Source organism: Spea bombifrons, chromosome 13 (genome assembly GCF_027358695.1).
Source record: "Spea bombifrons isolate aSpeBom1 chromosome 13, aSpeBom1.2.pri, whole genome shotgun sequence".
Lineage (NCBI taxonomy): Eukaryota > Metazoa > Chordata > Amphibia > Anura > Pelobatidae > Spea > Spea bombifrons.
Window position 1 is genome coordinate 2,746,253 of NC_071099.1, and position 126,518 is coordinate 2,872,770.

Consider the following 126,518-nt stretch of genomic DNA (forward strand, 5'->3'; position numbering starts at 1 on the left):
TATTTGAGCCAATACGGTATATCTCCCTTACTGAAGGGTAGCTTTTCATGTGTCCTGTTCAGGAACATTTTAAATTTATATTTTAAAAAAACACACACATAATGGTGCTTTTAGATTTAAACAAACAGACACTCAAAACCAGTCTTTAGCTATAACTAACTTTTTTTTTTCAATCTGAATTACAGATCAACCATGCTATTTCTACCAAAAGTAATTTCACTTTCTTTAATAGAAAAGATTCAGAAAACATCCTTTCCAGCGTTAAACCAGAATGGTTAGAGACATTTGTTGGTTTAATTAAATAAGTTAAATGTCTTATTTTAAAGAAAATTAGTATACATTAATAAACATTAATATGAATAATACCGTATTTTTAATTGAAAACAATGGGTTTGTAGGGAGTGAAAGGATCATGATGTAAGATATGAATGAACTATGAGAGTCAAGGAGTATGAGAAGGAAAGGGTGTGAGGGCTGTAATGAGGGTCCTGCGAGACCCGCCAAAAAACTTACGGTCGCGGGCGGTCTTGCTGGGGCTGCGGGCGGTCAGGCACTGTACCTGCGGGTCCCCGTAATCCCGCGCAGTCCCGCAAGGCTGCCTTCTTGCTGCTCCCTTACAGTGTCTCCTAGCTTGCTCCGCCCAGGAACAAAACGGAGTCACGTGATGTGACATCACTTCCTGTGACTCCGCCTTGTTCCTGGGCGGAGCAAGAGAAGAGACGCCGTGAGGGAACAACTCGAGGGCAGCCGCGCGGGAAATCAGGTAAGGAGGCGGGCATCACTGGCCACAAATGTGGCGGGAACGGGCGGGATTGGCCACAAAAGTGGCGGGAGCGGAACACCCACATTGCGGGAGCGGGATTAAAAATCGCGGGAGCAGGCGGGAGCGGGATTAAAAAAGTAGTCCCGCGCAGGGCTCTAGCAGGGAGTAGCAAGAAAAGGTGTAAGGAGAGGAGAATCAAAAGTGGCAGCTGCTAACAAATCCATAAAGCCACTTATTATGTCTACCATAAGTTTCCATATAATATATGTAACTGCTCTATGAGTTTAAAAGAGCATTTATATGTCTGCATTCCATCGATTTGAAGCAGAAAAGCAAACCTTATCTTCTCACTCCACACCAGCGAGTGCACTGTATGTTCTGTAGGGTAACTTTTATAATGTAAAACACCAACCCTATATAACAATATAAGTATTTATGACAGTAATTCATTATTATTGGTTCTTGGCCTCTACTCACTTGCGATTCTGTTGACGTATCTGTTCCAGTTCATACACTGTGTATGGTCGGTTGGAACGATGTGCTGGGAATGCAGGGGTATTTGGGATGGTTATTACTTGCCTATTTCCAGTGGTAGAGAGAGGATGAGAAACAAGCATATTTGTTATATATTGCATATATTGATGTTAAAGAATTATTCACATTTTTATGTAGTGGACTATTATACATGTAATCCCTTTTTACCTTCTACTAAAGCAGGTTTACTAAGTATACTTCATATACATGTGAAGCAACCTGATCCCCAGCTGAAAGTCACTAGTTGTTTAATTTACACTGGGAATTGAGTGGCTGCTACAAATTGAACTCATAATGGGGGGAAAAGGTGAAAAAGGGAATTCAGTGTACATCTGCCTAGGCCAAAATCTGAATATTAATTTAGGAAAAAAAGAAAAAGCCTAAATATAAGACGACCCTATAGGAAAAAAGTTTTACCAGTAAATGTTAATTCACGGAAAACCTCGTCTTATAATCGAGCAAATAAGGTATTTATTAAATTAAATATTAGTGGGTGTAAATCAGTGATATACATATGTGACAATATTTTGGACAAAGAATGCATACTAACTTTTCTCAATAATAACACGATATTAGCAATAACCCACATAATATTCTTTATAAAATTGTTTATATGTATTTTACTATTATATTATAAAATATTTCATTAGTATTTTGCTTATTTTTTGCATTGTCACTTTACATTTATAGTATAACCTGAGATACCTAGCATTGCATATTACACTATGTCTACACAAAGTACCCCCATATACTACTAAATGCAACTACCTTCTAAAGCGTTCCTGGTTTGGAATTATACTGTAGATGCATCAAATGATACATATGGATTGAGGAAAAACTGTCCCTTTGTCATACACAACTGGATAATTCGTGTTGAGCATACAATCTGCGAAATCAGTAGCATGCTGATAAATAACTGAAGAATATGGACCGGCTTCCCTCCCTCTCCAAGCTCTGAGACTATAACCAGTGCTGGTCCTGGACAAAAGAGCATTCAGCCAAGAAGACTCCCCCCCACCCCAACCACACCATGTCTCCATCAGGCATAGACCTCTTGTAAAGGTCTTCCTGTGTAGAGTAGGCTTCTGGTGCCACACTAACTTTCGCTCATTGGAAGCAATCTCTGTAATGAAAACTGGAAGCACCCCTAGTCTGAGTTGGTGCCTCTGGAAGCCACCCAGGTCACCCGGCACTAAAGACAGCTCTAATGGCTAATTCCTGGCTACACAAGCTTCTGCAAAAAAGTTGATATGTATTACTTACGGTCCTGGCACCATCATTTCCACAGGGCGATCACAGGAAATGCAGTGAAACTGGGCAATTAATTGCCTGGGGGGTGACAAATGGAGAAAGTTAGAGAATGTCCTCTACTAAATACAATAGGCAGACCGAAGAGTAAAAATTTTAATATGTTAGTAAAGGAGGTTAATGAACAGTTATATTTTTATACCATACCTTAAACTTCTTAAACACTACTCCTCTAAGGGGACCCACAACATTTACTGACTAATGAGTATTAAGTTGAGACTTACTTAAGCCTAATCCTAGCGGGTACACAATCCACATATAAAGCCATTCTCACAATATAAAAAATTAAATGCAGAGGGGTTGTGGAAAAAGTGTATTACTATCTTAGATGTAGATACTATATGGATACTTATAGATACTTTGTGTTGCAGATGTGATAATCTAAGTTTCGATATGTCATGATAGAAATTTTAAACTTAAAAAAAAATTATATTTTGTTTCAGTCACATAAACTGATTACATTCACGCCTATGTAAATAATAGACAAAGCATTTTAAAGATGTAAAAACAGATAAATAAATGAGGAGTTCTAAATAAATACTAGAATAAAAATTGTTGAAATGAAAACTTATTTTCTTGCTGAGGACCACAGATTTTTAGTGCTCGGCCTAAGAGTAGGATGTCTGCCCCCTTACTTGCGGATACCAGCAGCTTCATCAGACTCGCACTTAGGTTGCCGCTCCTGCAACTGCCGGATGATAACCTTCCATCGCTCCTCAAGTTTCTTTTTAAATGGATCCAGCTCTATACGGTCCAGCTAAAGAGAGGGACCATATTATATACAAAGATTCTTATTAAGATGCGTCAGTCTATATTCTGTCTACACCAAATAGTGAAGGAACTCAAAAAAAAACACTACACAGAAGATAGGCGGAAAGAATTATCCCCGCTCCCTACTCTGCTCTGTTACAAACAACCCCGAGACTTAAACCAACTGATAGTAAGGAGCGCCATAGATATAATCAACAAATGACACCTTCTGCAAAACCTGCACACATATAATCCAAGCCCAGAGCCTAGCGGCACTATGACATAGGCAGCATTTTTTGGGGTAGATTTGTGAACTCTATCTGCATTATTGTGGCCTCTCGGTGCACTTATGCAAAGGGCGGAGTTACGGGGAGTGTGTGCCCAGAAGCTCCGCCCAGGAGTCCAGGTTCGCTGAGAAGAAGACAAACAACGAAGAAACCAGGAGAAGCGGACAAAGAAAGCAGACAGAAGAACAAGAAGAGGCCAGAGAAGACGCAGAACTGCATGAAAGGAGACAGGAATACGGAAGCGGACAGTGGAGAAGGAAGGAAGACATTGAGAGAGAGCATGAGAGAGTGTGAATGAGATTGTAAGAGAGCGTGAGAAAGTGAATTTATTAATCATGATATAACATAATGGATGTGAACGTGGCTGTGGTGGATGTGGTTGTGGTGGGGGGTACATTTCATCCTTGGACCCAGGCAGCGCAATGTCTTAGGCCATCTCTGTACAGGCCTACACTGTAAAACCAACTCATCCAATGTGGTATATCTTATAATGTCTGTTCGCTGTCCCAGTTCTGGGCTCTTACGTAGGTGAAACATACCAGACCCTAAGAAGGTGGATGCATTCACACATAATGTGAACAGAAAAAACAGACACACCTCTAGGAGACCACTTCTGCCAAAATGGACACCATATAAAAGATCATCATATAAACCCCTTCACTGCCAGGGTTTTTTAAGTACCCTACGCAGTAGGTGTACTCCACATACATATTTTGTGATGTTCTAGAGGGTCACATCCATACCTTACATAGTACCCTTAAGACTTTGGTGGTAGTGAACAGAGACCGGGTTATACTTTTTACATGTAGTGCTAGGCCAATGGGATGTTGGGGACATACATGTATGTATTTGTTTATTTATTTTGCACCCCCATGTTCCTTTATTATGATTATTATTTATTGTTTTATACTGTATAGTGCCAGCATATTTCACAGCGCTGCACAATGGGTAAACAGGACATAACAAGTAATATATAACATAATAATTTGTACAAACCCTACCCAGAAACATTTAGTTATTCACATCATTGAATTATTTAGGGGCTCTGATAGGCTGTTGCCATAGAAACATAAAGTTTAAAATAAATAGAAATTGTGACCTTTCATTAGTTTGAAGCAATACTTTGATTGATATATCTACATTTTGATCTAAAAATATAATACAGTGGTGCCATATATGATATAGTATAATTGTAATAATATATTATTTGCCAAAGTCTTGTGATTCTATAAACATCAGTAAAAAGAAATCTAATCTAATAAAAACTCCATATGACTCCATTGTTATGGATCTTATATATATTCCCATTCTTTTATGTTTTGGATGGGATAGTTAAGTTCACATTGGGCGTGCAAATGTGATTTGAGCTGCTATACTTATTCACTTGGTTGTATTTACCTTATGGGCTCAATATTGCCAGCCTCACTTCTCTACCTTCTTCATATGGCAACATATCCAAAGTGACTCATACATTGTTACAATAATAGGAAGATGTTCAGTGCCAAATACTGATAAAGTGACTAGCGCATCTGAGCAGACTGATATTCTTATCGCTAAATACACACACATTCACACAAACAGGTGCGTAAACAGAGACACAATGGTTTTATTACATAGACAGACTAACACAATTGTTGCTTACTTTATTCTGCATCTCCAGGTTGATCTTCTCCAGCATCCTCTGCCAGTCCTGCTCCTGCATGTTCACTCTGCTTAGGAGATCCTGGATCATGCTGTTGAGTTGTTCAGCAGTAGCATCAAACTGGCTGCGACTCACTTTCGCATCTGGGGGCTGTTCATCTGCTTTCTGGCCAAAGTGAATACATTGAGGAGAGAAAATGATTACTGTTGACAACTCCACTATCCAACCTACGGTGCCTTGGTGTCACACTTGACTCTGTTCTTTCCTCAATCCCTCACATCCAGTCCCTCACCAAATCCAGCCGCCTTCACCTGATGCGCCAATTCCTCATAAAAGAAATGACCAAAATACTAATCCACTCCCTTGTGATATCCCATCTGGATTACTGCAACTCCCTACTAACTGGTAGACTAATCTTTCTCTGTCACCATTCCTTATCTGCCACTCCTCTTTTGTCAATCACTCCATTGGCTCCCCATTCCTTTCAAAACCAAATTCAAACTCCTGACCCTGACCAACAGAGCCCTTATCAACTCCACACTCTCTATATCTCTACCCTCCTATCCAAATACACCCCTAACCATCCTCTTTGCTCATCTCATGGCCTTCGTCACCCTTCTACCATCATTACCTCTTCTCACTGCCACATTCAGGATTTCACCCATGCTGTACCCCATCCAAGCAAATTTCAAAAGCTCTCTGAAAATCCACCTCTTTCCAGTAACATACAACCATTCCTCATAACACTCTAAGCTAGCATCCTGTCTCAGCCATCTAAAAAAACCAACAATCTCGACAGCTCATCTTCACTGGACCAACATCTCCTACTGTTTCACTTCTCCCTCAACCGACAAAATTGTAAGCTTGCAATAGCGGGGCCCTCTTCTCCTTTTGTACCAGTTTGTAATTGTTTGTGATTTTAAGTTTATCCTACCGACTCTGACTGTAAAGCGCTATGAAATATGCTGTCGCTATATAAATATATGTAATGTAATGTAAAATGACAGATGGGGAGAGGAAGGCAAAGGGAATGCACAAGAAATTGAAGTAAGCAATGAAAAGGAAGAAATAGAGGATATAGCACTATGGTAAGACTGTGTTTGCACATAGCATCCTTCTGTAACACTATGCTGGACCAATTATGCAAATGGATAAACTTCACTATAATCCACTCACAACCTTAAATATCTACTCATCTCTTACAGAGCTATGCAACTACAGTGGATACATTACCCAATTTATAACACGTTGTAACAAAGAACATATGTAGTCCCCTCACAGAAACAAAATCCTCACCACTTCTGTCTGGAGCTCAGTATGTTCTTTGTCTGCTTTCTCCTCATCTAGATTCTCCATTGATTGACATAAAATCTTCTGGATAGGAAAATTGAAAACATTAAGTTAAAAGAAAAATGAAAAATATCAGAAGGAAACACAAATTGGAATCCCTCCGAACCCTCTATTTCCAAGTGTCTCTTACCTTGATATGTCTTTGCTCTTGCTGGCGGTTGTCGATCAGATTGCTTGTGGTCATGGTCAGCTTGTCACACTCTTCCTGTAGATGCAGCATAGTATTTTGGATGTGTCCAATCAACTCCAGATTCTGAGAGAAAATTAAACTAAATGTAAAGATGTGGGCGCTTTCCTTACCAAGAGATGCTTGAGGAAGAGGATAACAAAATTTGAGAGATAAAATTTAAATAGACCAATCAAATGTACAGGAAGCCCCAAAATGTTGGGTTTTGAAAACAAAGTAAAAATGTCTGTTTAGGTGACTCACCTGGGTCCATCACAAAGAATTTGGACCACCGGAAAATTAAAGACTGCCATGACGTGTTGACCTGATCTGGTCCCACAATGTGATCCCTTTAAAGGCAAGTTGTGCTGCCCTTTTTATATATTTTTTCTCTCTTGCGGTCGTCTTTATTTCTGTCTTATTCTCGTGGAAAATCAAAGTCAAAAGAGCCTGAAAGAAGTACTTCTTGCAGTCCCTTTTGCCTTTGATCTCCATTTCCCTGTCTAAGGCAGAAAGAAAAAAGAAGACAGCGAGAAAAAAAAAAAGGGGAAAGGGACTTGACAAACACAGAAAAAAAGAAGAGGGAGAGAGGCTGGGTGCAGAAAATGAGATAAAGGCAAAATAAATCGTACAAGAATCAAAGAGACAGAATGGGAGGGAAAAGTGACTACAAAAGTAGGCAGAAGAGACACTAACATGTTAAAAAAAGAAGGGAGGAGAGTATTGTAAAATACAGGAAAGCTGCATATTTTGCCACTTTTCAAACATGAACAAGGGTAGTAAGGGCAGTGTAGGTATTTGTATGTTTGTAAATTGGTGTGTGTATATATGTGTGTAAGGGCAGTGTATGTGTATATGTGTGTGTATGGGCAGTCGTGTGTAAGGGCAGTGTATGCAAATATATACGGGGTAATAGGCAAGTGTGTAAAGGCAGTGTAAATAGAAAAAACTCTCTGTAAAACTAAAAAGCTGGGGCGCAATTCCATTCTTGCCTCGGGTGCAAAAGGAGCTATCTACGGCTCTGCGTACTGCACTTCTCTTTTTTTCTTATTTCTAATATAATACACGGTATATCAGTACCAAACAACCACAGAACACACTGTTTTTTTACATTTAAATGGTTAACATACCAATTCAGAACTTTCTGGTTATAGGGGTATTTAAAATTATTATAGCAGAGGAAACTAAAATTGGCTCATAAAAGAAGATTAGAGAAAATCACAAACTTGTGGATTTAGAGAAAACTGTTCCAAGGTAATGAGAAATGAACTGAAGGTACTGAAACATAGTTTAGTCGGTGTTATGTAGTTTACAGGATATCACAGGAGGAATATTGTCACGGTAATATTTTCTTGGCTAATCTCAGAACTATTAGACCCTCAGTGAATACATTCTGAAAAATGCATGAAACCTTGTAATCCTATTTTATGCAACTGTGACATAATTTAACTGAATTGTAAGTAAGTAAGCACAATTATTACTATAGAAGGCACAATATAATGCAGCAAAAAGTCCCCTATCCCTTACTTCTCAATGTCCCCACCATGCGCCTCTTATACAAGACGTCACCCAAAGCTCTCACCTTCTCCCTCTCCATTTTCAGGTCTTGCATATTCTTCTGAAGCAACTTTAGTTTCTCTTGAACATCGGATAATCTATCTGTTGTCTCAATGAAACCACATCCATCTGTAAAAAATGGAAGTATATCACCATCAATGTACACATCGTATGAATGATACCAGATCTAATTAATATGGTTTGAATAGATGACAAGATCCCTAATCATAAAGACATAGAAGGACATCTCCTGTTATTGCTTTTGGTATATAAAATAAACAAGAATACACATTCATATGCCAGCACTATACCTGTTAATGATGCATGGGGCGAGGTGGAAATTAACTATGGAGGTTGTGCCAGTTGAGGAGCACTGCCTTCTAACCTGCCTATTGAACTCTGGGGCTACAGAGAACCTGATTGCTCAAGAGGGCAACTGGCCCCGTCATGCGGTAGAGGGGCTGCTGCCTCTCCCCGGACCTGCCGCCCAAGGTCTAGTAAGCCTAAGCCTGAATACGCCTCTGGGTTTTAATATTCTCTTTGTGTTAATATTATAACCTTACAATTGCTGGTTTTGAACACTATTTTATGTACACAGGACAATATGTGATTCTCATCATCATTTTGCGTTTTGTTATATTACTGCGCCATGCTATAGGATTTCTGATCTTGCCCTAGATGGACCATTAGTTTACACAGTTTACCACACATGAATTGGGACTCTATCTCAAGGAGTGTGTAAATGAACGGGTCTTTAAATGAACTCAAGCTCTATAGACGCATTGTGTAGATATCCAGATTGTACTAATTATTCAATATACGTTGTTCTATGATTTATATGGAAACGTCCACTGGAGTTTTAAGTTTTAAGTTACACTCAGTGTGTTTGTGATGTGATCCTATACTGATTGCTGATGATGATAATTGTGTATTAACGAATATATACATAATTGGTGTATGCCTGAATCTTTGCCCATTTAAAGATATCTATGATTTGAATAGACTCTGTGCCCTAGTTTTCCTTACAAGTTCATAACGTAACATAAAACATACCTATTTTTACACGCAGCATCATCATATCTGCCTGGTCAGCCTTGTCTCGTTCTAGTGCCCTTATTTTCTCTAGTAGGACCGCATGTTGTTCTGTCAGAGCTCCAATTTTGCGCAGAGCCTCCACTGTGTCTGCATAGGGTTTAGAGGCACTGCTGCTGTCAGAGGAAGATGGAGGGGTGGTGGGTAGAGATTTTTTTACATACAAGTAAGGGTTACAATCGGACTGGGCGTTACTTTTATGATCTTGAGTTGGTTGATCCATGCTAGTAGGCTCATTGGGATTTTCTTGAGTCGCAGAGTCCTGTGAAATTGGACTAACTCCAGAAAAACCTGGTAGGTTAGTAGATTCAAGTTTAGCAGCAGCGGCACTTAGTCCATTTGGGTCGTTTTGACAAGTAGGAATTGAATCACTGGGAGGTTGCTGAGGACTCTTTTGGACGCCCAGTTGATATTCTCGGGTGGACGTCTTTTGAAGGCCCTGGTGTACATCATTTTGATTACCCTGCTGCAGGACGGGTTGAGATGAGACTTCTTGTGTAATCTGCTGCAGACTATCACAGGAACCATTATGCTTGGGCTCAGACCGAGAATACTTTTGTTTGCTTATTGTAGTGAGCAAAGACTGAGCATCCTGAAAAGAAAGAAACAAAGTTAACTAAATAAAATGTGTCATTCTAAATTACTCTGTGCTGCACCAATAACTCCATTTATGTGTCTTCCAACCACCATATTCTGGGCTAGGCTGGCAGGTCGAAGGGGAAGGTACTTCTTCTTTTGCATTGTCAGGGCATATCGCTCTATTGGGATTCCCCTTTGTCTTTCTTTTTATAAGAAGGATTACTTTCAGTGATGAAGAACAAATCATTGATGAATCTTATTGGCCATCATCTTTGGTATCGTTATTGATAGATATATTGTGAGTTATATATCATACACACAGGCGTAAACACACTTACAGGCGTGCACGTATTCATCATATGAGTGATGAACAGAGTATCACGTTTCTTGGCATATTTTCGAGTAAAACCTTCCAGACAAAGTTCTTGCCCAGTTTAAAGCCTGCTACGGATTAATTCATCTCTTGTGTTAGGTGAGTACATAAAATTACTAGCTCTAGGAGATCTGGTTTCTCATGGAAAGCCAAAACATCTAAAGATTTTAGAAACACATAAAAGATATGAAAACAGACCTGCATCAGCTGGTTATCATATGTGTACAGAACATTATTGGGTACTGACACCACCTACCTTAGTAACTTGTGGTCTCACGAGAGTCTCATGTAATACTTCCCACCCCACCATGTTGTGCAGTTGCTCCGAGCTAGGAAAGGTTGCCAGCTTTTGCTCCAGATGACTCTGTGGTGATAAATACATTCTAAATTCGTAGTTCTCAAAGGATTTTCTCTGGTGACCACCACCATGACTACAGCTACTTTCTGCTGTCTGCCTCTCGGTCCCCAGACATGTTATGGTGGTCGCATTAGCATATTAAATTTAAACATTCCCAAATTCGTTTAGGATTACAAACATATACATGCACATACACTCACATAGTCTCCAACACAGATATATTCACTCCAACCTGCACACTTGAGTAATGAGTAATAGCAGGACCTCTTGTCATTCTACAGACCCAACTTCCACTGCTCAACCAGTTACATTCACATGATCCTTCTACAGAGTCTACATGAAAATATAATGGAGATAAGAGTTGCTATATCAACCATTTTTCCCAGGAGACATCTCCTAGTAACACGTTATTGACCCTCACCTATAAAGCGATTACCTGCATTATCAATAATGTATAAACTTCGTGAAAACAAAAGTATATACATGGCAAGCCTTCCGGTCTCTATTAATATCTTTCCACCATCCCAATGCTTTGATATTTATCGTAAACACCAGGGGCTCTGTCCAAGTAATCTTCATCCACCACACTGGTGTTCCTCTCTTCCTATTCTGTTCAACTTTCCTTTCCAGCCCATGTTCTGTTGCTCCTGCTTTCCCCTAAACCCTTTCAGTTATTTGTCAGGAGACAAACCATTGCTTGCTTCCCATTCTCAAATAAACCTATCATTAGTTTAAATCCCCTACCACTAACTTCTTTGTCTCAAGGCAAATCTAAAACAAGTATTAAAAAAAGAATTAGCCAAGACATAATTACTGCCTTGAGAAAATATTCTGGTTGCATAGGAAAAAGATAAACAAACTGTTATGCTTTGTTCGGTGAGAAGGAGACTTGGACAAATGAAATACATTAATTGTATAACAGGTGTGCACCATAATTAACATTAACAATGAAATCTACATAGTGAATTCACGTGACAGAGAAGGGCATGTTGGAATAATTGCACAATTTTGAAGTTTTAAAATCTTTTGAAAAATATAGCTTTATTTAATTACTTCTTAACTCCCAACGTTTCAGTCACTTCAAATAAATCTAAGGGATGAATCTAATTTGAAAATGGTACTATAGCAATATTTGGCTGAGGATGAAGATGAGATAAATACCCATCATCACTATCGACACATTCTGTTTTTCAATTACAGTGATATGTTTGTGGGATTAGGCCAACACGTTTACCTTCAACAGTCTCAATGACTGACACTACTGTACAGAGAGCATGACTGAGATTCCAGGCCGCAGAAAAGGCTTTCTGGGGACATGTAATGTAGTCTCTGCCATGCGAGTGCCCGAATATTACGTAATCGTTGTATTCATACATATGCTCTTGCATGTACATGTGCATACATTTACTCTCGCATGTGCACACACATACACACTCCTGCACATACCCATTAACTTTCACAAGCACACAGACATTCTTGCAAATACACTCTCTCACGCACATACACTCTGAGAATTATTATAGTGATGTCTGGGGCTCCATCTGCTTGTTCCACACATGCACCATTCAGAGCTATGCAGACATCCCTACACAGGCTGAACAATCTAGGATACAAAGTCACCCATGTAGCAACACGTCAAGCAGTAGACCTATAAACACTTGCCCTGAATACTGCCCTCCAGATTTTAATGAGCTTCACATACATTATTGGGGCGAGATCATGGGTATGTGTAGCAGGACCTAGTGTTTTCTACTTACCACCCTCTGCTGAATGAGATCCATCTGTTTCTGCAGTATTTCCATATCTTGTGTTGCGGTGTTCTGCTCCTCCAGCTGACTCAAGCGTTCCTGAAGGTCCTTCAGACCACCCTGGGGAGAGGCAGCAGATCTCTTAAATGGAATAACACCTCAGCACAACAGGGATTGTCGCTCTCTTGCTCTACTCTCCCTAGATTGACATTGTCTTCATCGTCAATGTTTTAAAGAACCCCCCATGCTGCGTGACTCACCAGTGCCACTTCATCTGTCATTTTCTGCAGCTGGTTCTCCACATCTTTTCTTGTATCTTTGAGAATGTTAATCTCATGTAGTAGATCCTCCAGCAGCTCCATGACCTAAGAAAAGAAACCAACAATTACAACACCCCCTCCTGTGATTTTGTTCCTAACCTATATCTTGATTCTAATAATTCTATAGGTTTAACCATCACCACACATTTGTATCATCTTCACAGTTCAGTACCCTAAATTAACATATATATATATATATATATATTGTGCAGCACCTGTGGAAATGATGACCATAGGAAGAGGAATAAGGAAAGCATTCATGTGTAGGCGTTTGAATTTATGTAATAGTTGACTGTCTTAATACTGTTTCTGATGTTTAGTTCTACAACATTCTATGTGCCAGGCTTTTGGAAGCATAGCCTGATTATTCTTCATCGCAAAAGAAGGGACAGACAACTACTCAATGATACAAATATCTTTTAAATATGTGCCACCAAGGGCTCCAACCTATCCTGATCAACATGCATGCAGGTCGCTATCTACGCATACTAGTATTTGCAATAACTGCAAAACCTAATCATGAAGGGTTTGTTGGCATCATTGAAAATGTTCTCAAAATGATCTCCTTTTGGGGTGGTACAATAACATTTGGAGCTCCACTGGGCACAATACATTGACCACAAAGGTCATTTACCATTCCAGCTCTTATAATGAAGAATAAATAGCAGTAGGGCTACTTCCTAATCCAGCTCTTATAATGAAGAATAAAGAATAGTAGCCCTACTCCCCAATTAAAGAAATAGGCTACCTTGCAAACAGCAGAGACTGCCAACCGATGGGCAAAAAACATTCTCAGACGAAGACCGACAATAAGGGTCCGAATATTTTTATAATGTTAGATATCGCTGTCTCGATACTGTGATTGCCTTACAATGGGTAGACTGTTTGTTGTCATTCCAAAGCATGATGTCACCTCCATGACATCACTTCTTCCTACCGAGAAAATACCAAGGTAAAACAGAGAAGATCTATAACCTCTTATTGCAGCTGTTAAAAAAAAACGAATTAAGAAGAATCATGGATGACATCTATCGAACTCCTTTGTGTTCAATTAACACCCTGAAGCTCACCTGGCCATTGCCCTCACCTCAACCTTACTTTATAACTAAAGAGTTAACCACCTGTCGCAGATAACCCATCTCCTGTTGCAGTAAGTAACCCATCTTCCTAACAATGATGAACTGTTTGTTGATGTTGGAAACTGGTTATTATGTGTAATGAGACCTGAGGGGATGCTGCTAAATTATTCAACTGGGGATTTGACTGTCGTTTTAAAGCAGAAAAAAGTTGGGGATGAAGTTATAATAAGCAGTGACACTGTGACTACATGTTTACACATCAGTGTTACACTGTGAGCATTTAATACAAGGCAGAACTTTTATCTGTTGTGTGTAGGGTAAGGTTCTAGGACGTACATACGAAAGTATTTTGGGACGGGGTCAGGGCCACACTGGAACCAAGAGTAAGACCAGACAATTTGCCCTGTGGCTATTCCAGGTACCAGGGGTTAACCAATATTAGAAAAAGCTGAAGATTGTATGGGCAAACAATGATGGGCTTCGGGAAGCATTGTATGCATCTGTAGGTGAAGCTATAGGTAAGGGAATAAGAAACAATAAGAGAAGTTATCCTGATGACATTGTGGATGCAGCAGTTAAAGGGGACTATGGGTAATAGGAGTCATTCTATGGATAATATATTACAATTGGTAATAAACAACAGGCAAGAGGAAATCCGCCCTGCTCCGCTTTCCTGTGCATAACTATTTACTGAGCTAAATAAAAAATGGTGGGTATATGGAAAGTCAGAAAATCCCAAAATAGGACTGATTTTCTAAAAAAAAGGAGATGTCAGAAAACCTGATTTTGAGCCATCATTTCTCACTGATGCTTGCTCACTTGCTTGTGTCCCGTGCACGCTAAGGTTGGACGCATGCAGAAGAACACGCATGAATCAACAGCTAGGTTACAGGGGAAAATATCCCTCAACTGCGACCATTACCAGGTCCCTTAATCAAACTGCGCTTTCTGATCAGCATGACATTGCTGAATACCAGCACTGCCCCAAACCCCGTTCTAATACCAGTTAATGAAAAACAGACTATTTATCATCCAGTATAAATCATCTTGTAACTGCTTTAGTCTGTACAGGGGGGGGTACGTAGGCATGAACGATCATAAAGACAAGTTCAACACAAATTCTGTACTCAAGCAAAGCTATTCAGAGGCTAGAGGATGACACGCATGATCCTAAACAGAGACTTGCGCCTGTAACATATCTATGTTTTTGGTCCCTTGCTGTGGTCAGTAAATAATTAAACAAATTCCTTCTTCCTGGGTGATTTCTCAAAATGTAGAAGACTTGAGACTCATTACTCCTGTCTGAATTGTTGGTGAGGGGGATTACTGAAATCTACGTCCCTTTCTTAAACTTCCCTGGTCTCCAAGCAGCCATAATTAAGTTAGAGAAACAAGGGAGGAGGCCATCTTTATGCTTGGCTGCAGCGCAGAACCATAACATGATGGTATCTATACACAGTGGCCAACCAGAACATGGCATTTTACCTCCCGACATAATGACCAATGTTACCTGGCAGCATACTTGTTCTTTTGCTCCATTTATACAAAATATTAATAACAAATCTGTTGAAGGGAAACTAATACGATTAATTTATTTAAGAAGTTGTGTTAGAATACATATACCGGTAGTTACCTTTGCTCTTCTCCAGACGTAGAGTACGCCTGTCTTGTGTGTCTTGAAAACTAATAATTGAATCAATGGCGGGCAGTGGGGTACGTGTAGCTCTCAGGCTACCTACTGGAGACCCCTGCTGTGTTAACAAAATGCTGTACGTTGTACAGCTACTTAAAATAAAATAGAATTGAATAAAGATTAAAATATAATATGATTAAAAAATAAAAAATAAAGTATAATATAATTAAATATAAGTAAAATAATAGTAAAATCTTAAACCTTTTGCCAGAATATGATGAGATGGTCTGTAACGATAACATCACAAATTAGTACAAATAGCCCGCGAAAGTGCCCTTGGGGCACATTTGGTCCTTGCGGGCAACCTTAAGAGTTGGCCAGCCATGTTGCTATACTCACATGACAAACTGGAGATCCATATCACCAGATATAGCTAATAGCTAGCCACGGGGGGCACAGAGGAACTATATATATATATATATATAATTACATATGTACAGAATGTATGTGTTTTGCTCCAAAAAATTTACCCTGGAAATTATTTTGCACCCTGCCCAGTTAATACACATTCTTTATATTCTTGAACACGTAGTTACATTTTTAACTGCACATTTAAAATAGTAGATTGTTAGCATCTGGCTATTTTAATTCAATGGCCCAGATGCATTGAACTCCAGATCTTGCACTACTCCAGAGACTAAGATCTCTCCAATTTAAAATAGATCTTATACAGAGTAACACAGGAACTCAAAGGCACGCCAAGCTCTGGGCTTCTCTAACCAAGTTGGTGATTATAACAAAGCCTACAGAATAAGGAAAAAGAAAGAAGAACAGAGGAAAACATGAACTATAAGGCAATACTAAGAACAGGTTTAGGAAGCTTTAAGATATTTATATAAACAGAAAGAAGATGCCATGTAGGACATATATGATGATTGGTCATATTTAATCAGTGGATCTTTTACATGGTCCCTGAGTACACGACCAGCTATACAATAAATATTAGTGCCAATTCACTGAGGTAATTCAGTTGCTGCTGTCTAAGGGACTTCTGGACATCTTGCCCAGGTATGGAGACACTTCTGATTACCTTAGAAATCCCATCTTCATTTGTCTCAATCCTCTTCTTCATCTGCATCATCTGCCACATATCACCCAATGGAGTGCTGAGTGCCAGCTGTCCCTCTGCCTTGGTCCTCTCCAGGAGATCAGATCCACTGGGCAGGCTGTTCAGTGCCTCCAACTGTCTCTCGATCTCCTGCATCTTCTGTTCCATCGGGAGATAAACCTGTGCCCCTTTACCATTCTCAGCCTTTGAGCACATACCCAGGGGTTTATTAGGACCCATCTCCTCCCCTAGCATTTCTGTTTTCATATCCTGTATATTCAAATGCTTGATTATAGCATGGAGGAGGGTGTGGAGGGCATTAAAATTAATTGCCCCTACCTCTGGTGTGCCAATAGATAAATTGGCCAAGTCAATGAGGGTGATCGCAGTTGTCATTGCTTGACTGGGTTCTCTAGTGGCAGAGCCCAAATCAACGTTTAATGAAATGGTTAAATCACCAAATTAAATATCCAAAGCAAATAGGAGTTAAGCAGCCAGACGCAGCATGAGGTCAGATCAGCAAAGAGCGATCCTGGAATGAATTGTGGATAAAACAGACAGCGCTCACCCGGGGTCTGCACATCGCTCAGTCCTCTGCATATCCAGAAAGCATGCGGCTACCTCTCAGCAACCCTTCCATCCGAATCCCCGCCCACTACAGGATAATCCCGCCCATGCCTGTGTACAATTGGCTGGCTTTCGTACGCCGAGCTACTGATTGGTTATTAAGTCATCCAGGATTTTTCCATTGTTTACATTCTGGACAGATGTGGCGTTTCGGTTGCTAGGCAGCAGCGCAAGGCATGTGTTCTCGGATTTCGAATGTTGTTGTTTACTTTTTAAATGTAAAAACAAACAACCCAAAGATCATACAGCATGGGGCGTTTCACCAATCACCTAAACGCACACGGCTGCATCTATCCACAATATAACCCCCTCATGTATCCGTAACGATGCATTACATTACATATTACATCCATCATGCAGCTAAATGTATGGATCCAGATACTGAGATCCTGTGGAGCACCAAGCAGAATGTCATTACTAATTAAAGCAAAGGCTGACATTCATTCACATACCTCCCAACATTTCAAATGACTAAAGAGGGAGATGTGGTTAATCATTACCTAAACTTTCTTAACCAGCTTTTGTGACCCATTGAGAAGCCTTTATGTAACAATGTATTTTATGTACACCATTTAATTTATAAACACATTTTCTACTGCTTCTAAACATATTATTATTACTTTTAGGGCTGTAAAACACTCATACCCAGCCAGGGGCATACCTAGAGTATTTGGCACGCGGGCAGATGCTGTATGTGGCACCCCCCGAAAAAAAAGAACGTTGGCAAGAATATTTATTTCACAAATTTGTAAACTGTAAAAAACTGGAAAAAACTAGGAATCTGAAAACAATAAATAATTTATAAATAAATTAAATAAGTTTAAATAATTAACATTTACTGAACAGATATGGTACAGCATAACTCCTATCACTATAAACTGAGCCAGACATTGACGGTAGTGAAACATAACTCTATCACTATACGCTAAGCCAGACATTGACGTTGTAGGGCCCAGCTCCTAAAACAGCATCCCCATGACACCACTGCTGCTAAAACAAACTACTTTTGCCACCGCTGCCCTTATAAAAGCCTGCCTGTGCCATCCCTTCCCTTAAAACATTCTGCCTTTGCCAACTCTGCACCTGAAACACCCTGCCTGTTCCTCCTCTGCCTCTGAAGCAGCCTGCTTGTGCCACCTCTGCCACTTAACATTTATTCACTTCATTCATTCACTCATTCATTCACCTATCCACTCTCCCACACCTCCTTACCTCTCTTGCAGATTTCACTGGTCCGGTGGCCAGCCGACCATCACTGGGGCCGCACAGTGTGCTCAGAGATGTTTATTGGTTCTGCACCGGAAACCAGTGAGTAGCAGTACAGCCAGAAATGCACCACAACCTTAAACGTATGGCCTATCATGTAGATATGATGTGACATAAAAATCATGACATGGAGCGTCACTAGAGGTGAGAGGTTTAAGGGTGAGGTGAAGCAGTATAATTCCCAGAGTAGAAGTCCTCTTTTCCTCACCTCAATCTGTTTGAGACTTCCAAAATCAGTCACTAAAGAGGATAAATGAATTTAAAGCATAAAACACATCAATATCTTATAGCCCACACTGATGGCTAGACCACTGGGTCAGAACATCTCCAAAACTGCAGCTCTTGTGGGGGGCTCCCTGTCTGCAGTGGTCAGTACATACGAAAAGTGGTCCAAAGAAGGAAAAGCGGTGAACCAGCGACAGGATCATGAATGGCCAAGGCTCTTTGATGCCCGTCGGGGACAAAGGCTGCCCTGTGTGGTCAAATCCAACAGACAAGCTACTGTAGCTCAAATTGCCAAAAAAGTTAATGCTGGTTCTGATAGAAAGGCATCAGAACACACAGCACATGGCGGTTTGTTGCGTATGGGGCTGTGTAGCCGCAGACCAGTCAGGGTGTCCATGCTGACCCCTGTCCACTGCCGAAAGCGCCTATAATGGGAACGCGAGCATAAGAACTGGATCATGGAGCAATGGAAGAAGGTGGTCTGGTCTGATGAATCATGTTTTCTTTAACATCACGTGGATGGCTGGGTGCACACGCAACACTTATCTGGATGCATTCACAGAGGTCCCACCTCGCAACTTACAGTACTTAAAAGACCTTCTGCTAAAGTCTTGGTGCCAGATGCCACAGCACACCTTCAGGGGTCTATAGTAGAGTCCATGCCTTGAGGGGCGTTTTGTTGACAAAAGGGGGACCTGCACAATATTAGGCAGATGGTCATAATGTTATCGCTGATCAGCGTATATGAATGTTAGCATGTAGGATATGATAAAGTGACAGACCATCTTGGGAAAAAATGAGCTAATTTTCTTTTTAAATATAGATAAAAAGCCAATGTGAAGGTTTCCAGCGATTATGGACAATATGTGAATAGGTCGGCGTAATATATTTTGGTTAATATATTTACACAGTGACTTTGGTTTTAGGTCCATGCAAACCATTTAACAGAAGGCACAAAATGAGACATCCAAACATTTCATGCATTTATTAAAATCAAATTTCACATTGTTGGCTACAACAGAGGAAAAAAAGCAATATAATATTTCAAACACTTAGACATCCTCTTTTCAGATCAACTTTAAAATGACATTAAAACGAAAAACACATGGTCCAAGGTTTACTTAATAGTAGTGTCACCACTGCAGCCTATAACAATACGAAGCCCCTCTTAATTCTAAATGATTCGTTTTTATATTTTTTACAAATTACAGCATGCATTCATCTTTAAAGTATCAAGCAATGAGGATTAAACAGTATTTCATTCAGACCAAACATCTGCAAACTGCTGCTGGCCATGATCAAGAATAGCGATATCTAAATGGGATAAAGTTCTACAGCGGAGCAAATCCAAATATTAACCTGTATTGTATAAGAAGGCTTACCGTGTGCTTCAGTTGTAGATCACCAAGTTTATGGCACGTTTGAGCTCCAGTATGTGTATATATAGCCAAATATGCTTTGATCAACAACTACTTAGCTAATGAGATCATCGGCAGTCACAGTAACGCCACATAAGTCAGCAAAAAGAAACATTTTCAGCCTGTACTATATAAAAAAAAAAAAAAAGCCATAATAATTACACCCAGCAATGGCAACATAATGCGCTGCCACTGTGTACAGGACCCTCTGAACACGCGCTAAACACGCTTTAATGCCACAGGAGCCCGCACCAACCTACAAATGCTTCCAAGATATGTTCAAGCAAATACTGTGTAAAGGAGAAAAGCACTTCGGATGCTTGGGAAGCGATACAGGGGCCGTGAACGTGAATCATTAGGGTACACGGGGCCATTATGTACAGTAAATGATTGAGAATATATATAGTGCACATATAATTACATAGCTGTGTATATACATAAAGAATATATACACGGAACACATTTATGTACAGTGTGTGTGTATATATATAAATATATATATATATATATATATATATATATATATATATATATATATATACACACACGCACACATGTATGAATTCACATATACATACAAATGTATGTTTCACTTTTCATACATGCAAATATGTTGTATGTAAACTCCTAGGTGAACAGGACAACTACATACTGGAAGTGTTATATCCATGTAAGCGTGTTTTTATGATGTTTAAATATATGCTTTTGTACGTCTTTAACGTCTGCGTTTATCCCCGTTTTCTACTACATCCTGTCATGGATTGATTTAACACGCGAGGGAATGCTATACAGCATATAATAGATAGACGTTGCTGATTTAGATTTATTTGGCGTCTGTGGCAGCACAGTAATCATTTCATAAATTTCAAACCAGGCGCGTTGGTAAAAAAAAAAAAAAAAAAAAAAAAAAAAAAAATGTCCTAACTTTTTTGGACAAAGCTTTTTTTTTTTTTTTTTTTTTTTGCAGCATCCTTCTATAAAACCTTCCTTCTTAAAAATCGCATATAATCTGCCCTCCACCACTGCCGGATGTTGGCCATGCAGCGCTTGCCTCGTCCTCCCAAACAGTGAAGCGATAGGAGCCTGTAGTAGAAAATGTAGCAATGGAAAAATGCCTAGATCTTCTGCGCTCTACTCTGCCCCTGTCCACTTCCCTCTACGCTGCGGATTCTCCATCACGAGGGAGGGCACATGCCCTACTTCTGGCTGGTGAGGTGGGCAGGCAAGCTCAGTCATCCATTGTAATGTTTCGGAACAGGTAGGACATGGATTCTCCGTTGTGTATGCGGCGGATGGCCTCAGATAGTATAAGGCTGATGTCCACTGTCCGAATCTTGGCGCACTGCAGTTTCTGAACCTCGTGGGGGACAGTATTTGTCACTACCACCTGTAGAGGGGAAAATGGGGTAGAACAAGTGATGGGAACCGAGATAAGAAATGGAGGGAATGTAAAGAAAGGATTTTTAGACTGACCTCATCAATGGACGAGTCTTCTAATAGGGATGGAGCGTCTGCAGACAAAATTCCATGGGTAGCCATCACAAAAATCTTGTAGGCACCCCGCTCCTTGAGGATCTCTGCTGCTGCCACAAAGCTCTCTACTTCATCAATGATGTCATCCTGATTTAAAACATATTAAAGTTAAGTAACCTGTAGCCATGGAGGTGGGTTAGGTGCCTAGTCAACAGGAAAGAGTTGGGGTCAACTATATTTAAAGTCCTTAAGATTTCTTACCACAATGATAGCAATTCTTCCCCCTACATCTCCGACAACACTGATCGGAGGCTTTTCCTTGGCAATCATCACTTGAAAAACAAGAGGGAGAAGACAAAAATGATGTTTGGTCTCACATAAGCACACATGCACAGGAGACGAGGTTAAGGAAAGGCACACCGCACTGCTGTTCCGTTAGCCAGATATAGCACAGGGGCAAAAGAAAGAACGTACGCCAATCTCAGAGGTCACAGAAGCATGCTGAACTCTACACAAAGTGCTGGGTTATACAGATAGCGGCTTTCATGTCCCGTTATGTATATCATCATTGTATTTCATGCTGTGGAGCCAACGGCAATACCTTGTAATAAGTAGTTACTATCCAAGTCTGAAACATCTGCAGTGAGATGTTGCTGCACTAGATACCCAACACTGTACTGATAATCTGCAAATTGGCATATTGGCCTAAATTGGTTAAAAATCAGGTTAAGGCCTCGCTTTGTTGTATGTATATATCAGTCATTGTAGAATCAGCCCAAAATCCGCTAGGAGTTTGCTTCGTTTTTTTGTAGGTGTTTGGAGATGCTCACCACACTTCTGGGCCATGGCTTCTCCCACCAGATAATTCTTTAATGGTGTCCAAAGATAAGATTAGACAGGACTCACCAAAATTGACAGTCGTGGGCTAAGCAATGTATACCCGTGTGATTAAAATGTTCTGAAAAAGCTATTTATAAATCCAGTACTATCCGGGCCAGTCCTAATAGTCTGATTAGTAGATTGTATTATATCGATGTTATTGAACCAGCCCTGATAATATACAGTCATGAGTCTGCAATTAAGATGGGATACTTCAACTTGGAAACATCACTATGCATTGCGAAGGGCCAACCAGTAAGAGCCTCGACTGCAAGTAGGGCCGAATTGGCCCCGCAATATGCATACCAAATTCAATGAGATTCACAAAACCTCAACGGTTCATTATGTAGAGCCAATATCCATATGGATATCCTATAATACTACGGCTAGTTTGGCATCTTACAAAAAAAAGTTAGAGCGTATAGTACAACATACTTAAAGCTCTTATTATTATGAATAAATTCATAGATTTCCACTAATTTAACATGTCTGTGAATCCCCTGTTTGGATAATTGGTACCTTCATAAGGAACACCATCACAAATATCAACTAGTAAATGGCAACATCTGAGCCAGTGCTGATAACCTGCTGCCAGGATTTATTACATTGGATATAAACCAATAAATATCTGAACCTGTCCTGATGATTGGCGCCGTAGGCTTACGTGATGCTAAACAATGCGATTCTCGTTAACGGTAAAATAGGATCGTGTTAGTAAGCGAGGTGGGGTGGATGCAGCACGGCAGACATAACAGACAGCCCAATCAAGAGCGGGAAGCACACGGCACACGGGGTAACGAACGGCACGTCACTTTCCGTACTTGGCAGTTCTAAGCCTGGGAACGGGTGCTGCCGCTTGCCTGATACCAAAGGGAGCGCGTGAGCAAGAGCTTCATACAGACATATCATCTTTTACAACACAGCAATATGATTACGCGTGAATTTAGACCCCACGTTTTCACCCTGTCCCGGAAATCACTGGACAATGTCTAACAGTTTTTTTTATTTCAGTAGGAGATGAGTATCGGATGTGGGATAAAACCATATCCATCCAGCATAAAACACTCATCACCTACAGAAGAACAATAGTGGAAAATTAGCTATTTCATGGATAGTTTTTGAAAAGGACCAACTACACAAATTGCACATTTATTACCTCGTTGTCAAAAGTACAGTTTATACGGACAATATTGGTCTCAGTGTTGCTGCAGTTATAGATTATATATATATATATATATATATATATATATATATATATATATATATATTTAATTTTTCCCTTGTATACCCATATATATTCCTTTACTCTTTTGCAGTTCGTACCATTATTAATTCGTATTTATTATACAAGTTCCTTCCCTCTGTAGATTTTGTGCAGTTGTGTACAAAAGACAACAAATGAATTTGAGATATAACACCCAACAAAGACTATGCCACCTGCTATAACCATAAACATTACATGTACTGACTGTATCAAACATATACTATATGGACAAAAGTATTTGGACACCTGACCATTACACAAACAGGGACTTTGATGACATCACATTCTAAATACATAGACACTAATATGTAGTTGGTTCTCCCAGCTTTGCGCACCACTATTTGGACATAAGTATTGGGACATTATTGAAATCAGCGTATGGACTAGGCCCAGTGAAGGAAGCCATCTTGGACAATGCTTTTGTCCATATGGTGTATGTGGAGAAGCATTATACCTGTCACTGCCTTGTTTTAAGTGACTAAAATGTTGATTATTTAAGACCTAAAAGTCAACAGATGTACTTACAGGGGAACCCCAGTCCTGGATGAACAGTGGTGTTCTTAACTGTTGGCGGGGAGTTGCGTCCATCTGCCATGTCATGCTCGGAGCATTGAGGTTCTCCATGTATGACTGCGAGCCCCAGGCGAAGTCGCTCTGCATATGACTGAGCCCTGCCAAGGAAGCGAGTTATCCGCAGGTCAAAAGGCAATTATGTTAGAAACAAACATCCCAAAGAACAATATCTATATATCACTGATGGAAAGGCAAACCATAAGACATTACCAGCCATTATATGATGATTAGCACCGCAAAATCACAGTTTGCATATTAATAAAGCATCTGAAAAGTGAACGAGCAATCAGATCTCAGGAACCCATGGCAGACGTCCAATGGGACATAGCTGGTAACGCGTGCCAGGAACGTAGAACACGTCATCAATGGAAAGTCATCGCGGCAACACGACGCCAGCAGCAAATAAAGTTTATGAAAAATGGTAGCCCCTCTCTCAAAACACCATTTCACAAACCGAGAATGCGCAATGTGCCTTCCCAGACAGGAGGTTATTACCCTTAAACAGTCTACCGAGAAGGAATGGAAAATGTCGGGATCAAAGAACGGTCCAGCAGCTTCAAATGTTTAAACCTAATGGCTAAGCAAGAAAAGGAGAAGCTTTGGTGCTCAAATAACTATTTGTTGTTCTCTAAGTCATTTACCTATAAGAGTCAAATCACAATATATGAATTTAAGGGGGAAAAGGTAAAAAAAAAATATTTTTGTTGGGAATTAAAAACTGGCTGCAATCAGCATTACGTTAATTGCCCATCACTATCAAAATATTGATATCTATTATCATATTTTATTTATACAGCGCTTCTTACAGTTCATAAGTAAAGAGGGCCCTGGTCACGAGCTTATACGATGATTATGATGATGATGATGATGATGGGAGACTAAGAAGTGGTTTATTTTACCTTTTTGCTGCATCTGGAGACTTGGCAACGATTACGGCATTTCTGTAATCCTGGATCTGAAAGTAAAAAACGGCAGGCGTCTCAACAAATGACCTCTTTCGCCACCAAGTGTCAGTTAAACCTGTTTCACGGCAGCAATTTTTACTGAGGTAACAGATATAAAAAGCGATTCAATGTGAATTGTGGTCTAATCACCATAGCGACCAACGGAACTGTCCAATTGTTGGGGACAGTACAGTGGTTTCTAAGATAAGACCGAAAACCTAGTGTTTTATGCAGATGTTTTTTAAAAAAAATAAATAAATGCAATCATTAAAAATAAGTCACTGATAAAATCTCACTTTCATAAAAAATCTGCAATTCAAGAACTTATACATAATTGTATTTTTTCTCCCCTTTTCATCACCTAATAAAATGATGCGGCAGATGATGAGTTTGCTTTTCATGACACACATGGGATGTATACATTAGCATTCCATACTTTACATAAAGCCATATACAGTGCCGCTTAAAATGCATCATTTTCTCGTTTTGCCTGCAAAATAACTGGTTATTATGGCCTTTTACCGGATATATTGCAAGATATTAATTCCAGGCCAATTAAAAATCGTCTGATCCCTGAACTAAATGTTACAGAGATCATCATCATTATTATTAATCTACCTAATATGAGGTTTCAGAATATCGAGCACACGTCACCTTGGACAGCACTGGTCTTGGATAGGAATATCCGTTCGCTTACCTCCTCTTGAATGTATTGAAGCAGAAACGGGGAGGCTCTGAGGTTGTCCACAGGGATATTAAAGAAACCCTGGATCTCCTTTTGGTGCAGGTCCATGGTGATGATATGTGTGAGCCCTGTGAAGACAGACATTAACAACAGGGCAAAAAACGTTAAACGTAACCCAGGCAATATACTGTTTATAACGCAAGCAGTGACTCATATTCCCAAGCCTTTTCCATAGATACGCGGTGGGCTTCCTCTGGAAAAAGAAGAACAGGTAGCCAACCTTTTTTACTAGCATTCTACAACGCAGGCAGGGCTTGTATATTAAATGTAAGGCATATACTACATGGGATCAATACAGCTGGCACAAAAAGTTGAAAAAAATATTATTTATTTGAATAAAATAAATGCTCCGGTAAGTGATGTCGGGGCACATAGGCAGCCGGTTAAAGGTTAGTAGGAACTTAGATCTGGAAGCTGAAGCAGCAGCATGGCTTCTCACATCAGTGTTATTTAATGATGAATAAAACATTGCATTTTGGCTAGGAAGGATTTCATTATTTAACCACAGTGGCCAGTCTGGCACTGGTACGTACGTACGTATGTACGTATGAATGAATGAACGAATGAATGAATGTATTGTACGAAATACAAATACACACTTAAAATGATAACAGATCCTCTTTAAAGGCAAATTCCAGCCATAATTTACACTTAAAATTTAAACAAATCATATACAGTGATGTGGTGCATCATGGGAGGATTCTGCACAATACGTATTTGCCCCTTTTCCCATCCCCCGGCCATTTGCCGTACAGGAGATGTGTTCGGCTGAATATACCTCCTAACACGTGATACTTACAGCCAGACAGCTCCAGGGCTGGCTTGACGAATGTCGCAGGGGGTCTAACAAGACCACCCCATGCTTACGCGCAAAAATAATCGGACCATGGAGGCCGTGAGGAGCTGCAGCTTCTTCCTAAGGTAAGTACTTTTATTTTTCATGTCTCAAAGAATGCGTACTAAAATACTTCAAAGCGCATTCTTTTTTTTGGCACGTCTGCAGGGATTTAATAGTCCCTTTAAACCGGCCAAAATACTATAAAACTTTTTAACGTTATAAATATCAAGGGATTGCACACAATGAATCACAGGTGTATAAAAATATTTATAATAATTATAATAATTAATATTTATTTAGGAAATTTCATATGCCATAATCCCTGAGCGCAGTGTGCCCAACCGAAATTAAAAGCATCTGATATGATTAGAAATCAAGTGGCAAACTGACCTGCGTTGGAGAGCATGGAAGCCAGTAATTTGCATACAATGGAGCCCCTCTTGCGCATCTTGCACTGTTTGCTGTACGGGAAATAGGGAATGACTCCAATAATGTTCCTTGAACAGGACGTCTTCAGGGCATACGCCATGATCAGAAGCTCCATCACAGCTGTGTTCACATCCCTGTGGGACAAAAAAGGTTATTAAAAATATGAAATATTCGCCTGCAAGATCAACTGATCACTTAAGCTATAGATATCTCTCATATATATATATATATTATACACACGATACACTTGTATAGCATCACCCTTTTACTCCTTAAAACTTCAGAACGGTGTCTTTCTCCAATAATTCAGAATCTCAAGTTTTCACTTGCCACTTACAGCTACTCCTATGCAGACTACATGGGACGAATAGTTCATTTCCACCAAATTCTATGAATACCAAAGCAGAAAGGTATAATCGGCCCTGGTGAGCGCGAGGAAAGGTAGGCGAGAGTAGCGACAGGGGGAGTCAGGCCAGGACGGCTATAGGTCACATCGGACAAATGCCAGTCCAGCCCGACTCCAAGGGTCCCAAACTGTTTCCGTATTTCCGTTGAGGGTGACCACCTGGGAAGGACTTCTCTACCACCAGGATGGTCTGAGCCCCCCGTGCAGTAACAGGACACCAGTCGCTAGTGGGGAAGCGTCAATCAAGGTTCGAGGAACGGCACAAAGAGGGAACTTGGGAGTTTTATAATTACAAATGTGTGTGAGAGAGACTGAGTAACCTTTAAGAAATACAAAATGTTTTCCTGCAGGTAAAACGCTCAATAGCAACCACAGCCCTTCTGCAGTATTTTCCATTCCTTCGTCTGTATCTGCGCTGTACCATAAATAAAACATTTCACGCGACCTTCTGAACTACGCACACGTTTCCAATTCAGAGGAACAAGCTAGTTCTTCGTCGGAAGAGTCTGCTTAGTCGTCTGAGAAACACAAGCTTGCAAAACCCCCTAAAGGGACGCATCGAACCACGTGAGCGCAACGTGCTCCATACTCGTCAACACCAAAAGAGTCTGGTTACAAAAACAAACATTTATATTATACTTGTTTTAACACTCAAGAAGTAACAATGAATCTAGCTTTATGTTATAGAGGTAAGGTTTGCAGAGTATATTGCTGAAAACCCCCATCTACTTACCTGGGGATGCCGACTTCTGCTCGTCGACGGCCGAGGTCTTCAGTGCACTAGATGGTCTCCAACCGTACAGGAGCCAGCTGTGTCCAAAAAGCACACTCAGCTCCACAATGCTAAAGCCCCTTTTATTACAATCTCAGTTTGGACTAAAGCTGCTTCAGCTGCCATCCCAATAAGCACACAAATTCACAATATCAATATTTTAAAACCTGGCTATTTTCTATGGACTCCAATGCGTTGTACTGCATGTATTCTTGGGTTATTGGAGCCGGAAACGTTGTCTCATTTAGGTTCTCCCCGGTTCCCTCTACTGAAACCAGGGAGAATGCTATGGAAACTCCCAATGAAGTCACTGAAGCAGCAGCCCATCACATATATCCTAGCAAAGCATCCGTGTTCAGATAGCATGCATGTGATTAAAACATACCGTTTTTAATGGCAGCTCAGCTTCCATTCACCAGAATGAGAGTTCTACTGAGCATGTGCAGGAAGCATACAGCAGTATGCTCCTTCCTTTCAGAAGACAGCCAGGAGGCGGAGTTAAATGAGACAGAAGAACGCCAATCACCAGAGCGCCCACAATTATTTTTTTCTGCCCGTTTAAACATACTTCATTTTAAAAAAAGCCATAAAAACCACTGAAGGCTTTTCTTAACCTCCCATCGGGTGTAAATGCATTTAAAAAACATAAAAACAATTTATGAATGGCAAGTAAATTTTTGCTACAGTCTTAAAAAGATAAGCAATAAAACAAGCAAATAGGTCATTGATTGAGATGGCAGCATGGAATAAACATATGAACTCCTTGAGTGACATGGGAATGAGGAAGACTGTAGTCTTAACGAGACAGGGGAATGTTAATATGCCTGTAATGTTTCCACAAACACCGTAGAGGACAGGCCAAGAGTTTTATAGAAGATAGAGAGAGAGGAGATGTTTCTCACTGTCCACTCCTTGCTAGGTAATCGCTTACCTTATCCAGCAACAGAACGCCCCATACTCTGTCTCTACGTAGAAAGCATTTACCCTTTCCAAAAGCATTAGTGACCTTGACGGTCAATTAAGCAGTCTGCGTGTGCTGTAAGGATAATAATGTCAGATCTAATCCCCAGTCAAAGACAGCTGTGCATAGCAGAGGAATGAGGCTACAGCTAGGCTTCTTATCTATACATCCCATGCTATTTTTTCTTCATACAAATGTTGGGAGGATGAAGAAGTCCGTAGATGTAGTCGCGGATAAAATAATTAATGGAAATTTCCCTCGCATATGGCCTTGTATGCTGGTTATTTTTGAATTGAATATTTAAGGGATTTAGACACAGTGTTAGGTTGCCATATCAGCTGTTTTTCTTCCAGAACACATAGGGCAGGCCCCACCATACAGGCGAACTAGGCAATCGCCTACCGCATCAATAAGTACCACTGCTAGATGCCTGCATGGAGCTGAGCCAGATGGGGAGACCTAAGATTGTCCTGCATCATAGAGAGTGTAAAAGGAGGTCTAACACACATCTTCACAACAGAGAACCATATATGATGTCACATTCCAGCGCTCAGCATACCCAGCTTACACCCTGGCTTGTGAGCAAAGGTGCTGTATAGATGGTGGTCCACAACATTAAAAAAATAGATATGCCCTTAAAAAAAATTAGCTGATATGGCAGCCCTAAGTTGAAACTATGTGATAACGCTTGGATTGCTAAAATAACCAGTACAACTTCGAGTCCACACCATCAGAGGTGCATCATCCAACGTCAACACAAAGAAGCAGGTAACTCACCTTGGGATAGTTTGTATTATGAAAATATCCTGGCCTCGAACAGACTCCTGGATTTCCACTCTGGTTTCTAATAACAAAAATGGATATTACCATATTAGCCCGATAGAAAATTGAGTTTCGGGTCAAGTTGGTACCTTTTAATGGGCCATCATAGAAAAACATGTGATGTTATATAAGCTTTTGGGACCTCAGAGGTCCTTTCTTCATCTGTTTCCACCAATAAAAGGTATCAACTTCAACCAATGACTCCTCTCTGACTTCTACAAACACAGATCCACGCTGACGAGTGGGAAACAAATGGAATAATCTATAAATGTATTTTTTAGTTCAAAGGGAATCAGTCTGTACAGAAAGTACTTTTATCTTACCTCCATTGGTTTCCTGGTAAACAACTGCTTTGCCCAATTCTACTCCCAACCTCCTAAGAGCGGATAGAAAATAATATATTATCTGTGACAGCAGATAAAAACTCCACCAAGACTGTCTTCTGTCTGTTACAGGTCAACTCTTCCAACTTTAGTATTCTACATCACAAAAAGCTGTCAAAGTTTATCTACGGCAGTATAAGGAAAAATGACTTTGCTTGTTAGAGACATAAAGCAACTTGGTGCTGCTCCTCGTTAAAGCAAAGTGTGTCTCTGACACGCTTCTGCTCCGTATAACCTACATCCAGAAAATAGCAGAACTCATTGTGTAACGACATCCCTTCTATCTCAACCAAATCTGGATTTTCCTACCTCTTCCCCGAATTCCTCAAACTTTGAAAAAAGTATGCCTGTATTAAAGGTCAACAAGTTTATAAAGTCTGGTTGACAATCACAGGAGATGTAGTTTAACAATTTGGTACTTTTGGATCCGAAGATGCAGACATCGACGTTTCCATCAGTTTGTCCCTCCTGCCACAGTAGCTTAACCTGTGGAGAAGACCATCTTGGACACTGGATCACGACCTATTGCCTGGGCTTGGCCTTGTATCGTTTTATACCACTATACTTCTTGATGTATAGAAGTAAAACTCAATGGTCTTAATTAAAATAAAAAGTATTATAACTACTTCAGGAGAGACCACAGGTAGATCTTCACAAAGACCTTTATAATTCTTTGTTACATATTTCCTATCACCAACACCCAACGCACGCAGGGTCTTCACATACAACATGCTTCTTTTTTGCTCCTCTGTCGTGACTAAAATTCTAGTGTAAAGGAACGGTCATTTTTTGTACATAACTGCTTGTACAAAACTTATCTGTCGGCCAGAAAATGTTTGTTTTACCAATTCCTATGGAAAAAGGTCCACCCTCCCAATTCCATTTCTTACTCTGTGATTTTCTTAGCCAGTTCCACACAGGCTGCACTGGAGTTGGCCGAGAAGACTCTGTAACCACTTCCGGCTGAATTCATAGTGTTGACACCATTAAGCCACTTTGGGGGCCGGGAGTAAGAGAAAACAGACTTGTGAGGCGTTAGCATCCTTCTTGGCATGATGAGGACCCCTGAAATACACTAATACAGCTCCCTCATCAGCACACACAAAAACCATCAGTAAATTCACAGGAGCAGATCATCTAATACATTGGAAAAGAAAACAAAAGTAGTGAGAGACACAAATGCCTGCGACAAAAATGTAAGGATTGGTACAGAACGAGGACTACAAGCCTACAGAAGGAGGACCAATGTGACCAACACAAGATTTTCAGACACTTTGAAATGTAATTCCATGGCGCTCATATATTCTGAAAGAAATCTTGGCCAACTACACTTTTGAAGTGGACTTCCTCATACCCCGTGCCATAGGTGCCTTCAACTTATATAGAGATGTGCTAGATTTAGGAGTAGTAGTGATTAAACATGGGTACAATCATAGAGAGATACGAAAAAAAGGAGCTTGACAGCAGTAGAGTGAGAGAGGCTGAAACCTATAACTATATAGCTAGCTGGATCTATATGGAAGTTTCCCATCCTGTATAATGCCCACACTGGTATAAACACCACCACTATAAACCAGTTTTGCTTGAAGACTTCCAGCACCACCGTCTGGACTTTCTACAAAAAAAGCTACAGGGATGACAAGAAATTTTCCCAGGGACTGCCCACAGCCAAATACAGCAACATCTTAAGGGGTTGTATGAAAAACAATACAATGAGGGTTCCATAGTGAGACAAAAACTTCAACAAAATGGGAGGGCAGATGGCAAAGAAACTCCAACAACAACAAGGGAAACAGTAAAGGCAAGAAAAACAACATGGGAGCCTCATCTCAGACCGAGAATGGACAGTGCTGAAACAGCCGGCCCTATAGAAGAAGATACTCGGAAGGGGCATCGCTGTTTTTTTTTGCGGGCTTCCCATGCATTTTGGGTGGGACAGTCTGATATGCTAATAGAGAGAGAGGTCTGCTCTGTAATGGTGCAAGTGAGCAAACAATACGGCGATGCCCCTCCGGAGTAGGTACCCTTCTATAGGGCAGGCTGTTTCAGCGCTGTCCTTCCTCGGTCTGAGATGTGGTTCCCATGTTGTTTTACTAGCCTACTTTTCACAAGGGCCACAACCAGGGGTGGGAATGGTTTGGAAAGAGGCCTCGGCGAGAAGCCACAAGAAGGGGAGGAGCGGCATAGAGAAGCCACGAGAAGGGGAGGAGCAGCATAGAGAGGCCACAAGAAGGGAAGGAGCGGCATAGAGAAGCCACAAGAATAGGAGGAATGGCATAGAGAAGTCACAAGAAAGGAAGGAGCGGCATAGAAAGGCCACCACAAGGGGGGAGGGGCATAGAAAGGCCACCACAAGGGGGGGGAGCGGCATAGAGAGGCCACCACAAGGGGGGGGAGCGGCATAGAGAGGCCACCACAAGGGGGGGCAGCATAGAGAGGCCACCACAAGGGGGGGGCAGCATAGAGAGGCCACCACAAGGGGGGGGCGGCATAGAGAGGCCACCACAAGGGGGGGCGGCATAGAGAGGCCACCACAAGGGGGGGAGCGGCATAGAGAGGCCACCACAAGGGGGGGGAGCGGCATAGAGAGGCCACCACAAGGGGGGGGGCATAGAGAGGCCACCACAAGGGAGTGGTGGCTTAGTGAGGCGACCACAAGGGGGTGGTGGCTTAGTGAGGCCACCACAAGGGGGTGGTGGCTTAGGGAGGCCACCACAAAGCGGGGTGGCATAGGGAGGCCACCACAAAGGGGGAGTGGCATAGGGAGGCTCCAAAAGAAGGGGGAGTGACATAGAGGCCACCAACAGGGGGCGTGGTTTAGAAGGGGGAGTGACATAGAGAGGCCACAAAAAAGGGGGGGTTAGATAGATCACAACAAGGATACTTATAATTAAACGCCAATACGGAATGGTAAATATTATAATACCGAAAGATAAAGACAGGCGAGAAAAACAGACAGGAATCATGGAGTCAATGAGCGGACGCAGACAGGGATCGAGAGCTGGATAACAACGTGAAGAGCAGAGCTCCGGGCAGACAGAGAGATTAGAAAGCGCATTCGACAGAAGACAAAGCGGTGGAAGAGAAAGCGGGGATTCGCTGCGTACATACACGAGTACGTTCCGGGAGCCTGCGGTGTTTTCTTCTGAGGATCGAGCCCTTCAAACTTCTCTCGACCCCGTAGTGCGCGGTCACGCTATGGGTTGCGCGCGTGACTCAGCTGCTGCGCATGCGAAGATTGCAAGTCGCCATCTTTGGTGTGGGCATCCTGGAATTTGGCAAAGGCTTTAGTATACTTTATGAGGGTAATACGTTTCATAGACCTCGCGCTCACTGGATAAATATAAAAGTCACCCAGTCCCTTTACTCTGTCTCTCTGGTGTCCCTTGCACATTGCAGATGATTACAACGTCTGTACCTCCTGACTAGTTACGATTTGTAAATGTAGTTTCTGCCATTAGGGAGTCGCTACAATAGGTTCTTTGTAATAATGGAGTATTAAAGGGTTCGATATGTTACTGGTTATGTAAATTAATATTTATTGTTTTATATAGCACCATCAGATGCCACAGCGCTGTACAAAGGGTAATGCAATAAACACAAACTCATAATTACTGCATTGTGCATTACCTCTTTATTGGACTGACATTTAATGTCAAATTAACAGTAATGCCTAATTTTATTCTCTTTTTTGCGTCACCAATGCCCAGGTTTCTAACAGAAACAGAGTTTGCCGGCAGACGGCTGGGCACATCTAGTCTGTCCATGAGAGAAGAGTTCCTCCTTGAAGCCCCATTAGTTTATATCTTATTGGCAGCGCCTCCGGGTGTAAAGGGACACTCCAGCCATCATATAATACACTCGCGCATGTTGGGGGGATTCTGCAGCCCCCAACGCACATGTGCATACCTGACAACAGCTACCTGGAGCCCTCCCTTTTCCGGATTCTGGTGGGCGCCTCGCACGCTAACGCCACACAAGTCTCCGCATTGATGTTAATGGGACCCAGTGACTGGCTCCTTGAAGCTGTCAATCAGCAAAAGAATCAGATCGTGAAGGAAGAATGTCCTTCTGTGTCAGAGAATTGCTTTCGTTTTTTTTGTTAGGAATGCATATTAAAGTACTTACAGTCATAATGCGTGGTCAAGCCACATTAAACTGCATCTGCCTGCCCCGTAAACACCCACTTTTACCCCTATGAGATCAACACAACAGGTGCTCATCCACCCCGTAAGTGGCTTCCACCCATCCTAGCCTATTCTAGCCTTCCTCGCAGCTGGTTTCGTGCTTGACTCTTTTTTATAAACACAAATGCGCTCCGCAACAAGCAATTATCCTTTTATCCGCCCTACAGCCGCCTAACAGTCAGAAAGTAAGAACGGTAAAGAAAGGGGATTATTTAGGCAGCTGAACAAACAGTGCCGGCATATCCGAGTTACATCTATATTTGTGAATTATATACTGTATTTCTAACATTTTGATCAGCATTGCGGTTGGCCTGATACAGGTAGGCTGAAAGCCTTAAAAGCTATGTTTAAAAATGATATTACAATGTGCCGTGGCGTGCCACAATAAATGCAATTCTAAGAGTTGTAGGATAGAGTCGTATCATAACGACCACCAAATGTATTTTTTAGTTAAGCGTTAGCTTTTGAATGCATTCAATCAGTTTTATCTGGGCCAATCTGTAGTGAGGGGCACACATTGTTCCTGCTTGCCTTCTAGTAATACTTGAGGCAGGGTCAGATTCATGTAACGGGTCTTGGTGTAACAAACGGGCACATTAACCTTCGCTCATAAAGTTGGTCACACTTGTGGACCATCAGCTTCTGCACTATTCCATCCATGCTTTCAAAACCTGTTGTCCATCATTGACTTTGTCAGCTTGTAGGCCACACCAATATGGCAGCCAGTACTCCTTGGTCTTCAATTGTTCTACATCCTAAGATCCTATCCCTCTTATTATCTATTTGCCAGCCTCCTGTTTATTTGTGGCCCCTTAGCAGCATCACAAATATCTGTTGGCTTACATGGTCTTGCCCTAGATCTTGCTAACCTTAGATATTAATTATCCTTTTCACTTAATTCCCAATTAGAACCTGCAGTTGGCAACCCCTTCCTCCAACTTCCATTCAGATTCTATGTATTGTTTATTTAACCCTGGAAACAGAAGATCTCGTGAGGGCCAACGCCAAACCATACTAACGCTCATATCCTACTACTACCATATCAATAAGGTCCATCTTAAACACATACCAATCTTCACAGCTGATATATTTTACTAAAACGGTAATACTTGGTCCATGCTAGCACCAGAACGACGGGGAATTGAGCCCACAGTTAGAATGACCATGCTAGCAGCTAACAAAAAAGAAAACACTTTCCAACTACAAGGGTTAGAACCCAGATAACTGAATTGTAAAATTGATTATAAGATGAGAGGTGGCTGAATACGAAATTGCTAATGTCCAAAAATGTCCAGGAAGAACCATTTATGGCTCACCTTGGAGCTACTGAAAACAAATGTCACATGACATTATAAATAAAAGTTGTTATTATTATCATTAATGACGATGTATCTGCCTTTTTTTTTTAGAAACGTGACATGTAGTATGATGTCAGCAAGCGGAAACTTCTATTTCTGCCCACTTCTTTGGTGATCAATTCAGAGGGTTTACAATGGAAACAGGTGAAAGAGGTCTTCTTTTCACAGAAAATCCCACAGAAAATGCATTTTGCTTAGCTCTTTAAATCAGTTATGACCCCGAAACAGAATCCCAAAATAAACAAACTACAGAAAGTGACATGTGGTCTCGGGTTACAGGGAAGCAGACGATGAGTGTCAGGAAAACACATGTCGCTGGAGTGTCAAGTAGGTAAGGTCTAATGTGACCGCTGACGCCACACAAGCACCACATCGCCAGAGGAACTCACAATCGTACCTCATACACAGGGAAGACTTATTTACAAAGGTTTGTGAGTGAGAAGCAGCCTCATGAAGCTCCAGAAGTACTCCCTTTGAAGCTACTTCTTCCTGGTAAAAACATTTTATAAATAAATTAATAAATACATTTCGGGGAGGAAGAACCCAGGCTTCTTCTTCCTTCCAGAGCCAGCAGTGGATGTCCAAAGACTTGCGTACGGTTTTCCCGTGTTTCCCTGCACATTGATTCCATTTCTCTAGTCCATGATCTGTTATTATTATTATCTTGCCTTTTGTGTTCCTAGAAACATTTGACAACAGAATAATTTGGCCCATCTAGTCTACCCCGTCCTCATTCTGCTGCAGAGAGGACGTTGCTAAAAGCTTTTGACCAAGAAGATCTAAACAACTGTTTGTCCAGCAAAATGAAGACCTTGAGTAAAAACTTCAAATCACATTTTTCTTGTCAATCGGCATACAATTAATAACTACACACGTTGCAGCTTGTTGAGAAAGAGGGGGGGGTTTTTGTATCAAAAAAGATATACAATTGGGCAGATCACTGGGTTCAGAAGGTATTGCCGTAATACCAACATCTTGTTTCACAGTAAACAGGTAGATGAGTTAAACTAGCAATATACATGTAGTGGGAACAAGGTTGACCAAGAGGCCCCTGGCTGTGGCTGCAGCTGGATTAAAGTAGGTAGCCGCTATGGCTCTCCGAGTAAAGCAAGCTGCTCGCCTGCAGTTATGGCTGGCCAGTGGAGTGTTGAACATGTAGGGTTCATTTAGTATGACCAATGAATTGACCCGGCCAGGGTTTTCCGATTAGCTAGGGAGTGGAAGGGGCAACCAACTGGAATGGTGTTTACAGTTTGAATTGGGAAACCTGAACGTGGCCAGACAGGTACCAAGGAGATTCAAGGCAGTATGGGGAGGGTTATTGGGGCAAGGGACACATCTGCCAATGGGCTATGATACAAACTCGTTAACGATAACATAACGCAGTAACAGGAATAACACAACAGTAATTACACAGGAACAGGGTTGGGTCCGGTTACAATACATTTTGAATATTGCTGTGCTGAACATCTATTGATCCAGCTATTCATGCAAGGCTCTGCTTCAAGAATTATTGACTAGCTCTTATCTACAGAATTCAAGGTTAGGCAAAAGTGGGAGTGTTTGGTTGTAAAAGTTTTTACAGATATGAAAGAGTGTGAGATTAATTCTCAGTGAAAACCTAATTATGTGAATGGGAGAGGCTGCATGGTGACATGTTGGTTTTATTAAATGGGTCTCTATCTAGTGATGTCTGTAAAGCAGTAAATGGGCTGTCACTCCTTTTGAGATTACAATTAGCGAGTTTCAGAGCAAAGTGCTTTTCCTTTTTCCCCAATCAGAGGTCTGGCGGGAAAGGAATTCAATCAACAAGAGCTACCTGTGCTTCCCCTGCTTCCCAGCTACAGTATATGCCACGGGTGTCCAACCTGCGGCCCTCCAGCTGCTGCAGGACTACATCTCCCATAATGCTCTTTCAGCTATGCACACTATATACGTACTGCCAGTCAGTTCCAGCTCACAAACCCTGCAGGTATTCAGACCCCATGGACATTGAGTCCAGTGGGAGCACTTTCCTGCCAGCGACCAATCTGTGGCAAGAATCTTCAGACCACGGAGGAGGAGGAGGAGGACAACTGCAGTTTTTACTTCATCTAAGTGTTTTTTTAATAGGCATTCTTTTTGTAGTGGGACTGTCAGAGAGACAAAAACCTTTAGACCAATTAACCTGATGACTTTGCTCAAGCACGCCCATCTGAAAAAGATATATGGGCGACCATTACCCCAAGAAAATAATTTGTCTTCAGTACAAGTGAAGACCAGCATGATTCCTTATTCATTCCACAAGCACACCTTGGATTTTTCAGTCTTTTGCACAACCTTCTAACACCACACTACCTGCAGTTAACCCCTGCTACCCCATTGGAGGATAAGGGAAATGATGTCACCGGATGCGCCGCTAAATTGCCCCCAGTTCATGTTAGGGCAAAATGAGAGAGCTTTCGGTGACATCCTCTCCCCCAACTGGAGATTCAGAGAGATAACATCACCGCAAGTGCAGCCATTTGGTGGAAGTTCCTGCCAGGTTATGTCCACAGAGATGAAGACGAAGACAGAAGATTGAAGACATGGGAAAATATAAACGATAGAAGATGAAGAAGGTGCAAAACTGCTCGGCAGAAGTGGTCTGCAGAGAACGCAGGGAAACATTTAGAAAGCATGAGAGTGAACGATAATGGAAGTTTGAGGGATGAGTGAAGGTGATCGAAACCAGGGCTTTGTACAAATCCAAATGCACAAGTGTACAAATGGTTCTTATCTGGCATCAAATTCTATGTTTCTATGTCTTAGTTTCAAGGGAATCTCCTCTAACCCATCTTTACAAGTCTACTCTTATTTTATACCTCCTCATCACTTTTACATTATGGAACCTCAGTTTGATCAAATTATGAGTGGTTGTATGATTTACTGTACAGGTTAGTGGGTCTAATAAAGCTGCACCAAATTATCCAATGATACTTCTATATTAATAATAATTATAATTTGATTGTAAAGTCTCTTGAGCCATAAGGAGGTAGGTTATTGTTGAGACGCTAAGGACGCTATAGCTTCTTCTTCAAGAATAGGCACAGATGAAATCATCATGGCATGTCATACATAACACATGTCATACATAAACACTAAGTTATTATGAAATGCAAGAAGGAATTCGCACAAGAGGTGGGGGTTGAAAGATGAAAACAGATGGGATACAAATAGATCAGGGTCAAATCAGTTACATTAACAGTTGCCGCAAAGGAACATAACCTATAAATTAAGAGCAAGAACGTTTGGAATCCAGTAAAACATTTAGCGCATAAGAAATTGTTTGCAAAGGCAAAAGGGATTTTCTTACAAATCAATTAACAGAAAAATGCACATATATGTGTCGAGGCATTAATACCATTGGTCAATTTAGACATGTCAATCAAACTATTTCTTTCCCAATAAAACATTATGGACATTTCACACCTTTCAGTGCCATACACAACGGAGATTATTATCATTATTTATTGCTTCATATTCTGTATTGCTGCACAATGGGTAGACAGGACATAACAATTAAAACTAGTAAATAAAATAACAATTGGACTGTATTGTTATTGGAGTGTATATATATATATATGTGTGTGTGTCTGCTTATTACACCAACATGGACGTTTATGACATTGCATTCTAATTACATAGACATTAATGTTAAGTTGGTGCCCCTTTGCAGCTATAACAGCTTCCACTCTTCTGAGAAGGCTTTCCTCAAGATTTTGGAGAGTTTCTGTGGGAATTTTTGCCCATTCATCCAGTAGAGCATTTGTGAGGTCAGCCGCTGATGTTAGATGAAAAGGCCTGGCTCACAATCTCCGTTCCAGTTCATCCCAAAGGGTAGGGTTGATGGGGTTGAGGTCAAAATGGCCAGTCAAGTTCTTCCACACCATCCTCATCCAACCATGTCTTTATGGACCTTGCGTTGATGCTGAAATAGAAAATGGCCTTCCCCAAACTGTTCCCACAAAGTTGGAAGCATGGCATTGTCCAAAATGTCTTGGTAGGGGTTTGCTAAAAAGGACATTCCAAGACATTTTGGACAATGCCATTTTAGTAGCTGTAAAGGAGGGACCAACTACATATTAATGTATAATGTCTATATGTTTAGAATGCAGATGCCACAGGTGCACAGTGTATGGTGTTAGTGTGTATATAGTGAGTGTGTAAGTGTATGTTGTACATTGTGTGTACATATGTATGAAAGCATGATGTTAGCGTGTATGAGCGTATGGTGTTGTATATGTTACTGTATGACACTAGTGTGAGTGTGTATAAGTGCATGGCGTTAGCACGCGTGTGCATGAGTGTATGGCATTAGCGTATATGTGTGTTACTGTAAAGTGTTGGTGTTTGTGAGCATACAATGGTGGCATGTGTGTGTGTTTGTTCCTCTATGGTGTAAGTATGAGTGTGTGTCTGTTAATATTTGGTGTTAGCATGTGTATGGAGGTGGTTGTCAGCATATAGTATTATCATGCATTAGTATGCATGTCAGTTCACGTGTTGCAGTGTCAGGGCTGAATCTAGAGTGAGTGGCGCCTGAGAGGAGGAGCAGGATGAAGAATGTGTGTGTATGTCAGGGTACGATGAGTGAGTGGATGTTAGAGTGAGTCTGAGTGTTAGGATGTATACTTGTTAGCTATGAGGGGGACACTGAAAAAATACTGCACCCAGAAACTAGGGGGAGTCTAGCTACTTCAAGTATCCAATCACAAACATTAGAGCACACAGGAGGTGTTCCACTGCAGCGCTGGAGTTGCAGCTTCTCCTGATAATAAGTAATTATTTCTTTTAGTTTACTAATTATTGTAATATGCATTCTCTGTTCAGGAGCATGCCGGAACACTGGAGTGTCCATGTACTAACCAACACTTTTTATCTAATCACCACTCTTAACAGATCAGCATTTCAGCTGAGCGATCGGTTACATTGCAAATAATATTTTTTTACCATTGCTCGCATTTTCACTCACCTACAATGTTTCACTCATGTACAAAACACACAAAAAAAGAAAAAAAAACAATAGGGCGGGTGATCCAGAAAAGCCATTGGCTCGATCTGTTTCAGGATCTTTCCATATTGTGTTGCATCTCTTTGTTGTCGTCGTTTACAGGGGATTTTTGTCAGCAGTGTTGACGAAAGCAAACAGTGGAAGGTAGAAAGTGCTACAAGAGGTAGTCTGCGACATGCAATGGATTAAGGGTTAACCGTACATGGAGAGCGCTCACAGTATGCGAGAAGCCAACTCGGAGATGAGAAGAGCCTCTGACTGCGTGACCCCCTAACAGGACCAAACCGTCACATAGCGGGGGCTAGAAAGTGAGCCTGTCACATAAGTAACAGTGGGCCAGCATGCCATTAATCACACATAGTGAAGGCGCACAGTGCCAGACCGTCACATTCTCAGACAGAGAGTACGGCTGTTACACACGGATTGCCTGCTGTATACAACGACTCCACTTGTTACAGAGAAGCACAGGCAGAGGAAAGCAGAACATACAACCACTGTGCCGGCGCTTGTGAATATCTGATCCTTCAGCAATTTGTCATAACATAAGGAGATACATATTACCCGATCACAAAGTATTTCAAACAATGACACTTAGATCCAGACAGCCAGGGGCAGATTACGGAGGACCTGCATTCGGCACGTTTATGAGGCCTGACCAAGGGTAATACACCCCTAGGGTGTAGGGTGAAATTATGCACCCTAGCATTTACCTGACAGTGGGGACCCTTCTACGGTAATGAAACTAAGCATTTATTTAAAGTATCATATTTAGTGGAGGAACACATGGAAACAGGCAATGGAGATCTGTACCTGAGAAGCACAGATCCATGATGCCCCCTTGCCAGTGGCTTCTGCTGTGGTGCTGCCCGCCTACAGGATACTGCCAAGGGACCTAGTGGGCCTGGGCCAAAATACATCGCTGCTAGAAAATGATAATCATAACCTGGCACTCCGACAGGGCACAGACAATACGAGGGAGCACAGATCCATATGTTTGTGCTAGAGAAGGCATAGACCATTCAGTCCTTCATTAAATTCAAAGCTGTGGCTCATGACCAGTAAACCTAGTAAACAGACTATTTTTTCATTTCGTTTTTTTTGTTAATTTGTTTACGGACAACCCTTTCGGTTCGGACAAATCTTTTTTTAATTTGGAAACGAAATTCGGAGGTCAAAAACACGTCTCATTCCCTGTCTCCAAATCCTGTCTATGCCCCTGCATCCTCCCCCTACCTTGTATCTGCCCCCCCATCTGATCACTTACCTTCTCCAGCCGTTTTCTTATCTCCACTGATATCTTGGCAGCTGCAGAGACCAAGCTGGCAGGGAGCGGGTAGGAGGGGGGTCAGTATGTGAGACAGTGTCCCGCTGCATAAAAAAAACACAGGAAAAGGAATGGGACACGCAGTTGCTTCTCTGTAGAGGTAAATTAATGCACAGCTTTCCATACACACAGTGAAATGGTATTATTATTTATGCTACTCCTGAGATGTTTTTTTAATGTAATAAAGTTTTATTTACAGTAAGGAGGACTTACTTTAACGAGAGGGAAGTGAATACATGGAACAGCGTCCCAGCAGACTCTCGAGATTTGTACTTTTATTTAACTTTAATAAAGTCATTCCTTCCTCATCCTTGCATCTCTCTTATGTAAGTTGGTGTTTTGGTTGAGATTTTTAAAGATATTAAAAGTTTAATTTTACAGTAATCTTTGATCTCTACATGTTGTAATTACTGGCAACCGTCCCGGAAAGTTGTATGGCCTTTGTGTGTTTTGGAGATTCGTACGTTGAAAACATTTAACATGTTACAGTGACACCTATTGACTACTTTGTATATTGCAAGTTTCAACAAGGAGATTAAATATGTCCAACACTGAAGAGGCATTTATGATTAATGTAAAATTTAGGCAGCTATTATGAAAAGGAACTAAAATAAAAATGACAAGTTTAGAATATTTAGTTTAGACATTAATGGCTGTGTGTTGAGTTATTTTGAGGGGACAGCAAACTTACACCGTTATACAAGCTGTACACTCACTACTTTACATTGTAGCAGAGGGTCATTTCTTCAGTGTTGTCACATGAAAAGATATAATAAAATATTTACAAAAATGTGAAGTACTCACTTTTGTGAGATACTGTGTGTATATATATATATATATATATATATATATATACCCCCAGAATCCCTTGCAGTGGTGGTAGAACTACCAGATTTCTGGTAGAAAAACAAGTCTTCTGGCTTGTCTGGTGGATGTAGATTAATGTTTTAAGTGGAGGGGTATTCCATAGCACTCCCCACCATAGCTAATTTGATAAATATATCCTGTATATATTTATATAGACCGCTCGGCCATAACATTATGATCACCTGCCTTATATTATACAGGTGCCCCTTTTGACGGCAAAACTGACCTGACCTTTTGAAGCATGGACTCCATGAGAGCTCTGAAGGTGTGCTGTGCTAGCTGTCAGCAGCAGATCCTTTAATTCCTGTAAATTGCAAGGTGGGGCCTCCATGGATCAGACTCGTTTGTCCAGCACATCCCACACCTTGAACTCGTTGTGTTCCTCAAGCCGTTTTTGCTTTGTGGCAGCTGAAAGAAGCCAATGCCATCAGGGAATATCATACCTCTCGACATTTCAAATTCAGAAAAAGGGACAATTATTTTTTTAATCGCTCTCGCACAACTCACCAATGCAAGCAATTGCATTTTACATTGTTGCGCTTGCATCGCCACGCATCATTTTTGTTAGCACAGTCATGCATATTAAAAATAACCAACACATTGAATTGAATTACTATGAGGCTCACCCAGACATATTACTTACATGATGCTGGCTGAGTACCATGGGAAGTGCAGTTAACAGTAGATAAAGCTGCAGATGTTAGCTGTGAACTTCAATTCCCATGATGCTCAGCCAGCCAGGAGTCCACCATGACTATGCATCATGGGGGTTGTAATCCACAACTAACATCTGTCACATTATCTGCTGTTAACTACAGTTCCCATGAGGCTCAACCAGACATACTGCTCCCACAATGCTGGCTGAGCATCATGGGAAGTGCAGTCAACAGTAAAGCTGCAGATGTTAGCTGTGAACCACACATGATTCTCAGCCAGGTGTCCACCATGATGCTGGCTGAGCATCATTGGAAGAGTAGTCCACAGCAGCAGAGATTATATTTTTTTTAATTTAAAAAAAAATAATGTTAGCCTCCCTCACAGAATCTTTGCACACACCTGCCCATTAACACACATATACACATACACTGCTCTTACACACACATATACACATACACAATGCCTTTAGACACACCTACCCATAAACACACATATACGCATACACTGCATTTACACACACCTGCCCATTTACACACATATACACATACACTGGCCTTACACACACCTGCCCATACACAATGCCTTTAGACACACGTGCCCATAAACACACATATACACATACACTGCCCTACATGAGAAGCTCAGAGAAGCATACCATATTAGCTGCTAGAACTTTGTCGCTGCTACACATACTTGGAAACTCTCCGGTCTCGCCCGAAGATTGCTGGGTGAAGCACCGATTCTCCGGTTCGAGACCCGAATCCTCCGGGTCGCGGGGTCTTGACGCGCCCCCGCTCCCCGCCCATTTTTCCTTTAAAAATTTCCCCCGCTGACGTCAGTGTGCAGTCCTGGCCGCATCCCGCAAGGGAAGGCTCCGGGTAGCCGGAGCCCAGAAGTTCCCAGGTATACTGATAAAGCCTCACCTCCAGCCAGCTCCAAGCAGCCAATTATATTACATTGGTACATTATCAGTGGTATAATTTAAAATCACACACAATAACAAACTGGTACAAAAAAGAGAAGAGGACGCTGCTCTTGTGAGCTTACAATCTAGTCGGTGGTTGAGGGGGAAGTGAGACAGTAGGAGAGGACGGCTTGGATGGGGATGACTTAATAAATTGGTAAGCGTACGGATGATCTGTAGAGGTGGTTGGTCATTCAGGTGGCTAGATTAGGATGCTGGCTGAGACCACAGAGGAGAGGGGGCATCTGCTGCAGCAGGGCTGCAACTTCTAGGTCAGGTAAGTGTTTTTTCATTTTGTAACAATAAATATTGAAATACAGGATTGTGGATGCATAATTCAGATGACTGGATTAAATCTCTTTTCTCTTTGCAGCCTGTTGGCCGGCACAATGTATTTTTCAATGACAGGTGCTCTTTAAACACTAGATCACTGGCTCCCACTTGTTATGTCTGACGACACCACCAGGGGGCAGCAGAGAGTGCTGAGTGCTTTAAACTCGGCGAGTCCCATAAAAGCGGTGACCGTCCGACCGGAGGATCATCCCGGGAGCGCTCTCTGGTGTGCTCGGTGTTTCTCATGTCTCTTTATCTATCCTTTCCTCCGATTTATTTATTTACTATTTTTTACTAACAGCCATTAATAATTTGAAAACATCTCCAAGGATGGAGCCTGGCAGTGGGTCACTCAAGGGCTCCTCCGAAGTTCTGCTCTGTGATACATTCACCTTGGTGGGGAGTGGGGACTTTGTAGTCTCCCTTCTACTTACTCGAAGTGAATTCCTGATACAGAGCCTGTCTGATGGCCCCCGGGGGCCCCCCAGCACCAGCTGCTTCTTAACCGACCTCATCGGGTGCCGATCCTTCCGGGGTAAAGAGAAATCAGACATCGGAGGCTACTTTACTGTTGTCTTTTATCCCCTAATTGGGGATTCGGGGTCTGCACTTTATCGCCAGCGAGTTTCAAGGACTTTCCGCAAAGCGATTTCCCAGGACAAGGAGGAGAACCTCAACATCGCCAGGACTTGGGCACAGAAGATCAGACAGTTGGCAGAGCAGAAAGGTGAGGGCATGGGGGGATGGGCACATAACCCTCTGTGTGATCACTATATCATATACTAGCTGGATCCATACATTAGAAAGCAGAGCATTCATGCAAAACCCTGAGAAACTCCACATCTTTTTCATGTAAAGCAAGACACAGGTCTTCAGGCACTCAGATCCTAATCCAACTTGTATGGGGTTCCTTGATGATGATGATGATGATGATGATGATCTCTGTATTGTTGTCATGAGCTTTGTTTCTACAAACAGTATTGTTGCTGCTTGGATGTTTAACTAGTGGTTGCCATATAAGCTGAGAGGACACAATGAGGGATAACTCCTTTCCTGGGCTGATTAAATGCCCTCTCTATATGTATGAATTAAAGATCATGGGCATTAGAGTTCTGACATGAATGCATTTTATTATTTATTTATTAATTTTATATGGCACCATCATATTCCGTAGCGCTGTACAATGGGATCGGCCTGTTCTCTTTTGCCGTGACCTTCCGAGCCATAGCATCACACGCCTGCGCAGAACTTTACATCCGCCACACGATCTAGGTGTAACTTGCCGGTGAAACAGGTGTTACGGGTTGGTGCGCATTCCCAAAGCACAGGTTCTAAACTGCCTTGCATTATACATTCACGAGGTTATAGTGATGATGAATAAATAATTAATGGTTTAGCCCATATAATGTTGTGTAAACAGTTAAGAATAATGCCTGTATAATAATTAATGGCCTGCGTACTCGAAATGACCATTGGTGGAGTGTGAGCTTCTCATGGTTTTATTATTATTTATTATTATTATTATTATTTTTTATTGGGCATCGACAAATAATGCAGCGCTGTACAGTTTAAGTGGGGCAGTTAACGGGTACATAACAAATATACCTTTATACACACAAACACATTAGGAGAAGAAAACCCTGCCCGTGAGCTGCCATCTAGCCTTATGGTACCTTACACAAAGTTCCTGGCAGGAATGGCGGGCTTTTGAGGGTCCCGCTCATGAGCTTACAATCTAAATTTTGTTTTGAAAATAGGATGAGCAGATTTCTGCATTAACGAGGGATGAATTAAAACCATTGCCCCGTTATTTAGCATCTCCATGGTTAATGGGGACATCTGGTCTCCTCCGTACTCATTAGTCTACCACCATAACCAAAAATGCTCCATAAAACACAATCGAATGAATATGTGGAAATTTTTTATTTAAAGTTGGGTAAGCCGGAGGGTGTCTGGCACAAGATGTTGTCTGTCTGGAGGTGACATGAGAATTCCTGACACGTATGATTGTTGACCAAGATGTGTTAGGCTAGAGTTTGGTACAGAGGTGGGCAACACCTCACCCAACACTCCTCTTTTTTGTACAACTAGGATCCTGCTAGAAAGGCCCATAGATACCTTTTTAGCTCGGAATTATTTATTTAATAGCACACCGTCCCCAACCACAGAGGGTACGCAGACCTCAACCATCAGCCGATGATCATAACAAGCAGCAAGTGGTGATAATCCATAGGAGGGACTTCCGTTCTATGGTGACCCTGACAAGAGCTTGGCTGTGTGTTACTGATAAGGTGCTGATAAAGACTTCTCAGAACCCAAACATCACTTAATCATTTCCATATAGTGTGTTTATTATCTTGTGTGTACACAAATACGTATATCAACAACAATAAGTGTATTTGTGTTCACTGTTATAGGTAATTCCTACCTCCCAAGTGTCCCTGTTTGGGAACCAAGTCCTTCTTTCCTCCCCTGAAGTTCTAGGAGCTCTAAATATTTGTTGGGTAGGAGTTGGATAAATAGATGTATAAGAAGTCTTGGTGAAGCCACGCCGGTAGCCACACCGCCTAAAACAAAGTGTCCCTCTTTGGCCATTTGGAATGTTGGGGGGTTATGTCTAATTAAATGTGATTATTAAATATTTATACAATGTGTACATGTAGATCATAGCACAGAGTAACGCATTATGTTTGTGGATATTAGTATTTCAATTGGACAGCATAACTTTCACATTAATGCTATCTTCAAAGTTAGTCTATGTCCCTGACACCCCATCTATATTAAATAAATACTTACCTGACGCAGAATATACAGTCATGCAGCAAAACTGACACTGATTGGCTGCTTGAAGCTGTCAATCAGTGGCAGGAATGTCCGCCCATTGAAGTCAGTAGGAAAACTGTACACATGGTACGTTCTCCAGAGCTGGCGCTGACTGGAGGTGAGTACATCGTGTGCAGGGAGATGCATTCGGCCAAATGCATCTCATGCAGGGCATTTAGCTTGGGGGTGGTGAAAGGGGCAAATACATTTGGGGATTTCAGCTAATCCCCTTCTGCAAGTATCCCTCAAATAAACCGCATTGACTTATTGACTCTTTTATTCCTCAGGACAGCCCTCCGTCATACCCACCCCACCACGCCTTCTAGTATTGCTGAATCCCCATGGGGGGACTGGTAAAGCCCTGACACTTTTCCAGACACATGTGATTCCCATGCTCACAGACGCTGATGCCCGCTTTACCCTGCTGGTGACAGGTACGCATGCCAAATACCACCAGGATGGGGAAGAGGGTAACGGGTTGTCTACAGATTTCATCTTTGATCATCAGACCAGTTATATGGACCTGTGCTCAGTAAATCCTAACTCATTAAGTTGGCCATCTAAAGGCAGCCCTTTTTATCTAAAGCTATTTAATTTAATTAACAGGAGTTGGCTCATATACATTAGAACTGCCTAATATTGAGAGCAATGGCTGTAGTGGCGATAGACTCATACAGAAACCAAGTCCCGTCATAGTATTATTAAGTGAGGTTCTTCTATAGGAAAGGGGACTGAACTGATTTCCTCTTGCACCATTTTCTGTCTCCTGGATCCACAGAGAGGCCTAATCAGGCTCGTGAACTGGTGCGGGACGAGGATCTGTCTAGGTGGGACGTCATCGTTGTGATGTCAGGGGATGGGCTCATGTTTGAGGTAATGACTCATCATATGAATGTTCTTCAGCCAGCTGTTGGCTGCTCGGCCTGGGAAGTAATAATCTAACACTTTGGGATTGCTTTCTTTACAGAGTGTTTCATGGAACAAATGACTTCCTAAAATAGACTAAGTTGCCTTTTATCCTAGGTTATTAATGGGTTAATGGAGCGACCTGACTGGACAAATGCTATTAAGAAAAACCTTGCTATTCTCCCTGGAGGGTCGGGGAATGCTTTGGCTGCGTCCATCAATCACTATTCTGGGTAAGGAAAGCACTACCTACCGTTTTCACCAAACATCCACATTTAATCCACGCACATTTGGTTTGTTTCTGTGGAGAAAGGAATGATCTGGTGTGTTAGTGAGATTGTGTGGCAGATGTCACTGCCATTGTTGAGAAGGAACTCCAATGGGTCCCCAGGGACATTAATTGATGGTTTGGATTTAGGCTTTCATGAAGTAAACAGATGGGATGTGAGTTTTGTGAGGCGCAGCACTCCGCCTACTAGAGGGGTCGCTATATTATCTGCTCTTCTTACCATAATGTTTAGTTACCTACCCTACATCACGATAGACACTGATGCACAATTTACAATCTGCAATCATCTTGGTAGATTTAACATTTGCATTTGCTTATCCTCTTCTAGGCACCAGCAGGTGACGGGCACGAAACTCCTGACCAATTGTGCTTTTGTATTGTGCAAAGGTCAACCACAACCTCTGGACCTTGTCTCTCTTACCACCTCCTCGGGAAAGCGGATCTTCTCCTTTCTAAGCTTGGCCTGGGGATTTGTATCCGATGTGGATATCGAGAGCGAGAAGTACAGATTCCTTGGTGATTTGCGTTTTTCTGTTGGTACCTTTGTACGACTAACTGCTCTCCGTACATACCGAGGTCGTCTTTCTTACTTGAAGGCTAATCCTTGTTTGGGTGAAAAGGGGGATATTAAAGAAACCAAACAGATCATAAATTCAGACAACCCTCATTTGGACAGCGTAATGCTGCAAGAATTAGGAGATCCCCTGCTTCCGCGATTGGATCAGCCCATTCCAAATCACTGGACTGTAGTTCCTGAGGATCAGTTTGCTCTTGTCCTAGCCCTCTACCAGTCTCACCTTGGAGCTGACCTTTATACAGCTCCTATGGTTAAAAATCTCGGAGAAGGGATTATTCATCTGTTCTACGCTACGTCCAGAATTTCCCGGGCCTCTCTTCTTAAACTTTTTCTATCTATGGAGAAGGGCACACATGTGGATGCTGACATTCCCCATTTAATACATGTCCCTGTCCATGCTTTCCGAATAGAGCCTTTCCAAAACACAGGCATCATGACTGTAGATGGGGAGGTCATCCCCTGTGCCCCGATCCAGGGTCAAATTCACAGTTGCCTTGGACGTGTTATTTCCATGCCACAGAAAACGTGATCAACTTCCTACACTTAGAGTAATAAACGACAGATCCTTTCCATGGTTAGTTTGGTGGACCTATGCAGACACATTGAACTGCAAAACATTGTATGGATGCTACAAAGTACCAGAGAGATGTGTAGGTGGGGGTGGAAGATCCTTAAAAAAACAAAGCATTCTATATTTAGCCTTTATTCTATTCCATTGTCGCCAAAATAGAAACTCTACGACTAGGTAGTAATTTGTATGTTGACTGTAACCGATAACCTGACACTGGAAGCCACAGTAGTCAAACTACGTTATCACAGCCAAAGCTATGCTAATAGGGGGCGATTCTCTTTACTGGCTTTCCAGCTGCAAGGCTAAATAAGTTTAAATCGTGGCGTTAATAAGAAAAATGTTGGAATAATGCTGTAACCTATTGGGAAGACCAGATTTATCAGCTGATCTGTTATTTTACCTTCTCCTTAGAATTTTTAATTGCTTAGGATTTACACGTCTTCAAGGAGTAAGGATTGCGTGGGTTGCCCACACTGTCATTTTGTAAAATATATTTACTAGTTAATAATCCTCAAATAAGCTCCTGTTTGTAAATGATACATTTAAAGACACATTATACCCAAGGGGTAACACCATCAATAACAATTTGTGTCCCTGAATCCATAAAAAGAAGATTGGATGAACCGAGGCGTTGGATACCTTTATAGTCCATGCATAGAGGAGCTTTATCTCTTTATTGCCTAGGCCGAGGACCTATAGGCGAGAGATGGAAAGGGACCTGTTGGGTTATGTTGTAGAGTGAATAATAAACATGCAAGGCCGCCAGTGGTAGTAACAGCCCTTTAAATCTTTGCCACTAGTATAGGAGGCTAGTATCACGGCCCAGCAGGCTCACATGCCAGTACCATGTATGGTCCACGTTGCCACCATGGGCAACGCATTCGGCCTGTCTGCGCACCCACATGGCCATGTGTCCAAAAGCAGAAGACATGGAGGTAGAAGAAGCGACCACCATGAACATAAATCATAATCTGTAAGTTAAAATGCAGTTTGCTTCGCAAATTCCTGGGGTAAAAAAGGTATTAAAAAGGTATTAGTGCCAGTTTTCTAGATTTCTAGTATTTATGTTTTACAGTTAAAAACAAAATGTATTCAAGATTATTACTGTCTATAAACATGTACTTTGTGACCTTGTGAAATCTAAACTGTATGTTAATTTTTGATGAGGTCGATCAAATTTTATCACATCTCACCGCAACTGTTTGATTACCAACTGCAACTGTTGCAGCTAATAATTTACAATTTAACCCCTTGCGGTGCAATGGACTAGAGACTGTCATGACGTCCAAATGTTAAATCTAAATTTAGGTATGCTTGTATAAAGCTAAATGTCCTTGACAAGGATTCCTTTGGAAAGATGACATTGTTTGTATTTTGTTTATTTTGGTCAAATAAACCTCCTCCTTCCGTGCTATAATTCACTTTCTGTCTTAACCTTGAGGGATTCAATACAGCGCAGGTTAATTTTACATATTGTGGCCTAGCTGTAGCTCCTGCTACGTGTCCTACCGCTAATAAAGCTGTGTCAAGTATTTTTTACAAGAATATGACGAGTATTTATAAAAGGGAAGTTAATAAATACAAAATATTATTCAAAATGCTCGAATAATCAGGCCTCAAAAGATCCCTCGTTTGAAACGTTAGGAGGTACGGAGTGCATGAATATAAAAGCTCTGGAAAGTAGGCCTTACGTCAAACACCTTTGAATTACATTCACTAACCAGGAAGTTAGCGAGAGTTGAACATGTGACTTCCATGCAGCTATCACGGCTTTCACTCTTCTGGGAAGACTTTCCACAAGATTTTTGGGCGTTTCTGTGGGAATTTTTGCCTTTTCATCCAGTAGAGCATTTGTGAGGTCAGGTACTGATGTTGGATGAGAAACCTCCGTTCTAGTTCATGCCAAAAGTGTTCAATAGGGCTCTGTGCAGCCGGTCAAGTTCTTCCACACCAAAAACTCGTCCAACCATATGTTTATGGACTTTGCTTTGGGTACCGCTATATGGGCACAAGGACACACCTTTTAATTATTAAAATCAGGGTTTCAGCTAGGACTAGCGAAGGAAAATCTTAATACTTCAGTATACAAAGACATTTTTGACAATGACATGCCTCCAACTTTGTGGAAAAAGTTAGGGGAAGGCCCTTTAATCTCGTAGAAGGCCTTCCCAGAAGAGTGGAAGCTGTTATAGCTGCAAAGGGGGGGGGGTGCAACTTCATATTAATGTATTTAGAATGCAATGTCATAAAATTCGATGTTGGTGTAATGGTCAGGTGTCCCAACATTTTGTCCACATAGTGTACATATGTAAATTTGAATATTTAAGAATTATTGCTCACTGACTTTGATTTGCGACGTAGCCGTCAGAAAACACCAATAATTCAGTGCTTGCATTCCCTCTGAAAGCTATCTATTTGCGTTTAGCTTTGGGAACATATAACCACAACTAAAACAAGGACCCCAATTTAATTAGAAGTATGATTTCTCACATTGGCACCAATAAACAATTCATTGCAGGGTGTTTATAAAAATTTTATTCTGCTGGAGGTTTTAAATGCGGGCTTCTTACTATGGCATCCAGTGGAAGGGTCCATTCAGAAGCGCCATGCCTTTGGTTGCTATGGTAACAAGGCCTGTACTGCACACCGTGTCCAAAAAATCAAGGAAGAGCTAGTGAGTAGGAACCAGATCTACCTACAACATAGGGACAAGTATCAATTACATTAAATTTACACATTATCAGTGACCGCTGTAGTAGTCACATCCGATGGCTTGTGGGGATTGTCAAGCTAGTGAAGATACTTTAAGAACATCGCATTTGGCCGGATTCTTTATTTTGTTAAAAATTAATCTGCACAGAGAAACTGAACTATGGAAAAAAAATGAGATAAATGTTCACTACCGCTGGCCATAGCAAGGTTATTAATATATTCCACGTTTTATAATTCATAAAAGATTCTATTTTTAAATATTGATTAATAATATAGATTCTGGCACATTTTATTACAAAGTAACAGCGCAAGAGGATTTAAAAAAAATGCTGCGGGAGAAAAGGCACAGAGCTGCCACGTTACTCACGATGACTTAGTTAAAGTTTCATATATTGCTGACCGAGATGTTAAACTCATGGAAAGGAATCGGTTACCCGACATCATGATGCTAGAAGAATGCATCTATCTAGGCAAAGCACACTCGCATTTTAGGCTTTTAACCCCTTAATGACAAAGCCTGTACATGTACGGGCTCAAAATGCATTGTTTTCAATGCGTTTAGGGACCGCCCATTGTCCTTAAAGGGTTAAAGCAATATTTTACTCATTGAAATGTAGGTTTGCATTATTATTATTATCTTATTTTTATAACATCAATTTACTTAGCACTTCTGACAGTAAATACAGGACACTCAAAGGTTGGACAAGTTGGCAGGCCACAAACACACACACACACAACTAACATAGCCAGAGACACACAACTAACATAGCCAGAGACACACAACTAACATACCCAGAGACACAACTAACATACCCAGAGACACACAACTAACATACCCAGAGACACACAACTAACAGCCAGAGACACACAACTAACATAGCCAAATACACACAACTAACATACCCAGAGACATACAACTAACATACCCAGAGACATACAACTAACATACCCAGAGACACGCAACTAACATAGCCAAATACATGTTCACATGCCAGAGGTAGTATGATAAGGAGTCAGGGTGTTTCTCTAGTAGATTGGGCTACCATAACAGAGTTTGAATGTACACAAATGGCTAATGGATAGCTACCTACAAACTAGAACTGTTTAAAGAAAAAAAAAATAATATTATATATATATCTCAATAGACATTATAAAGGACCAACCCCAGTGTGTGCCTTCAACAGAAAGAGCTTGTCCGACTCTGTATAATACATAACTAAATCAGTCAGATTTCTTATGTCTCCTCATCTATTGAATAATGCATTATAAAAAGGGCCATCCCAACCCCGACCCTTCATAATGAGTAGTAAAGTGAGGGATTTGAGTCACTTTAAGTCTGCATCAGATGTGAACCTAAACTGAAGGATGAGATCAACAGCGGTAATTGCTTTAGTTTACAGTGACCAAGCCTTTTTAGAGTTAATATCGTACTCCTAGTTACTCATAAAATGCTCGCAAACACCATTCAGCGGAGGCATCTTTAATTAAACAATCCTTCATACGTGTTCCATAGATTAAATTAGCAGAAGTAAAAAAAAAAAAAAAAAATCTCACAGCACTATACAAACATCAGAAGCACGAGCATTTTACAGCATTTTGGTTCAAAAAGATCCATTACCAGCATTTAAACGCTGTACATTCGCCAGACGCAGGGCATTTCATATTGTCAATTTGTTTTAACCCCTCCTGGCCTGAGCTTGTTTTAGGTATCCAAGAGAAAAGCCTATAAAATTAGGACCCGCGGGATTACCACCTCACCCCATTTCTTTCAGAATTTAGGACCCCAAAGCTTTCTACCATACCTGCCGTTCTCTTGGTTTTTTCCACGGTGGGGGCTAATACACTAACGAACATCCGAAGGAAGCGGCCAACTCCCGTGTCTGTCAAAAGTCATCGTACAACAAGACGGAAGAGTCCAGCACAGAAGGGGTTAAAAACAACAACAACAAAAAAATGCAGCTCAATTTGTACATTATTTAAATATCACGCAGTCTACATCTAATGAACCAGTTATCACTCATGCTTCCCTTCACACCTTTTAAATATGATTTTGCGTTACTTAAACCATTAAATATTACGTACGGGGGGGGATATCAGTTTCACGAGGAGGCGCCAGAAACCGTCCCCCCAGAAAAAGTCACATTATTAATTCGGGCGGGAAAAGTACCGTAAACATGCCTAAGTGTAAGGCAGTGCGTGGTGGAGAGGACAGAAAAGGGAGACCAGGAGTTCTTTCGACCTGCAATGATGGCAGTGAGTTAACTCTGTAAAGCCCGCTTTAAGTAGCCGGGTCCATTCTATAACGTTCAGTACATTCTTCTCATTGTAGAGCAATGAAGACTACGGGGTAAAGATTGGAGAAAGCCTCAATCTCATCAGCCTCCTTTGTATCCAACCCTGATCTGTCAGACATGGTTATAATAGAAAGGAAGGAGAGAGAGAAAGCGCTGAAGCTGTCATTGATGACATTAAAGTCACTAGATCCATTGGCCACTAAAGAACCCATTTGAGGGCGAAGGGGTTATCCTTTCATAACTGCAAGCAGGTATGCCCGCCATGGTTGGTTTCCAATGGTTCAGCGATATGTTAGGAGGTAAACAAAAAAGTCATTAAACAGAAATGATATTTCACGCTTTTAATAAATATCCCTTACCGCAAATACGGTAGGCAAATTTGGGCAAAAATACGTTAAATAGTAAATCAATAAATACTCACTAATAGCTTTTTTGTTTCTTGTTTATTTCTTTGCGCCGAGGCTTTGTCTAGGTTACGGATTGCGGCAGCTGCGATGCGTTATCCCCTGGCTCACAATGCAGAGCGCCCTTTGCATTGGGGTAACCGATGAAATTACTCGCTAGTACATACAGGACATGAAAAGCGTGTTTCTAACGAAAATGTCCCTTTTCTGTTATGGTGATACACCTCAGCACCTCTTGTCTGTATAGTAGGACACGAGATTAAAATCAAGGATTGCTGATGTTGCAACCTCTGGCATCCCACCTTCAGGGTTCTGGTGGCCAAGGAAGCAGTAGATCCATCACTAAATCACTAAATGACCCTTATACTTTCATGAAGGCAACGGATGCATACAAACCTATAAGCGAGGGCACTTCCACCTACTAAAATCACATATGCATTATGGGTGTTGTGTGTCTTGTCATAGTGTTAAGTGGCAGTGCAGATACGAGGCCGTTGCTCTTATTTACCAAATTGGGTCCAGCCCAGAACATAGCCTGCCAACCTAAAACATGCTGTGATTGCCATTTTCTCCTTTTTTTAAATACATACTTGTTGGTATACACTTCTATCTGTGTTATACTGGGCCTTACTCTCTCAAAGCAATGCTTGCTAAACCCAAGCCCCAAAACACCATGTATACATTGGAAACAAACACCTTTTCAGAGGAACAGATCCAGCAGTACCGTATAGGTCTGTTCCCCTGCAAAGCGATAAGCGCATATATTGGAGGAACCCTTGATCCCATAGCAGCATGGTTGACCCCAGATTATAATACCCGGAGTAATGAAAACGGACCGCGTAAACACAAGCAAAGCAAAAAATAAATAGTTTCAGCCGCAATTAGATTTACAATCATGTTTGGTCTCAGCTTGTGTGTGTGTGTCAGAAGTCCAAAGTAATTGCAAGAAACCATCACATAAAAGGGACTCGGCAGTGGAAACGGCAGAGCAAGAAAGGAGTGTTGAAGGCGAGGTGGGAATGGAGGCAGTGTGTGCCCCTCCATCGCTTCTCTCCAGTCCTTACAAAGGGAGCGTGAGTCTGTCTCCACGGGACTCTGAGATACCAGCTTCCACCAGTGCAGACTTATACTGGCTTAGCACACCTTGGATGCTTTTGATGAAGCCCTTGGAGAGAGGAAACAGGGGAAAGCCGATGTCTGGATAACCTCTCTTATCAGGCAGGAAGCTGCGGTAGCTCTTTCTACGTTTCTTTGGTTTTACACTGGGTTGCACTCCCCCAGTTGCTCCCTTTGGCTCCTCCGCAGGGCTGCTCTCCAGCATCACTCCTTTGCCCATGTTTTCCAAATCTCCAGGAGAAAGGGTGGAAGCGCCGCACCCCGAATCGTCCAAGTCCTTGGAATCTAGCGCGGGATCAGGCGTGCACTCTGGTTCAGTAGGGCTATAAGGAACTATGCAGGGATGGTCCTGGCCATTGGACAGCTCACCGGCCTTCTCCACAATGGAATTGGTTTCTAGCCAGGTCTCTATCCTGTGAGCTAGGCGCCAACCGCTGCTTTGAAAGTGCTCCCGGATCTCCTGCTGGAAAACCTCAACAGGTCTTCGTAACAACTGCGTCATGGATTGGACAGCTCTGATGAGAGCCATCTCGTTATAGCAGCGACTGTTCTCATAGCCTTCCTGCAAACCTCGGTCACTGTCGAAGCCAGCCTCATTGTAGTACGGCTCATTTACTAAGATGAGACCTGCAAAAGAAGAAAAGGATGAAACTAAACCTTTTAACAATAAATAATTATTAACAAACCCTTTGCTCTAAAGTACATAAGGCAAATCACTGGTTAAAAGACTAGTGCGTAGTGACATATAGGTGTAAGTAGGTTTCATTACCTATATAAACCTTACCAATTTTGCCAAGGATTCATCAATATTTTGGAATCCAAATAAAAATGGCATAAACACTTGAATTTGTTTTAAATGACAACACATCAAGAGGACGTACCTTGAATAGAGATGAGCACTTGAAGTAGACTGGACTTGCTGGTCCACCTCTCAGTCCCCTACACAAGAGGAAAGATAAAAAAAAGGTACAATAAAGGAAAGAGAAAGGGTTGTTGCATCCAACTATTATCCGTGCTGTAAAAGGTATCCATTAACAGGGCCATGCCGATAAACAAGTCTATCCTTTGATGAACCCCCGTAAAACATTTACTAGGTTACCTTTCCAATCCAAGTCCCCAGCAAGCTGACGCAAACTTTGCCATTGTCGTAGAGATTTGGGTTGAGCCTCCCGCTGCACTGAGACAAGTAGCGGAAAAGGGGGGGAACGGCAGGGTAAATATTTGGTAGCTGAATGTCAAAGAGGAAAAGACCATCTTCATATGGAGTGCGAGTCGGCCCTTTAATTAATGCAGAAAAGAGATCCTGGGAAAAAAAAACAAAAAACAAACAGAATGGCATCAGAAGACGTGTAATTTGTTTTATGACAACCAAGAACGATGCAACTAAGAACAGAAAATGCACAGTGTTACTTCTACAAAATCCAAGATGAGTTAGTGGTGATGAGATCATCAATTATTGGGGATTATTCCCTAAACCTGGAGTTGCATGTTAAAAAATAAATAAAAATAATATATATATATATATATATATATATATATATATATATATATATATATATATATATATATTAGATGAATATTTTCCAGAACACATCTTCTGCCATCTCTGTTATTTCCATCAGGTATTTGTGCCTGAGTAACTAGTTGGTTGTAACACAGGGATCATATATTAACAGGCTGTATATAGCAGGAGACCACATCAGCTTGAATTTGTAAAATAATCAATTCAGCAGACTACACAATATCATTAATAAAGGGTTATAACAGAGCTTAATCCAGATCCTAGAAGATAAGCCAAGAAATCTAGTAACGCAGAAGCCATTTTCTAAAAGAGGCAGAACCGAATCATTGGCGATGCTAGAAAAATATATATACCTTAGAATAGAAGGAGATTAAACAGTGCTGGAAAGTTGTGGTGAGAGAAACGGCACTTGACACTTACCATCCTGTCTTCAAATGTTTTCACCATGATGCCATCGGGAAGAGATGTGGCAAGGAGAGCCATCTCTTTGCGCACCGTGCTAAAAAACTTCTTTGCTTCTGGGGCTTGAAACTCCAACTTCTTGAAGGCATGACTCTCTAGAGAAACAGGAGAGCACAGGAAAAGAAAATCATTATTTGCTCGAACAACATAAGGGTTAACCGACTGGTCATCCACATGACCGTTCTGCTTTAAGGAAAAAAAAATAAATAAAAAAAAAAAAAAAAAGGTTTTGTCAAAAGAAAAATGTCCAGTTGTTGACAAACACTCCTCACTAGCCTATGAATTACCAGACATCAGGGGCGGGTCACTCATTCATTCACCCATTCTCTCTCCTGCACCCCCTTAGCCCAGGTCCAGGGGCTGTGTTGATGTCTATGCAGCTGGACAGCCAGCCCGCAGCTTACCGCTGAGGCGATTGCACACAGTTGTGGGAAAGGAGGAGAGTTTCCTCACACAGTGTGCAGGCGCCACAGCGGTAAGATGCGGGCCTGCATTAGGCAGCTGTTGGGCTGCATTGACGTCAAGGAGGCCCCAGTGTTGCCCCATGACCAGTGAAATCTGCAGATTAGGTAAGGGAGTGTGGGAGAGAGAATGGGCGAATGACTGTATAAGGGGCAAGGATGACATGTTTGGGGGGACAGTTGGCGCACACACAAGCTGTTTGGGGGCACATGTGTTGCTTGTGAAGTTGGGTGTCCTGTGATTTCTAGTTATACCCTTGGTGTGGCGTATGGGCACATGGAAAAAAAATATGTACCAATATTTTCAGGGTTGCTTTTAATTCCCAGTCCAGCCGTGCCAGACATCAATAGAAAAATGACACCATCTTCAACATACATGCGATGACATAAGAGCAAAGATAGACCATGGACATATATGTAAATATATTACATGCGACATCTAATATGAGCACTTTCAGACTTTTTCTGTTGACCTAACTTAAAAGCCACGTTCTTGCAGACTACTGCACACAGAACAGATATATATACAAAACGCACAGATGTTGAACGGACGGCAGCTCTTTGGAACGTTGTCGCCCCGAGAAATGTATGTTTGTAATTTATGCTTATAGTAGGAACTCTAAAAGGCAAACAGACGTACATTTGAATTCACCCTTCCTAGTGTGCCTTTGTATTGGATTCAAGAGACCAAACAACCCCAAGCCCCTTTCTCACCTGGTGCACTCTCCAGCACAGAGAAGACCTCTCCCTTGGCACTGGTGAAAATGACCCCGGGCTTCCCACCACTCCGTTGGCACAGCACAGGTGTATCACTTGGCCACTCAGAGCGAACAGGTGTCTGCGCTTCAGCTTTTTCTTCTTTCTCACCATCCGGGGCAGATTCCATCTTCTCCTCTTCTACAATAGCAACGTTGTCTAGCGTCTTCCTAAGATTCTCCTGTAGCTTCTTAATATCATCCAGGAACTTCTTCTCCCGGGTGAATTTCTCAGGTTCGGCGGTAGGTGAAGTTGGAGATCCTGTGAGAAGCTGTTCCACCGTCATATTCTTCAGGCTCTCCAATATTTTGATTGCCTCCTTCAGCTCTTTAAAGCTTTTGACGAACCCTTCTTTCTCATTCACTTTCACTGCCAAACCTGGCACGCCAAGAGCAGCGGCGGCGGCAGCAGCGCTACCCTGCTCTGCCTCCCCCGACGCCACTTCTTGCGATGGCTCTGCAGAAGCGGCCTGGTTCTGTAGTTCGGATCCATCTTCTGTTACATTCCGAGCATTTTCATCCTCCGTCAAGCCATTGTCCGTCTCCCAGCTATCACTGTCATCTTCCCACTCGTCAGAAGAGGCACCGCTGGTACTGCTGTCCACCGAGTCATAGAAAGACTCTTCTAATTCAGACTCTACATTGTACAGGTGCTGTAAAGTGAACACAAAAGAAACTAAGATTAAGTTGTAGGATGAATAAATCTCATTTGCCAAGGTTTTAAGATTTCTCAAAATAAACAAGAACATTCCGGTGTGTATCAGATCTTCTGGGATGGGGCATTTAAAGCCAGTGACCTGTATACACACACGAACTGCCAATTGTTCAAAATATTGAATGCAGGGGCATTAAGGCCTGACACAAAAAGTGATCAAAGTTAGAATCTGTTATAGTTCTATCATTAAAATAATGTAATGCAACTAGCGTTCCATGTGAGATTTAATCCATGTGTTCTGCTCCATTTTATCTTCGGCCAAGAAACTTTGGCAAGAACGTTCAGGGGCTGAAAATGCTTTTGTTATTGGTATTTAAGTTTAATTTATACAGAGACTTAAATTAACTACCTGAATATAGATCTGAAGCATAGTTCAATGTGAATGAAAAGGCTAGTAAAAAAAAAAAAAGGTAAATTCATATTTCTTTCATTTTATCTCATAAGAGTCTGTATGTATGGGCATTCTGCATACAAACTGGAAAACACAACTATATATAATATTTACACTTCCATAATATCTCAGGAATACGTGGGAAAACGCATGCGATGAATGGATTGTAGATGCGAGTCTCTTACCTGTGGAAGGACAACTGTCCTGGAGTTGTTTGCCCAAATCACTTCTACCTTACCGCTAACATCTACCTTGGCAACTTGACCAACAGAGGGCTGCAAGACACAGGGAAGCAGTCATTAAATACACCATCAAACACCACACAAGAATAAAAGGAGATCTTATTCGTAGTATTAGAGTGGGTTTCTGCTTTAAGCGAACCCAAAGTCATTTTGGCCTTACCTTGTCGTCAGGAAAAGCCTCTGGCTCGGAGCTGCCAATACGTATAACAATGTCTGTCGTCCGGAAACGGAAGTCCGGGTGGTCTGCGATGTCATATACGCTCACGTCTTCCTCTTCCCCAACAACCTAAACGTGACAATGAAATGCTGTGATCAAAATAATTCATAACTAAAGCATCAATCCCTGCTGCTCAACATCTGACAAAACATATCAAATTCACACAAGAGCAACTCATCATAAAAATATATTACGGTGTGAAACCCAGCAGAGAGTGCAAGTGACTCTTAATCAGAAAGCAGCAAAAAGGTGACAAACAGCATTAAGTAGATTGTAAGCTCATTTGAGCAGGGACCTCCGTACCTCCTGTTTATGCCAGTTAAATTATGTTATATACTACTTGTTACGTCATTGTACAGCCCTGCGGAGTATGACGGCGCTATATAGAAATAATGAGATTTAAGACCAGGTTTATACGCAATAGTTCCTATATATTATACATACATTGTTAGTACCCTCATTTACTCACATGGGGTTCCTTTAACCTCTAACCAGTAGCTGCAGAACGGATATACAGCGTATGCCCTTTAAGCCAGGGATTGTAAAATATCATACATAAAATCGGAAAAGGTCAGGGGAGCAGAGACTTTCGAGATGGGCTGCATCATGCACGTTTGCCACAGGTTCACAATCATAAATGACATTTCTTACATTTTGTGCTAAGAGCCTACAGGCTGCTATACAAAGCTGCACTCACCTCGACGTCTGTTCCGTCAGCATTCAGCTTGATCCATTTGACTACACAAGTGCGCCCAGTATGATCGCCAGACTGCACCACGCCATACAAACTGGGATCCGGAACCGCGTGTGCTGCAAGGGGGCAGGGAGAGACGGCTAGCTCAATATCTCTTAAAGTGCTTGATGATCAGCTACAATTTAATCATCATCGAGGAAAGCAGGAACATTTAAACCGCACTTTAGATGCTCGTTGACCAAATTGAATTTTAGGCAACAAAATCTTTGTAAATCTAATTTATTAGGATTAAAAATAAATAAAAACGTACAGTAAAGTACATTGGTGATGAAAGCACAAAGAACCATTCCAACCTCTTTTATCCACGACAAAATCTCCAGGACAAAATTCATTGTTATCCAGATGCTGGACGGGCAATAGCTCGTTGGACCTGATGTTTGTCTCCACGCTGCCATCCTGCCACATCACATCGGCTGTAGTCACCGTGGTGATAACGTCCACGGCCACTCTGTCAAGGGATGAGACACATACACGAAACAGGTTTGTTATTGAAACAGTATAAATTCAAGAGGCGTTTATCAAACAGTCCACGAGAGAATTATTTCTAAGCATCGGACCATTTTTTTTAACCCCTTAAGGACAATGGGCGGTTCCTAAACCCTTTCGAAAACAATGCATTTTGAGCCCGTACATGTACGGGCTTTGTCATTAAGGGGTTAAAAGATAAAAAAAAATACCGGAAATAACATTTACAGAAATATATATTTTTTTTATTTTAAAACAGTCCTATTTTTTGCATATTTTTTCCAGATAGCTGCATATGAGGCTTTTTTTCAGTCTTGTAGCTCTGATCTTGGCCCAGTCTTTTAGACAAGCACTCTGACCATCATACCGACAACAGAATGGCTCATTGTTAATCACCCAGCTGGACACTGACTGATGAACAGACTTAATTAGCATTGCCATAAAGAATCAGCTCAGTGTGGTGTTTCAGCCGGGGGGGGGGTGTCAATGCCGACCCGCATTAATGTATAGCGTACCGTTTTTGCGCTCAAGGGAATTTTTTTTCCATGGGACTTCCTTAAAGAGGAAGTGTAGCCTAAAAGATAAGCGTGGTTTACCTAGATAAACACGTATTTTCACTGGATGCCATCTGGATTCTTCTAGCTGTTTTTTAAAAACATAGTAATTCTGGGGAAAAAAAAATACCAACCCCACCCATACGTTATCAGAAGCAGTAGAAAAGCTGCTGCCGCCGATAGTAGGTGGGTGTAGCCATCAAAGGCTACGACCAGAATGTAAAGAATGGATCTGACAAACCCTAACTAAATGGTTATTCACTATTGCTAAGAATAAGATCCAAAATGACAAGGAGAATGTAGGGTTTGCTAAACACACTCAACATACCTCAAAACTATTCCTAAGAGCCAAGTCTTCTTTATAAAGCATTAGCACTATTATTAAAATGTATCCTCAACAAGGTGAAGAAGCTGAATTCACACATCTTGTCCATTCAAAAAGAATAAATAAAATAAAAAAAGCCAAAAAATAAAACAAATCAAAAAAAAAAAATGGACAAGTGGTCTATATAGAAACTTTGCAGCTGATCGCTAACCTGTCACCCGGCTTGAATTCCCGGTAAACCTTGCTCTTTTTCTTCTTCTTGTGCTTCCTTTTCAGGTTCCGTATAGACAGGGGAATGCTCTTCTTGCGCCCGGCCCCGCAGCCACTTTGCGAGGACGCCGTAGAGCTTGCTGAAGACGTCACGGAGCTGGTTTCATCCGTGTCTCCGGCAGCTTCGTCGTCGGCATCAAGCTCTGTAGACTGAATTTGGAAATTATGGAAAATCTCCCGGAAGGTGCCCGTCGGGGGCTCTTTGCTAAAAGAATCTTTAGTATGTGGAGCGTCTTTTGGTTCCGTGGCAGGTTCTCCGACATCGTCGTCTCCCTCGGCACCTTTCACCGGAGGGCCTGAACCTGGAGCCGCAGCTGAGTTTTTTTTTACAATATCAACTGGATTGGAGATCTCTTGGATGCAGGAAATGATCTTTACTATCTGCTTTTCCAGCAACTTATCCACCTGTTGGGAGGATACAAATCCCAGAATGCATCAATTTACCAGCTATTTTCTTTTAAAAGTAGCAAATCTTGTATGCAGTGGCGACTCTAGAAACAATATATAGGGGGGGGCACACAAGGTATCACAGTCAAACTGGGGGGCATTCATAATTTCCAAAAGTAATGTGCTATGGAATTATACTTTTGTTATTGGGCTAAAATAATACTTGATCATTCAACATGGGAAGCCTGAAGCCACAATTGAGTGCGATTAATCCTTGAAATAAATATTATAACACAATAAATAACTTTTCCACTAAATGATTTCAGGGCCTTGAACGTTTTGTCCCCTGAAGTCACTACAACGTCAGGAGGGCATTTTATCTCTGGATAAATATAAATTAAATAATTCCTACTGTAAGTTAAGTGCCAGGAACAGATGACCAAACACACACACCAACACAGAGACACACACCAACACAGGCTCTGTCACACCAACACTCAGACACACACACCAGGACAGGCCCTGCGACACCTACAACCAAACATACACACACACCAGGACAGGCTCTGCCACACAGACACCCAGACACACACACCAACACAGGCTCTGTCACACCAACACAGGCTCTGCAACACCGACAACCAAACATACACACACCAGGACAGGCTCTGCCACATCCAAACACACCAGGACAGGCTCTGCCACACAGACACCCACACACATCAGGACAGGCTTTGCCACATCCACATCCAAACACACACACACACACACACACACCAGGACAGGCTCTGCCACACTGACAACTGAACACACACATCAGGACAGGCTCTTCCACACCCACATCCAAACACACACCCTAGGACAGGATCTGCCACACTGACAACTGAACACACACACCAGGACAGGCTCTGCCACACCAACACCCAAACACACACCAGGACAGGCTCTGCCACACCAACACCTATACACACACACCCGAGGACAGGCTCTGCTACACTGATAACCAAAAACACACAAACAGCAGGACACAATCCACGTCACAGACGTCTGCATCAGGATGGATTTTTCACACTGCATTGTCGTTTATACCCCCTTTAGTGTTTTTGCCCCTGCTGCCCATATATATTAATATTAGCCCCAGTTGCCGATAGCAGGTATGGATCAACACATTAACACACAAACCAAGCTTTGCATGGATAGATCAACTGAAATTCACTTGTGATCTCAGCACTGAAGGTATATATCAAATCAACAGAATCAGACATACAAATCCTGTATTTGCAGGTATACAATAGTATATGAAACGTAGCATTGCAGGTATAGATCAAATAAATACATGGAAACAGCATTGCAGGTATTAATCAACTGAATAAGACATACAAACACTGTATTTGCAGGTATACATAAATAATGTATGGAAATATATAGATATGGATCTACAGAATAACGCAAAAACCCAGCTTTGCAGGTAAAGATCAATTTGAATTCACATAAAAACATGTCATTAAAAGGTATATTTAAAACCCCCTAAATTACAGGCATAGATCACAGGTTGCACACCCCAAAGCCAGCCCTGCCGTCCACACTGCCCACACAGCAATCACACTCCTATCATACCCAGGCAACCAGTAAATGCTGGTACCTAGGCATGATGGGACTGTGCTTGCTGTTAGCAATCACACTCCTATCATGCCAGCTCAGCCAGTACATGCTGGTACAGGGTGGCTGTAAGTGATGTGTAGACCCCATACTGCTGGCAGCATCAATACACAAGGGGGGCAGCTAGCTAGGTTTTAGCATGTACTGGCTGACTTGGCATGATAGGAGTGTGATTGCTAACAGCAATCAAAGTCCCATCATGCCTAGGTTCCAGCACTTACACATCCAACCAGTAAATGCTGGAACCTAGGCATGATGGGACTTGAATTGCTGTTAGCAATCACACTCCTATCATGCCAAGTAAGCCAGTGTATGCTGGTACAGGGTGGCTGTAAGTGATGGGCAGACCCCATACTGCTGGCAGCATCCATAGACAAGGGGGGCAGCTAGCTAGGTTTCAGCATGTACTGGCTGACTTGGCATGATAGGAGTTTGATTGCTAACAGCAATCAAAGTCCCATCATGCCTAGGTTCCAGCACTTACACATCCAACCAGTAAATGCTGAAACCTAGGCATGATGGGACTGTGATTGCTGTTAGCAATCACACTCCTATCATGCCAAGTCAGCCAGTACATGCTGGTACAGGATGGCTGTAAGTGATGTGCAGACCCCATACTGCTGGCAGCATCCATAGACAAGGGGGGCAGCTAGCTAGGTTTCAGCATGTACTGGCTGACTTGGCATGATAGGAGTGCGATTGCTAACAGCAATCACAGTCCCATCATGCCTAGGTTCCAGTACTTACACATCCATGCTATCACACACACACTCATTCATTCATATACTCATTCATTCACAGATTCATTCCCTCAATCACACATTCTCATTCAAACTCCCTCCCCACTCCTTACCTGCACTGCAGCTCCTGGACGCCGCTCACAGACTTCAGCAGAGGGCGCGGCCTCCCTCTGCGTTCTCTGGTAAAGCACAGAGGAAGCGGGACTGGAGCAGAGTCTTGTGATGTCACGTGAACTCTGCTATGTTCCGCTTCCTCTATGCAGTACAGAAGACCCTCCCACAGGTAAGTAGCAGGGCTTGAGGTGCGGCCCGCGTAAGATCGGTTGCCTTGGCTGCCGATCTTACTCGGGCCGCACCCTCTCTCTCCTCCGCGTTAAACAAATAAATAAAAAGAAAGACGGGATCCAAATTCGGCAGGGGGGCAACGAGTAACCTAGGGGGGGCAATTGCCCCCCCTTTCCCCCCTGTAGCGACGCCACTGCTTGTATGTTAACGGACCTGGCCCCACAAGCAGTTTGCTTGACCTTCTCAACATTCTGGCAACTCATCAGCTGCCTCCCAACGTCAATGAAGGAGAAGTTTGGGGTAACTGCCAAACGGAGCTCATCTCAACGAGTCTCTTACCCAATGGCCACTTTCATCAAAATGAAACAATGCACAACATATACCCAGCAGTCACACGGGGCTTACCTTTTTGGTGGCTGCCACCTCCCCCAGGAGACAGTTTTTCTCAAGACTCTCGCACAGTATCTTTGTTGGCTCCACCTTGGTTGGGAAGATGTAAAGGCATCGTTCTCCCAGTTGCCGTTGAGTATGGTCAAATGATCCTAGTCTCTTAACCCTGCAAGGATAAAGCGCACCCAGAGGTAAATCACACGATACACATCTTTTAAACAAATAGCATCAGCCTTCTCTGAAACGCACCATAAATGGCGTATTTCTACAGGCAATTGTAGCTCATTCCAAAAATGTTTTCATAAAACGCACAAAAATGATTGCCTCCATTCTATATCGGTAGAAAAGGCAACAAATACAATTTAATTCTGATCATTTCTCGACAACCGTGGCAGTGATTAAACAAGCTTGTGTTACCCACCTGCACAAGTTTTCTTGAGTGATCACAGATGACGGTGGGTCCATGGAGTCTGCGCCACCAAGACAAAAGCTTTTGGTAATCCAAGTTACCCTCAGTTCTGTTACTTGCACCTGCAAGAGTAACGGAGGAAGAAGGTGAGTTACAGAATATAATACAATAATCTTAAGCGGCTCATCTAATGTGTTGCTGACATTAAAGGTAGCTGCTATTTTGGAACACACTAAATTGTGTTGGCGTGTGTCTTTGAACTTACAGTAATGTTTCACACAGGCACAAAAGAGGTACAAGATGTACTATAGAGTTTGGTTTACTGGCCTGCAACTAAAATATTGTCAACTGAAGGTTGTTTGGAGAAAAGTTAAGCAGGACATTTACCTCTTCAACACCCACACGGAATTTGCTCTTGGCGCTGAGAACTGGTTTAACCCCAGAAAGCCACTGTACGTTAGAAAACACCTTGGATGGACCAATCAGCACTTGACCAGGGTAGAATCCATAGGAGTCATCAAAGAACAAGCCCTATGAGAGGTTAAGTAAAACAAAAATTACGTGAGCATCATTTAAAATGGTTATACACACTTCAGGCAGAATGTGAAGGAAATTCACATCAACACCACTGAAAGAGGTTTTTAGGTATCACAAAACGGCAACATCCGCCGATCGGCCATAACATTATGACACCTGCCTAATATTGTGTAGGTTCTCTTTTTGCTGCCAAACCAGCTCTGACCCATCGAGGCATGGACTCCACTAGACCTCTGAAGGTGTGCTGTGGTCTCTGCGCCAAGACGTTAGCAGATACTTTAAGTGCTGTAAGCTGCGAGGTGGGGCCTCTATGGATGCATCCCGGTGCCATTTGTTCTCCAGATAAGCAACACACCCAGCCATCCACGTGATGTAAAAGAAAATGTGATTTATCAGACCAGGCTACCTTCATCCATTGCTCCGTGGTCCAGTTCTTATGCTCACGTGTTTATTATAGGCTCTTTAGGCAGCGGACGGGGTCACCATGGGCACCCCAACTGCTCCTCGGCTAGGCAGCCCCATTGGCAACAAACTGCGATGCAGTTTTCAGCAATTTGAGCTAGTTCTGAAGAATGGCAGAAAGTAGCACTTTCCATTCCATAGACCCCCCCCCCCACCAAAAAAGGCATTCCCACAGCCTTTTTGATGGTTATGTCACAACAAGCCAAACAATGAAAATGTGAGCTCAACAGGCATGAACTGGCTTCTGCACAGTTTCGGAGGGTCTCTTTACCTGTAGGAGTTACCATTGAATGATGTGAAATTGTGAGGTTTTTGCACCAGCAGGAAAAAAAATCTCCACCCAGCTTTACTCACGATGATTTGCAAAAATTCACACAGGACACTCGGATACAGAATATTCAAGATCGGGTGGTGCCAAGTTGTTTTTGGCAACAAATCAATTTGCTATTAAACTGTAAAAAAAAAAAAAAAAAAAAAAATAGCTCATAGGATGAGGCTGAGCATTTACCGAGTCATTGGCGTGCGGACAAACATCGTACAGCTTGGAAGCGTCTTCTGTGCTCATGGAACACCTGCAACGAGAAAAATGGATAATGCTGTATTGGCCCAAGAGAAAATGGAGTCCTTAGTTGAGGTTGGATTGCATAGAACACAGACTAATACAAGGAAAGGGTTAACATTATGCAGCACATATATGGAAAAGGCACTGAAAGGAGGGATGTAGCAAAAATATATTTCACTAAAACAAAAGGTTTTAGCATACTATGCGTGGATAATGCAAGATAATGTTTGATGGTGGTACCTTGCGCCGTTAGACAGCTTGAGGATAACCTGGTTCTTCAGGTCGTACACTTTACCCAACCAGCAGTCATATGCTATGTAATCTCCATACATGATGGGCTGAAAGGGGGAACAAAAAAAAAATACTCTAAAAAGACTGGAATGCACCACATAACAATCACAAGCTCAATTGTACTTATTTTAGGCTTCGGTCAAACAAGAAAGGGAGTCACATCTAAAAAGAAGCGGTTATAGACCTCCAAAAATGCTTTACATAATATAATTCTAAACAAAACATAACCTTTGAGAACCTTCACGGATGACACTCATAAAAAGCCCAGAACTTTGCAGTCACCAGCTTTGATTCTCGGATTCCCAAGTAATTCCCATATCTACAAGGCTGTCTGTTATGTCTGTCACATAACAGACAGTGTAAGACTTGTGAAGGAATTAAGCGGGACCAGCTGCGTTGACCGGGGGTTTATTGTGAGTTCAAATATATGAAAACCCACCCAGATGTGTTGTAGCTCCTTGCTGTTGACCGGGTGCAGGAAGGAGTTGGTTCCGACCAGTTTTATGAGACATTCTATGTTCACATCGATCACTGTCCCACATTGACTGTCCTGAAAAACACAATAATACGCCAGGAGATTTATTAAAAGCCAACAGTTCAAATCACCACCAGCCAACATGTAGTACACCCTTTAGAAATGACCAGGTTGCGTGAAAGAAAATAAAAGGATAGGCCCAAGGAATCAGGATTATTTAAATTGAGTACCTTTGTGCTCATCTGACGGACAACATCTCGAGGGACGAGCGATCTGTCCTCCAGCTTCAGCTACAAGAGAAGAAAAATGTAAATTGAGACGGCAAAGTTAACGTTATCATATGACGGTCTGGGATTAGGGGTCCGGCATAAACACCGTTACTGCTCTACTGGTGGACTGATTATTAAATAAAATGTGTTTTTCTTTGTTCTCTTGATTCCTGAGGCTAAATTCTCGAATCCGATACAACAAAACCAAAATAAGCAAAGTTTGTACGGTTTTACTACACTAACGAAACGATTTGGAATCCGAACTCTACAGGACCTACGGTCCATGTAGAACAAAACGCCAATATGTAGACACGTGCTTCGATAAATGCATACACATTAAACTTGGTTCCATAAACCAAAGCAGACGTAATTAATGAAGCATCTGAAGGTTGTGATAAGCGAGGAGCAGCAGCAGTTAAGAGTTAACCACGTAAGACCTTCGGGAAAGAATCCTAGGAGGACATTCCTGGTACTGTTTATGAAGAATCATCTCCAGAGAGAAGACACTCTCAACCTGCAAGAATTATCAGCTTATGAAATGCGATCTATGCTACGGTGCAGGCCGTTCAGGATATAAAGGATGATACAGAAACACCGAGTTGGATTTTTTTTTTCCCGGCTGATGTTCTCTGGAACTGCTGACTGGAACTGAAACGGATGGGAATTCTCTGGTGTGGCGTAAAAGCGTTCGTGCTGCGCCGGCTAAACAGACGGGCGTCCTGCCAGAACGCTCCTACGACACGATGCGGGCAAACGGCCCCAGCCGAGCAAAAAAAAAAAAATGCTTCTGGTACAACCTGTGGGACCACGCGTGATGCTTACAGAACAAAGCTGCGACACGCCAAGCCGATTGTCGAGTGTGTAAAAAGCTATAAGTTTACCCGGACCCAGCACATTCTAAATACCGCCTGTTACGGCGGGTCCAGGACAGAATTATATTACTTTAGGGGCCAATCAGCACGTTTTAAAGCCCAATGTGTTATTTGCATGGGATGCTTTCTACACGTCATACATTCTTGTATTCATTTATTACGTTACCTTGGATAGCTATTACAGTACAATCATGTATTCTCTTTTATTGAATTAAAATTTTACACATAGTCTTCATTAAATCAAAAAAAAAAAAAAAGGCCATTACAGTCAAAGTCTCCTGAGTCTCATACCCCTGCAGAAGTGTAAATGTTTTGGACCTAGTATCATTTAATATGTACATAGCGTATGGGTTTATACGAGTACAATATAAAAAAGCAGCAGCAGACGTGGCTGGCAACCGGCAACACGAGGTTGCATGCCCAACAGACAAAACCCAAGTTCTCCCTTCGAGTTTCAATATATTGGGACTAAAATCATATACATTTATTATATATTAGTTAAAAAGTATTTTTCAGGATGGACACATAAGGTAAAAGGCTCTCAAGATGCATCTTGCCCGTTAAGACTGAAACCGACCAAAAGGAAAATGATACTATTTATAGGTTTATCAATTTTTCATATCTGTCCCCGGAGATAAGACTCAGATGGGCTGATTAACCACGTGAAGGTGGGGAGCGAGCGTCCAATCAATGCTGCGGAAAGACCGAGATAAAATACTGCATTACTTTATTATTAAAAAAAGGTGTGACCCTAAGCTGAAAAACCGGCGAGAAGAAATCTTCCCCAAAACAGATGCCTAGAACGTCCCTCATTGTAACGCCAATTGGGGCAGCTTGATCTACGCCCATGGATTTGATCACATTTAGCCCCCTTAAACTGCATCAGCCTCATCGCCGCATGCTGCCGCTCGACGTCGGCTCTGTGGATTCTCTCGGCGTATCAAGAATTAGAAGCGACAATTGTCTTTCAAAACACAGCGTCAATCACACACGCCGAACAGATCACTTTGTCGCAGCACTGACACTACAATACTCGCTGGCCCCTAGGGCATCTGTGACATACGGAGATGGAAGCGACAATAGGAGCGGGGCGGAAAAGGGCGAGGAGGGGGGGTGGGGGGCAATAGGATGGCCAGAACTATTATGCGATGCACGGCTTTAAGTGTAGAAATGCCAGCGGTAATATCTGCACAGTCACATGACTGCAGTGGGATTTAATTCCCCCAATATTAGCCCATTTTAACCCCTTCTAAGCATAGCGTTAATATACAGAGAGAATGACACACTTAGATGCATTGCTTTAAACTGACATTTAAAGGTAAGTCAGGTTATTAGAAGGTATACAACCCTTATAACCAGCAGAGGCTTGGGCTTTAACGCCAGGTATCTCATTGCACCCGGATCTAGTGTGCTGAAGCAGGTCAATGTCCTTAAGCGGCGTTTTCTAATAATAATTGGCCACTTGCACGGTTTAAGAAGACAGCAGGCCGAGGCCTGGCACTCTGCTAGCCATCTGTGCAGCCTCATGAAGCAGAGACTGGAGCACGGCACCCTCCCCTCCGGCCTGCTGTGTCTGATCTGCCATTATTTCACTTTAAACTCACTCATATTTCCATACAATAGTTACTAACACTATTTTATATATATATATATATACACACACACACACACACATTAAACAGAAGGCTGTGGTTCCTAGACACAAGCAGATGTTTTTTGACCATTGGTACCGCGCTGGTCCTTGTGCACAGGATACACAAAAACAACATGTATGAGCCGCCTGTCTCATCGCAAACACCCAGAGGCGTCTAAAGTGGAATTGGCAAAAACGAGAAGTGCAGATGACTCTCTGGAGAATACAGGGTTAATGGGAACAATTAATGATGTGATGGGAGAAATTCAATGATGGAAGAACCTAGAAAGGCCAGGACAACGCCTGCATGGGGGCTTAAGAGTTCAGTTTTACCACCAGGCCACAAATCTAACATTGGAAGGACTGACATGCCAGGCCAGCCAAGAGTACAAAAAAAATGTATAATATATATATATATATTTCTTAAAAATCTACTGATCACCCCATTCCAATCAGTCTTACTGTTCTGATGACATATGATGCTGCAGATTAGGGTGAGCTTTGACCTCCCACTCACCAGGGATGCCTATAGAAAAATCTGGTCTGAATTAAAAATCTCAGCACCCCACTGCAGCTCCCACCGCCCGTCCTCTGTGGCATCACCTGTCAGAAATAGCCCTGCTGAAATAGTGGGGACCGGTGCCCACACCCCATTGGCCACATATCATGCTGCAGATCTATGTGATCACTCGATCCCATACAGGAGGGGAATCCACCAGCTGCATCAGCCCGCATCCCACTATTCACAGGATGGGCAGAATGATCACCTGCACGGACATTATACATTATGACCCCATCAGCATATAAGCGCCTCATGTACCACATGCATCCTATGTAGTTACCTTTGTCTCCTTCACATCCTGCTTGATGCCCTCTGGGTACCACTGCACCCGCACATACCCCCTGCGGAGCGGTCCGAATCTGCTTGCTTCCCCTGCCGTGTCCGAGCCAGGGCTCCCCTGTCCTCCAACCGCCCCCCCACCGCCGCTGCCTGCTTTTTTGTTCCCTCCACCAGCCTCCTCTTCTTCCACCTCCTCGTCGTCATCTTCGGAGTCCGAGTCCTCACCGTGGATGAGTCTGACAAGAGCAAAGCGGGCCTGGCCCCTATAGTAACCCGACACCAGGTCATGAGAGAACAGAAGGCGCTGAGAGCCATCGGTCCCGGACAAAGGGGGGACCAGTCCCGTATCGGGGGAGGTGAGAGCCGCTGTATCCGCGGGTTCCGCCATTGTTGTTGTCCGGAAGAGAACAGAGAAGCCGCCGCCGGTCTGGGCGGTTACCAAGGAGAGCACGTTGTAAATGCGGACTGACCTCACCGCGCCTCACGTCGTTGTCATGGAACAGGGATGCTGTTGCTATGGAGAGCCCCCTGTCGCTAAGGAGGCTGAAGCCGTGCCCATAGCCATCTATGTCCACATGGTCGTTTAGGGCCTTTAGTGCAGACATAAAATGCAGCCCATTGTCCCTGATAGTGATGACGTGTAACATTGTTCTTTTATTGTATGATGACATGTATTTAATGTATATTAGTTGCAAACGTTCTGAGGGATCGTGATGGCCCTAGAGGTGGGCCGCAAATCCACCCACATGTTGGGGTTTATTCACTTAGGGGAGAATTGTTAGGACAGTTTACGTGATAGTTGTATCTTCCTTGACTTTAGTATACATTATAAAGGCCTTAAGAAGAACTCGGCTGCCCTGTAAAATGCATAGTTAAATCACTAGGGTTTCTTCAGCGATTCCTCACCTGTTGGGTTATGCATTTTACGTGACCTGCTCAGGACCAAAATATTACGTCTACCATATGGATGACCGGCTGACTATGATCTCTGCACGCCCAGTAAGCTGGAGTTTGCATATGCATGGCATGGACACCATCAGAGCATAACATGGACTGAATATGACGCTTCTTCGCTTGGGTGGAGGGAGGGTCATGTCGAATAATTGCTGGCTTAGGTGGATGTTTTGAGATGTCCACCTACTGCTGACATTAAAGCCATGACCTGTTTGATGGAATGCGGCACTCCATTGTTTCAATGTTGTTTGATGCTTGTCATTATCTCGTAACTCAGTGTAACTTGGTCCCAAGGTGTTGGGGACCACTGGTTTAGGGTATACCAGCATCTCATAATTAAAAGAATGTATATGGATTAAGAAATTTATGGCCAAGATGCCACCATTTAAGTACACCTACTTCTTCAATTTTATCACATGCTTTTGGTTACATGTTTCACCTGCAACATTATTTACTGCAAATAAGTCAAATCTGGAATGTTTATTATTGTTATCGCAGAATGGACAAACACAATGACTTCTTCCTTCGTGTTCTCCCTGATGCAGTAATGCAAAAAAACGTGTAGTTGCGTAGCACCAGGGGCAGCTTTCATGGTGGAGAACCCATAACTCATAGACCTAACTTATTTCTACAACCTTTTCTAATTAATATTAAAAGTTGCCGTCCCACTTGACATCAGTTACAGATAGGCCCAAGTAACAGAAACGTAGAAATGACCAGATAATGTTGATGGGTATAAAAATGAAAGCGTGAGAGGTCCAAACAATGCATCAGTGCTGATTGCCCTAAGACATGGTGGTTCATTCAACAGCCACCCGTTCACTGACTAGGTGGACCATGAGATGACCTTTCACCAAGAATGGGTTCCACAGAGATTGTAACAGGGAAGGGGTTTCTAGGGCAGTAGTTGCCACCTTAAGTCTTCTAGATGCAGTCTTCAGGGACCCAACACCACTGCAAACCAACAATCCATATCATAAAAACACACAAAAAAGTGTGTCAGAATGTGGGATTCCATCTTAATGCTATAGCCGGTTAATTTTAAATATAAACTTGCATTTTATATCCTTGGTATTGTTTAACTTAATTTCTAGATGGTAGTAGGTTTAAGAAAAAAAACATAACCCACAAGCCACATTGTGTCAGTTGGATTTGTATGATTCTTTTTTGTCATCCTCTGTTCTGTAGTTCACAATAAAAATGTTGTAGTCCATCAAAGAAAAGCTCAGAGGACTTTCTTAAATTCCTATTTTGCCTTCAATGGATGTTCCGTAAAGGGTTAAGTAATAGGTCTCCCCTTTGGTTGCTAGCGCTCGTTATGGTTAAACATTGTGTTACTGCTTCTGAACCCCAACGCAGTCCACCTCATAGACTGTTTGAATGGTGTGTGGATCGGAACAGAATACATTTATCCAGAGCCCATGATACAAATAACAGAACTATACACATGAAGCCTTGGAGCACCGATATGTTGGATCCCCTGCCTGAAAGCAGGTGTAGGAACGTTTCCATACAAGGTGTCAATGACTTATCTTGAGGAATTATGGGAGCATGTTTGTTGAATGGCCTCAAGATGTCACTGCAGGACTAATATAATTTGGATCCACCACTACATTCGATATCCCTGCGGGATCATGTTTAGACTCTAATGTGATGAGAAAGAGGCCAGGTTGATAATGCATATGGATTTAAGACATTCTCTTTATAGTCTGTCCTCTCATGGAATCAATAAAAAAATTACCCAAGTTTGTGCTTTTTCCTTATGTAATCTGGAATAACTGCCCCCTAAGTAACTGGTGGTGCCACCCTTGGCAGCAACAACTGCAATCAATGTTTTGGGATAATTAGCAATGTGTCTTCAACATCGCTCTGAAGGAATGTTGGCCTATGCTTGATGAAATTGTTAGAATGAATCTACATAGCAGGGTTTCCAACATGAACTCCCTTTTTAAGGTCCTGCTACAGCATCTCATTCGGATCCAAGTCGTCATTTTCTGAGCCGTTCATGTGTGAACCTGATTGTGTGCTTCAGATCATTGTCCTGCTGCATAACCCAACTTTGCCTTATGTCATTCACCTTCATGACAGAATTCATGGTCGCCCAGGTCGGTCCTAAAGCAGCAAAGCACCCACAGGCATCACACTAGCGCCATGTTTGATTTTTTGTGTATTTTGTGTTTATCTGGGATCTTTTGTCTAATATTAAGATTAGTTTGATGATCTGAAACGAGGGGGGGGATATATATTCATTGTTTTTACAGAAGTACAGCCTAGTATAAGCTTATAAGTTCATCAAAAGGACTCCTGTTTTATCTATCTTTTGAGGGGTCTGGTCTGAGGTAATTGTGGGCTGAAGAATACCTCCTAAAGTACTTTGCTCTCAATGAACCATCCCTGGCTAGCGGTGACCCATTTTTTTGCCAAAATGTATAATTTTTTCTTTCTTTAATGGGATGAGAAAGTAATAGCAGCACATCCAGGAACAGAGTTGAGCACAGACCAACACCCAATACAGTTTGAGAAGGTGCCCCTAGGAATACCAAAGAACAATCATAAGGGGTCCATCCATTGTAAAATATCTTTCCACTGTATATTTCTAGGTTTATAGTTCTCTCACTGTTACCCAAACCATTTGCGTCTTCCATGCTATAAATGAAGAGTGTATGATGCTACGGATGGTCAGGATATTGTCTCTGGAAATCAACTTTTACAGAAAATGTAATTTTGTGCTGGATATTATTAAAGCCAATGTTTTAGTGACCGACTTAAAGCACCACAGTTTAGTAATTGATGAAACGGAGATGTACAGGTTATTATTATCAGAAAGCAGCAAAGTCCAACCTTGTATTAAAAGAGTGGCTGGTTGCTGGTTTTCTCTGCTGTCTGGCTTTAACCAGAAGATCCTAAACCCTTTATAGGAGAGTCACGTGAGTGCTAAACAACTTAATTCAGAGGATGTCATAAGCAGGGTGCTCAGGAGATCAGAGGACCGAAGGAGAGCCAGGAGGACTGTAGCTCCAGACCACCTTTTCATTCTTGTTGGCCTTACTTGGGAGCTGTCCAGCCTAGGCCGGTGCTGAACATCGGTAAGTCATATAAGTCATATATAAAATGGATAAAAAGGTACATTGCCCCCGACAGATTTAGAATTATTATTCTCCAGGACTAAATAGAAAGAACATTAATGCTCTGTTAGCGTTTACAACCCCCCACAAAACAAAGACATTCCTTAAAGAAAAAGGAATAAAATACAATACATTTAATTCCGGGTGGCATCATGTAGCCTTCACGGTACAGATAGTTAAGCCTTTTCTCCCTTTCTACTTTTAAATGTGTTTGTCACGTAACAGATCAGTGCCAGGAGCACCGGCTTTACAATTGCAAGCTTAGATGGGCTAACCCCTCAAGAATAATTTACATTTTTACGATGTCTCTCTTACTAAAACTCTTGGGACTCTAGTCCAGAAAGCCAAACCTATCCAGCCCTAATAATATTCTCTAGAATCTATGTACTAAACCAAGTGGGACATCTCATACTTTAGTAGAATGAAAACGCACGTGAGAAACAATGTAAAAAGCAACAGATGATTCTGGTTGTCTACGTTGTATCAAGCCATACCTTCTTTTCCATACGCATTTCCTGGCTATTTTTGCATATCATGGTACATAAAAGTATTCACATAGAGGCAAGGATAGCTCTCCAGCCTAAGTGCCCACTTAGCAACCTTTCCTCTATTATTACCTATTCCTCTACATAGTAATTATATTAAGTAGCGCATTCACAATCTGAAACTCCATCCTGAGCAATTAACCTTTTTGCATTTATTTGTGGAAATTATTTCATTCATCCACTTCCGTTCGGTTTCGCTTGACAATTTGTTTGCGTAAGCTTTATCTATTCTCCAAAAAAAAAAAAAAAACTTTTATGGAGGAAAAAGGTTAAAATTAAACGTCCAACATGTTTTTGAAGATGTGCCATCAAACACTTTAAGCCCTTGCATTAGTATAGATAAAAATTCAACTTCATTCCTTCCAGTGCCTCAATATTTAATTGACAGTTCTTGCGACATACTTAAGTCACCATAAAATTGAATCATGTGTACTGAAGCTCCTCACTGTATATTTCCATGTTATATGGGGATGGTGGCTTCTATTTATCAAATCAATTGTGAAAGTCAGAGCTATATTTTTTTACATTGTTTTATCGCTGCAGATCCAGATCCCCCCCCCAATGGTTCAAATAAGACAATAGGGAAACACACAGAGGATGGATATCCTAGAATTTAACGAATTCTAGAATCCAGGGAGCTCCACTCTTTAGGGCCTCCAAAATGTTATTGGTTGACTTTATTTTTCTTTAGTTAACTACAATTAAAATTAAGATCTGGTATAGAAAGCCATTAAAGAAATAGATGATCAAGAACAAATGCATTAAGTTAGTAACTCTATCAATGGGGAGGTTTATCGTAGCTCTAATCCTGAGATCCTATTCAATAAACACGAGGCATGAGTATTCAGAACAGAACTATTTAATATAAATGAATGACTAAATTGGCAATTGATGGCAGCATTCAATCGGAATTCTATTCTATTGATAACTGACCTTAATGTTAAAAAACATACCACGTGTAAATACGGGTTCAGAAGAAGCTGCTGGAATGGGGCTCCTACACTAAAATGTTATTGTGAATCTTTTTTCTACTGGGGTTATTGTTACTCCAAATTATTTTCAGACCTCTGAACACGTTACTATTTGGAGTAAGAGAGTTGGACCAAGCTCCAACACCTGGGGATGGGGGGGGTAAAGAGCAGGGCGGAAAAGGGACTGGAAACGGAGATCTTAGCCCCACATTATGGCACAGTACCGTTGACAAGAGGCTTCTCTGTGGTCCACCCATTCTAATATAAGCTCTACTGACTTTCCACCATGCCCCACGCTGTTCAAGCCTACTCCTCACCAATATACTCTAGATTTTTAATACACAGTAATAGTAGGTAGGCTTACGTTCCTATACTAAAACACACACACTTCAAAACAGTGATGGGAGAGGGCTGAAAAGAACACAAAGGTCAGTAGAAGGTGATCCAGACAAATGGAGCCTGTGGACACTCAGCTATTGGGGTGGAGAGACTGAGAACATCTAGGGCTGTGACCCCCTTGCCCTGGCAAGACAAATAGGATTACATACCTCCCAACATTTCTGATGGCCAAAGAGTCACACTTTTTTGAGAAGGTGCGATTAGAGGCTTAGCTTGGGGCAAGGGTTTCCCTTATACTTTTAAGGCAACCTTTTAGACCTAGGGCCCTCTTGACAGCTATTGAAGCCATGTATTTTTTTATGCAATATAATGAATATATCCACTTTATAATATTCTATACAAGGATAGTTTGAGGATACATCCGGTATTCTAAGCTCCAAGAAAAGAGGAAAAGAGGGAAAGTGGGAATTGTTGCTTTGTTGCTCTTGAAAAAAAGTCCCGGAAAAAAAACCAAAACATTATATAAAGCAAACAGCACGTGCCGTCGTTAGGATTTTTGTAATCCACAATTATGTTTCTCACCACGTCAAACATGTCATTTACTGAAAAGATAAGCAAGCAGATGCAGGTATTTTCATGGCTTATCCAGCTTGCGTTACCCCAATTAAATGTTTTTCTGTATGCAAATTATAGAGTATAATCATACTTGAATATTCATAGGTGAGACTGGATACCTAGATGGACGCGCTGCCCCCTGCCCTTTGACACTTTTAGCATCCTTTGAGTCATCGAGCCACCCTATAAAAAGCGCTTTTGTGACCGGTACTTGTTTATTCCCAGCAGCCTCACAGCTTGATACAGCAGACACAGAGAAAACAAGATCTCGCCATGTCAGTACTGAACGCGGTCCCTTTCCTAAGGCCATTCCACCTGCGTTCTCCGCGGCAGCAGAGACGCCACACGCTCCCTGCCAGTGAATTCCGGTGCCTGTCACCCGAGGATGCGGTCAGTGTCTTTGAAATCGAGAGAGAGGGTAAGTGTCCTCCACCCTCTTTGCCCCGGCAAACCATTCATTAAATGACTTTTTTTTATAAAGTAAGGTAGTTAAAATACATATTTGGAAATGTGAAAAACAGATTTTATTGAATAAAAAAAAAAAAAAAAAAAAGTGATCTTTCCTTCTAATGATAAGTCCCGTATGGATCAACACTTAATGTGTACCATGTTTCTGTGACCACCAACATCAGAATGATTCAGTCACTAAAAAAAACATACCATAAATCACATTTAAAACATTTTAACGCAATATACAGGTCTGCATTTTAAGCACAAATGTCTGATTTTTGTAAATGTTTCTAATGCTCCACATAGCCTTCATCTCTGTATCTGGGGAGTGTCCTCTCCATCTTGATGAAGTTCGCCAGTTCCTTACCCTTTGTCCCGAACTGTCCCTGGGCTGGTTTGAAGAAGGACGACTTGTGGCATTTATTATTGGGTCTCTGTGGGACCAACACAAGCTCAACCAGGTGAGTCTAAACAAGACTTATAAACTTTTTGCACATTAAACACACTAATTTATAAGAGATCCGGGTGAGAGCTGCAGTAGGGACTTCTAAATGTAAAAGTAATAAATATATATATATAGATAATTAATTATAAGACAAGCAGCCATATAATTTACTACCGATGGGGTGGACACAAAGTCAGCTTTGTTTATACTTACACTCTCTGTCTTTACAGGATGCCCTCACGCTGCATAAACCCCATGGCTCCTCCGTCCACATCCATGTCCTGGCAGTCCACCGAACCTTCAGGCAACAGGGCAAGGGCTCCATCTTGCTGTGGCGTTACCTCCAGTACCTACGTTGCCTGCCCTTTGCCCGGCGTGCTGTATTAATGTGTGAAGACTTTCTGGTTCCTTTCTATTCCAAGTGTGGCTTCAAGGCCGTGGGCCCTTGCGACATCACTGTGGGACCCCTCACTTTTATTGAGATGCAGTGCCCAGTCAGAGGTCATGCCTTCATGCGCAGGAACAGCGGCTGCTAGCACCTTTCTCCATCTCCTATTAAGCCATTTGCAGGAGCGGCAGCCCTCAGGGGTTAAATTACATTGCAACCCCATAACTGTAATGTTTATTGACCCCAACACATGTACATCGCATGCGCCATCTTGCAAGAAAGAAGTCCCCACCTCTGTAGAAATGACTCCTCATCTTCACATTATTCTATCTGTACAAAGGCCCCTTACTTGACTGTGTGAAAATAAATGTTTTTCATTTTGCTTTTTTTCTACCTCTGTTCTCAGTTTTTTTACAGATTGCCAAAGCATTCATTTTTATCCTATGGGGGTGGGGGGATAAAAAATTCTAAGTGATTACATTTCTATGTACGTTGGTAGCGTTCATTCCATATCATGGAAGCTGGTTAGATGTCACTTACAAAAAATGCATTATTAAATATATTTTAAAAAAAAGCTTGTTTTTTTCTTCTTCTTCTTCAAGTGTAACTTTTATAGTTTAAAATAACTTGATGGGCACGTAACGAAAGAACATGCATAACAAATCACTTCATAGCCTAAAATACCATACATCGCCCTCTCCTTTCTAAGGTGGATAGAACCAGTCAATTTCCAGTGAAGAAGCAACTTGGAAGGAGAGAGAGAGAGAGAAAAAAAAACTAATCTTTCCATGCAATGCAGTCAATACGGCTGGCGTGTCAATAAAGTATTTATAATAAATATGCACATCTTGGTTATTTAGATCTGTACACATAACAGCTAAACTGCAAAAGCAGGGTTATTTAATATACAGATTTAGGTTAATTTCTTGGAACAAAGAACTGCATAAGTGCATAAAAAAAGAAATAAAATATATATATATATGGGGCGTAATAGCTTCTTGACAATAATGTGTCGTTTTTTTAATTGCTTTGGAGATCTTTTGGTTAAGCACCCATTGCGCACAAATGGTACAGCTTATATTAAGACATTCATCTTATTTAAATTTGTACATTGATCTGCAGAATGGAGGATTTGGGTATGTGACAGACCCTCTGTTAGTAGGAAAAGTTGCTACTAGCGGTATTGATCGGAAAAGAAAAAAAAAAAAAAAAGGTTTAAGAAACCCTATTATGGACCAAAAGCAGAGACTTGTAAAACCTGTCAAATTGCAGAATTCTGTTAACAAATTAATTGTTTTCCTTTTCATGTACACACAAAACACATCATGTGAAATGTTAGTTGAATATTTTATTTCACAATTAGTTCCGGTCTCCTGGATTAATCCAGTACTGGAATACGAAAGAACCCGACCCCCCCCCCCCAAAAAAAAAAAGCCATAACGTATCTTACAAAACAAGGCTCCTCTGCCTCTACTGTAAGAAAGGGCTTCATAACAGTGAAAATATCAATTTAAATAAATTAAATATAAACATCTTTCAAAAAAGTTGCATCAAAATGACCTCAGTTGCATATATATATATATATCGTCCATGACATCAAAGCCGTTAGCGTACAAAATGAACCACTCTTCCAGAGGACCTGCGACACTTAGCAAAAGAGACCCGTTTGCACAGCAAAGGGTTAAATCCCTGTATTCCCGTGCATAAATGTGGCACTAAAATCAAAGCACTCGTTTTTCGGTAAAAATAGAGCCCTTCTTTCTCAATAAATGATGTCCGAGATGTACTGTTGCTCATTGTGGTGTGTAAGAGATATATATTATATATATATATATATATATATATATATATATATATATATATATATATATATCTCAGATCCAGTCCAGTGATTAAACATGGTTACTTAAGGGCCTGTGGCAAGGCCTATAGTCTGGTCACAAACTTGCGTTAAGTCATCGGCTCCAAAGATGTAAAGAACTTCAGTTTTACATTTTCAGAACCTTGTATTAGACATTGGATGTTCAGATTCCCGTGCAGGAGCATTCAGCAACGTATGCACGTTCCTGATGTCTGCACCGGAGTCTGGAAGGTCCGCAGAGGTATACGTCACTACGGGTGCTGCTCGGACAATGCAGAATTTGTGGACAAGACATCTTTTCCCAATGAATTTCCCTGGAATGGAGAAGATGTACATGCTCACAAGTGCTACAAGCACAATTCTGGACTGCCCCACGCTGTGCACCTCCCACGCAGGGGCTACAAATGGGGCCAGTTGGTTTGTGGAGATGGGGAAGAGGACAATATCTGTCCCATTGGGAGACAACTCTTCCCAATCCCCTGTTTACAGAGAAGACAGATCTGAGTCGTTGAGGTACATGTTTTCTGCTTCCCTTGTCACAGACCAGAGAAGAGGTATGCGGAGAGGATTTGCAGCAATTTCACCCCATATATTTACAACACTGTTGGCGTATTAGCAAGTGGTGAAAATGCACACCCACGTATTCACTTTATGAGGGAAAGTTATGGGACAGTGTTTTGTTGCCTCATAAAAGGGAGATGAACCTGTTTCTCCTCCTCTAGAATAAGTCTATAAACAGATACAAAAGCTAATATACCAGAGACCCACTTACACAGAGCAAGCCACTGAGCAGGTGGTAGAAATAAATGCATACAGCCCATGTAATCCCCCGATACTGACCGCTCTGCTTCAACTTTCTGTTCACAAGGTCTAGTTTGATTCCTGAGGTGCGAATGTATATGAAGGCCGTTTCAAAGAAGTTCTGGTTAAGCATCACTCTTGGGTCCTCCAAACCATTTGCACAGTTCAAACTGCGTCTTGGGACACTTCTGGGTATCTACTAAGCTTGGCTCAGATCTGACTAAAGCCTTCTGGCAACATTATTTACTTACTGTGAAAAAAATGTCAGCTCTACGAACACCCTTTAACTAGGTGTTTTTATGCATTGTACTCATTAGGCATGAATAAAGCATGACCCATTCAGGACTTTGGAAAGCCTCCAAGCCAGATAGAACAAGATGTCCGACCTTCACTGGAAGGGTTAACAGAGTTCAGTGAAGCACCTGGTCTATATCGTACTTCTCGCAGAATTTGTTGGTGAAGGGTATACAAGTAAGGTATTCAATCCATGACCAGTTGATGGGATGAACATACAGCCAAATGACTAAAGAAGAAAAGAGTCCAACAAATCCCAACAGCGCAAATATGATCACGGCTCTCTTGCGGAACTTGTCAGCTGCACCAAATGTGATGTACGGGAGGAAGGCGAAAGAAAGAAGGAGACCACTGATGAATCCAAAGATATGGGCTATGTTATCAATCCAGGGGAGGAGACCGAAGATGAAGAGAAATAAAACGATGCCCAGGAGTTTAAAGAAGGCCTTCCACGGTTTGGCCAAGATCTGCCAGCTCTGGAACAGCTCCACAAACAGGCACGCCAAGAGACCAAACTGGGAACCAGCAGGTCCAACCTGAAGCAGGAGAGGGTAAGGTGAGGGGAGGTAAACTAAAGGGATACGCAAGTGACCTCTTTTTATTTTATAGAGGACTGCGGATAATTGTCATGACCATCTTCAATGAAGGGAACAAAAATAAACAGAATAGTGTGGGAAAACACATGGGAAGAGAGTGTGAGAGATGTAACAAAGGTCGATTAGAAAGTATAAACAACAAAAGCAGGGAGGGGGGGCAAAAAAAAAAAAAAAAAGACGTGGTTGAAGAAGTAGGGTGGGAAGTGGTTAAAAAAATGAGACAAGTGAAGAAAGGCAATGAAGAGAAGTTTGGTTACAAAAGGAAAGGAAAAACATGTAAAAGTAATATTTGTGCCCCACAATCCCTAACGTGAATGGCATTCTTAGAGTTTCATGCACAGGGGGTGCTACGAACTACACATGTATTTGGAGAGGTACAGCTCAAGAATGTAAGTGGAGGTAAACAACATGCAAAGAACATGAGAAAGACACAATAGGGGAGGAAAGAAAGAAAAACAAAACAAACAATACAACCCCATGACCCAATCTATGTAACAGACATAAGCTAGCGAGAAAACCATGACAGAACCTAGCTGTCTGATCGCCTAGATTAGTGACAAGGATCAAGACCAGACAGCTAATCTCAGGATAAGCTTATGAAAGCGAGAAAGTCTTACACGAGACAGAGAGACACATGCTTAGGGAATGATAAGGAGGTAAAGAACATAGTGCAGCATATATATATAAAGTAAATGGTCACTATAACTGGAAAAACAAAGACTAGAAAACAACAATCATAATTTAGAAGGAAACTAGTGTAGAGTTGTTTGAAGCCTTTCTAATAAGCTACAAGGGTTACTAATAATCACCAACGCCAAGAAGCATTCATTTATCTGGTCTTGGCTGAACCATTACATAGAGGACCAAAGATACGTTGGTTGGTAAACACTAACTGAAAAGTTTTACAGAAGGAAGTAATGGCTTCAAGAGGCACTCACCTCAGCTCTATAGGGCACAAATAAGGCACTGGCCAAGTTCCCTGTGATGCCACTTAACAGGTAGATGATGGAGATTCGTAGCCAACCTGCAAGCTTCTCTAGGTCACGCAAGACTGTCATTTGGAAGATCACCGACACCAAACAGTGAATAATCCTATTATAGGAAGAGACAGAAATTACAATCACATCGCTAACCAAAATAATAAACTAGTAAAGCATAACTTGTACAGCACTAGGGAACATGATGGTCTTTAATGAAGGCTTACAACGATACAGCTACGACAGAAATATCCAGGTTTCCTTGTACTCATTAAAAGTTGGGTTGAAAAGATAGTCATAAACAGTCATTTCTGTGCTGCCATGTTTTGATAAGATACACATATTGTTAAGTAATTAGAAACCAACAAAACACACTACGTACCCAGCATGAAGGAACAGAGATAGCCAGAGTCTGTAAAACTGATCTGGAATTTCAGGATTTAAAAATGGCAGCAGGCCACAAACCTCATCCAGACAGTGAACCTAAAACAGAATTGGTATTGTTATTGGGTTTAATACCACAATGATGTAGACATTTGTGAAAGGTAAGCAGAATGGTTACCTGTGAGCAGAGAGTGGCTTCTTCATGGAAGTACCCGTGCATGAAGGTACAATATTCCCTTGTTGTTATCTCACAACTGTGGAAAAATAAGACAGACGCTGCTCTAGTCCAGAAATTCATCCATGTAAATGCTTGTTTGACTTATACACATCATGGCAGGATAAGGATGTGTTTGATTCCCACACTTTACTGTTCAATATGAATAGCCAACGCATGCATGTTTCTTCAAGATGGCGGCCTTGCTGGCCCTGTATAAGGCTTATTTCAATGGGCGAGGAGACTGAAGAACTCTCACTGATTTAATTATGTGTCATGCAGGGACAGCCAAGCTCTTGCTACAGCAGAAGCTCACTTGGGTTGCACATTCAATATGCATTATGAAGTATTTGAAACCACAACTGTCTCGCCAACTCTCCTGACAACTTTAGAATAGACTAAGGGTGCCTATACGTTCTTATTAGATGCAGTTAAAGTATCAAGCTTGCAATAAATGAATGGATTAGTTATGAACTGCGGCCACAGTATGGCATGGTATCATTATTTCAAAGTCAACACATGCCTTCTTGTCTTTTCTAATAGGTCAAGCTAGAGACCATTAGTACCAGATCATCTACTGCTACTCAATCTTTTAATTGTAAGCCTCTTGTCTTTTAACTTTCAGTATTACGTTCCGAAACGGTGGCAATTTCTTGATAGACAGCAGTGCATTCTTCGGCTATGAAAAGCACCTACCTTCCCTTGGTACCAATGCAGCACGGTCTCCCTTTTATTTCACAGTCCATGTGCTTTAAACCAGTGTGGTTATTCGTAGGCTGAAATGTGCAAATCTGGGGAGAGGGACAGAGATTTTAAGAAAGGGGACACTTAAATTACTTCTTATTACTAACCAAACTCGCCGTCACTTACAGGCCACTTAGTGATGTCATCAGCCCAAACATGAGGTCGGATGGAGGCTGGTTCCTCGCAAGTTCTAAAGAAAACATTTACACAACGAGGTTAGGATTCCAGAATCTATGAACATGAGTCAAGAGCAGATGAGAATAAGATATTTATATGTACATCACAGTCACACATAATGTGCTTATGGAATATGAAACAGGCCAGCTCCAGAAGAGCATGAGGAAGCAGGAAAACCAAAGACTGGGTATAAAGACACTTCCACAATAAGACCCAACATGTTTATAGAGGATACTGTTTCAAATGGTTCTCATTCTGGACCAATCTGAAAGGAAAGAGTATCCCTCATACTTCGGTTCCTTTGCCCTTTAGGAGAACATTTATCTCACCCTGGTCACTATACATATAAAGTGTTTGACTGTGTATGTAATATATAATAAATACACTAACACTATTCATACACAGCATACACATACTAACCATACATATATATTATATGAGTGTGTGTCTAAGTCTGTGTGTATAGTGTTAGAGTCAGTGGGTGAGTGTTAGTGCATGTTGTTGGATAGTGTGTGCATGTATATAAGAGTGTGGTGCATTTGTCTGTGTTGCGTGTGTTACTGTATGGCATTAGTATGCGTGTATATCTGCATATAGTATTAGAGTGTGTACCGGTGCACAGGGTTTGCATCCGTGTGTTACTGTAAGGAGTTAATGTTTGTGAGTATATGATGTTAGCATGTATGTGTCTGCTACAATATGATGTTAAATTGTGTAAGTGTATGGTGGTAGCATGAGTGTATGTGTGTTAGTATTTGGTGTTAGCATGTGTGTCTGGGTGTCCACGTATGATGTTATTGTGAGCGTGTGGGTCACATGATTTTGGAGTGTCAGGGGTGAACATAAGGCTAGTAGCACCAGGAAGAGGGAGAGGAGAAGCAGATGAATGTGTGTCTGAAAGTGTAAGGTGGTAGAGAGAGAGTGTGTCAGTATGTATGCGTGTTAGTTATAGGGGGCCTTGAAGAAATACTGTACCCATATGCCATTAACCCTAGGCTTGCCGTTCTCATAAGGTGTGCTTAAGGCAGAGTGATGGGTGGAACAAGGGGTGGAAAATGGGCTAATGGGGGCCCTGATCTCACCTCTAAGTTTTGGTTTTCAATTTCTGTAAACTATTAAGATTTATCATATGCATAAATACGGCTTCAAAAAGAATGCCCTAATTATTCTGAAACAAACACTGTATACGCATACTACATCATTTCATTGGAGTTAAAGACATAGCAAAAAAAGTATTTTGGTAACCAAATGGAAATAACATGCTAATACTTTATGTCCTCTGGACAGACGCAAACTACACCCATATGGAGCGACTTTCAGGTGCAGAAAGAACACGGTGTGACTTCCACTGGAAATAAATAGCAACGGTCAGGTGGTTGCCAAAGCCTCGTCCCTGCAGCTAAGCCCTCTCAACACCTGGACATAAAAAAGGCAGCACGAGGCAAGAGTGGTGACTGAAACATAGAACGTGATGGTAGGTGATAAGCGGGCAGCTTAGGCAAAGCACACCAATAATCCATGTCCAGGGATAGAATGAGTTTTCAGTCTTATACCGCAACACAAACGGCAACGCAACAGAAACGAACATGTTTCAGCGTCATTCACTTGCCCGACTGCCTCCACACAGATCCCGGCCTCCCCTTCTGGAGAGATCTTGTGATCAAGTGCAGTTAGTAAATTCTAGGAGAAAATAGTTTTCCCAGAGTGTCTGCCTTCTTACTATTTGTGTTGGGATACTACAGGCCTTTTCAACTACTGTTCCGTTTTCTTAAAACTTCCTATACGTTGGACAACGATGGCGCCATACTAGATGCATGCCAAGCTGTCTAAATAAAATCAACCATCTTTCGGAGAGATTTGTCATATCCTGTATCCTTGGTTTTTATTATAGCTGTAGACATTTTAATATTTCACAAGTAAAAGTTCACCTTGGATCTTGATGACACACGGCTCCAGATCGCCTTTTCTGATCGGTGTCCTCATGCAGTAACGGAGCATTGCTCTCTGGCCACTTGATAAATGTTGCCAAAGTCTCCTGGGGTGAAAAGAGCGAGATGGCATTTCCATTATTTCTGTAACTAGAACTGTTCCGATTACTTACACAAACATTCCATAGCCAACATCTGTCTGAAAGAGTGAAAAGCACAGCAGGAGAATGGGGTCTGGAGAATAAACACCTAGTCCTCCATAGAAATCCATAAGATTCTAGCGCAGTAGAACCCAAGTCCTGTCCTCAATGGCTTGATGTATTATACTAATGCAAGAGCCAATACTGATAACCACATACATGTAATAAGAGGGGGAACCATTAAACAACATTCAGCAGCTTAACAAAAAGGGAATAAACAGGGAAGGGGGTTGCCACCGAAAATTCACTGCCTGAAGCTTTTTCTGTGGGTTCTACTTGCAGTTCCACAAATCGTTGAGTAACGTGGGCCAAACTGCATAATTTCTGGGCCAAAATATGTATTGCCCAGGACTGAACCCCCTTTAGTTGACAAATTTTGGGGTCACTATATTACCGAGCCTCTAGTTTGGGCTCAGCCCATGGGCAGAATGGTCTCGGCCTTCTCCTGGAGATAGCTGGAACTTAGGACAGCTGCTCCCATGATACACGTACAAGACACAAAGTGCCGGACAGGTCACTTAAGGCATACGCAGAGAACATATTATATCTCATAATTATACATTATAAATCCAAATTAAATAGGCAAGCACCGTGCCTTTAAAGTGACTGAATTAACCTCTTCAGGAGTAAAAATATTACTGCTAATGAATTGCTCTGTTTGCTCAAATAACTCTGGTCTTTATTAAGAAAATAATACTCTGGACCAACCTCATCCATCCAAATTGCCTTTTATTCATTCTAGTATTGGGTGGTCTCTCAAGCCCACCTTACTCCGAGGTGAATCACCTAATGTATAAGGCGTCCCAGGCACTGATCAACATGTGGTTCAGTATGACACCGCAGAGCATAACCATCAACAGGTATAAGCAGAATTTATATGGTTAAAAGGGGCACAGGGAATGTGCAAATCAATTAAATATAATGTATAGAAAATATAATTAAATCCGTATGCAGTCTGTCATACATTTTTTTTGTTTACTTGAAGCCACCCACTACTCAGGTCTTTTATTGTTTTATTAAAATAAGAATTACTTTATATTCAAGCACAGATGGTATGTTTTAGCATATTCGTAGAAGCGAATCTAGGGATTCTGACCAGAAGCTGTCAAGAAGCAGGCTCTGAAAAACTACTACACATAGTAGGCGCCATATGCATGAAGCATTTGGAGAGCGGAGATGCAGATGGAAATTACATTAAAAGGGGAGCAAAGCCCAGCTCACCGTTGCCATATCGTTAGAATGTCTGTTTTGCATTTATGAGACCAACTGTTGTCTGCCCAGGAACGTGACACGATCACTGATGGTTCTTTAGCAGAACATGCCTCGAAGTCTGATGTTTTTGGTGCAAATCCCCCACTTCTTAAAAGCTCTCTTGAAACCCCCTACCTTCCCTCTAATAGAACTCCTTCAGATGGAAGGTCCTATCTACATATATATATCCAACATGCTGTACTTCTAGGACAGGAGGCACGCATAGTGTAAAATCCTTTCCACGATGTCATTTGTCCAGTAGAGCCCTAGTCTTCTACAGAGGAGGAAAGATTGGAACTCATGATTAGCTCACTGTGTAATCCCCAAAACAGACACATGGGTATTCTCCCTCAGTCATATTTATAAGGGGTTACAAGGAGGGTTCTACACTGGAATAGAATTGTTCCACAACGTCCTGCGGACTGAGACGATCCTCTGTTGTGATGATAAAAAGCACAGAGCACGTGAATTGCTCATGCTGACGCATAGATGCATACTGCATACTGACTGAATGTGCATCTTGCTACATGGTACTGAGCTGACGGGGCAGCGATACCCAATTTTTTCAGGCATCAGTAAATCAAAACATTTGCTTTTCACTATTGTCTCCCATTTAGCTAAATTAGCGGTGTTGGTAACGCTCGTTAACTTTCCTGGCAACCAAGATCCAACACGTGCAGCGCGTGCCTCGGTACAGCTAAACCATTATTTCAGTCGCCTGCAGCTGCGAATCGCTCCTGCTTTCTCGCCTTATTTCTGGTAAAAATGTGTTCATTTTCATATAAGGAAACCTTGCACATTTTTTGTGTTTGAATACAACCCAGACGCAGTAGCTGGTGTACCCAGAATGCCATCTAGTGGTAAGAAAATCAGATCAAGCCGTCTAATGGACACCCTGGGCAGACCCACATTATAGACTTGTAGGAAAGTCCTGAAACGAAAATGTAGCTATGCTTATGAAGCATAGCACATTAGCTATGCTTATGAAGAGCCAGGTTACCCTTCCTATGTACCAGTGTCAGCCCTGTAAAATTCACCCTATAGCTCACCTTACTGAACCCCTGTGCATCTGTTGACGACACTTACCGAACAGTCTTTACTCAAGGTCTGTACGCAGCCAGAGTTATCATTCTGAACGCAACAGCCAGACTCTCGTTCCAGGTCATGCTGCTTCCGAATAAGTTGTTCTATTTGGACATCCCTTCGTATGCAGGGAGAGAATTTTGCCCCCAGGTGGATAAGAGAGATCTGTGACAGAGGGGAGCAAAGTTCTGGATTGTGAGAACAAGTGCTGCAGACAGGAATACCAATATTATTATTTATTAATTTATATCATATTTGCCAGCACTATATCACAGAGTGATTTATAGCATGTTACGAAGCAGGTAATTATTTCACAGTTATATGGTATGAGATAGCAGCCCAAGCATAGCATAGCATAGCAGCCAAGACGCAGCCCACTACAGACCAGTAAGCCCCTACATGAGTAGTTTGGGAAATTAATGGACACCATTATAAAGGATAGGATTGTTAAATATCTGAATGTAGATATTCAAATCTGGTCAAACGACATTAATTTATTTGCCTGAGTAACTAAAATAACAGACCAGAGAGGAGCAGTAGATATCTGCCTATCTGGATCTAAGTTGGGCATTTGACGCTCTCCCTCATGGAAGTCATAAAAAATTGCAATGTTTGAATGTTAAAATAGGACAGGGTAATGGTTAAGTGACAAAATCTAGAAGGGTATAGTTAAGGATGTTTATTCAGGAAGGTCTTGTTATCAGTGGGGTATCTCAAGGCTGGATTTCCTGCCTTTATGAAGCTCTTTCCTCCTTTTTCCTTCTGTTCTATTCTTTATTTTGCCCTCTCTCTCTTTTTTTTGCACCTCATCTTTCCACGTTTTGATCTTGCTTGTCTGCCATTTACATGTTTTATCCTCTAACTTCTATTCTATTAGAGGACAGAGCTTTAGATCTAATAAGGACATTTTACTTTATCGAGAGTGCTGTGGATACATGGAACAGCCTCCTATCACAACTGGTAGAGGCTAATACAGTGATGGAATTTAAACATGCATGGGATAGGCATAAAGCTTTCCTGAATCTAGGACAAGATCCGAAGTTTCTACAGGCTAGATGGGCTGATGGCTTCTTATTTGTTGTTAAATTCTATAAATAATGAACGCTGTGTTATATATATATACTTACTGAACTAGGACCTATCCAAAAGTTTTCCTGCTGTATATATTTCACGCTTTCGTACACGCCTTTGTTACGGAGTACCTATAAAGAGTGAATGTGGAAGGATTAGTTATGTGGGCACAGCTGAACAAAACATTAAGACAAACTTGTGGAAAGCTTGCGTTGTATGGAAGGTTCAGGATCACTGTAGTGATGTTATATAGCAGCGATGGCAAACCTATGGCACGCGTGCCACAACAGGCATGCGAAGACTTCATGCTTGAATTCTTTTTGAAAATGCATTAATTAATGATTGTGTGAATAAAAGAGTGAATGTGTGAGTGACTGTATAAGTGTTTGTGTGTATAATAGATGTATAAGTGATTTAGGGAAAAGCAAAGATGGCACAAGCAGGGTGTTTATGGGACAAAGATGGCACAGGGCGGGCTGTTTGGGGAAAAATATTTATTTTACGCTTGGCTGCTTGGGGGAAAAGATGGCTCACGCTGGTCTGTTTAGGGACAAAGATGGCAAGTCGTATGTGTGTAATCTGGGTGCTGGTCAATGTGGACGCCAGGGGTGGGCTTTGGGTTGTGCAACCTGTGATCTATGCCTGTAATTTAGGGGGGGGTATCTATACCTTTAATGCTGTATTTACATGCTATTTCCAATTGATCTATACCTTTAAAGCTGGGTTTGTGTGTTATTCTGTTGATCTATATCTCCTATGCTATGTTTCCATACATCATGTATACCGGCAAATACAGGGTTTATATGTCTAAGTCAGTTGATCCAGGCCTGCAGTGCCGTTTCCAGGTGTTTGCATAAACAAGTATATAAGAACAGAGTAATGGAAAATGCCTTTTCGCTTGTATTATCCCATGAAGTCATTTTATAGTGGACAGAGGGATCATCATCTATGCTTCTGATCACTGGCAGTGACTTCAATCATAGATGTTCCCTGTTGAAAACTCATTGAAGCCAATAAGAGGAAAGTTTATATATTTCAGATGAGTCAGTTAGTTATTTTTTAGTTTATTCATAGGTCTCTTTACTTTTAGTAATGTTGCTAAAAAGTTTAGTAATGTAAAGTTCTTGATCCTCATGTAGAGGAGTTGACTATGCAGGACAAGTACTGTGAATTGTTAGGCTCCATTTACTTGTGTTATACACACATATCATTTCAGTAAAAATGCTAATGTTATTTAACCCCTTAATGACAAAGCCCGTACATGTACGGGCTTAAAATGCATTGTTTTGAATGGGTTTAGGGACCGCCCATTGTCCTTAAGGGGTTTTTCTCCTTGCGCAGCTAGATGCCGAAAATTGGGCACTTGGGCCCAAAAATGTTCGCCATCACTGTTATATAGGACGGCATTGTGAAGGTGCAAGCTGGATGGGAAGAGCTTGTCCCACGCCTGCTGCCGCCTTATCCGTTCAGGTCATGCATGCAAAACTAATGCTCAGTGCGGTACGTGGTATAGTGTATCTGAGTTACAACAAAGTCACAAAGTAGTACAGAAAAAAATTGGAGATCAGAAATAGTTCAAGGAACCTCATACCAGTTCACTGGTGGTATGCTGAGCGAAGCCAATGGGAGCAATGCCGTATGTACCGATGGCGAGGAGGGTAATGAGGATGTGTACAAAGGTTATCCAGTATGTAAAGTAAGGTCTGCGTGAAGTAAAAAAAAAAAAATCATCGACAGTAACATCATGCGATACCCCATAACTCCCTCAATAACATTCCCTAAACATCTCACATGATGGCAAGCCCTTCTACCTACCTAACGCACCTATGTTCCTGCCTTCTCAAATGCCACAGCAAGGCCCCATAACACACACACACACACACACTTATACTGCCTCTCTGTCAGGCAGTAGCTATATGTCTGGATCATTCCCATTAATCTCTGGTTTGGCTCTACGAGCGAGTCTATCCCTTCTGCCTGTCCAGCCCTGTGACTTGGTCCCATTATGAATATTCATTCAAACCAAGAGGGTGTGATTGTTCTCCAATCAGTTTGAACGCAGTATATCATTCTGTAGAAGCCTCACCTGTGGCTGTCGATGTGTTCCAGCTGACTCTGCACGGTGCTGCTGATGCTCCGTCTGTACGTTCTATTCAGCCAGTTCCCCACGACCCCGAGACCATACAGACGTTTCTTCCGGTCAAACGCAAAATGCTTCACCTGGGATGCAATACGTTTGCCCCTGCGAGGCTGGCTGACTGGGGCCTGGGAAGGCTTTAAAGCGTCTTTACTAAAAGGAAAGGTGGAAAATGTGCTTTATTCATTCTGCAGCTCCTAGATACCAGTATCTTAGATTTAGGACAATAAACGCTAGTGTTGCCCATGCAGAGATATTGATTAGAGTTATAGAGATAAATAGCGAATGCTAGAGCATAAGGAGCCGAGTACATCTACAATGTAACAGGCCTCCTGTGATCTATTTTGTATAAGCGATTGACACTCACACTGTTGTTATTGGTCCATCTGGCTTGTCTTCTGGGGTTGGCACGTGAGCGCGGAAATAAGGTGCTGAGAGAGGAGGTGACTCAAAGACATCATCTGGCATGGAGAAAGTCTCGTCATGCATGTCCACCTGTGGTCACAGCAGAGGTTCATAATATTTTGGAGTGAAAGGAGTTGCTCACATGAGATCCAACTTCACGGTCTAACAGACTAATAAAGTCCCATCTATTTATGCTGGAAAAACTGCAATCTTAGAGGGGATATTATAACATTGTATAAACATCTACAGGGCCAATACAAAGAGCATTAATAATAAATTATAAGAACCGCAGTAAAGAGCAAGAAAGAAAATACTTTAAAATGATTCCTGGAAGATGTTATCAGGGCTCATTCTCAGAGAATGCTAAACAGAAAGAATGAAAAAAATAAACATTTCTTACCTTACTGAAAAACGAAGAGTCCAAAGTGTCGGGGACATCCACTGTGTCCTCATCCATAAAGCTGGGATAGGCAAAGCTTCTCTTAAAACCCGCACGTTTACTGTGGGGGGTATCTAGAATTGGACGACCCTGAGTGTGGTAAGAGGAGAAAAGATGGTATGTCGGGGGTACACAGCAATAAGGAATAAAGAGGGCCAAGTTGCAGGGGAACGGAGGAGCGATGTCAATAATGCGAACATCCCAAACTCACATGCAAAGGGTCACGTGCATACCACTGATTTGTGATGGCCGAACAGAGCTCATTATAAAAATAGCAGCAAGTGATTTGATGTAATGGCTGCCTTTTTTATTTATTTTTTTTAATAAATTGAGTCATGGGAAATGTGTGTCTTGTAAAATAAAAAACAAAAAAAAACCTCTGTGTAACAAGACCATTGAATAAACAGTGTTGAGGCGTTTCATGCAGTGACAGATTCGCACAGGCAGTATTATGTATGTGTTATGAGATCAACTTCTGTCCCATATGTTACTTCTGACATCACTTCCCCTTTTTATTCTGGTATGTATCTTTAACGGCACAGCATCATATACATGGGTCTATGGGGTAGATGCTCCATATTCTTTAATTTGTAACTGGCTGAAAGTCCATGCTGAATTTTGACAGTCCAAATCAAAGAGTGAGACCTGCGACAGGAGCATCAGCTAGATATGCCTCTACTCCCTCAAGTCTCAGACGACGATCCCCTCTGCTCCCTGAGATGAGGAAGATCTCCAACCAAAGTGCGTCATTACCTGCCTGGACCTTTAAGTGTTGACAGGGGAAGGTTTTCCAGAGCCTGGATTAGCCAGGTCTGGTATGGATGATTAAATTAGACGACATTTAGACTAGCCAGTCTGGACAAGTATGGTCAGAGAGGGTTTCATCTGGGAGCTAGACTTTTGTATTTGTTTGGCTGTTAATAAAATATAAAAAAAAAAAAAAAAAAAAAAAAAAAAACATTTTACCAGAATATTTCTGTTCCTTACCCTTAATGCCCTAGAGGACCATGTTTTAATATCAAAGAAATGTGGCATAATGGCCCTTGGCTAAAAGGGGTTTGTCGCTAAAACTCCTAATTTTGGTTCAAGGGGAAAAATAACTAAAGAACACAAATTTGAGGATGGCTGGATGTTAAATGGGTTGAACAGTGAAACAAAAATGCCAAATGCTTGTGCAATGTGAATAAAAGCAAACGTAAATATTATGGAAGTAGCGGAGTTCATTGTGGCGTCTAGGCTGCGTAGAGAGGAAACAGAAAAGTAGCAAAGACACGGCTTCACCTACATCACAGGTCGGCCGGCAGAGCTATGCCTATATTGTTTCGGAACAGTATCTGGATCCAGTCTCCTCTTACCTTAATAATAGCAGCTGCAGCCCGAAAACTCATGTGAGCTACGCTCTCTCTCTTGCGGCGTGGAAATCTGCTGTATCCCGAACGCACGCTAGTAAAGGACGTGAGAGACATGACTCCTGGGGTAAGAGGGGCCAAGCCCACGTGTGGGGTCCTTGGCCGATCCACCTCGTCTGGATGCCGGAAAGCCCTTCCTCGTGCCAATGGATCCACAATCTGGGAATAGAACAGAATGGGGTTCAAGGAGAAAAAAATGAATACACTGCTACAAGTTCTGTCTTACAATGTTCTAGAAGGAATATATTTCTATAATGATATATCAGAGACTTATGTAACTGGACCACATTATATATTTTACATTTTTTATATTTTACGCCATGAAGGTAACCAGAAAGCAGTTAACACAGCTACCTGCGACCAACACTCAGGGTGCAGAGGGATACTCCGTAGACATCTGCTATCGTTCTAAGATTTATAGAATAGATGTCATAACTGACGGACACTGTTGACAAACCCTGGAAAACGGGCCGAAGCATTAAAAGTTTAGTAGGGAGAGACTAATGGTCACACCTTAGGCATACGACACGTAGCAGGGGAATCTGTGGCCTGGAAAGATGGGGTTTCCTGGCTTGGCAGCTCAATGTCACGCTGGTACTGAGGCTTGAGTTTTCCATAACGGAGGCTACAGTGATGGAGGCTCTTACGCTGCCACTGCTGCCGCTTTCCTTCCCAGTCATTGCTTACGCCAAACCACTGGGCTGTTCCCCTGTTGAAATACAAAGGGGTAATTTAACCAACTGTCACGAAGATACCCTTGGAGTTAGACAGAAAAGTTAAAAAAGCATGTTTTATAAAGGAAGAAGGAAAATAACTGAAGACTGAAGACAAAGTGTCTAACAAAATTAATTGCAAACAAAATGTGGCACAGGGTATGTAAAATACAACCAACAATCAATATAAAACAATATATTTTACTCCTACAGGGCCAAGTATTGCTTTAAGGGAAAACTAAAAAGAAAGAACGCGAAATTATGACTAAATCAGGTAACCATGGATGCCGATGCAGTTTATTCCGGTATAATCAGAATAGCAATTAGGTTTTTTGGACATCATATTCAGTTCATTCCATGGTGCATCAATTAAATAAATGTTGCATTGCTTTAACATTTCACAAAAAAATTAGCAAAATTTAGATAAAGTAGAGGATGCAAGATGGGACATAGTTCCTTACTTTTTTATGCTTTGGGAGAGTGACGTCTGTCTTCTAAAGGCTGGCCTCTCGCCGGTGGCGCTCCCCTCCATGCCATGACTGCGCGGCTCTTGCAGACTAACGCTCTTCTGATATATCGGTTTGGTAAGTGGCTAAAGTGACAGAATATACAAGAAAAACCAGATATACATTACTTTCCAGCAGAATCACAGGTTTCTCATTTCTGAAAGTGTCCCCCACCCCTGTACCTGTGTCAGTTTTGCGTCTCGTTCACCCTCCGTGGGAGGGATGGTAATGGAGAGATTTGGTGGCTTCCGGCTCTGCAGACGGGAGCTACTCCCATTTTTGTTAATGGATGCCATGCCCGGGAGTTGGATTTAATAGTCTAGACTATCTGAAAAAGAAAATAAGAAATTAAGAAGCTGGCAGCAGAAATGAGGGTGTGAGAGTATGTATCATATGACCCTTCCAACCCTGAACACAAGTAAAAAGCAATGTATTATGGGGAGTCAGGAGAGTGGGAGAATGAGATGAATGTTAATAGAAACAACAAGATAATCCCAAGAACACAGACACCTCAATGTATAAGTGCTGAGGAATTTGCCTTGAACATAAATTATCATCATGTCAACTCACAATGTAGCCTCCCCTAAACATTTCAACCAGACCCTGTCTTAAGAATTCGCACCCCACCCCCTAACAAAAACGTAGCTCTGTTCTAACGAACATAGGTAACAAAATAAAACGGCCCATTTTATTCCCTCAACCTCTTCCCACTCTTAATTACTCTTCCAACACATCAGTACATTACAAAGAGACGAGGATATCTGTACCAGTAAATCCAAACAAAGTGCTGAAGCCCTCTCCGGCACGTCTACAACTCCACCACTCTACGCTCTGTCCAGTTGATCAATACTCCATTAGTCCTATGCGTTAAAAGGCCTGCGTGAGGAAGAGGAAGGAAGCTAGGTGCAGGGTCCATACCTACTCCAAAGAGATATCAGTTTGCATAACATTCATTATGTATTGTTTGGACAATGTCCTGTCTAAAGACAACGACCCAGTTCTCCTCTGATCCCTTCTCAACACGTCTCAATAGTGTGAGATGTAATTGTAGATCCCGAACCCTAATAGGATGCATCGTTCCCCAATAACAAAGCAGGTCAGAATACACCCTAAATGGATAGACCACAATCAATAAACACTACAAAATAAATCAAGAAATGCTGAATAACCATAACCCAAACTCCATTCCAACAGAGCGGCCACAAGCGTCACCAGGAAATGTAAGAACAAATTTTCCACATCAAATGAAACCAATCGGACATGAATGGCATTACTCTAATTGCCCCAAAAATCAATGTGTTAAAATGACACTCCGGTGGCCTTTAATTGGCTAGAGCTTTGTACCGAAGAAGCACAATGAGATTAATTGCTCCAGCCGATGTCATGTGAATTGGACAGATTCAAAAATAATAAAAACCCAGTGAATAAGTTTAATTTTTTTTTTTGGAACAGAAGTGGGAAGCCCGCTAAACAGTCTTACTCAGTGGGCTGCCGCACAGTCAATGCCGTAGAATAAAGCCAAGGCTATTCAGGCAGTGAAATTGCACAGGAAATCACATACATGTAAAGAACATATTTCATATCCAGCTTCAATTCAGTGTTATATTATTTATAATTATATTATTCAATATATTTAATTATGGCACAGAATAAAATTGTAAGCACAATTATTGTGAAGTGTGAGTTTCAAGGATCAACAACAGCTCAGCCACAAAGCGGTAGACCACATGCAAAATAGTCTGTCCTCTGTAGCATCACTCACTACAGAGTTAAAACCATCAGCAGGAGAACTGTGCGTGAGAAGATTCATGACCGAGCAGCTGCATAGAAGCAGAAGATCACTATGCGTAACGGCAAGCATCGCTGGAGTGGTGTAAAGCACATCACCACCGGGCTCAGGAGCAGTGGAAACGTGTTCTCTGGAGTGATGAATAACACTTCACTGTGTGGAAATCTAATGGATGAATCTTGGTTTGGTGGACTGGAGTTCATAGTGCCTACTGGAAAGTCAGGTGGAGGAGGGATAACGGTCTGGGGCTGGTCAGGGTTTGGGCCCCTTAACCCCTCCAGTGAAGGGAAGTGTTAATGCTACAGCATATAAAAGATTTTACACGGACATGGTTGGTTGAGTTTGGTGCAGAGGAACTCACGTGACACGCACAGAGCCCCGACCTTAAGCCGACTGAAGACCATTGGGATGATTTGGAATGCTGATTGTAAGCCAAGCCTTCTTCTCCAACATCAGTGCCTGACCGGGGCACATTCCCAGAGACACTCCTTACTCTTCTGGAAAGCACTGCCAGTAAAGTGGAGGCCGTTATACCCATAAAACAGCGACCAACTCCATATTAATGCACATGATTTTGGAATAGAATGTGCAAACAAGCCCATATAGGTGTGATGTCGGGTGTCCACATACTTTTGGTCATACAGCGTAATGTAGCCGACACAGGAATATACCTTACGTTAGTAAACTAGTTCAGATCCCAAAGTAACTTAAACCCAAAACACACTCTTGAAGAAAAGCAAAATAGCATATTGTCAGCTTTGGGTTACGTCAACAACAACGTGAGGGAACCCTGTGTTGGCCAAAGCCCACAATCGAGTACGGAATACAAAAGCTGGACAAGACGACGTAGTTCCACGTTCAAGCAGAGTCTCAAATTAATAACTATGTGAGAGGTTTTTTTTCTATTACTATCAGAACAGGGCAGTGATGGTGCATCCTTATCTGAATGGACAAGATCCAAGATCACACCAAGTGCTGTGCGCGGCCACTACGCAAATACCATGCCCATCACACTATGGCCATGTGCCAAGATACCAATAAAGCAGGGAGAAAGAACAGCTGCATGAGCACTAAGGAGCCATAGAAAATTAACTCCCATCACATGCAGCATTTATGAAGCTTATTCACATCGACGTGATGACTAGGAACAGGAAAGTTCTAGTTATTGTGTGCAAGTAATTTCTACAGTACGAAAAACGTAATATTAAGCAGAGCGGGTGCAAAATGCGTAGCATGCCCTCTCCATGAACGCTGTTTGCATTGTGAGCATTTAAATGCCACGGTTTCAAATAAATGTGTGCCGCTCATATACTAATCAGGAAACGGTACTTAAGTCTTGTGCTTAAAAAAAGGATATAGGACAATAAATAAATCACCATTGCTTCCGATGCGAGGGATTCCCTAAGGACATGTTTGTAATTACTTGACAGGTGATTAATTGGATACGTTTTATTTTCCATTAAGGGAGGTTGAGCAAAGCAAGTAGATTGATTTGGGTCTGTTCTAGGTGAGCTTTAACCCATTCAAGCTGGACGTTGCTTCGATAATGAAATTCTTTCTGCCTAGACAACTAAAAACACGTAGACAGCTCCTGTATACTGGACAGAATATGAAAATTAAATCTCAACGCAGGTTTTTTTTAGCAGACTAAAACTGGTGCTAATAAAGCTGCTGACGGTTTCATAAATGGCATGGTTTCATAAATGTGATGTGGGCTTAAAAAAAAAACTTATTATTTTATCCCGTCTGTTATGGGCCTTACACAATTTCCACACGATGATATACCTTTAACATTGGTGGGCCGTTGCCATACAATCAAAAAGGCTTTTAAACACTTGTGTTTGATTAAACTTGGGGAAAGTGTAAAACTTGAGATCTTCTAAGGTTTAGTTGCTTAACATGTTAGACTATTCACACACACACCGTTGTCCCTACAGACATTCAACAGAACACTAGCTATGGGAGGAATTATGATGAAAGAATGATGAGAGCGCGTGAACGTAGAAACAGCTAGCGTGGGTTACTATAGCATAATAAAGACAGCCTATCGGTGTTACTGTGACTAAGACAACTATATAGGTTTTAGATACCAAAACAGTGGTGTGTTTGATGGTTTCTACATAAAAAAATCCAAATAAGAGGGCAATAGAGATGTTTTTGATGACTTCCTGCATCCTGTGGTTTTTTAGTCTCTGATAGAACATTCTTTTCTTTTTGGTATTGTAATTTTCTGACTAAAAAATGGTTTTTCACAAGAGGGAAAAATGAATCTCGTTGGAAGAGAAGCATCATCATGACCAGTTGTATTAAATAAAAGTGTGATAACCAGGTATATACCGTATATATAATTTTTTATAGAAAGATAAAGAAACATCAATACAACCAACATGTTTACATTACTAGCAGTACCATATTGCTACAATGAGCTTCAGCTGTGGCAGTGAGCTAGACTAACACAAATTAGATTGGATTTGTGCCTTGGCCATTAAATTGCTTAATTTTGAGTATGATTTAAAGCTTTCAGTATATACCTAGGCTCACTGAATAGAGTCCTAGGGACCCTCGCAGAGACAATATAAACACTTTGTGCGCCTCACCTTATTTCAACAAGTTTGCAGAAGTATGCCTATGAATTATTTGCTGACCAAACAAAATAATTCACACTCATTATTTGTCATTTAAATGGCAAAGCAGCAAATGAGAAGCCATACTATGCGTTGGGCATTTCTTCTGAGATGGAAAAGGTATCAACGTTGTGGCCGGGTTAATTAACCATCACACAAAGCGACTCAACTTCCTATTTACCAACGCCTTTTGCCTCAAAGCCCGCAGTTTCACAACCTTCTAACCACAACTTAACATCCCTTACCTTCCGACAAGGCCTCTACCAGCTAAATTACCGTATTTGCTCAATTATAAGACAAGGGTTTTTTCCCAGACAAAATCTGTTTAAAAAAACATTGTCAAAGACAACCTTGTCTTATAAATCGATGTAGTCTTCCATTTAGAGCTCAGATCTGTATTGAAGATCCTCCGATACAGCATTTCCTATAGAGCCAATCCACCGCCTTCTATAGCACCCCCCGGACACATTATATGCACGCTTGAGCACCAAGTGTATGATGCATGATGCCATCATTTCCCACAGTCCTGCCCATCAGGCCTCTTCACAAAAGGGGCAAATCTTTGTGTGCTACGTGTACCAGCAGGTTATTTCAAGAAGCGTCCTTCTGAACTTGGAAAAGTACTTGATCATCAGCAGTATTGACAAACGCTGAATGAAACGGCGATGGAAGTGAAAAAGGTGTGATTGGGAATGGGACTTTGTGTTCCTAGTTCAGGTGAGGGTGTCCCAGAGATTTGTTTGAAGAGGACACCCATAATGAAAGCTAAGCAAGACTGCCTGTGCTGATCACCAGTAAATAACATGAGATTCATCACATCGGTAGCCACTTCGGTAGACACTTATACCCCCACACACTATCTGTTGGATGCTTGTCTATTGTGTCTAGCCCATCATGTGGGATTGCTTCCATCAGGAGGTTCATGTGTGCCCCAAAGGAGACTTCCACGGGCCCAACAGAATCTTCCTCATTAAGGTAATGTGTTTCCAAAGCAACCTGGATTGGGGGTCTTTTGCTGAAGCAGCAGAGATACTCTGATATCATGGGACTTTAGAGGGATGGAGGATAAACATTCTGATAGAGAAGATGGACCTGGAGGATCACTATGCAGCCCTGTTTTCAGCCTTGCAGAGCTTCACTAACCCCCCCCCCCCAGAGGCTCCGGTCCAGGTGGCCCAGTCTTGGTATGGCAAGCCCTTTACCATGAAGATTTTTGAGATAAGATAGAAGAAGCAGGTGTCCAAAGCAAGCATCTAACACCCTTGAGCTCTGTCCAGAGTGAGGAGTTGTGGCTCCAAATTGGGTTACAAGAAGCTGGTGGTGGAAGAGCAGCAAAGAATTGATCCAGATGCACAACCCAGGTGGCAATGCCTGGGGCCATGAGGTGAGGCAGGAGAGCCCTGCAGCAGTTTGTGGTGCAGAGAAGGAAGGCAGGAAATGTTTGTTTCCAGAGACAGCTAAGAGTGAAGGGATAAGAGGAGGTAGAGTCTCAGACTCAACTGCAGTTGTTGGAATGTGGGGAGGAAAAGCCCTACCCCAAAAGACAGTTCAAGGTACTGTGGAATTTCAGGATGTGAGGAGTATGAGTAGTAGGAGGTTAAACGTATTCTATACCTTGGTGATAAAAGTCTGATGCCTGGGAGGATATATGCTTCTGTAGAACATCATGTAAGATATATGGTAGAGTGTGTAGGTCAAATTTAACAACTGAATCATGTAGACTAGGGGTCAACTTCAGGGTAAAGAATGCCTGCTTAACATTACTAAAACCCACCCATGTCATATATATTAATATTATGTAGGTTAAACTTGCTGCCTTTTATAGTAAAAAGCTAGTTATTCTAACTGTGCCAACCTTTAGAAGGTGTGTACCAATTTTCTTCTATGATCAATATACACGGTGTTAAGTTGTAAAGTTGTCAGACCTGTCTGCTTTTGTGCAAATATCCTTGCGGCTGCTTGTATCTGGAATAAGCTTTTATACATTAAAAAGGAGTCAGTGGTGATCACAACTTTTGATTTCCACAACAGTGCCACAATGATACAGTTCCACAATGATATGAAGCAGAAGGGCCTCACTGTCAGCAGTAGCCACTAGCCTAAGGTGCAGCTATGCACGGCGGACAAGCTTCATCCCCAATGGCAGTCCCAGGTGAAGGTATGTTAGGTGGGAGAGCCTTTTGTCCATAGCAGCAGCCTGAGGTGCGGCAACACTGCAGCCCAGTGGTCCCTTAAGGAGCATTGTCTGTGGCAGACCCACTAAGAGTTATTAGGCTGCATGCCTAGGGATATAGCAGGCAACCTCAGCCAGGGGTCAACCCTCTGCACACTAGTTTCTTTCACACACTGGGTCCTCCATACAACACCATTCAGACATTTACAAATAACGCATATAAAAGAAGTGGGAAGATTATGCAGTGCACTGGCACGGGCTCCAAATAGTGAAAGGGTCAAAGGGATAATGTAGAGAACAGACTGTCCTTTATCATTGTTGAATGGAAATGTGGTGATGATATCACATAAATAAAAGACAGCGGATCTCTGTTATGATCTCCTAACCATTGAGTAAAGGGTTCACAAGAAAAGTACTTAACTCAGAAACAGTGAATTTGACAGTAGAACAGTTTGACCCGTCTAGTCTGCCCTCTTTTTCAGATGTACTTGGAGAGGCTGATTAGTTTCATGGAACATCCGATGTAAATTCAAAAGGTGTAAGTTGCGTCCGATATACCGTATTTGCTCGATTATAAGATGCTCCGAAAAACACCCCTCGTCTTATATTAGAGGATGCCTTACAAGACTATGACCCAGATCTCCTGCAGCGCTGCTGAGAACCCGGATCCTCCTCTCTGGCAGCCTCCACTGCTGCTGCTGGCACTTCCGCCGGGGCTTCTATGGTGGAGCACCGGTGGAAGCACTGGCCAGCAGCAGTGGACGTCTGCATCGCACAGACCTCCACCGGCTGCCCCACTAGACACCAGGGAGTGCACTGGTATAAGGCATATCTGGGAAACAGAGTGGCAAATAGGGGGTTAAAAGGCATATCTGGGGGCAGAGTGGTATTTAAGGGTGTATAAGGCATATATGGGGGGGGCAGATCTGCATAACTGGGGCAGAGTGGCAAATAAAAACAAAAAATTCATTTTTTCAACCACAGTTTTTATTAAATATGAAAAAACAGTTTACATGTCAATTAATATTTACTAATATATTTTTTTTTCCTAGGGTTGTCTTATATTCAGGCTTTTTCTTTTTTTTTCCTAAATTAATATTAAAATTGGGGGGGGGTGTCTTATAATCAGGGTCATCTTATAACTGAGCAAATACGGTATAAATGAAATCACATTTCCGGCCAAAGGTCTGAAACTGCATTCTCATAAAGAAACGGCCATGCTCACAATGTTGCACTGACTAATATAGAGCGCAGTTCTATAAAGCATGCTACTTTTCATAAGACAGGAAAATATATCCCATACGTGGTGATGGCCCCTCTGCCGTCATCATGAACACACACATACATTATATTATATATATATTATACACACACACACCGGTACATACTTTTCAAGGAGCCACATTTGGAAATAGAGCTGAATCATCAAACACTTCATCACCCAGAGCGGACAAAACATACGATAGTTAAGGAATAGGGACTTATTTCCTGCCAGGGACACGGGACCACAGGAAATGATACATGTGAAGCATGTGATATAACCATTTGTACAATGGATTAGATCACATTGGAGTCTTTTCAAAAATAAATAAGTAAAATACTGATTAAACACATACTATGCTGAAATACGCAGCAGGTCAACAACGGGCTGTTATACGAGGCGAGTTACATATACGCATGCACTAGGCTTATGAACACGGGGTATATTGACAAAACCGAGTTTGCAGGTGAATTTCAGCCCGCTGACTTCACTATGTATTATGAAAAGCCAACATAGATGAGCTTCTCCTGCAATAAGGTCAAAGGTGGCCGTCCATAATAAACTGGGGAGGTACACTAAAGAAGTCGCCATACAGGAAACATCTGGACAAGTCATGTCTCTACCGCCTTCACTGACTTCAGTGTTAAACCCGCTCCCCGATCAGGTTTGACTACACAAGCAGGTCATGGATGTAGTAATACTCGGGACTTCAGTACGTCAAGGAAGAACCGCCACAAGAAGCGTCAGAAAAGGCGACACTCTCTTCCCATGCCAGACGGTGCTTACGGCATTATTCTGGCAGGGTACAGGGACCTCCATCTCCCTTGGTCTGGCTCCACAAGCAGGTTAGCACCTTTTTCCTCGTCTCTGGCCATCTCCCGTAGCATAGTAAAATGTAACACAGAAATGGTACACAGTACTTAATAAGCCTGAGCGGCGAAGCAATTAACTTAATTCATTTTACAGAAAACAATAACGCACATGCCTGTGTAGTTTTTAAATCAGTCCGATACTAGTGTCTACACTCTGTAAACCACCGTATGCATGTTAGAACAAGCTCACAGCGCAGGGTGCTGCAAGGACAGACAAGTAATATCATGTGATAAGGCACTAGATCATCACGTTATGGAACATGGGACGATCTCTGCTTAACAAGTTTGCTCCTGGGGACCAAAAGAAAGAGACTATGCAACTGTACTGTTACACTCTCCCCCAGGCACCGTGCAGACACTGCAAGTACACACAAAGCCAAAAGTCATTTTAGCTTGTTCTTTATTTATTTAACTCAAGAAAGTTTGGTGTTCTCAGCAACATTTTATGAGCTGTGTCTAGGTGGCTTGTGAATATGCCGAGCCCTGATTTAAACAAAGATATCTATATATACGCACGTAGTAATAATCCACATTCATACAGCTCCTCCTATAACCAGTGATCCTTATAAACGCCACTAGTAGCTCAGAATAGACACGGTTACAGAAGCCCTGTTTTGTCTCCTGCCGTCTCACCACATCTGTCCCGTCTCTAGCCATCTGCTCTCACTGTCCTTTCAGAGAGGGACTTTTCCATGTCATGTTTTTAACACACAGTCACTCATATCCTAATCTCAGATCGCTTTCCATCATTTGGGGATTTACGCTGGAAATCACCAGTGCCGTAGCACTAGAGGGAAGCGCCTGGGGTTGCGCAAGTTTCCTTATCGGGTATATTTCATCCGGAGAGGTACAATATCGAAGGACACTGGATCTCAAAATAATAATAAAAAATAGAGCCTCAGCTTATGTAAAGTGTACTAGAGGTCAATGAAGCCTCCCACTTGATAAGCCTACTGCTCCAGCTGGGTATCTCAGGGAGCAGACTGTTACACATAAGATACAAAAGAACGTCCTCCTCCTTTTAATGGGCTCCTCGCCCCGCTCCATGTATATGACAGATGGAGCGGGGGAGGGCAGAAGGGAGCCAGTGTCCCTGGCACGGTAAGGCATCCTGGAACAGCAAAGTGCCACATGGCACAGAAGAATAACCCACCCCAGACACCAAGTGACACAAACTTAACTGTCCCGCCGACTATTACATGCTTTTGGCCCGCAAGATGCCGAGAATGTTTAACCGGCGACTGATTGCCATCGGCAGTAATGTCTCCTTCCTGCATATGTTCTAATAGTGATGGAAAATTCATAATTACTGCCAGGTCAAAGCCTCTTTTAAGGTCTGACACTAAATGGGTTTATTTTGGCTTCTGCTCCAACCACAATTCATCTTTCACTGAAGCTTTAGGGCAATGTATTCGCTGGGTACCGGCTTTCTAACAACAGAAAAGCAGCAAGTGCCGTTATACAATATCACCAAGTTTCACGAATAAAGGGTTTTTATATACAGATTATCAATGCTGGCAGAGAAAAATAATGATTTTATATAATACACAGCAAAAACCATGTTCCGTAGCATTTTCAATTCATCCGTGCACAATGAACGCACTGTGCTGTCTCACGCTAATAAGCATCTTAGCGAGATAATAAACCCTCATTTTCCAGTTAATCATGCAAATAATGAGCACACAAGCAGCACTACAATAAGGTCTATTCACTAAAGAGGGAGTAAAGTTGAATTTGAACTCCCTGATATGACTATGCAAACCCCAGTGACCGTCTCCTGCAGGAGGGGTTGAGCCGGCCCTGTATAATGCATAGTTAAATGAGTGAGAAACAATAAAAGCCCCCCACATTACCCATGCATTATACCGGACCAACCTCGACCTTCATGCAGGAGAAGATCACCTAGGCTGGCCTTTAATGCATAGCGATATAAAGGAGCTGAAATCTCCAGCTCTCCCCCAAACTCCCTTTTTAGTGAAGCGACCCCTGACTGATAGATGTTGATGATGATGTTAGCCACATACAGTTATCAGTGGAATATTTACAATTGACACCAATATTGTGTTCACGTCTTTAGCACACATGTGTAACACACCTAGCAGAAATACAACTCTTGTTTTGAATATAGGATCAGATCAGTGCCCGTAAAGCTTAACGTTACCATTTGTCACGTTACGGAGCCACCCGCTGACAGCAAAGATATTGTTATCGATATTCTACAACAACCAGAACTCCGAAGCCTACAAGTCATTTCAGGTACTTAAAGGAGACAGGCCAAGGCTACATGTACATGGCAGTGGAGGCATATTTTCGTAGGTGGATCTACTGTAGGAGTAGCAGGTAGCTGGCCAGGTGTTCGACTCTTCAGCTACATCCTATGTTTGTTGGAGGAGCATGGCCAGTAACAGCTGGTTAGCTATTTGTTGGCTGGCCTGGCAGCTGGAAAATAAATGTTGTGTACATGACTTCATCAAAAAAGCATTCATTCATCTGTTTCCACTGCCCTGGTGAGGATCGTGGAAGTTGTAGTTTCACAAGGCGTACACGGCTACCTAGTCTATTGTGGGACACAGAAGAATGCATCTCTCCCTTCACCACAAGCGACATGAAGCTAATCAGCCAAACAAAACGAGACATTTAGCACTAAATCTACTGAATGGCAACCTGTCTTTGGAATTACCATTTGTACAAACATGAAAATCAGACAATTTGCCCACCTGTAGCATACGACAATCGCTTTGTTGATCCGTTTCTCAATCAATTCAATCTAAAATGTTGTTAGCCTACTCGTGGATGCATTTATACATCCAAACGTTAACACAACCACCCATAAAATTCAAGGTGTGTGCCTAATAGAGTAAGAAACCAGACCGGTGTAAGGTCTTCAGCCCTGCAATAACACAAATTCCAACGCAACTCTACATATTCATAAATCTGGCCCAACATTTTATCCTGATGAGAATACATAAGGTTTAGCAAGATCCAAGAAAGATCTCCATAAACAAGTGTACAAGTTAAATCTATAATGTGCAAGGAATTACCATTCTCCTTCCTGCCTTAGTATCTCAGTATCTCCCCATGACATCAAGAAGCCCCCGGCTCTAATAATCTCTATAGAATAAATTTTACATGCTGCCCCAACGCTTTATGAAACAAAAGATGAACCCAACTCTAGAGTTCCTCAATCAACTTTTATTATAGAAAACTAATCTAACTTCTGAAAAACACACAACAAAATGTTAAGCCCCCTGCAATAGCGAACTAATTGACCCGGTTCTATGCAACGGATCAGCATAATTCTACAGTCCCGCGCCCAACAAGAAGGTAGACGGAATACTACAGGCTCATGTTTCCAGATATCTAAGCAGTGGCCCTCACCGCATGCCCCGAGGCTGACCCGCAGTCCTCCTCCTTGAATTGAATGTGAAGAGATGTCTCGGAGTCTGCTAGGACTGGTAGGGATGGGACAGGAGAAGGAGGGGCTCTTACAATCTGTTAGGACACTTCCTGGCTCGGCGAAAACTTCCCCCTTAACACTTCCCTGTAGAAGCCGTACGTTTCACCCTACAGCGTGGAGATATGGGACTGCTTAGAGTACAGAGTGTCTCGCAGCATAAGGGGTTAATCTCAGTAGAATAATCTAGGTGACAGATTTGAAAAAAGATAAACAGATGGGTCGCCGTGGAAACAGGGCGGAAAAAGGGACAGAGATTCCAAGATAATAACTAAAGTCAGAAAAGAACATACTGCAGTGTTTAACAGTGCCGAGTATCCACAAAACCGATGCTAAACACTGATACAAAGTAGCACAGTTCTAACAATGAAGGGGCCGCATCCTGGTGATCCGTTGGGGTCTACACCTTAACTTCTTTTGGAACCATCAAGAAACACAGGTTAGGGTTCGCAGACATGATTTTTCAAGCAGGCTAGTTGTCAAAAAATAAATACAAGTAAATATAAAAATTGTCTGGACTGGTGGTCGTTGGCTGGACAGCAATGTCATCACGCAGTTTTAAATATTCAAATTGAAAAGGTGTTAAAATACATACCCCCTGTATAACCACAAGCATATTACCTTACGCGGTATGATATCGCAGCGATTCTGACCTGTTACCAAGTGATTGATATGAAATACTTTGGTAGTATAAAAGATGTGCACTTGGTACGGTGCTGGACTGTTTTGGCCAAACTGGGAAAACTAAATCCGTAGCAAGCAGGGATATAACTAAGAAACTTGGTGTCCTGGGAAAGATCAGAGGTCACTTGCTAGGTGGAAGTCACATCCATCTCCAGAAGCAAAGGAGAAGAAATAAAGGAGGCACGTGGGACATAATGCTGCGAAGCTGAAGTGCACCAGGGGGACAGCTGCTTCTCTTGTCCCATAAAACGTATGGTCCTAGTATTACGAGGTACACAACTCCGCAAAGTATCAAACAAACAATCTCATATGGCTCTCCAACATAAGAGCAAAAATAAAAGTCAGTTTTGACCCAATCTGAACGGCATTAAAAGCAGAGTGCACTGGCATGGGCCGAGACGAACGTCTGGATGAGCTTGTGAAGCATTGAGGAGAGAGCGCTCGGCTGGCTCAAACTCTTCAGTCAGAATTGGTGTTTTGGCAAAATCGAGCCGCTCTTCCACGATCAAACTCACCCACCTTTACAGCTATTGTATGCAGTGTCTAAAACAGACACAAAGTCTCACACAAGGGTAGTAAACACAAAGCATCAACAAAAAAGTGTAACAGCGGAGAAAACGTTCCATAGTTGTAACATTGTGTGCTTTTTTTAAAAATATTTCAAGGAAGAGCGGAAATAATTATTAAAGCAGCTCTTTCACTTTAACCAAGTATTACATTATATAGTTCAATGGACTAAACCCACGTAATGATGTTTATATATTAAAATATATACATGAGAGACTTTACGAGAATATCACTGAGTAACCATACTTAACTTCCTCATTAAATTATCTCCTTTTCACCAAATTCAGTTGCTCAAAAACAGAACTTATTTTCCATTCCTCCATTGCTAACATTCACTTCTTTCTATCAATGTACTTCTTTCCATCACCCCATCCCCACAAGCTCGCTGCCTTGGTGTCACCCTTGACTCTGACCTCTCATTCATCCAGTCTGTTTCAAACAAATATCGCTACCTTCGTTACACAATATGCAATTAAGGCTCTTGTTACTTCTCATCTTGACTATTGTAACTGTCTTAGCTGGTCTCCCTCATTCAATCCATCACGCCGCTGCTAGACTTATCATCCTCTCCCATTGCTCTACTAATACCTCTCCCCTTTCTCAGTCTCTTCACTGGTTGTCCATGTGCTTCAGACTTCAATTCAAAATCTAGACTCTCACCCAAAGCTCTTCATAGTGCTTCCCCTATTTACCGTATTTGCTCAATTGTAAGACAAGGTTTTTTTTCCTGAGCAAATGCTCTGAAAAATACCCCTCGTCTTATAATCGGGGTCGTCTTTTAATCAGACCTCAAATGAGGTCTCACTATGAGACTAAGATCCAGATTCCCCGCAGCGCTGCAGGGGACCTGGATCCTCCTGTCTGGTAATCACCGAGCACCAGCAGCGGAAGTTGTCTATGCGCATCGCACAGACCTTCCCTGGCTGCCAGCCAGCGAACGTCCGCTCGATGGACGCAGACAGCCTTCTGTCCCTCAACATCTCTCTCCATTAAAATGTTATACCAGCATAGAACGCCTAGTTTGAAGCATTGTACAGGCACTTTATACAAGTTATTATTTAATACTTTGTACAGCTTTAACACTTAAAAAAGAACAACTGTAATTGTACACATTAAATGGCTAAAAAAGAAAATATCAGACACAAAAAAAGCTTAACAACACGGACAAGAATGCCGATTTACACTATTATTGAGAACACAAAAGCAGATTTTTTTTTATCATTTTCATATTACAATTTGCATTGCTCAATGTTGAATTAAAAACAAAACTATGAAACAGTTATATTAAACACCTATACATAAAAAAAAAAAAAATCGCTCGAAGGCTTTGCCGTCAAACACTACAGATCACACCTGGTACAAAAGTGCTGCTAATAGATTAGGTGGTACGTGGTAGGAATGGTCATACCGCATCATATATCGCTACATAGTATCCACTATCCATTAATATTTATTCGACACAATCATGTTTTGGCTGCTAAAAATAATATGTTGTGTGTTTGCATATTATTTAAAATGTGATACACTTGTATCTTGGATCAAAATGGATTGTTTCATGATGCAGCTTGTGCATGCGCAGGATCCACAGGATCGTGAGCAAAGTCTGCTTCTAGATAAATCGTATACAACGCGACAAAATTTATTTATGGTGGTAGATGGAGTTATTAGCTAGACTGAGATCGCCTACCGCCTGGGAGAATAGCATCTCCAGATAAGTATCCTTCCTGCGCAGGTATACACATGGCCATCCTGAACATCCGATGGGGTCAAAGCCGAGTCTTACATCAAACACGGGAACGGCAAGAAAGGATGGGGCTGATGATTCTTAGCAATTGCTAAAAATTCTATTTAACCGTCACCCTTAAGTACAAAATGACCCTACTCAACATTAACCAACGTAGATGTATGATAATTACGAGGAGTAGTTTACATCATTATCTGGTGAAGTGTTATTTGTAGAGTAGCTACACTGTGATAGAGGCCATTTATCACTCCCATCACTCCTGTGTTCCAATGGCACGTTGTGTTAGACAGCCATACCTGGGAACTTCTGGGCTCCGGCTACCCAGAGCCTTCCCTTGCGGGACGCAGCCAGGGTTGCCCACTGACGTCGGGGGGTGGTCCCGATGACGGCAGCGGGGAAACAGCCCCATTTAAAGAGAAAATGGGCAGGGAGCGTGGCGTGTCAAGACCCCGCTCACGCGACCCGGAGAATCTGTGCTTCACCCGGCAATCATCGGGTGACCCCAGAGAGTTCCCAGGTATGTAGATAGCCCAAGTACGAGTTTAAAAGGCTTACTGATCATTAGAAAACCCTTTTGCACTCTGTTAGCACAGCTAGGGATTTCATTGTTTTCCATGAAAACATTTAAGTGACCCCAAACTTTTGAACAGTAGGGTTCACCTATTGTACAGCGGAATACGATAGCGCTATATAAAACAAATAATAATAAATAAAAAAGAACACGCATTCTCGGCTACAATTTGTTATAAACTCATTACACCGAGTAACTTCCTGACGGCCAAAGTTTCACTGAAAATAGATTTCATATCATTCACGCGCTCGGAATGTTTATTTTTACTAATTTATTATGTTATTTGTTATTTAAGCAACAAAGTAAAACAATTAGAACAATGTTTATTTATTTACACAGTTTCATATATAAAACAGACTTTCTGCTGCCTCCATACGCATTATAACTTTTAGGGCTGTAAAACCCTCATACCCGCCAAATATTCTGCGCTTCTAGAAAGGAGGGGCATCAGGGGAGGAATGGGACTTAAAGAGGGACACTTGGCAGGTATGGATTTACACCCATATATAACAGATCAGGGCCCTCGTCATCTGTAAGTCAAATTGTTATGTTATATCGTACTGCGCTGCGGAATATGATGGCGCTATTTAAATCAATAAATAATAATAGTCACAAGTTACAGACCTCGAGGAATAGTTTTGATGCCCAGATAAGAAGTCACTTCCTTGTCTCACTTCTGGGAGCGGTGTGGGATCCCACGGAGCGCATTTAAAGGAAATGCCCAGTTTTTTATCTATTCCAGTACAATAAAAAAAAAGGGATGCAGGATATGCCTCCCAGCAATGAATGAGTTAAAAAGCTCAAATTTAGGGGTAAAAAAGTTCTGGAGAGGAAATGATCAGACCGTGCACTTCCCTCCACTAACAGAAGGAGTAGGGGACTTCCCCTGAGGCTAGCGGCAGGACAAGTCTATACTCATACCCACGGTCACAGAGGAAGCCAGCCTGTGGAATCCAGTGGGTGGAACTGACTTCGTGGATGTGTGTATAAAGTGGGGAAGACCTATGTATCACACACATGACTCCAAACTCCCTCTGGACACAGTGACGGGCCCGCCCCAGGCACGCGCAAACTGTGGCCCCCGGACCCCACTCGCTCCCTTTACATTAAGTGTGGAATGAATGGATACCGAGAGCCCCATTCACAATACACGAGACACGCCCTGAGCAGCGTGACACTCACCTGAGTTCTGCCCTCCGCCGCTCACCTCCCCGCACTCCCCTCTGCCCCCTCTACACAGCGAACAAACATTTTTCTGGGCGGGACTGGGACGAGCCAGCTGGAGTGGGCGTGGCCTCGCGCCGGTGGGCGGACCGTCGGTGCGGAAGTAGATCCAGAGACACGTGGGTGGAAAAATGAGTCAAAAGCAGATAAAAAGAAGGGGAATGGTGACATTTGGAGGGTATGGCACCGAGCTGTGGCGGAGAGGAAGCCGGAGCATTAGGGGGGGATGAGCAATAGGAGTTGTCGCAGATTGCTAATTGATAACTGCAGTTAATGAGAAGGGCAGAGAAAAGTTGTATATCGGAAATGAAACTTAAGAGCGTACCTGAGAACTATGTTATTCTTGATATTCCGGCTTGAATGCAGATGACTCAATTAAGCCTATCTTTAAATAATGTCAAGTCACGGTTTCCATGAGGGCCCGTATTAAAGTCATATAGTGTTGTGTAACTCTTTGTGATGGTCCATTAAAGGGTTAATAGTTAAATGGATTCAGTGTCAGCTCATACAGAAAGTTGCCAGGTATGTATATGAGTTGAGCCTTTGGCAAGTGTAATCTCGATTATAAGACGACCCCCCAAAATCTGAATATTAATTTAAAAAAAAAGAAAAAGCCTGATTATAAGACCACCCTAAAGGAAAAAAGTTTAATTCATGTAAACTTTTTTTTGTTTGTTTTTATTTCCTTTTATTTGCCACTCTGCCCCCAGAACTGCCTTATACCCCCTATGTGCCACTTTGCCTCCCTGATATGCCTTTTACACTCCTATATGCCACTCTGCCCATGTTATGCCTTTTAACCCCCTATATGCCACTCTGCCTCCAGAAATGCCTTATACCCCTATATGCCACTCTGGCATATATGGGGTTAAAAGGCATATAATGGGACAGAGTGGCATATAGGGGGTTAAAAGGCATAACATGGGGCAGAGTGGCATATAGGGGGACACTTACACACCGATACACTAGTATACCCACTTACACACCCAGACCCTAATATGCACTCAAGCAACTAAGGCACTTCACTCACTGTGATGCCTCAGCAGGCGCTTACTGCAGCTCCCACGGGATCACACACAATGACGCTGTGTGACCCCGCATGGCCCCGCCTCCTCCAGAAAATTACCGGATCCGCCGATGACTTTGGGGCGGCACAGTGCCGCCGGGGTCCCGCTCTTTCTTCTGATCTCTGCGACCGGCTCTGCTTCCCCGGCAGTGAGAAGGTACGCACATATGCAACCTTCGCTGCTGTCCGCACTTTTGCCGGCGCTCGGTGATAAACGCTGGTGGAAGTGCCGGCAGCAGCTGAGGTTATCAGACAGGAGGATCCAGGTCCCCTGCAGAGCTGCAGGGGATCTGGATCTTAGTCTCATAGTTAGACCTCTATTTGAGGTCTGATTAGGAGACGACCCCGATTATAAGATGAGGGGTATTTTTCAGAGCATTTGCTCTGAAAAAAACTCGTCTTATAGTCGAGCAAATACGGCACATTAAGGGTGTTAAAACAAAGGGCACACGGCTTACACAAGGCATGATTTCGTATAGGTTTAAGGCTTCCAGTGGCTGATCTCGCACCCCTGGTCACTGAAGTTGTTTCGGCGCTTTCAAAGGGGTAAAGAAAAAGAGACATGATAAAATACTGAAATTTGCCGTAGGAGCCAGTCACAAAAAGCATTTTTTTATGCCTTTTATAGCAGTCACTCCCACAGTGTTAATGACCTGCTTGATTTGGCAGAACCCCCACGTTTCTGCCCATTGATGTCTCCCTGCATGCAATAGCCTTTGAAATTTTGTTGTTTTTGGACCATAGAAACATAGTATTTGACAGCAGATAAGAACCCTCCAGCCCAACTAGTCTGCGTTTTCCCTGATGTAAAGACTCAGACCTTAATCAGTCTTTGGTTTTGTCTTAGATTCAGGATAGCCTCATGCCTATCCCGTGCCTAAAATACCTCACTGTGTTAGTAACTAACTCCACTCCTCCATGACGGCATCACGGAGCTGGTGGATGTTAGAGACCTTGTGCCACCCCCCCCCCCCACACACACAGATGCTCAATAGGGTTTAGGTCTGGAGACATGCTTGGCCAGTCCATCACCTTTACCCTCAGCTTCTGTAGCAAGGTAGTGGTCGTCTTGGAGGTGTGTTTGGGATCGTTATCATGTGCGAATACTGCCCCACGGCCCGGTCTCCGAAGGAAGGGAATAGTGCTCTGCTCCAGTATGTCACAGAACACGTTGGCATTCATGGTTCCCTCAATGAACTGTAGCTCCCCAGTGCCGGCAGCACTCATGGAAGACACACTTGTCTTTGTACTCCTCACCTGGTTGCCGCCACACATGCTTGACACCTTCTGAACCAAATAAGTTTATCTTGGTCTCATCGGACCACAGGACATGGTTCTAGTAAACCACGTCCTTAGTCTGCTTGTCTTAAGCAAACTGCGGGCTTTCTTGTGCATCATCTTTAGAAGAGGCTTCCTTCTGGGAGAACAGTCATGCAGACCTATTTGATGCATTGTGCAGCGTATGGTCTGAGCCCTGACAGGCTGACCCCCCCCACCCCTCCAACCTCTGCAGCAATGCTGTCAGCACTCATACGTCTACTTCCCAAAGCCAACCTCTGGATATGACGCTGAGCACGTGCGCTCAACTTCTTTGGTCGACCATGGCGAGGCCCTGTTCTGAGTGGGACCTGTCCTGTGAAACCGCTGTATGGTCTTGCTCACCGTGCTGCAGCTCAGTTTCAGGGTCTTGGCAATCTTCTTATAGCCCAGGCCATCTTTATGTAGAGCAACAATTCTTTTTTTTCAGATCCTCAGAGAGTTCTTTGCCATGAGGTGCCATGTTGAACTTCCAGTGACCAGTATGAGAGAGTGTGAGAGATAACAACAAATTTAACACACCTGCTGCGCATTCACACCTGAGACCTTGTAACACTATCGAGTCACATGACACCGGCGAGGGAAAATGGCTAATTTGGCCCAATTTGGACATTTCCACTTACGGGTGTACTCACTTTTGTTGCCAAGGTTTAGACATTAATGGCTGTGTGTTGAGTTATTTTGAGGGGACAGCAAATTTACACTGTTATACAAGCTGTACACTCGCTTTACATTGTAGCAGAGTGTCATTTCTTCAGTGTTGTCACATAAAAAGCTATAAAATATTTTTTTAAAATGTGAGGGATCTGCTCACTTGTGTGAGATACTTTATGAATCCATGTTTTACAACAATAAAATGTTCATTCCTGCTCTACTCAATTGAAGATAGTTGTGTCTACTTATTGGGTATGCATAGCAGGGTTCCAAGGTGCGCATGCTGACTGGCGCTGGAAGTGATTTCGGGGACAACAGGAGGCTACATGTGGGTGATCTCTGGGAGTTACTACAGCTCTCTTGCTGAACCCGTTACACTCCCTTTAAGACTATTTGGGTTAATCCTATGGACTGCTAGCCCATCCCTCCAATGTGGCTATGTCCTTCCGGTCTGCTGTATGAACAGGAAGACCTCTGGGATCCAGTCCTGGGGTATTACTGGGTACAGTCATCTGCATCTACAAAGTCTGTTAGTTCATTTCATACGTACCATTATATATCCTACTAGGGACAGGTAAATTGCCCATCAGCAGACACAAGTGCCCCTGACACAGACTCTGGAGGTTCATCATGCATTTGTGGTATTTAAAAAAAATACCCATCACAACGGGAAGTAGAAAAAAAAGAATACTATTATAGTATAACCTCAATAAATACAATGACATATATATTGCAAACATGTACATACAGTATACATAAAAACAAACACAGTAACAAGAATGAAATAAAGAAATAATACCAAAACCATGGGACCAAGTTGTGTCAAGAAGTCTTCAGCCTTATCATCAACTACCTGACAGGTCAGCGCACACAGAGGGGAAAACCCCCCCGTGAAAGTCCCTAAAGAGAACACCTATATAGGTAGCCCACAATGCGTATAGATTATAGAATAACACAAGAGTGAAAGACAGGAGCAAAACGAAGCAAAAGTACAATTTAATAGGATGAAATACTAAATGAAAAGAAAATAGGACACTGTGTTGTGAAAAAAAAATGGATGGAAACATAATGCAGGTTTTGCAATCATCTTTAATACGTACGCATTCTCTACATATCTTAAAACCAGGTCAACGTGTCCTGGGTCTGGCTGTGACCTGGGTCATCTACCAACCTTTTGAGCTACTGGACAGATGCAAATGTCTGCAGTCTCTATTCGAACTTGACTCAGGTTTCTCATTGGAACTCAATCTTTCATGGTTGTTATTATTATTATTATTAAAAAAATATTCCATATATACATATTATAATTTTTTATTTTCCGTGGCCCATCGGTGAAGACTGCACTGGACTCGTAGTATCAGCCGGAGAGATGTTCCTGGTAGAAGATAAGATAATATTAAATATTAGTCAGAAGCACACGCACTCAGATGATGTGAAGCATTCTTTTTTTTTTCTTTCTTCAAGTCTATTTTTGGGTGACTGGGAGATTCTCAGGATCACACAGTCTGCATCTGACTGTTTCTTAATGTATTCAGATTTAAACATAGCGGCATATCCCGCCAAATGCGTTTTTTATTGATATATCACAATTCCCCGCTGGAAGAGCTTACTCCCGTGTAGGGCTGTTTTTCTCCGACTTAACTTTGAAAGATGAAAGCATATATCTGTCACTAATTTTGGAGGAGAAGGCTTGGCTCAATCTCTGTTATATGTATATATAACACACATATATATATATATATATACATACATACACATGTTATATCCTAGGCCAGGGGTGTCCAACTTGCGGCCCTCCAGCTGCTGCAGGACTACATCTCCCATAATGCTCTTTCAGCTAATGGGCTGGCTGGGGAGTATGGGAGATGTAGTCCTGCAGCAGCTGGAGGGCCGCAGGTTGGACACTCCTGTCCTAGGCAGTGTGATTTTCAGTGGTGCCGCCCTAGGCCTGTCTGTACCATCTTTGCCCCAGTTTATTAGTGCCCCCAAATGGCTTATCTGTGCCATATGTTCCCCAAACAGCTGATCTGTGCCATCATTGGCCCTCCTTCCAACATACACTGTGGCACACATATGTAAACATACTTACACATACTCACACATACACATTAACACTAACACACACTTCATCTCACCTCACTTACACATCGATGCTCACGCACACAATTACACATCCATGTTCACATACACACACATAATTACACATACATGCACACAAACAAACATACATACATACATACCCCTTGCTTACCTTTCACCTCTCCAGCAGCTTTCTGTTGCACAGCGGGGTCATGTGACCCTGAATACGTTCCTGTCTCCCCATGCAGGTTCAAAATTGTTTAAAAAGGGCCCTTCCGACCTGGACCGCACACATCCAGGTCGGAAACTATTCGAAACATCACAGTTGCGGCCGCTGTGACCCCTGTAGTTACGCCACTGTGAGGAGCTGATGTCGTCCTAGTCTGCCTAGGCCACAATATGCCGCTGTCTGCATCTACTAGCAGCAAGGGAGTGAGGGCAAGAAACATGTCTGTACTCATCTAGATGTGGATCTCAGTGCTTTTGTGCAAGATCACCTGATGTGATTGTGTGACTCTGTACACACAGTTGTGACACCAGAAAACTAAGTGCCTTTTTTTTGTGCCAGTGAAAGCAGTACAAAACCATTGGCAACCACCTTTGTACACTTGAGATCCAGATGCATCTGGGGGCAACGCTCCTGACTCAGTCTGCCCCTCTCAGCCCAGCGCCCAGTGGATCCAGTATTAACTCCTCTCTTGCAAATAGACATCCCAAATTGGATGCTGAATACCCGTCAGGATTTATACCGAGGGTTCTCCTAGATACATACACCACTGGCTCCTCTGAATAATGATAATATTTTATTTTTTTTTAATCAAAGCTCGGGCATTAGCCAACACCCAACAATGGCGAGGGAAAAATAAACAAATATGCCAGAATATTAAACAACTTCTCAAAAAAGTCCACAGAATTCAGTGTGTGAGTGGATCAAAGAAATCAACACCCAATAATATGTGTTTAACCTACAATACACCTGTGTATAAAAAACAACAGGTAAACTTACAGGTAACGTCCTACCCCAACCTATGCTTCCTAACCATAACGTCTATCTTCAGCACTTAAATAGTGTTTAATCATTTTTAAAATTTAGGTGGAATACAAATGATGTACTAACCAGTTATGTAGCGGGGGGGGCACGTGTTTTATTAAATAGTTTCTTTAAATGTAAAGTTCAATTGAGTAAGAGCTGGGAATGACGCCATCTAGTGGTGAAATCAAATATGACAACCATGCTTGCATCACTTGATTATCATAAGCAATATTGTGCATACTTTGAGGAAATGACTCCATAGTCTAGCAAAGAAATCAACAATTATTTTCTGTGACAAGTAAATGATGTTTCATTTAATCAACGAAATGTGATATAACCCTATGTTTCAGGTCGGTTTATTAATAACACGGTTTCTTCTAATCTCCTTTTTGTAGATCGCATTTTGCCGCACACAACAAAAACATTTCTCATTCATGTCTAGATACATTTCAGCTCTAGATACATTATCTTGTGGCAATAATCCTAATTTGGACACGGCCTCCACCTTCAGTGTCTATTGTCCAGATCTTCTGTTTTACGAAGGCTACATTGTTTTAGGAGAAGCATGAAATCTTAACAAAAATGGGTCCCAGTGTACATGGGTGGCCTACATGGATGCCCAAAACGGAGGACTATATTTTGTAAGCTTGCGAGCGGGGCCCTCTTTACCTAACCTACCGGGTTGTCTTTGTCATAACCTTTGAATATATGGACTGTAAAAAATGTTACTTCAATTGTTGGAGCTATGTTAATAAAAGATAATAATAATAATAATAATAATAATAATAATAATTACACAAATCTTGCCTTCCGTTGCAAGGTCAAGAACCTCAGGCAGCTTTGAGACGTTCTGTGCTATTTCTTCCATGACAGAACTAGAAGGCATTTATGTGTTTTACTCTGCTTCTGAGAGTTAGTTTGTATTTGGGCCTGGCTTTGTTTTTCCCTTTATTATTTATCAGTTATTGTTTTTATTTTAAATATATTTTTTGTACTCTTGTATAAGGAGAGGAGAGAGAGAGGGGGTTTAAATAGGGTTCTTTGTTCAGTATGTTAACAATCCCCAGCAGATCATATTTATAACATATATACAACAACTCCAAAACCAGGTCCCTCTTCTCCTTCGGTACCACTTCTGTCTCTACCCTTCTCCACTCTTTCTTCCTTAACTTGTATTAGTGTTATTATCAATTTTTATATTATTGTTAATTTTCATTGTGTCCAATTGTAATAATAACATTTAGTGCAACAAAATAAGTGTCTGCAAACTGATCTTCTAGAAAAGGGGTCCCCAAACCTTCCAGCTGTTGCGGGACTACATTTCCCATACTCCTCTGCCAGCCTGCCAGCTGAAAGAGCATTATTGTAGATGTAGTCCAGCAACAAATGGAGAGCCACAGTTTGGAGATGCCTGCTCTAGAACCACAAATGAACACAAGAGGGCGCCACATTCTAACAAATTACAAATGAAAATACACCATATCAAAAGCAAAGATAGATTTTAAAACGCAAGATAAACTGCCCCGAAATAATACGTTAACAAATATATACATTGCTTAAATCATAAGGTAATAAACAGGTAATACTTAGAAATAGCAAAAATATATAGCTCCGCTTCATCGTTTTGTTGGAGAGGCAGGAGATTTCATGCATACTGCATGCACGCAGGTGGAATTGCCACAAAATTAAGGAGCCTTTAAACAATTGGAAAATATTCTTAAAGCGAACCTAGAGTTCTCTCCAAGTTTTGCCCTGCTACACCTCGATTGGCCCAGATTACCAAAGAATAATTCGGATTGAGACACCGTTTAGGAACTATAAAACTACAGCAAAAAAATCTAAAGATCTAAGATGGTGAGAGATATAGCAAGGAAAAATGTGTCAGAGCCCAAGAAAGATAATAAAAACAATCAGATTACAAAACTAAAATACAAAGAAATATATTAGGTTTCCCTGCATCTTATCTTACTTTTTCTTATCTTGTTTTTTTCTCTTTTTCTTTTCTGTATTTTCTATTATATATTATCTTCTATGCCAATCTGTACAGATTTGATATGCATCATTTAAGATTGTAATTTATTATTGAAGAAAACAAACTGGTCAACTTTTATATATATATTTTTTTTTTCTGAATAAAACACTTTAAAGAATGCAAGATAAAGTTATGAGAGGTTTTCCTGCATAGTTTATATGTTCAAATGAGCTTTAGGTGAGGATTAAGTCAGGAACAACCTCCCCATGATGCACTGCGACTTAGCCAGGTGGGCAGAACAGACTGGCAGCTCACAGACAGGGCACTTGGCAGGATATCCCTTGGACAGGGTGCATGGCTGGACAGCCTACGGCCAGGGCACTTGGCAGGATAGTCCACGGCCAGGGCGCTTGGCATGTTAGCCCACAGCCAGGGCGCTTGACAGAATAGCCCTCGGGCAGGGAGCTTGGAAGGATCGCCCACGACCAGGGCACTTGGCAGGATAGCCCACAGCCAGGGCTGATAATCTGCCCATTTACCCTGGGATTGGAATTAAAACCTAGAGAGTTCCCTTAAATATCTATATATCCATTTTCATTCCTCTCTGCATAAATTATCTTTAGACTGATATTTCAAATGAAACCTACCATTTGATTTTTGATTTTGTGTTATATTCAGAATAGCTTTATCCTTAACCCATACATGTTTAATTTGCCTTTCTGTAACAGCTTTCTACCACATCTTCTTAAAGGTTATTCCATGCACCAACAACCATCTCAGTGAAGTAATAATTGCCCAAGGGCTCCCCAACTTCACCAAGCAAAAAAGCTTATCTGTGTCATCGTTGCCCAAAACAGCTGGTCTATGCCATCATTGCCCTCAAACAGCTTATCTGTGCCTTCTATGCCCCTTGCCCCCTCCCTTCCAACATATACTCTGACACACATATGTAAACACACTTTTTTACACACACTTCCTCATTCTCACACACACATTCATTCCCACACACTCCATCTCACCCCACTTACACATCCATGAACACACACATAATTACACATGCATGCTCACAGACTTATACATAGACTTTCATGCTCACATACATATATATATATATATATACAAACAAACAAACAAACATACTTACATACCCTCGAAACCCCGCTTAACTCTTCCCTTTCCTGCGGCTTTCTGTCCAACTGCACACACACTGTGGGAGCAGCCTCGATTTCACCGCGGGGTCACGTGACGTAACGCAACCCTGATACATTCCAAGTCTCCCCTTGTTGGTTCAAAATAGTTTAGAAAGGGCCCTTCCGACCTGGACCGGTGTGGTCCAGGTCTGAAGAGCCCTTTCCAAACTATTTTGAATAGCTACAAGGGGACAGGAACAAGGGGTTGCCCCAGGCCTCCTAGAAGCTCAAGTTTCGACCGATGCGACCCCTGTAGTTACGCCACTGCGTGTATGGAAAGCATTAGGAATAGAAATGTAATATTCTGTAACACATGTAATAGCATTTAAAACACTTCTATGTTTGTTGAAAGGATTATCTTTTAATGTTCCACAGTTAGCCTTTCCATGTAATTGACTTTGTGTTTCTTATCTCTGACCACAATAATGCTCCCCTAACAATATTGTGCTGCTTTGTAAAACAATATCACGTCCCAGACAAACACCAGTTAACTGCGAATGTTGAGAATGAGTTATTGTTTTAAATCTAGTGGTTAAAAACAAACTCGATGTTTGCCAAAGTAAAGAAAGAGATTGGTGTTTGTTCCAACAATGCTAATGTCAAGCCTAATGTAAAGAAGCATTGGTCAAATATGGGGTCACGACCTAGGACTGGGTCACATGATGCCCGTTACTTGGTCATGGGGGGCTCTATGCGGTGACAGATGTATTCACACGTTCTCACGGTTCTCTCGGTTATTGCGTTGGGTTATTGGCATCTCCTTCATACATTTCTCCTGATGCTGCGAGCCGGGTGACATCACTTCCTGGCGCTCGGTACAACGAGGGCACATGGAATCGCAGGAACGTGACGCTATAATAAAGGGCTGTGAAGCCCAGCTGGAGGCTTTGGCCTTGATTCATTCGACCTGACCACATTTAATCGTCAGAAAATACAGAACGGTCATTGTGTACGCAGCATGTGCCGAGTAATTGAAATGCCCCGGACTAAAAACAAATGAACGGCCGTCCGCCGCCAAGCTGGAAATGACCATATTGCCTAATCACACCATAGTGTGCACCGTGAGAATGGCCAAAAGCACTTAACTACCCGTTAGATCAAAGGACAAATACAAAATGACACTGAAGCGAGCTGATTGGCACAGGAAATTTTGATTACAGCCATCTGAGATGGCAACAACCTTACCAAATT

General features: G+C 42.0%; 6 protein-coding genes across 8 annotated transcripts in view; 2 read left to right on the forward strand and 4 right to left on the reverse strand.

Annotated features, from left to right (window-relative positions):
* The window catches only part of QRICH2 (glutamine rich 2), a 20,979-nt gene extending 3,819 nt beyond the window's left edge, over positions 1–17,160 (reverse strand). The window contains exons 1-12 of the mRNA XM_053453579.1: positions 16,630–17,160; positions 12,768–12,872; positions 12,517–12,627; positions 10,658–10,765; positions 9,411–10,041; positions 8,383–8,486; positions 6,765–6,887; positions 6,581–6,658; positions 5,285–5,449; positions 3,241–3,362; positions 2,561–2,626; positions 1,241–1,342 (exon numbers count right to left, since the gene is read on the reverse strand). Of these exons, the coding sequence (XP_053309554.1) occupies positions 1,241–1,342; positions 2,561–2,626; positions 3,241–3,362; positions 5,285–5,449; positions 6,581–6,658; positions 6,765–6,887; positions 8,383–8,486; positions 9,411–10,041; positions 10,658–10,765; positions 12,517–12,627; positions 12,768–12,872; positions 16,630–17,043 (2,129 nt within the window). The 5' untranslated portion in view covers positions 17,044–17,160. The remainder of the gene's footprint in view (positions 1–1,240; positions 1,343–2,560; positions 2,627–3,240; positions 3,363–5,284; positions 5,450–6,580; positions 6,659–6,764; positions 6,888–8,382; positions 8,487–9,410; positions 10,042–10,657; positions 10,766–12,516; positions 12,628–12,767; positions 12,873–16,629) is intronic.
* Positions 17,161–21,082: 3,922 nt separating this feature from the next.
* On the reverse strand, positions 21,083–33,888 carry PRPSAP1 (phosphoribosyl pyrophosphate synthetase associated protein 1). 3 transcript variants are annotated; one of them, XM_053453503.1, is made up of 12 exons: positions 33,784–33,888; positions 31,563–31,747; positions 30,613–30,665; positions 30,245–30,311; positions 27,290–27,462; positions 26,014–26,129; positions 25,272–25,327; positions 24,325–24,470; positions 23,357–23,395; positions 21,918–21,988; positions 21,657–21,803; positions 21,083–21,570 (listed from the first exon to the last, which is right to left on the reverse strand). In XM_053453503.1, exons 2-12 carry the CDS (start codon positions 31,724–31,726, stop codon positions 21,412–21,414), a joined length of 1,191 nt encoding a protein of 396 aa, XP_053309478.1. In that variant the 5' UTR covers positions 31,727–31,747; positions 33,784–33,888; the 3' UTR covers positions 21,083–21,411. The 3 variants fall into 3 exon arrangements, with proteins under 3 accessions (XP_053309478.1, XP_053309480.1, XP_053309479.1); XM_053453505.1 differs by having other exon boundaries at positions 31,563–31,666; positions 33,784–33,868; XM_053453504.1 differs by lacking the exon at positions 23,357–23,395 and having other exon boundaries at positions 33,784–33,887.
* Positions 33,889–45,688: 11,800 nt separating this feature from the next.
* Positions 45,689–50,969, forward strand: SPHK1 (sphingosine kinase 1). The gene is made up of 5 exons (XM_053453624.1): positions 45,689–46,121; positions 48,505–48,651; positions 48,996–49,090; positions 49,241–49,356; positions 49,741–50,969. The coding sequence occupies exons 1-5, from the start codon at positions 45,725–45,727 to the stop codon at positions 50,516–50,518; spliced, it is 1,533 nt and encodes a 510-aa protein (XP_053309599.1). The 5' UTR covers positions 45,689–45,724; the 3' UTR covers positions 50,519–50,969.
* A 4,923-nt stretch (positions 50,970–55,892) lies between these two features.
* Positions 55,893–74,457, reverse strand: UBE2O (ubiquitin conjugating enzyme E2 O). Its single transcript, XM_053453350.1, has 18 exons — positions 74,033–74,457; positions 70,647–70,706; positions 70,381–70,491; positions 69,891–69,988; positions 69,597–69,660; positions 68,477–68,620; positions 68,102–68,211; positions 67,696–67,846; positions 64,161–64,624; positions 62,899–63,053; positions 62,549–62,661; positions 61,795–61,920; positions 61,578–61,667; positions 60,246–60,939; positions 59,029–59,165; positions 58,186–58,389; positions 57,968–58,025; positions 55,893–57,713 (listed from the first exon to the last, which is right to left on the reverse strand). Exons 1-18 carry the CDS (start codon positions 74,417–74,419, stop codon positions 57,031–57,033), a joined length of 3,849 nt encoding a protein of 1,282 aa, XP_053309325.1. The 5' UTR covers positions 74,420–74,457; the 3' UTR covers positions 55,893–57,030.
* A 3,528-nt stretch (positions 74,458–77,985) lies between these two features.
* On the forward strand, positions 77,986–82,285 carry AANAT (aralkylamine N-acetyltransferase). The gene is made up of 4 exons (XM_053453638.1): positions 77,986–78,071; positions 80,809–80,998; positions 81,337–81,491; positions 81,706–82,285. The coding sequence occupies exons 2-4, from the start codon at positions 80,854–80,856 to the stop codon at positions 82,009–82,011; spliced, it is 606 nt and encodes a 201-aa protein (XP_053309613.1). The 5' UTR covers positions 77,986–78,071; positions 80,809–80,853; the 3' UTR covers positions 82,012–82,285.
* Positions 82,286–84,550: 2,265 nt separating this feature from the next.
* Positions 84,551–111,332, reverse strand: RHBDF2 (rhomboid 5 homolog 2). The gene is made up of 18 exons (XM_053453903.1): positions 111,151–111,332; positions 99,236–99,381; positions 99,009–99,139; positions 98,348–98,543; positions 97,781–97,993; positions 96,387–96,515; positions 95,949–96,076; positions 95,531–95,734; positions 95,036–95,147; positions 93,501–93,575; positions 92,377–92,538; positions 89,840–89,946; positions 87,861–87,924; positions 87,687–87,781; positions 86,955–87,030; positions 86,775–86,875; positions 86,354–86,507; positions 84,551–85,355 (listed from the first exon to the last, which is right to left on the reverse strand). Exons 2-18 carry the CDS (start codon positions 99,347–99,349, stop codon positions 84,936–84,938), a joined length of 2,481 nt encoding a protein of 826 aa, XP_053309878.1. The 5' UTR covers positions 99,350–99,381; positions 111,151–111,332; the 3' UTR covers positions 84,551–84,935.
* Between the last annotated feature and the right edge of the window lie 15,186 nt (positions 111,333–126,518).

Coding starts and splice junctions, on each gene's coding strand:
- PRPSAP1 (XM_053453503.1), bottom strand. CDS start 31,726: ATGCCAAGAAGGATGCTAACGCCTCACAAGTCTGTTTTCTCTTACTCC. Junction 27,463..30,244: donor ATAATACAAACTATCCCAAG/GTGAGTTACCTG, acceptor TTTGTCCCACAG/GGATGTGAACACAGCTGTGA. Junction 21,804..21,917: donor GAAGAATTGCTATCATTGTG/GTAAGAAATCTT, acceptor GTTTTAAATCAG/GATGACATCATTGATGAAGT.
- UBE2O (XM_053453350.1), bottom strand. CDS start 74,419: ATGGCGGAACCCGCGGATACAGCGGCTCTCACCTCCCCCGATACGGGA. Junction 68,621..69,596: donor GTCCGCACGCCAATGACTCG/GTAAATGCTCAG, acceptor AACCTCTCATAG/GGCTTGTTCTTTGATGACTC. Junction 59,166..60,245: donor TGTGCTGGAGAGTGCACCAG/GTGAGAAAGGGG, acceptor CTGTTTCTCTAG/AGAGTCATGCCTTCAAGAAG.
- SPHK1 (XM_053453624.1), top strand. CDS start 45,725: ATGGAGCCTGGCAGTGGGTCACTCAAGGGCTCCTCCGAAGTTCTGCTC. Junction 48,652..48,995: donor CTTTACCCTGCTGGTGACAG/GTACGCATGCCA, acceptor CTGGATCCACAG/AGAGGCCTAATCAGGCTCGT. Junction 49,091..49,240: donor GGGATGGGCTCATGTTTGAG/GTAATGACTCAT, acceptor CTTTTATCCTAG/GTTATTAATGGGTTAATGGA.
- RHBDF2 (XM_053453903.1), bottom strand. CDS start 99,349: ATGGCATCCATTAACAAAAATGGGAGTAGCTCCCGTCTGCAGAGCCGG. Junction 93,576..95,035: donor AGCATACCACCAGTGAACTG/GTATGAGGTTCC, acceptor CACTCTTTATAG/GTACTCCGTAACAAAGGCGT. Junction 87,031..87,686: donor TGCATTGGTACCAAGGGAAG/GTAGGTGCTTTT, acceptor ATTTTTCCACAG/TTGTGAGATAACAACAAGGG.
- AANAT (XM_053453638.1), top strand. CDS start 80,854: ATGTCAGTACTGAACGCGGTCCCTTTCCTAAGGCCATTCCACCTGCGT. Junction 80,999..81,336: donor CTTTGAAATCGAGAGAGAGG/GTAAGTGTCCTC, acceptor TGCTCCACATAG/CCTTCATCTCTGTATCTGGG. Junction 81,492..81,705: donor ACCAACACAAGCTCAACCAG/GTGAGTCTAAAC, acceptor CTGTCTTTACAG/GATGCCCTCACGCTGCATAA.